Consider the following 143,380-nt stretch of genomic DNA (forward strand, 5'->3'; position numbering starts at 1 on the left):
TGTGTATAGACTATATAAAAACTCTTATGACAAACAACCCAATTAAAAATGGGCAAAAGATTTGAACAGACATTTTACCAAAGAAGATATATAAATGGCAAATAAGCACACAAAAAGATGCTCAACATCATTAGTCATTAGGGAAATGCAAATCAAAGTCACAATGATTTACACATGAAACCAAAACCATAAGGAACAAAAGAAAAACGAGATAAACTAGACATCGGTGAAACGAAAAATTTTTGTGCTTCAAAGGACATCAATCAAGAAACTGAAATGACAACCCTCAGAACAGGAGAAAATTTTTCTGAATCATACATTTGATGAGATCCTTGTTTCTAGAATACAAAAAGAACGTTTACAACTCAATAATTTAAAATGACAACCCAATGTAAAATGGGCAAAGGATCTGAATAGACATTTCTCAAAAAAATATAATAAGTACATGAAAAAATGCTTGACACCATTAGTGATCAGGGAAATACAAATCAAAACCAAAATGAGATACCACTTTACACCCACTAGGTTAGCTAAAAATACGGAAAATAATAAGTGTTGGCGAGGATGTAGAGAAATGGGACACTCATACATTGCCGGTGGGAACCTAAAGTGGTGCAGCTGCTTTGGAAAATAGTCTGGCAGTACCTCAAACATTTAAGCATTTATACCATATGACCCAGAAATTCCAGCCCTAGGTATATAGCCAAGAGAACTGAAAACATACAGCCTCACAAAAACTTGCACACAAATGTCGTAAGAGCATTATTTATAAGAGCTAACAAAAGGAAACAACCCAATGCCCATCAGTTGATCAATAGATAGATACAATGTGGTCTATGTACGCAATGAATATTCTTTGGTAATAAAAAAGAATAAAATGCTGACACCTGCCACAACATGGATGAAATTTGAAAACATGCTAAGCAGAATAAATCAGTCACAAAAGACCACATATTGTAGGATTCCATTTACATGAAATGTCCAGAATAGGCAAATCTATAGAGACAGAAAGTAGATTAGTGGTAGCCTAGGGCCGGGGGTGGGTGAGTAGTAGGTAGGTGAAGATTTCTTTATGGAGTAATGAAAATGTTCTGAAATTGATTGTAAAACACTGTGAATGTACTGAAAATCATTGAATCGTACACTTTTAAAGGGAGAATTGTGTAGTATGTTAATTATATCTCACTGAAGCTATTCAAAGAAAGAAAATACACACACCATATCTGCTAGAATGGCTTCAGTTAAGGAGTCTGACCATTCTTCCCATGTCTCCATTGGGGCTCATCTGAAGTGGGTAGGAGGCGAGGAGGTGGGTAACCACCTTCTTCAGGCTAAGCACGCAGCCCACCCAGGAGCTCCTGACTGGCTGGGCCTCCACGTAACTGCCGGGGAAGCCTTGCCTGCCTCTCACCTCAGTACTCCTGTCTGTAACCTCCAGCCAAAGGCCTGGCCCAGAGGAGCCAAGGTCCCTGTGGTCTTGTTGAAGGAGTAACTGTGACCTTGAATTCCAGGCTCTGTGTGTGGCTTCTCTCCAACCTGCCCCACCTCCAATGGTTTACTGATTATTCCACAAAGCCTCACCCTGAAGTGAAGGCTGTTTTCATTCCCTATCAGAGAGCGTGCAGAGGAGAAAGGGGTGGAGGCACAGCCGCATGGCCCCTCATCCTGGGCATCTGGGTCCCCGCCTCTCCATTCCACCCCTCTCTGTACTTTCTTGCCTTGGACACACCACATGCTCCCACACCTCTGCACTTTTGTACATGCTGTTCCTTCTTCCAGACACTCCTTCCCCACATTCCCCAGACTGACAAACTCCTATGCATCCTTCAAAACCCAATCCAAGTGGCACCTCCCTCCAGGAGCCCTCCCTGACTCCCCCAGCCCACTTGGGGGCTCCTTTTAGCTCCCGAGGCTCCTCTTCCTGCTGTGTTTAAAAGATGGTCTTCAAAAAAAAAAAAAAAAAAGATGGTCTTCAGTTTGGTGGGGCTGTGGAAAAACAAGCACTCACTCTCAGTCACAGCTGGGGTGACAATTGCACATGCTCCTCAGAAGACAAGTGGAGAATTGAACTGTCCTCCAGGTTTCACACACCACCCTTTGACCCGACAATTCCAAGTGTAGGAATTTATTCCACGATAAACCCACTCACTGGTTCACAGGAATCGTGGAAAATCCAGCCTGTGGAAATCTGCAGCCTTAGCAGATGTTGGCCTTTATGGACCGACAAGGGTGATCTTCAGGGAAAAGGAAGTGATGAAAGTCAGGCACAGAAGCTGTGCGCTGCTCCTAGCAGTGTGAAAATATGAAGGAACATGCAGAATTGTGTGCTTGAATTTGTACCGACTATTTCCAGAAGGATGTGCTCCAGATAATGCTAAAGGTGGGTGCCTCTGGATTTTTTATACTTCCTCATGTATGTTTACCTTTTATATAATAACAATATCCTAGAGGTGGAAAGAAGACTGACTCTAAAGCCTTTTATAAAGTTCAGATATTGTTTTCCTTTTCATGTATGTATTACCTTTTCAAAATAGAGCCATAATAATAAGTGCATTGAAAGGGAACAAATAATCTCCAGGTGTCCTATTCTCTTTGCACGTCCCCCTCTCACCTCGCCTGGATTCTGATTGATCCCTGAACCTCCACTCCCATGAACTGCCACCAAGAAGGGCTCAGGGAGCATCTGAGGAATGAGTGACTGAGTGGGGCAGAGCCCCCACCCCCAGAATCAGCACAGCTGTCCTCCCCAGAGCCTGTGGGCAGGAAGGTGCCCACCCAGGGCTCTGTGGGGCTCCCAGGCACCCTGAACCCTCACTGGTAGGAAGCAGGGGCCAGACAACAATGGGGGGCTTTCCCCTCCCCCTGCACATGCTCACCTCTACCTCTGTCTTCACGCTCCAGCTCACCCAGATCTTTGTTGAGGAAGTGCAGACAAGTGGTGGAAAGTTCCGAAAGACAGACAAAAAATGGTGGAAAGAGCCAGGACTTAGAAATCCTGCTTGGCCACCAACTTGCTAATAAGCCCTGGACCACCATCTTCAGCTCTTGAGCTTCACTTAACTTTTATGTAAATGGAAAGACTAATCCTCCTTTCCAGGCTGCTCTAAGGATAAATTAAGGTCATATATGGAAACATGGAGAAAGTGCCTGGCACGGGGTAGGTGTATATGACCTCATCCTACCTTTCCCCGACTCCCTGATCCTTGCCTCAGGGATTTATCAGCATTCACAAAGACCAAGTTGGAACACAGACACTGTTAAACAATAAACATTATTAGAAAATGAACTATGTGTGTTAAAAATATAAAATTAGTCACTAGAAAAAGAGAGATAGAAGGCATAGTTTTCAAAGCAGTAGGGGGGGGAATGGAATAAAGATAATTTGATCAATTTTAAAATGAAACACATGAAATTATGATGAATTAAAATTAAAATAAGATGGCCAAGTAAGTCTAAACAGATCAACAGTACAATAAAGGTTAATGTCTCCCACTCTCCTATCAAAAGGCAGAGACGCAGACAGGATTCTCATAATGCCGAGAGGCATGTGTTTAGGAGAGTTAAGGCATCTCGAGAGCTCCCTGGGGGTTGGAGTCCATGCTGGCCACCTCCCACCCACCCCACCTGTCCTGATGCTCCACACTGCTAATTCTCAGAGCTGGCCATCAGGCCCTTCTCTCTCTGGATGGCTGAGGAGCACTTTGTGGGCACGCTAGCTAAGGCTGGTTGGTGATTGCAGTCACCTTATCAATCACCTTGTTTCTGCAAATCAGGAAGGTCCTCATTCCTCAATTGTCCCACGTTTTAGGAGCAGGTAACTGGTCCTAAACTGGTCCTACAACACTGCTGCTTTCAGTGACTCTCAGAGCAGCTGCACACAACCCACCACAGAACTGAAGCGCTCACCACGTCTCTCATCTGCAGTGCCAGGCTCCTGGAGCTTATGTGCACAGAACATAACATCAGGATTCAGGCCTGTTCTAAGTGCCTTTGGTCCACTCTCTGCTGGACCTATAGGGAAGACGTTGACCTGCGCTTGAAAGAAGCAGAAGACTATCAGAATAAGGAATCTTCAGAGTTAGATCCTTAGCACTGGAGCTTGTCTGGGTTAGCAATCCTTATTACAAATGGGAAGGCCCAGAGAGGGGGACTGATTTGTCTGAGAACGCACAGCATGTTAATTGCAGTCCACCCCAACGGAACCCCAAGTTTGGTCATTCAAATGCTGCCTTCGTGATGGCCATCATTAAAAAGTCTACAAATAATAAATGCTGGAGAGGGTGTGGAGAAAAGGGAACCCTCTTGCACTGTTGGTGGGAATGTAAATTGGTGCAGCCACTATGGAAAACAGTATGATGGTTCTTCAAAAAACTAAAAATAGAGTTGCCATATGATCTAGCTATCCCACTCCTGGGCATATATCCAGACAAAACTATAATTCAAAAATATACATGCACCCCTATTTCATAGCAGCACTATTCACAGTAGCCAAGACATGGAAACAACCTAAATGTCCAGCACCAGATGAGTGGATAAAGAAGATTTGGTACATATATACAATGGAATATTACTCAGCCATAAAAAGGAATTAAATAATGCCATCGGCAGCAACACAGATGGACCTAGAGATTATCATACTAAGCGAAGTAAGTCAGAAAAAGAAAGACAAATACTATATGATACCAATTATATATGGAATCTAAAATACAACACAAATGAACATATCTACGAAACAGAAACAGACTCAGAGACATAAAGAACAAACTTACGGTTGCCAAGGTGGGGAGGGGAGGAAAGGATTGGGAGTTTGGGATTAGCAGGTGCAAACTATTATATATAGAATGGATAAACAACAGGGTCCTACTGTGTAGCACAGGGAACTATATTCAACTATATCCTGTGGAAAAGAATATGTATATGTATAACTGAATCACTTTGCTGTACAGCAGAAATTAACATAACACTGTGAATCAACTAAAAATGCTGCCTTCATGAATTTTGCCCTGAGTACACGCTAAACATGTATTTGATTTTTCCTTTACTTTGTTAAACAAAAATATTTTTAGTTTAAGTTTTCTTATCAAATATATTTAGTCTGAAATGAAACTTTGTATCTGTTGCCATAATTATGAGGTCATCCATAAAGTAGAATGGAAAAAAACGTTAATTTCTAGCTAGAAATTGTTGTCCTTCTACACTGTGAGTGTGGGGCCTGTTCTTTCTCGATTAGCAAGTGCTGGAGGGGCATTGAAGACCCAGCAGCAGGTGGCCAAGTGCTTCTCCTTCCTATAATCAGGATTGAAGGGAAATGGGCCTCTCTGCCCTGTCATCCCATGATGTTTAATGCTCTTGGGCCCACATCTCCTCAAACAGCCTCGGGGACTTTGTCTCAGGTGTACCAGGGCCCCACAGCGTTGTCCTGACGTCCCAGCCTCTGCCTTTTCATCTGTAAAATGGGGATAAGAACATCTGTCAGTGTTGGAGGCCGTGGAATTCAACGTCCCTCTGAGGGACTGCAGTTATTATCACTCCGCAGTCTCTGTAGGAATGGGGGTGGGGGGCTCTAACAGTCCTCCTCATGGGAGGAACATGCCCAGTGGGGGTCATCTCATCCAACCTTCCCCTTTTACAGACGGGGCACCTGCAGCCCTGGGACAAGGCCGCCCCTTTAGCCGCTGGGGCAGAGCTTCGGCAGCCAGGAGCCTGTCAGGGGCCCAGGAATGTGTTTGAGATGGGGTAGAGGAGGGAGGAAAAAGACACACTGACATGTCAAAATGAATAAATGTTTAATTAAATGTCCACAGCACAGAACATCAGTCAACTAGTCAATTGCATCTTGACTCAGCGCCATATAGTTATATATAAATTCTATTTAATGAGGCATGTGGGTGCTTTTTAATCTGTCTGCTGTGACACGGTGTGGATGTGCCCACACAGGGCCTAGCAGGAGGCTTAAAATAGCCCTGCCAGGAAAAGGAGGGAGCTGCCAAAGAGCCCTCATTCATTCATTCACTCATTCATTCTTTCTTTCAGCAAGCACAGAGTCTGCGGGGCCAGCAGAGGCCAAGTGAGGGGCCCTGATTCTCCCTCTGGGATCCTGTCCTGAACTTGATTCTCCATCCGTCCCCCCAAGACTCAGAGGGAGCAGGGCAGGCCTGACGTCACAATTCACCCAGTTAGCCTCAGGGAAGGATAAGCACCCAGACCTCCTGCTGGGCCTCTGCGGGGAGCGGGCAGGCCCGCATCCCCCTGGACCCTCTCCCAGCACCCCATGAATATTTACACAGCTGACCCTGGCCTCCCCCTTCCAGAAGTCTGCGAGGAAGCCCATTACAGATTCGCGGGGAACTGGCTGCATCTCTGATTAGGAGAACAGGATTGTTCTAATTTTAACATCACTCCCTACTACCTCGACCGCCTCCCCTCCCTGTCATTCCTGTGAGGGAGGTTTTCACCTCCCCGGAGCGCGATGCAGCCCCAGCTCTCTTGTCTGTTACTTGGGATGAGTCATCTTTTGGAGAATTCTCCATGACGTGGGTGGCTTGAACCACTTGTTCCGGGGTCCCTGACAGACACTTCCCCCATTAAGCTAAAATGCCCACCCATTTAGCACCTGGAGCAGGATGGAAGCTGGAGGCCACGGCCCTGTTAACCATGACCCTGAGAATGAAATCCAGCCACCTCCCCAGGTCGGCCAAGCCCTGCCTGCTTGCTGACTCATCTCCCCCAACTTCCCCCCTCCAGCCTAGGATTGCCAGATAAAATAGAGGTTCCCAGTTAAAGTGGAATTTCAAATAAACAACAAATGATTTTTTTTAGTATAAGTATGTCCCATGCATCGTTTGGGACATACTTATACTAAAAAAATCCTCTGCTGTTTACCTGAAATTCTAATTGCAGACATTTAACTGGGTGCCCTATTATTTTTATTTGCTAAAACCTGGCCACCCTTCTCCAGCCACATTGCCCCCATGCTGTTCCACAGTCAGACCCAAAGCACTCCCACCTCAGGGCCTTTGCACATGCTGTTCCTTTGGCCTGGCATGCTCCTCCTGCCCCATCTTTGTTGATTCCTTGGCTCTGAGATCTCAGCTCAAATATCACTGCAGAAAAGTCTTCCCCGACCAGCAAACTGATTCAGGGTCCCCTCCACCATGCCATCATCCTCTCTCCTACCATCTTGCTTCTCATGGCACTTAGCACTATCTCTGCAACCGGGTTATCTATTTATACTTTTTCCGTGTCCCCCACTACAGTGCCAGCTCCATGAGAGAAGCCGAGCCTGCCAGGCAGAAGGCCAGGCACATGCATGCCTATTGGATGTTGCTGAATATTTACAAACACCCCTGCAGGAGAGGTTTCACACTGCCCACAGTGCAACTGAGGAAGTTGAGGATTGGAGCAGTGGACCACCCACCCTTGGTCTCTGGCTGGCCCTTTATATGCCAAGAACTCTTCCCAGTACTTTCCCTTAATTAACTCATTTAATCTCACATCAGCCCAAATGATGGAAGCACCATCATTGCCTCCATTTCCCAGGTAAGGAAACTGAGGCACAGAGAGGTTCATCAACTAACTCACGGTCACACAGCACATGAGAAGCAGAGTCAGAATTTGAACCCAGGCCTCCTGGCTCCAGAGCCTGCACATAGAAAACAGTGGCCTGGTCCAGCCCTTAACTTCACTTGCTTAAGTGTTTACAACAGACCTGCAGAAACCCTGCCCCAGACACATAACCTCAACATTCTCCTGACCTCTGCTACACACTGCCATGCTACTGAAACTGCCCGCCCAGCACACATACACACACACACACACACACACACACACACAAAACTCCTTGTCCTCTCCCTGGTCATCTTTGCAAGTGCTGCTCCCTCTTCTTGGGAACCCTTCCCTCTTTCTCTTGTCCACCAGAAAAAGCTGTCACTATTCCACCAAGATGCCTGAGCAAGTGTCCCCTCTTCCAGGCAGCCCTCCCTGACCATCCCCTCCCCTACACTTGGCTGGGCCTCCTCCGAGCTCCCTCAGGACTGCTCCCCCTCTGGCCCTGGTCTAAGCCTGGGCTGTCTCCGCATGGGACATGAGGTCCGGGAGTGCAGGGAGGGGTCGGAAGCCTCCTGGGGCCCTGCGGCCAGTGCAGGCTGGGCTTAGAGGGTGAGTGAAGTTCAGGATTGCGAGGACCATCCCTCCCATCAGCAGGGAACCTCAACTGCTTTTGCCGTTTCTGTCCTCAGCAGGACTTTGGTCCCCATCCCTGGCTGTGCCAGGCCGACTGGAGTGAACTCCACTGGGACAGAGATGGCCACAGTCAGGGCGGCTGGTTCAGGGAGGGGCTTCCAGAAATTAAATCCTGGTTGGGATTTTGGCTCAACAACTCTTCCAACCCACCCAGAGAAAAGCACATAAGGCCATTTGCAGCAACATGGGTGGATCTAGAAATCATCATACTAAGTGAAGTAAGTCAGATAGAGAAAGACAGATATCATATGATATCACTTCTGTGGAATCTAAAAAAAATGAGACAAATGAACTTATTTACAAAACAAAAACAGACTCACAGGGTTAGAAAGCAAACTTGTGGTTACCAAAGGGGCAGTATGGGAAGGGAGGGATAAATTAGGAGGTTGGGATCAACATACACACACGACTATATACAAAATAGAGAACCAACAAGGACCTGCTGTATAGCACAGGGAACTCTACTCAACATTCCGCAATAAGCTATATGGGAAAAGAATCTGAAAAAGAATAGATATGTATAACTGAATCACTTTGCTGTACACCTGAAACTTATACAACATTGTAAATCAACTATACTCCAATATAAAATAAAAATTAAGAAAAACTCTTGGGAAGAAAGAACAGCAAATTGAAAACGGAGCTGGCAATCAGCAGAGGGGCTACAGGTGATGTTTCTTTTCTTGTCTATATTTACTACTTCAATTAACTCAGATTACTCTGTAATTAGAAAAGTGCACACAAGTCACCTGGGGGTCTTGCTGAAATGCAGGTCCTGATCCAGCAGGTCTGGGGTGGGGCCTGAGAGTCTGCATTTCTAACAGGCTCCCGGGTGGCGCCCACACTGTTGATCCGAGGAGGACCAGAGTTTGAGTAGCGTGGCTGTAGGATGTTAGAAGAGGGAGTCGGAGGGGGAGGGGGAAGGGAGAGTGAAAGGGGGAGGGGAGGGAGAGGGGTGCAGGAGGCAAGAGGAAGAAGAGAAATTGCAGAAGAGGTGAGACTTCTGCCCTGAGGGGGGAGCCAGGCAGGGGGAGAAGGGAGAAGAGACAAACAGAAGGGCAGACCGGCCCAGGGGCTGACGGGAGAATCCCCAAGGCCCCAGCGGACCTGGGGTGGGAGGAGCCAATGAGGCTCAGATGTTCCGAATCCGTCAGGAAAGCAGGGCCTGAGTGTCCTGCCCTTCAGAGCCTCACAGCGGCGTGCTGGTTAAATCGGGCCGCCCAGCCCCACTTAGCTGTGGCCTCTGAGGTTTAGTCTCTCTCCTGCCCAGAGCAGGGCAGCCCCCGGGGGCAGCAGCTGTGCTCCCAGAGGCTGTGGATCCAAGGGGTGGGTAGGTGGGTAGGCGGGGCCGGGTGTTGGGTCTGCTCCCTTCCTGGACCCACAGCCTTTTGGAGCTGGGGCACCTGATCAGAACCAAGGGGCAGCTGAGACCCAGAGAGGGGAGGGGACTGGCTGGACAGTCAGGGCCGGACGCAGAAGCCTGGGGGAGCCTGGTGAAAGGACCAAGGGGCAGCTGAGACCCAGAGAGGGGAGGGGACTGGCTGGACAGTCAGGGCCGGACGCAGAAGCCTGGGGGAGCCTGGTGAAAGGACCGAGTGCACGTGTTTCCCCAAATAGAGCCTGTCAGCTCGCATGGGACGAGCAGTCGTCCTGTTGGCTGCCCTGAAGGGATTCCACTCACACACACACCTGCCGCTAGAGGGACCCTCCCTCTGAGCCAGTCTCTGGCCACGGCACACTCCTGCTCTGGCTCCCTCCATGGCTCCCCACTGCCTACAGGGGAAGTTTCACAGCGTTTTGTGTGCTCCCTCATAGAATTTGGGAAAAACTCTATCCCCCACCACCCTTTCTAAGTTGACATCTGTTGTAGGAAGTAGAACATATGAAACAATTTACAGGATGAAATACAATGAGGATTAACCATAATTAGAATATTTTATGACAGGACTTGATAAAATAGGTTTTAATTATCAAATTAAATAACCTACTCCAAATCTGAAATTTTCTGAAATTTTACTGAAAATGGGTTTTAACGTAGGTCGAAAAACCTAAAAGAAAGTCCACTTAGATTGTGAAGAATTAACTTTGCTGACTTCTCCCCTCTGCGTGTCCTGAACTCAGAACATCTCAACACAGTCACGTGTGCCCCTGGGGAATGTTACAGGACCGGGGGTGGGGGTGGGGGCGGACAGGAAGCCTGGTTTGAATATACTGACCCCGGTCACCCCAAATCAGTATTTCCCCACATCCCCTAGCTTGGGAGCCAAGAGCTTTTTATACCCAGAACAACATGCCATAACTCTATCCCAAATGGGTGAGGACTGGAACCCAGGCCACTATCTGTTCCTCCCCACAGGAGGCTAGAAGTGTCTGACCTTAGGCTCAAACCGGCCCCTCCGCCTAGACACCCATTGTTCCCGCCCTGGTTCTGACTCGCCTCCTCCCAGGAGCCTCTTCCAACCCTCCAACCCACCAAGGTCCCTTTCCCCACCTGTAGAAGGTGCTCTGAGCCTTGTCTGTCTCTCTGCCCCTCCACAGAGAAGCTCCATCTGACTCGTCACTCTGCCTTCTGCCCTGCCAGCTCCTTGGGAAGCAGGGCGTTGATAAAGGCTGCCAACAGCCCCCCAAGGTGGTAACAGCACCTCAACCTTCCTGGCGTAGGGAACAAAATTATCGACTTGACAGCCGACACAAACCTGTCTCCGACTGGGGTGCCCAAGAAACAGCCCTTGATCATTTTCCTTTGATTTAGACCATGAGCGCCCATTCCCCTCCCCACAGGGATGGTGAATGTCATTTCAGTGGTTCCTGAAAACTTAACAAAGTGATTACAGTTATACACTTAAACTTCCTACCTCTGCCCAGCAATCTCCTCACCCTGGACCCCTGGACCCTGTGGGCAGTAGGGGCAGGTAGCTGGGGCTGCAACATTTGCCTACTTCTTCTGCATTTTAAGATGCTTCAGTCCCAAATCAATACTTCTGAAGGAAAAAAAAGACACATTCTAACATACACAGCATCTTTTAGCCACTCCCTCTGTGTCTGGTTGCCAGAGAAAAGATGATACCAGCTGACTGGCTGTGGCTGCCCGGATGCTGGATTGTAGGGAATCTGAGGCAGAGTCCCGCTTGAGCAGGAAAGAGTGCTGGGAGCAATTAGTAATGTCTGCCGGGGCCACAGGAAGGGACTGGGGAAACACACGAGCCAGAATTTTACCAGTTATGAAGAAATTCAGAGATTGAAAACTGGTGGCCTGAGGGCAGGTTTCTTTGGCCCACACAAGTTTTTTTTTTTTAATATTTTTTAAACTTTAATTTTATTACCATTATTTATAAGGTGGAAGGTTTTACTACCCCCCAAAGGACTTTTGGAGTCTCTAGAAAGCTAGAAGAATGGGCCCCACTGGGCTTTGTCCCCACCTGGCAGCTAGAGGTCAGTGGGTGAGGCCATGCACTCAGGTTGCCAGCGTCCACCTCCAGCCCCTTGCATTCGGGGGCTGCCTGCCTGGCCCATCATCCACATTTGTAAGCCTGGACCTGACTGTTGATTTGCTTCAGTTGGCCGGGTGAGCAGTGACAGGGGCTCCTGGGGAATGTGTCATGGCCCCCAAGAGGGTGAGGACAACTGTCTCTAATCACCAGGGAGAAGAAGGCAGAAAAGTTCATATTTACCGAGCACCAAATGTTTGCTCACCACCGTGCTGGGGGTTTTAATACAGGAGCTCATTCAGTCCACACGGCACACCTACGGAGGAGGTAGTGTGATAATTACCACTCTGCAGACGGGGAAACTGAGGCTCAGAGAGGTGACAGGAAGTACTCAAGGTCAAGGTCCCCTGGCTGGTTACTGGCACAGGCAGGAGATCTACCCAGTGCCTGGGCCTTGTCCACGAGGCTTTGGGCTGCTGCCCTGGGCCTCCCGATGTACCCCTCTGTGGAGAAGGACCCAGAGAGGGAGCCGGCACTGCCCTGGAGCCATTACACCTTGCAGCTGTGGAGCAATGGGAAAATGGGATTCCACTTTCCTGGTTCTTATAAATTGTCTTTATTTGCCTTCAGTAAATACTCCCCACATGAAAGTGGTCACCTGATGAGTCTGCTAATGAAATCTTCCATGGAAGTTTATGTGCTAATTACATACAACATAAAACAAAATAATAGACAATCACAAAACCCAAGGTCCCGGGCTTTGTTTTCTTCCTTTCTCTCTTTAACTGAGATTGCTCACTTTATGTGATGTTGAAATTGTGGATCTAGACAGGATCCTTGAGAATTAATCATAGGGTGAAAGGCCCACGCCATTGACTAATGCGTCCTCATGACCTGTGTCACTGCTCTGGGGAGGCGGGGGTGGTGGTGGGGGACGACCTTGACCTTCAGGGCCGGGGCCTGGTGTGCTACTCAGGGGTGGCCCCTGCTAGTCCCTTCCTGTCTCTGGGCCTCAGTTTTCCTGTCTGTATGATGTATGATGAGGGAGTTGAACAATAAGAAAAAAGACAACCCATGCTTGCTTTGTGTTAATGACCTTGACTCTTTTGTTAAATACATTTATTTATGTATTTAATGACCTTGACTTTTGACCCCTCCGTTCACATCTGTGGCTTTGCAGCTCCTCCCAGCCAAGGTAGACTATTCCTGAGCCTTGATTCTAGATTCAGACTCGTGACTGGTTTTGTTCAAGGGACTGGAGAGCACAGGCCAGCAGGCCCGTCCCAGCCCAGCCCCTGGGCGGGGGGGGGTGTTCCCTCCCGCTCTCTTGCTCCGGGTTGTCGCCATGAGCAGGACGTGTCTCACCCAGCCCACTGGGGTGACAACAGGATGAGAACAGCAGCCCGAGGGTGAGGTTGACTGGGTCCCTCTCAAGAGGGAGGAAACCGGGGCCTCTGAGGTGCCTGCCTGAGTGCCTGGCCCAGGCTCTGAGCGCCAGGCACCCTTCCAGCCTCTGCCAGGGCCACTGGAAAGCCCTGTCCAGTGGGATGGGCCAAAGGGGCAGCCCCGGGCAGGGCCCAGGAGAGAACAGACTGAAGGGAAGGGGCCACAAGGCTGCAACCATGTCAATCAGACTCTGTGACAAGTGGCAGAAACCTGCCCTGATGGGCTCAGCCAGAAGAGAATCCATGCCACGCTTTGTATCAGTCACCTACTGCTGCAACAACACTGCCTAACAAACTGTCCCCAAAGTCAGTGGTTTGTAACTATCATCATTTACTCTCAAGGTCACAAGTCTGCTGGTCAGTTGGTCTGGGATGGGCAGATTTGTCTCAGGTCCCTCTTAGATGTCTCTCCTCCTCCTGGGGCCAGCAGCTACCTGGGTTCCCCTGTTATTCTGTCAACGGCAGAAGGACAAGGAGGGTGAGCAGAAACTGGTGAGGCCTCTTTAAGCGCAGGCTCTGAACTGACATGTGGTCACTTCCACCCACTTTCCGTTGGCCAAAGCAAGTCACGTGACCATGGCGCCCCCTCCATGGGGGGAATGCAATCAGCCTCTGGGGGAGGCACTGGGAGGCTGAGGGCTGGGAAGAGCATGCAGCCCACCTACCACCTCTTCCCCCAGAGCCACTCAGGGTGGCAGGCAGGCCAGATGCAGACAGGGGAACACTGCAGCGCAGGGAGGGAACACAATTCCGCTCTAGCCCCAGACGGGGGGCCTGCACCCCTGGCCACCTCATCTCTAAACTCCATGCCTTTCCCACCCACCTGGATGCCCAGGTTCTGGGCTGTCTCGTAGCTGGTATTTCAGACCTCGAGATGTAACATTTCCAGTATGCCCCCCACACCAACACACACACAGAAAAACAGGGGGAGACAGAGAGAGAGACACAGAGTTATTTTCTGGCCAAACTTAGGAATTCTGGAGGAAAAAAAAAATCTATATGCAATACTATAATTTTAGCGCTAAATGGTGCTAAAAGCATTTTTTGGCACCCTTTAGAGAGTGAAAGTTGCTTGGTTAGTTTGGGAACAGAAAGCTGAAGCACGTCACTGGGTTTTGTGAACGCCCTCGCCTCTGGCCGGGTCTGGTTGTTTCTAGCAGCACATGCTTTAAGATGACAGTGACGTCTGGGGAGAAGAAAGCCCAGAACTCTTGCCCGTATGCCTGGGCGTCAGGGGAGGCCGTCCCGGGTTGGGGTGCAGGCTGGACACAAGGACGGCCCAGCGACTCTGGTGGCCCGACTGTCCTTGCCAGGCAGAGCCCCACCGGGTCTGCTGAGCTGGCGATGATGGGACGGGAGGTGAACAGGGCACCTATCCCTTCAGGGCACCGTTTCACCAGCTGCCTGGGGCATAGCTGCTCTGTTCTGGCCCCAAATGTAGTCACATGTTGGCTTCTAGCAGCACAAGGGGCTGGGAAATGCAAATTTTGCATTGAAATTCTGGCTGCTCTTTGCCCAGCTCCTCGTCAGGGGCTCAGACTCTGAGGAGGCCGGCAAGTGACGTCAGGGACAACTGGTCTCCACCAGCAGCACCTCTGGGTGGCCTGCGACCTTGGGTGGCTACCTGTCTCTAAGCCTCCATTCCCACCCGTGACACGTGATGCCAGGCCCTGCCCCACGGGACACTCAGGATGACCCCACACGAGTGCCCCGTGAAGGCCGCAGGCAGGGCCTGGGGCTGGGAGGGCCAACCCTGAGGGGCACAGGGTGAGGGGCCGGGGGACACAGAGGAGGGGCTGCCAGCAAGGCAGCGCCAGTTAACTAATGGGGCCGGTGTCCGGCTGTAGAGGCCAGGCAGAGCGCTGGTGACCCGGGGAGATGGTCTCAGGGGGTGGGGTGGTGGAGCCAGAGCTGCAGAGAGAAGGGGACGGCTGGAGAGGGAGGGGAGCTGAGAGGCCATCTAGGTGACCCCAGCGATGTGTGGGCAGGGCTGCCACGTCCTCCGACAGGGAAGGCCTGTCTGGGGGCCTTGAGCAGGCAGCTGTGGGCAGACACCACGGCACCCCGCCCTGGTGCCTGCTGGTCCCTCAGGGGTGGGAGGGAGGCTGGGCTGTCCGGCCAGAGAAGAGAGGCTGGCAGGACACAGACCCGCTCCCCAAATGCACACAACGGCAAGCAATGTCACCAGGCCTGGGTCACTTCTGGGCAGGACGCATGTGATTCTGGCAATAATCACGCTCATCTTAAGAAATTATATAGAGCTTTATTAAATAAACCAAGTAGAAATGCGCCTATTTACATCCAAGTTGCCAGTTTGAGCTCAAGTAATATGCAAGGCACAATTCTTCCTGTCTCCAGCTTTAAAAAAATAAATTGCGCGGCCCAGTCCCAAAGGGCTGAGGCAGATTCACATGTGCAGCTCGGGGTCCACGCCTGCCGGGCTCCGCCCTTCCTGGGGGCGGCACGGCACCCCGGCCTCAGGAGGAGCCGCGTCCTGGAGGTCTCAGCTGCTGTGTGGACGAGGGCTGGGAAGGAGGGCGTTTTCCGAGTCGCCCCCTCCCCAGCCCGTCCTGGGAGCTGCCCGGAGGGAGGCCGTCCCGAGGGGCGGCAGAGGCTCAGATCCGCGAGGTGCTTTGTACAGAGGGAGGGGCAGAGAACACGGGTCTGTGCGTGGGCGGAACAGTGGAACACAAGGAAAGTCCCTGTCTCCAGGCCAAGGACACTTCCCAGCTCCGATTCCGAAGTCCCTGTGCTGATAGCGAAGCCAGGAGAGGGAGGATGAACCGGACCCCCCAGGGCCGAGGCCAAGTACACCGCTCGGGAAACAAAGCACCACAGAGGATGGCCATCCACTCACAGTGGCCCGAGGGGGGCAGGAGGCCCAGCTCCCAGCTGCCCGGCGTCTCAGGCGCTCCCGAGGCTGAGCCGGGCGCCCTGGCCCCGGTCCTGAGGCTACTTGTGCAGGGATGGGGCGGCCCCTGTCCCTCGTGTCTGTTCGCTGCAATCATTCCCCAGCAGCAGCCCGACGAGGGGGAGAGTCCAGTTTCCAGAGAGGGAAGAACCCACGCAAGTAAAAAATCCAATAAAAAGTCCTTTTTCCCTGAGACCACTGCTACCACAGCATCCACAGACCCCTTCTCCACAGACCCCCACCGGCTCCAGGTCCTGAGAAGGGAGCGATCTTAGAGACCAAGAAACTAAAAGCCGAAGTGTACATCGTCCCGAAACCCCAGACAACCGGGTTGAGGAATGAGTCCAGGTCTTTGCCTTTGCGAGACTCTCAGCAGAACAAGACAACAACAACAAAAGCCCCCAGGCAACAAACTTAAACTCCTACTTATAAGAACAAGCTCGTGAGCACGGCCTAAACTACAGTTACAGGAAGAGGGGTGGCGGCGGCGGTGGGGCTTGCTCCAGACTGGACCCAGCAGGCCCGGCCCCGGGGTGGTGGAGGCACGGGGTCCTGGCCCTCCTGACTAGTGGGAGGGGTACACCCGGCTCCACAGCCCCGAGGGAGGGCTGGCTCTGCGAGCAGGAAGCAGCGCGTTGAAAGGCGTTGGCGATGAGGCAGGAACATCTAGTGTGGGAAGAGAGCCCCGGTGAGCAAGGAGCCAGAGGGAGACCTCTACCTTCCTCACACCCCGCAGGGCCTACGCCAGACAACGGCTCCGAGGGGCTGCTGCCTAGCTATGCCCCTGGCTCCCGGGCCAGCGCACGAGGCCCACAGGGGCCTGCTGAGCTGCGCATGCAGCGGCCTGGACCGTGACCCTGACCTCCCGGCGCGCACAGCCTGCCAGGTCCCAGGATCCCACAGCCGTGTCCCATCCATGGGGCACACGGGGAGCGGGCCTGTCCATCTGGGCAGAGAAAGCTGCACAAACAGACTCCAACATGTACGAAGGGTCTGGAGTGCTCAGGGGGCAACGCGAAGTCCCCGGCGTGGCTCCAACAAACCGGGGAGGGGCGAGCTGGGGGACGCAGTTAGCAAGACGAGCGCCCACTGCAAGGACAGCTGGATGATGAATCGGAGTCGACATGGGGAAGCGAGCTGCTGAGTGGTCCACGGCTTTCCCTGGGCATCGCAGGCCTGAGAGAAGGCTGTGATTCTAGGGGTCCAGGATGCATGTAGGATCTTATCACCCCAGGAACACCAATCTATATACACAGTTGTGTCCTCTTTCAAAAAACCCATGGAGCCCTTGAAGCCAGGCCATGGCCCCATAGGTCAGTAGACACCCCCTCAAGGATTCCTTGCGGAGGGAGAGAACCCTTGAATGGGAATCCGGAGACACAGGGCTGCCACGTACAGCTGTGCAGGTTGGATACTGCACAGCCTCAGGGGACACCACTCACAGAGAGAGGAGACCCTGGGGTTGTGCAGGGTCACCAGGGCTTCAGAACCACCAGAGGCAGGTGGACCATTAACAGAAATGAGTCCAGTGATTCTTCTCCATCCAAGAAACACCTCATTGGGACCTCCCAGAACCCTCATCTCTGAGTCAGCCCGTCCAGCCCCAGCTGAGAGCCCTTCGCGGTAGCCCCAGCGGGTGGGACCCCGGCCCCACACGCACACTCGCAGACACAGGGCTCCCTGGCACCAGCCCCTCCGGGACCAGCATCCGCCAGCTCCCGTTCCCCCACCAGCTCCCAGGCCTGCCCTCTGGGCCTCACACCCCAGCTGCAGCTCGTGCCCAGGGCCAGGCCTTCTGAGACCTGGGGACCCTCCCCCGCCGTCCACTCCTCAGGGTGGCTACTCACAGTGCGGGCTGTGCCGAGGGCTGGCTCGCGGGGAGAGGGCTGGTGGTGCGGTGGGCTCCCGGGGTGTGCAGACCGCGTGGTAGGCTGCGAGACGCACAGGTGGTTAGAGTGGGGGTGGGGACGGGGGGGCAATCGGGGGTGGGGACACGGCACGCCCGCCTCACCTATGATCGTGACCGCAGTCCCGGCCATCAGGGCAAACAGCGTGAAGAACATGACCTGGTAGGAGTCCAGGACGTGCTGGAAGAGGCCGGCGCCGTCTGTGGTCCAAGGAAAGAGAGTTACCAAACCGTCCGCGGAGCCCCTCACGGCGTGTGCGTGCTCAGAGGGTGAGGGGCCCCGGGTGAGAGACACATCCTGCATTTCTGCTCCTGCAGCCTTCCGACTCGCGGCTCCACTCCCACCTGGGGCACTCTGCCCGTCCCTGCTGCCAAGTCCCTCCCAGTGGGTGTCCCGTCCCGTAACGCACGAGCACCAGGTCCCCGGCGATCCATCATGAAGGCCACAGTGACGGGGATGGTGATGGCCTGGTTAGTGGTGGGGCTGGAGACGGTCAGGGTGGTGGACAGAGGCCCCTGGCTGCCGGCCGTGGGGTCCGAGATGCCGACTGTGTAGGTGACGAAGCTGGGCAGCCCCAGAGACTTCTCCTTCACGAAGGCCAGAACAGCCGGGGACCCCGACTTCACCTGGGAGAGACGTCAGGGCTGAGGGCCACACCCCACGTCTGCCTGATACACGTGAGGTGCCCTCCTGGGCCCGCGGGCCGATGGCGCAGACCCTACCAGTTCCCACTTCCCAGGCAGGTGAGGAGGCCTGGGCACTTCTAACTGACAGGCGTGCAATCCGCAAACTCAGGGAAGCACGCTGTCTATGCTGGGGCATTTTTAGGGAAAGGACAAATCAGTATCATGGAATTCTAATCAAGAGCTCCTTAAAAAAAATGCTGCACTGCGTGAGCGATCACCAAACTCCAGCTTCCCAAGGGAGCAGCCAGGAGCTCTGTCCGTGGCCCGTGGCCAGCAGCCCAGCCTGGGGCCCAGCAGGCGCTCCACCACCAACAGTGACGTCATCCCCGTGTCACTGTGAGGACATTCAGCTACATTTGCCGCAGTGAGACCAGAGAAGGAGCCGGCGGAGACGCCAGTGAGCCCTTCACACATCACCCTGACCTCCTCCCGGCCTGCCGGGCCGCAGGACCGGTGTCCTGCCCGCCACTCAACGGAGGGGGAAACCCAGGCCCAGAGATGGGGACACCATCGTCCCCAGGTGTGCGGCATCAGTGGATCAGTGATAGGTTAGAGGTTAGAGCTTTTCTTCCTGCCCCTCGTCAGCGTGCCCTCCTGCCCTGAATTCATTCATGGGCACGTGACACGTTCGCTGAGCAGATGCCATGTATCAGGCAGGCCCTGCACTCAGCGCCTCCCCCCATACGTCACTTCCAGCTGGGGAAGACCGGGGGCAATCACGACCATTCACACGATTCTACGGGCTGACAGACAGCAGCAGTGCTATGGGGAAAAGGGTAAAGGGACTTCATTTAAAAAAATTTTTAGTTCTTTAATTTTGCGCCATGCAGCTTGCAGGACCTCAGTTCCCTGACGAGGGACTGAACGAGTGTCCTCAGCAGTGAAAGTGAGGAGTCCTAACCACTGGACCACCAGGGAATTCCCTTAAAATTTTTAATTTTAAAGAGAGGTGGTCCAGGATTTCCACACCCCAGCTGGTCCTCCCTGCCTCTTGGTCCCCTCTGAGGCCTTGGCTCCTGCCTGGTCACCACTCACCTCCAGGTTCTCCAGAACTTCCATGGCACCAAAGACCTTGACCTCGGAGCTGGTGTAGTGGTTGCTCAAAAGGATTTCAGCTTGGTCAGTGTAAAGCCCTGGGCTGAAGGGCACCTCAGCCCCGACCTGCTCTCCAGAGAAGTGGCTGCCTGGGAGGGAGGGAGTGACCAGCAGTGCTGTCCTCTTCAGGCTCAGGTGCTTCAGCTGCTTGTCCGTAAGCTTGAGCATCGTCACCGAGCAGAGGTACTGGCCTGTGGAGACGAGGGCGTTATTCCACCTCGTCTCTGCTCCACCTAGGCCCTGAGGCTAATCATGCTCCCTGGAGGACTCCTACCCACCCTGCAGAGCCCGGGTGAGGCATGCCCTCCTCCAGGGGCCTCCTGGGAAGTCCCTCTTCAGTGCCCCCCCCACCTTGGACACCCTTTCTGTGACCGGCTCTCCCCCTCTGTCTCAGAATCCTCTGTTCATGGATTCCCCCAGGGCAGGAATGCCTGGTCCAGCTCTGCATTTCAGGGCCTGGCCAGTCTGGCTCAGAACAGGGGTGAGGGAATGGTGAACAGATACCAGGACCCAACACTGGCCGTACGTGAGTGGGGCTGAGCCCCAGTACTGCTGACGCCCCAGGTGCGGCAGCAAGTTCTGTGGAGGCCTGGTTGGGACTATTCAGGGTCCGTGCCTGACCCACAGTGGGTAAAAGAGCCGAATGAACACTGCTGAGTGGTGCCTTGGAAAGCGCCAGATCCAGGAATCAGGATACCTGGGTTGGGGTCCCTCCTGTGCTCCCACTAGCCAGGTGCCTCTAGGTGAGTCCCTTCCATTCCTCCTCTCTCCCCACCACCAGCCAGGAGCCCCCAGGTGAGTCGGCTTCCTTGCTGACTCTGTTTCCCTTGTCAAGTGGGGGTAACATCGCACCCCTTGTGGGGCTGTGCTGGTGAATCCACAGGGCCTGGGACCACCAAGTGCCTACTCTGTGCTAAGCCCCAAGCTCAGGTCTTGCACCCAGTGTGCCCTCAGGATACACCGCCTGTATCCCACACGGCAGCCTGGGTGCTGAGGATGCTTTTGTGCTGCTGCCAGAGGGACAGAGATGCAGAGTGAACCAGGGAGAGGAGGGCCTCGCCTGGCCCCTGGGAGCTGCAGGCTGGTGGCAGCGGATTCTTAGAAAGAACTGAGCAACATGCCAAACGGTCATCCCCAGACCCTCTCACGACAACACCGACAGTCTCGTCGCACGAGCACGGGACTCAGCGTCTCGGCATGTGCATGAGCTGGGCATTGTGCAAGTTCATCCCAGGGACTGTCCTGAGCACTCATGGCATCCTGTGAGGGGTGGCCCTCCTCTTAGAGTGACCCGGTGACACTCAGGTCACTCCACTCGGCCCGCACGTATGGGGCCAGCACGCCGCTCCAGCCCGTGGTGCTGGCTGCCAGTTCCACGGCTCCGGTTACCAGTTCCGTGGAGCAGTTACACTCCACAGATGCCCATGCCCTCAACTACCAGTTGAATAAAGGCCTTTCCATCCCTCTCAGAGCCCCGTCACGCCAGCAGAGCAGGGCACCACCCCTCCCATTTCACGAGGGAAGCGGCCTCCTCGCCTGCAGGCTCTGAGCCAAGAAGAGCAGGAAAGGCCTGGAACCAGGTTCCCAACTCTGAACCGAGTCCTTTCCGCCAGGTGTAGGTGGCTGCTGAGAGCAGCTGGGAATGCCAACCCCTCCCGGCGGCTGCAGGGAACCAGGGGCCGGGGTGACGGCATCAGTCCTCAGGCCGGGCTCCTGACAGATGCCGCCCCCTGGACAGACGGCCATCGTGAGCCGAATGAACCGCAGGCAAACCTGCCACGCAGGTCAGTGTTCACTTCCAAACCCCGCAGACTCACCCAGGGCAGCGTCAAACTCTGGTTCTACAGTGAAAACCTCACGGGCTGGGAAGTCGAAGATGTCTTGCTTGAACTGTAGCTGGCAGCCAAGGAGGGATTCTGGGTGCAGGGCTGCGATGCTTTCCACCTGGCTGGGGGAGCACTCACCTAGAGAAGGGAGGGGGTGAGAAGGCCGCACACCCCGGCCCCCGAGGCCCCCACCTGCAGAGCCCCAGCACGAGGACATGAGAGCAGGCCACGTGGAGGCTGGCCGGCCCGAGACCCGGACCTGTGCCCACATTCCTCCTGATGATGCCGCAGTTTATAAAAGCCGAGGACAAATTACTCATTATGTGGGAATGGGGGGCATCCTGTAGCATGGGCCATTTCAGCATGTTTTCAGAGCCCACATCCAGGGGCACGGCAGCAGGTCAGGCCCGGTAGTGCGTGTCGCCTGCTCCCGTCAGCAGGGAAAACGGGCGATTTATCCCTGGATGTCAGGAGGGCACTAGTTCCCCACAAATACCCTGAGCAGCGTTTGGGCAATGGCACAGTGCTGTCCACTTGCACTGGAGCAGGGAGAGAGGTGACCCCGAGGCAGTAGAGGTGCGTCAGAACGACGCCAGTGGTAGTGAATTCTACCGGTTAAGTGGTTTTTAAAAAACAGCCTGTATTGATGCGTTTATTTCTGGCAGCTGCTGTCCAGGGCGGTCACAGGCAGGGGATGAGGTCGAACGTTCTATGCATGACTTGGGAGAGGTAATTACGAAAATCAAAATCGGCGGCGAGGCCTCTGCTGAGCCACATTCTCTGGGATGGATAGTGGCTTTCTCTACTTGGGTGCCCTCGGGCTGACACTGCATCTCCAGTCCAGAAACAGGCAGTTTCGCGGCACTGGGCTTTCAGGAAGATCCCTTCACTGCTTCTGCCTGTGGAGGACTCGAATTTCTAAACAGCTGGAAGGGGTGGGCCAGCGGGGGTTAAATGCCCTCCTCGGAGTCAGCGAGTTTGAGTGGGAAAAGCAGCAAAACCCCATCAGAAGGGCCCGAGGCCGTGAGCCTGGCAGGGCCCACGCGGGACACACGACCCCTCACTCCTTACCTCTCAGGTTAGAGCTCCGGTCTCCCACGGTGACCATCACTTTGGAGGCCACAACCTCCTGGAAGCTGGTCTGGACGGGACGGGTGTACCGGGCCACGATCCTCTGAGGGACGCTGACCACTATCTGGGGGGGAAGCCGAGGCAGGCCCTTGAGCGCTGACCACACAGGCCCGGCGCCTGGGACGCAGGCACTGCCCTCTCTGCGGTACAGGGGACAGGACTGAGGCTCCGGGGCTACGTGACCTGCTCTGACGGGGCAGAGCCGGACTAGACCCCAGGCTGGCCTGACTCTCCCTGGAGCCGGTGCCCCAGCAGCGGGGCAGGGCGACACCAGGCCTGAATGGAAGCAGCAGTCAGGGCGGGCTGCAGACTTTGGCTCGCCTGTCAGTTATGATTGCGTCTCTGCACATCAGTTGGGTTACTTAATCTTTCAGCAAAGAGAGAAGGATCCATTTTACTTCACTGCCATTTATTCAGAATGAATCAGCCTGACCAAAATGCAGACCCACACGGCCCAGTGGTGGCGGCCGAGGCTCATCTCGCCAAGTTATCTCCTGGCTCACCCCTGCCATCTAACCACTGAGCACCTTCCTGAGGCAGGACGAGCCTTCCTAGGCCGGGTACCCCTTCCACCCTCCCGCAGGGCCAACACTCCGCTGCGCAGGCCCAGCTGCGGGCCACCGCCTCCCGGTGTCAGGCCGTCTCCGGCTCTGGGCAGGCGCCGAGCACTTCCTGCCCCCCACGGGCCTGCTTCCACCAGCACGTGAGTCCCTCGAGAGCAGGGACGGGGTCTCACTCCTCCCCAAGCTCCCGCAGACCCCGCAGCCGTGGCCGACGCTGAGCTGGCCGGCCGGCCCGTCACCCTCCACGCTGACCGCAGTCGCCTGCGCCCCCGCTTCCTCTGCTCCTGGCCCCGCTCCCTCCTGCTCCAGTGGGCCCCGTGTGTCCCCGCCACCCCCAGGGCTTCAGACCCACGTCTGTGCTGCAGGGCACCCCACCCTCCGCTGTCTCCAGCTTGAGCTCCAGACGCGCCGGCCCAGCTGCGTCAGCACCAGCCCCACCTGGAGGAGCTACGAACACCTCAAACTCCCCGTCATCCTCCCCCCACACTGGCGCCTCCTTCTGTGCTCCCCTCTCTGCAAAGGGCCATCCTCCCCCTCGTCGCCCCAGCCAGACCTGGAGACTCATCCCCAAGGCCTCCCTCTCCCAAGCCCCACTTCCAAGCGGTCACCAAGCTCTGGTGACCCTCCCTCCTGAGTCTCTCCAAACCCACCCTTAGTTTCAGCCTCCCCAGGGGTGCCAGTGAGGGCCCCTCCTCTGTCTCCCGACTGCCACCCTGCAGCTATGGCCCCTCCCTCAGGCTCTCAGACTCAGCCAGGCACCAGGCAATCTTTCCAAACATACTTCTGATCTGTATCACTCTTTGCCTTAAAAAAGTCTCCGATGAATCCCAACTGTGTCTGGCGTCAGTTTCAACATCTTTACCCCGAACAGCAGCAGCAGCAGCTCACACCCACGGAGCACGTGCTCTGTGCTGAGTACCATGCTAAGGGCTTCGCACACATTAATGATTCATTTAATCCACACAACAGTGTTAGCCCCATTTTACCAGTAAGAAAACCGAGGCACAGAGAGGTCAAGTAACTTACCCAAGGTCACACAGCCTCTCAGTGGCCCAGCTGGGATTTGAACCCAGGCAGCCTGGCCCCAGAGCTTAACCACTGTCATGATCTGATCGCAAAGCTACCCTCCGTTTCCACACACCCCGGGTTCCAGTCCCAGGGCTGGCTCTCAAACCCTGCCCGCCTTTCCCGTGCAGTGCCCTCCTCTGCCAGCTCCCTCAGCCCTGCCCGACCACCCTCTGGAGCTTTTTGGGGGGTCGGGGGGGCACTGCTTTATTCGTCTCAAGGTGCCTCTATCTGCACTGGGCTCATCCGCACTGCAGGGTCGCAGCACTAAACACACCCGCTATTAAGTTAAAGTGCTAGATTCCACAGGGCACACGCTGCTCTAAAAATGAGACGCGTGGAACGAAGCCAGATTCTGCTCATCGATTCATTCTCAGCTGGAGATAAACAGAAGAGAGAGCGGTTCTTTTCACCTCCAGAAAGACTCAAAAGGTGACTTGCTGGGAGAGTTTAACTTTGCCGGTGACGCCAAATTGCTAAGTGGGACCACCTACGGCCACGACTCCCGGGGGACGCCCAGGCAGACAATCCTTCCCCCAGGGCTCAGCCGAAGCGTGTGGGCGCGGGGATCACCCCCAGGAGGCCACCTCCGTCCTCCCACCACTGTGGACAAGGGAGCCGGCAGCCTGCGTGGGGGAACCTGCCCCGACCAGGCTCACGAATCCCCATCCGCCTGCCTCCTGAGGTGCTGGAGTGTCCTTCTCCCTAACAAACAGGAATCACTCAATACAGAATCTGAGGGTTCCACCCCGAAAGGCTCGGCCACGTAGGCCCCCAAACCCCACCTCCTTGTAGGTCTTCAGGTGCCCGGCGAGCTCGTAGTAAACGGTCACAGATCCCGCTTCCCGGGCCACGGCCACGCCCGTCTTGGGGTCAACATGGAGGATGCTGCGGGCTGATGAGCTCCAGGTCCCGGGGATGCCTGGGAGGGGAAGCTGCACGTGACCCCTCTGTCCCATGACTGACACTCCAGCCACCGCGTCTCACCTGGGTCACCTGGGCAGTGTCCTCGCCGCCCCCAGCCCCACGCTCCACTGCCCCACCGCTCGGCTCCTGTGTGCGGCCACAGTGCCTCCCTGCTGGGAATCTCTTGGTCATTTCCCACCCTGGGGTGACCCGGGCGCTGGCCCCCCAGGACCGGCCCACTGCATGCCTCCCCACTGCACCGCCCCTGCCCGCCCACCCTGCTCAGCAATCCCCTTCGAACAAACAAGACGGTGGCAGGCTCTGAGCTGTCACTAGACGGCGGTCCGCAGTGAAGAGCCACTCTGATCACGTGATAAATGCAATGAAAGGATTCAACAACCACATTCTACTTGTGGCAAATAATACGTGCTTTTCTTTAAAGGCAGCGTATAACTTCCTTTTACAATGAGTTTAATTAGGTTTAAAACAAGGGAGCCAATTAGGAAAAAAATTAAGTAAATGACTCCATGTGTGGCTCGTGGATGCACGGGTGGTGCGGACAGTCGCCCCACCGCCTAGCGGCTTCCTTGGCTGAGGTTCCCTCCTAGAGGCACCTGCCCGTGTAGCAGCCCCGCCAAGAAGCTCATCAACACCGAACAGTCAGGGACTTCCCTGGTGGTCCAGCAGTTAAGACACTGCACTTCCACCGCAGGGGGCGCAGGACCAGGGCAACTATGATCCCACGTGCCATGCGGCACGGCCACAACCACAACCAAACAAAACACAGAACAGTCAGCTCCTCAGCTGCACCAGCCACGTTTCCAGGGTCCCGTGGCTCGTGGCTATGGGGGTAGACGGTTTCCACAAGGGTGGAAAACCCTTATAGCGGGGGGGGGGGCAAGCTTCTCTGTAGAGGCCCAGACTGTAAGTCTTTGGGGCTGTGTGGGCCCAAGGGTCTCTGATGCCACCACTGGGCCCAGCAGATGCAGCGTGAAAACGGCCACTGATGACACGGAGATGGAGGGGTGTGGCCCAGCACCAATAACAGCCTGTTGCAGAAAGAGACGGCAGGCTGGCTCTGGCCGGGGCAGCAGTTTTCCGATGCCCGCTCTAGAACGTCACCGAGCTCCATGTGCACACCTGTCACAGCACGCTGAGAGCCCCGTCCCACCTCCCAACCACAGAGATGGCTCCCTCGGCCAGAATCTCTCGTACCTTCCAGGCTGACCAGAACCGTGGCCAGACAGAGGACGTCCCCCACCACCACTGCTCCGGACAGCTCGGGGGAGATGGCCTGCAGGACAGGCAGCGGGACGAAGTCGGAGAGGCCGCCGTGCGCTGCGTCCCACGCTCTGAGCAGTGTCAGGCCCACGCTGACCGCACGGACCACGCAGGTGTTGTTGGTGGCGCCCTTCCCGATCTGCACAAACTCGTCCCTGGGCACAGGAGACGTGACTCTCAGTCTCGGGAGAGGCCCCAGCTCTGAGGGAGGAGCCAGCGAAGGGCCCCCACACCTGCCCACTGTACCCTGATGTCACCCGGGTGAGGGACCCACAGGCCACACCGACCTGATTCACCCACCACCCGGGTGTGGCAGGGGGACCCACAGCCCAGACAGGATGGCCAGCGTCACCATCCCCCCAGAGGAAAGTGATGTACCCTGTGCTCCCATCCCTTCCCAGTAGGGAACCAGGACACTCGGGGAGGCACAGGCTGCCTTCTGCCGTGTTACTGGGACCAGTGACATCGCCCCTGCCCACTTCCTCATCTGCCGAGTGGGGCTGACAATGTACCGTCACAGGCTTGACGTGAGCCGCAAACCCGGTCAGCAGCTGGAAAGGGCTTAGGCCAGCAGCCGGCACATGGGCACACGGGGGGCACTCAGTGACGGCAGCCCCCGCAGGGCTGGATGGACGGCTGGCTGGGCAGGGGGAGGGTCAGGGTCTCTGCTCCGCTGCCTTCCTCCCCACATCCCCAAGCCCTGACCACTCTCTTGGAGACGGATGTTCCCTGCCACAGAAGGCCCGTGTGACTTCTGCAGGGGAGCAGGGGGGCTGGACATGGGCCTCTGTTCCCTCCAGGGCAGCCTTCTCCCCAGACGGGCAGATGCCCTGCTGTGTGCACAGAGCGCCATGGCATGCCAGAGGCCCTGGCAACCACAGCCTCAGTTGGTGGCCCCGGGGACTAGGTCACGTTCTCCACGTGACAGGTGTGGACACAGCGGCCTGGAAGGGTGACCCGCCCAAGCTCACGGGCCCCATAAAGGGCCAAGCCTGGCTTGAACAGGGCCCAACTCCAAACCCCGCTCTCCCAGGGCCCGGGCCTGGGTGTGTTCAGCCACAGGGGACACATCTGCTCCACGGCCCACGGGAAGCCCAAGCTGCAATGGTCACCAACACCGGGACATGACCTTCTGCGCCCAAAGAGGACTCTCTGGAGCGCTACTCCTTCCTCCTAGGTCTGGGGCTCCTCTCTCCTGCTCTTAGCTTGGTCTGCGTCCCCCAGGACAACGGTTCCTAACCTTTAGAATCACCTGAAGGCCTCGTTACAGCCCAGATGGTTGGGCCCCGAGAATGTGCATTTTTAAGTGTCCCAGGCGGTGGTAATGATGCTGGTCTGGGGACCACACTTTGAGAACCAATGCTCCAGTAGACTCAGACATGTGGGCAGGTCTAGCCTGAGGCCACAGCTCTCTCTCCTGGAGACCACACCCTCTCTCCTCACATTAGGCCTGAGGCTGCATTTGTATCTCAGAAGCATCAGCCAAAAAGAACTGCCCTTGGAGCCCAATGGGACGTGGTATTCAAACCCCACTTCCTGGCTGTGTGGCCCTGCACAAGTGGCTTGACCTCTTGGGCCTCTACGAACGGGTGACAGCGAGGAGTCGGCGAGATGGCACGCAGAAGGGCCTCAGCGTTGGAAGGTGTGTGACGTCTCTGACCAGCTTTTGTAGCAGGTATAACTGGTGCTCTCCATCCACTGACCACAGGGCCAGGCCAGCGACCAGGGCTGTATGCACCTCCCCTGCAGCCCAGCCTTCATGGCTGCACAAGATCTTATGACAAACCCCAACATCTGGGTTTTGCTTCCTGCCCACTGGGGGGACACCTCTGCTGAATGATTGCAGTCCTTCTGGTAATGAAGACTCTCAGCCACGCCTCTCCTTGCTCCTGATGCCTGGCCGAGCCTGGTGCTTCCCCCGTGGCCCTGCGAGCAAGGCGCACCCCCTGCTCTTGCGAACCGTGACTAACAAACTCTCCCCTCGGTGGTGCTGGCCTCTCCGTGTGGTCATCAGTCCCCTGCGTGAATCAGATCTGGGTCTGATCGAGACGTGACTTCATGTGGGGAACGAGGGGGGCCCACCCTCTACCTGTTAGTTGCAAAGTTGAGGACAGAGTTGTGAGCATGGAAGATATCTCCGGAGCTGTCGTGGAAGTGGACGGTGAAGGTCACGGTCACTCCCAGGGGCAGGGCCGCCAGAGCCTCCTTGTTCTGGGTGTGCAGGGCAGGGCTCATGGAGATCCTCAGGTAGGAAACAGGGGACACCTGGGGACAGTGAGCAAGGGCAGTGACAACTGCGCCAGGAACACCTCTCTGAAGAGCCCCCTCCCGAGAACACCTGGCCCTAGCCAGTCACCGTCTCAGGAGGCATGGGGGCTGGACCGACTTGGGGTCATGGAGAGACCGGCTCAGCCCGCGACGTCGGCACCTCCTTGCCTGGCGGCCGGTCTCGCTCTCAAGAAACCCGACCCACAAGAGTCAAAAGCCATGACTGTGAAAAATTAGATCATTATTCACGTTGCAAAAATATCCTCTGGGCTTTGACTGCTCAGCTTCTTTGGAGGACCTGGCTCTCCGGGCATTTAAAGTAGAAACAATGCCCGCTCGGACTGCAGGGGCAGCGTTGCCTGGGGACCTCCGTACGCTACAGAGCTGCCAGGAGCAGATGCCCCATTTGAAGGGGAGACGGGAAAAGGAGGGGACGATGGGTTTCGGGAGCCCTAGAGCGCAAGCTCTTGAGAGAGCAGACGTGGTTCTCTGACTCCAGGTAAAATCCATCCTGGCCAAAAAGCCAGCCCCCAAAAAACCCAATTTCTTTGACAAAGATCAGGGGTGCAGTGACCGGCACAGAGCTGGCGCTCAATACTATTTGTGGACACACGATGGGTGGTCAGTCACTTTCACTTACTCGAAACTAGGGTGGAGGGTTCCCTGCTAGACACCCATCTTGAAACAAAAAGATGTCAGGAAGGAAATAGGCCCACGACCCAAGCAAAATCTAAATATTACAGTGGTCGTGTGTTTTCTCTGTCACTGAGGATCAGTTGCGCAAAGAAAACTCTGTCCAGGATAAACCCCAGGACCCGACCCAGGGACGCCCAAGGAGAAAGTCCTGTCTCTGAGGAGCACAGAATGGCAAGGGGACACAGGAGTGCTGGCCGGGACTGGAGGACACCGACCGGGCCAGGCCGACGTGGGCTAGAACCCAGAGCCTGACTCTCAATTACTGTGTGACACTCTTGAGTCTCGGTCTCCTTGCCTGTATGACAGGTCACCTCATCCTACGAGGTGCCGTCTGTAATGTAATGGTTTCTGGGTCAAGAGCCAGCACACATTCACTGCTGACTGGTCAGGACACTGGAGGGCCAGTCCCAGAAAACCACGGACCTCTCTGGGCCTCAGTTTCCCCATCTATGAGACGAGGTCATTGCCATCAATCATCTCCAAGGATCTTCGGCTCCAACATCCAGAAGATGCTGCAGTTTCTCACCTAGGACCTTTAATAAACTCTTCCAGACAATTTCTTGGCTGGAAGGTGAGTATATTCACTTACACACCTGCAAGGGGAAAACAGTACTGCTGATTTTATCACTCCAAAAAGGAGGCGGACGTGATCCTACCTTGACAGCCACGATGATGGTCTGGTTGGCCCCAAAGGCCTCTTGGGCGGTCACTTCGACCGTGGATGTCCCGATCATGGACCCCGACACCAGGAAGCCTTTCTCATCAACGTGCACGATGGGAACCTTCTCGGGACCGTCCAGGACATGATAGCTCAGAGAGGCGGCGCCATCCCTTCGGAAAACAAACCAGACCCGTGTTCGCAGACAGCAGGAGTGTCACAGCAAGGGGCCCGGGGTTTGGGAGTCCCGCTGCTCCCATGAGAAGAGGCCCAACCTCAGCCCTGCCGTGCACCAGGACCCTGTGCACAGCCTGCTGCAGCTCGTCAGTTGCCAACGGGATACCTAATTTGTAAAACCAAGGGTTCCAAGGAGAGCGGCACCTTCCACGAGCTGGTCAGTGGGAGGGAAGGATGCGGGAGCTGAGGGTCCCCTCAGCAGCACAGACGCTTGCTGTCAAAGACCCTTCCGTGGTCAACTGTCTTCAGTTTGCTGAAATAAGGCAGCCTGGTGCAGCGGGAAGAGGCTGGGGCTCTGAGCTGGATGGAGCCCAAAGGCAGACCCAACAGCCCGCTGACAACTGTGCATCTTTAGGCACATGTGTCCCCTCTCTCGGCCTCGGCTTCAACTGTGAAATGGGAGTTATGGCCCTGCCCTGTCCTATTTCCAAGGGCCAGTAACTGGATAAGGCCACTTGCTAAGAACGTGGTTTGGAAAAGTACTGACAATATGCACTGGGGAGAAGACAGATTATGCAGTATTTTATGCTCTTTTACATATTCATTGACGTTATAAGGAAAGAAAGGAAGGAAAAGCCTCCCAGGCCTGGCCCCCGCTCACCCTCTCTCTGTGCCGCAGCCCCACAAACCCTCCGCAGATGACTTTAAGCAAATGTCATTGCTTCTGCCTCAAACTTCTCCTCCCTCATCAACCCCAGCCTCTTAACCTCCGATGCATCCTTTAAGTCCCAGCTCCAGCATGTCCACTGGGGGCGTGCCTCCCCAGATCCCCGCATGGAAGGCTTTCCTTTGGGCTGTGGCTTCAACACTATACCTCGTTTCATTACAGCCCTTCTCTCTCTACACTGCCCTCTTACCCCCTGGACTCAAGGGCACGGCTGTCACCCACCTCTGACCTAGAGCCCTGCACGGAGCCGGGAGGTGACACTTTTGGCTGTGCATCCCCCGCGTCTGTGTGTTTCTCCAGTGGTCCTTACAATGCCCAACTATGCACCCGCAGTTCACACACAAGGCATCACTACCCAAAGCATCGTCTCAGAATGCCGGGCAGGAGGCAGGTTTGCAGGCGGGTTTCAAAACCCCGCTTCTCTGCGTTCATGCATGTCCCCACCACCCAGCAGGGGCCGAGATCCACATTTTCACGAACCCCCAGGTGATGCCCCGGCTCCTAGACTACACGGAACAGCAAGTCTCGAAGACACAGGGGCATTCGAGAAACTGAACACCTCCAAGCTGGCACGTTTCCCCCTTTGAAGCAGTGGATGTCCGCAGAAAGCGTGACAGGTTCTGGGCCACAGGGAGAAGAGGGGCCCATGGGGAGATGCTGCAGACGAGCAGGGGACGTCCACAGTGACGGGGGAGGAGGGCAGAGGTCGCACCCGCTTCCGGCATGACACCAGGAGGGAGGTGCAGCTCGCCCGAGGCACCCACGGCTCCTGACGACTTCGACAAATGAGCCGTCGGATGTGAGCACAGCTTCACAACCTGGATGAAGCCGTGTTGAGTCATGTACCTGTTTGTCTGGAGCTTGACAAATGAGTTGGGCGACATTAACACGTGTTCTGCTTCTATTTCAGGGTTCAGCAGCCGCAGCTTTTCAAACACCTGGAAGAGAGGGGGAGTTTTGTTTCCTGTGACCCCCGGAACTATGTCCAGGGTCTGCTTGTCTCCCAGGGGTGAGAGAGCCCGGTGCCAGAACCTGTCATGCAGCTGGTGATGTGGTGGTAAGGGCTGAGCTTTAAGAGGCCGAAGGCATGGTGAGGAGGGGCATCCTCCTCCTTCACCCTGTGCTGGTGAAGCCCCCGGGGCTGCTTCACAGAAGCACGGGCCTCCTCTGAGCTCTCGGGACATATGTGTGTGGAAAGCAGCAGAGTGACAGGGTCTAAGGTCCTGCTTGCTGATGCTGCCAGGACGGAGCCTGGAGAAAGCTCTCAATTCGCCTCTCAGAGAGACATGCTGTTCCTTACGTGCCCCTCCGAGATCCACCCCCTCAGCCCTGCCTCTCATCCTCTATCCTGCCAGGCTCAAGCAGGATCCGCACAGACCTGGTACGGGGTGCCTGGTGACCTCAGGCCAGCAGCCGATACACCTGATGATGTCAGATGGACTCTAATCCTGCCACGGGGCTCCAGACCCCTCTCTGCACGCAGCCTGACACGCCCAGCACCCTTCAGGGACCTATCTCCAGGGACCCTCAGGGCTGCTGGTGTGCTTGGCATCCGAGCCTAGATGCCAAGCACAGCTTTGGCTCCCCGCTGGCTTCTGCTTCGATCAGACCAGTTGGATGCTCCTAAGGGCCTGTGTCTAAAATCATCTGAACTGATGGATGATTTTCCAAGAGGAAACTGGCCTGACTCCCCGCCCTCTGCGCACCACCATGTTCTGACCATACACTCAACCTCGATTTCCTCATCTGTAAAAAGGGTCTAGAAGTAATCATCCTTGCCACGCTTGTCTCACAGAGCTGGGGGATTCGTGAGACACGATGGAGTAGCAGTGCTTCCTGACAGGGCACGGAGCATGGCCTTGGGAGCCAGACCGGGTTCTGGAGTCACGTGAGCACTTCTGCCAGGCAGGCGGCATCCAGAGTGAAGCTGCCTCACTGATTACGTATCTCGCAGGAAATACACGCACACACAAGTCCCCTCCCACTTTTCTTAGGCATGGACCTCTGTGGTCCCTCTTGAGATGGAGATGAAGGTACAAGGGAGACCTTCCTCTCCTATTATGTGACCGGCAGAAAAGCACCATTGCCAGCACCATGGTGAATGGCCTCGGTGCCAGGGAGACGATGGGGGCTGGGGGGCCTGTGATACTGGGGGGCACGTCTCTATCAATGGGAGGCTGGCCCTTATCTCTTGCTAGTTTTGCCGTGTGGCATCATGCCATGTATTCATATTGGGCATTTAGACAAAATCTTCCTATTTTTAAATGTTGGCAACAAATAAAAATTGTTTCAAAGCACCGAATGAGCCAAATTTAACACCTCTGTGGGCTGGACGCAGCGTCTCTAAGTTTCTGATGTACTCAAAACCCATCTGCCGTCAGCCAGGGACACCGAGGCGCAGAGAGGTTAGATGACCTGACTGAGGTCACAGAATTTGGCAGCTGCAAAGCCCTGTCTTTAATTTCAGGATAGGTGTCAGAACTTGCTTCGTTTTGTTTTCAGCTAGGAAGAGCATGTATTTGTGTGTTTCTATGTGTGTATTTGTCTGTGTGTGTATGTGTGCATGTCTGTGTTTGTGTGTCTGTGTGCCTGTGTGTGCCTGCGTGTGTATGTGTGCGTGTCTGTGTATCTGTGTGTGTGCCTGTGTGCCTGTGCAGGCAGGGGTGAGGGGGGTTGGCAGACAGGCGTTTCTCTCTTTGAAATCTGCTTCTTTGCCCCTAATGAGGTACGTGCCTGGTTTAGAAATGGTTTGCTCCTTCCTGAAGAGGGGGCTTGAACCCATTTCTTTTCTCATGATACTTAGGGGCTGCTATCAGTTTTTCTTTTCAATTTAGGGGAACCCAGACATTACTGAGTCCCAGATTAGCAGAATGGGGTCCCTGAAGCTAAAAATGCTCTTCGTTGTTTTTACAGAGGGGCCCAGAGCGGGCAGGGGTGGTAGAGAGAGACGTGGGTTGAGCCCTGGGCTGGACAGGGGTGGCTGGGCTCCGGTCCTGCCTGGTTCGAGTCCTGCTGGGTGCCCCCTCGAGGGGCTCTGTGCAGGCCACCTCCCGTCCTGAGGCTCGGTTTCCATCAGTGAACGATGGGTCGCACCCTCTGTCTTCCAGGGCACATCCCTCGAGGCCGTTCAGGACCCTCTGCTGCCCGCTCCCTGGGACCCGCAGGGACATTTCACCCCCGGGGCTGCGGGCTCATCTAGGGCAGCCACACCTGCAGCTCCTGCCCTGCAGGCTCTGTAGGAGCCGGCCTGGGAAGTGGGGAGAGTGTGTCTGCTTCTGCTAAGTGCGCCACATGTTTGTGAAATATACAGACAACTAAATGAATGCCCGGCTCAGACAATTTTCCAGGCTTTTCCCCCAAGAAGGCACCCCAGACTCTGAGCTCAGAATTATCTGCTATTCTGGGAGCACATCAAGCTACTTCAGACCTTCAGCCCTGTGCACATGCCAGGTCCCCCAAGCCTGAAACGTCCCCCATCCGTGAAGCCCTGGGTCACCCCATCTCTGGGTTCCCACAGCACCTCATACCCCCAGCCCCAACCCCCAGCCCCCTGACACGTGCCCACATGGCCCCTGGGAGGAGCAGGGCTGCTGGGTTGGCCTTTGCTCTCCCGCTAACGGTGGCTTCTGCCCACTTGTCCTTTACCTGGATTTGGATTTCGTCAGAGAGCTCTTTGGCGAGGCCCAGCAGCTGCCCGGCTGTGGGGTCCAGGGCCTTGACCACCACCCTCAGCCCAGTGCGGCCCTTCACCCGGCCGTGCACGTTCATGGCAAAGTTGTACTGCGACGGCAACCGGAGCGATGCCTGCGACAGATGTCAAAAGTGTCCCTAAAGGGCAGAGCCGGACAGGAGCCCCAGACTCCCCGCACTGCCTGCCTGCTCTCATCCTGCTGCCTTCCAGCCCCGTCAGGGCCTGCTAACTGGGGGCTGCAGCCCGTGGCCACCCACCCCAGCACGAGCGCAGGGCACCCCATGCTGCGATGCACGTTGTTCACAGCAGCCTGTGGAAGAGGCTAGGCCAACCAGCGTTCTCACACAGGACTTCTCAGGGCCTCGACTGTGCGGGAGGTCAGGCGAATCACCGAGAAGATGTTAGACTTGGGGTGTTCCCCCCCAGAGCCCCCGTCGTGGGCTATCTGTGAAAAAGTCACACGTCCGGGTACCACGGGAACAGTCTGGGGACAGGACTCTGGTCCCATAGGGTCGGGGGGAGGCCCTCGTCCTGCACTAGATGAGCTTCAGGCAGCCTCCAGGAGACCCCCATCCTATGCCTGGCCCCCTCCCCCCCGTCCACGGATAAGACAAGAAGAAACCCCCGGCACCAACCCCACTTGGGTCCTGGGTGACCAAGGCCCACCCGGGGTGGCAGCCTGTAGTCACCAGGGCCGGCACCCGGCCCATAGCCCACTGGCTGGGCGACCCTGGGCGCGTCCCCCCTCCTCACGCATGGGCTCCAGCTCATACAAACGGGGGCAGCACGTTCTCTCCAGCTGAGACTTAGGGAGGGGCCGGGGACCCCCTAGGGAGGCCTAAGGGGACAGGGGTGGGGTCCTGGGATAAACCTGGAGAAAACCCCAGGGCTGCCAGGCGTCATCTCGGAAAGGGGGTCAGAAGCTACAGACTGGGGACCCCAACAAGGACCCCGAGATGTTCTGGAACTTCTGTGACGTCCCCACCAGGCTATCGTTTTTGCTGCCTTCCGCTAACAGGTCACTAAGCCCCTGTGCAGCGCAGTGGTCGGCAAGAATGGGCTTAAAATGAAAAGGCTGCGGACTGTCCTGGGAACCGCGAGGGGGGAGCTGGGCGGCCGGGATCCTGGACATGAGCAAGACTGAGAGGCCGGCAGGGACACCGGGGAGGGACAGTGTGGCCGCAGCCTTGGGAGAAGGAGTCGGGGAGCCGCGAGAGGGCGTGAAGCGCAAGACACGTGGTGAGAACCCTCCCACCCCAACACTGTCCGGGATGGAGACGGGGGACTTTGGGGGGGGCAGGTACCTCGTGGTGCCGCCCCCGGACGTCCAAGATGTCTCGCTTGGTGACAGACCAGTGGAAGGTCAGGCCCGGCACGGCATTGCCGAAGGAGAAAGGGTTCTGGTTGTTGGTGATCCCGGTGACGTAGACAGGCATCTGCGGGGAGAAGCCAGGCCCATGACCGCCAGGATCCAGCAGCCGCAGCCCCACCCCCCGGACGCTTGGGGCACTTCCCCGTCTCCGTGGGGCAACGGGAGCCGCACCCAATTCCTCCCTAAGCAGTGGCAGGCGCAGCATAGGTCCCGGGAGGCCTGACGAAACAGCAAAGGACTGAGCGGAACACAGCGCCAGCCCCGCCCTCCCGTCCTTCTGGGGCCGTGGGCTATCGCAGCTCGGCCGGGAGACCCCATTCCTGAACAACCGCCTCCAGCCCTGGGCACCTGCAGCGCCCCCAGCCCCTGCCGCACAGCTTACCCTGCTCCCCTCTGTCTCAGTCTAGCGGGGGTCCCTGCTCACAAGGGGTGGACTCAGTCTCCGACAATCTGAATTGACCGAGCGCCGACCAGAGGGAGCACGTGGAGGTGATGCAACAAAAGGCGGGGACGGACCTGAGCCAGGATGTGGGTCGGCGCCCCGTCCCGCCGCCGACCAGCTGCGCAGACACCCTAAGCCTGCCACGTGCGCACCTCCTCCTCTGTGACACGGACATGACCCCGGAGCTACCTCTCGGGGCTGTTATGTGCACCATGTGGACTAAAACACAGAAAGCACCGAGAAAGGTATGCACCATGCAAACACCGGCTCCGGCGAGGTGCCAGGTGCTATTCTAGGTGTGGGAGGGCAATAGACTGGTGGAGACACAGGCACCACCTGCTGACGGCACCCACACGGGGCGACAGGCGTAAGCGCCGTGTGTGAGAGGAGATGGCACCATTGGGGACAATGGCAGGGAGCCCTTGGGCTGCAGCAGGAAAGGCAGGGGAGTGAAGCCGGACCCCCGGGTAAACAGGGTCCAGCAGGTGAAGGGCATGGAGAACTGTCCCAGCAGAGGGAACGGCGTCCGGCCAGCAGCCCCAAGCTCATCCTGAAGCAGAGCTCAGGGCCTGACCCTGGCCAAGAGGCCGCTCCGAGAGGTCCGACAGGAGGGCCTGGAGAGGTTCCCGCCTCACCTGGGTCCCCGTCCTCATCCGAGTGATGGGGGCACGGATCCTCACAGCCTGGAGCAGCAACACCTCCACCTCCACGAGATCCTAGGAAAAGGGCTTTGGGGCTCAGGCTGACTGTGCGTAGGCGCTGTGTGCTAGTGACGGGAATTTCAGGAAGGGACACCCTCCCCAAGGAAGGAGGCTCCTGCCAAGGCCAGCGCAGAGCCACGTGGCCAGAAGGCACCCATGACGTTCCTCTTCCCTAGGAGGCCTGGCTTTGTGGGTGGCTCGCCCCACCTGGACCTGGCTGCTGCCTCTTGCCTGCCCCTGGGGGTGCCAGCCTGGTCCTCTGAGCCTACAGACCTGTCCGATCCAGATGCTCCAGGTCAGCACCGCAGAGACCTGGGGACACTGACCAGGGACTGCCCCTCTCTAGGCCAGGCAGCCCTCACAGGACAGGTCTCCAGACCTCCCAACCCCAAATCCAGCCTGTCTGTCTCTGAGCAGAGTACCGGGACAAATGCAGGAGCCACAGGCAGAGTGTGATTAGAATAGACTATATCCTCCTTCATTCTGAATTCTATACTCCTGTTAATTTGGCCAAAGACTAACTTTACTGGCTTCTTTGTAGTGCTGCTGACACATGCTGAACCCAGGCTACTAAAACCCTTAAGCCCTTTTTACATACACTCATGTGAGCCCATCTCCTGTGCCTTGTGATCTGGGCTAACTCCCGGCACATAGTAGGTGCCCAGCTAGCATCCCTTCCCTTCCTTCCCTTCATCCTTCTCACTGCTGTCTTCCCCTGCTAGTCCTGGACTATTCCTCGGCTTTGGGAGCTGATTCTTAGGGTGACCTGAATTGCACAGATGGAACCGTGAGCTTCTGACCAGAGTCGCATACCCTTCTGGGACACGCAGACCTCAGGGCCTCAGGCTGAGCCCCCACCTGCCTGGGCTCAAGGAGACGCCTTTCAGATGGAGCTGGTGGTGCAGCCTTTCCATCTACCAAGGGGCACCGGGGCCTTCCCCCAGCCCCTCCCCGAGCCTGCCAGATGGGAGACGCAGAGAGGTGGCCCAGTGAGGTCAGCCTAGAGAGGAGGGTGGCCAGGAGGGACTGCATGGCCTTGTGTCCTCTGGACCAATCTCTAGCCAGTTGCTGTGTCAGCCACGCGGGCCCCCAGGAGGAGAAAAACAAGCCTGTTCTTGAGGCTGCAACCCTTTCTTTAGAAAGAAACAAAGCCAAGGGCCTCCTTGGTCCTTAATTTTACTCTCACATGCCCAGTGGTTTCTCGTCTTTATAAAATAGATAGGTAAACTTGGAGTATCTACCCAGTGATTCAAAAGGACTGCGGCGTAAGCGGGATACTTGGAGAGAGAGTGGAACTGCTGGGAAAGGAGTAAATCGATGCACTCAGTGTCGGGTCAAAGTCAGCCCCACCCCCTCCAGGGGGTCCCAGCGCCCAGAGCTGTGTGTTCAGGTGCTCTTAACTCAGCGGTGTTCCTGGACCGCCGTCAGGAGCCCAGTTCCTGTCCACAGCCACACCACCCAGGACAAAACGCCCTCTTCGAGCCGGGGTTCCAGCGTGGCCTGACCACCAAGCTGACACTCCTGCGGGTCACAGCAGGCCAAGGACACAGGGCAGAATCCAAGCACCCTGAGCTCTTCTCAGGAGGGCGACATGCTCTGCCCTGTCCTTCCCAGAGGCCCACGGAAGTGCCTGCCCCTGGGAAAGACAGAAACGATCAGACTTATAGACACCCGCTTTCACCTGCTTGGAGTCAGTGCCACCGATATGGGACAGGGGGACCCTCCTGGGTGAGGCTTCCCCTGAGTCGGCCTCCAGCATCTCTGCTGACCCAGGAAACTGGTCAGGAAATGTCCCCCACTCCAGCGAGGAGGCGGGGGAGATGACTTTACTTCTAGCTGAGCAAAGACACTGGCGGATGACTCAGGCTTTCTTTTTCTCCTGGAAATATAAATCCAGGTCTGAAACACTACTGGTGTCCTGTTACCCTCGTGTACAGCAGCCAAGTCAGCACATGCCTCCAAAAACATACACCATAACCCAGCAAGTGTGTCAGAGCCTAGAGCAGCCCAACTCTGCTAGGAGAACATCTCCAAGCCCAGCTGGAAAAGAAGACCTGAAGGCGGGAGGGCTCTGATGCTGGCAATACTAGGTCGGGTCCTAGAGCGGCCGTGTGGTGGCCGTGGGTCACTAGCTTGTCCCTCGGGCGCAGAGCAGACGGTCCGGAGGGGACTTGGGGAGGCACGCAAAGCAGGGCCTGCTGTCACGACGGCTACCGCCAGCCTGCACTGCAATGTCCCCAGGGCGTGGGGCTTGGGGACCCCGCCCCTTAAGGAGCAGCCAGGGAGCCTCAGTCTGGAGGAGGGCAACCTCAGGGGTACGAGTGCAGGGCTGGCCCTGGTGGGGGTAGGTGACAGGCAGGGGCTTGGGCTCAGAGGGCAGAAGCAAGACCCTGGCAGAGGGCGGCCCTTGGCAAGAGCCCCAGCCCAGCAGCAGGGCTTCCTCCCAGCCCGGGTCACCAACCCCGCCAGCTGCCTGGGGAGTGGTGAGCCTCACCCCAGAGGCTGTGTCCAGGGCGGATTTGGAAGGTGCCCGCCGCGGTGCAGCCCACGCCCTCACCTGTGACACGACGACGAGCCTGCCGCTCTCGGCATCCACGGCCTGCACGACCCCCGACACGGTGCCGTGGCCCACGGCGAGGCCTCGCACAAGCCCGGCGCCACCCACCAGCGCCACAGTCTCATTGCTGATGGAGAAGAGGATGTTGGACTGAGGCTGGGGGCCGCCCTCGGACGTGATCTGGAGGGAGAAGAGACGCGCCCATCAGCCCGTCCCCCGGCGGCCCGTGCCTCACCCTCGGGGCAAGGGTGCCAACACCCCAGCACTCTCCACAGCCCGTCCTGAAGCCCCAGGCAGGGGACACAGCCAGAGCCCGGTCGCGGGTGGGGGTGGGGCGGGGGCGTGGCCTTTGGTTCCTACCTGCATCGTGGCCCCGATAATCAGCGTCACCTTCCTGGGTATCAACCTAAACGGGGGAAAGACCTGGGTGTGGAGACACAAGGGAGAAAGGGGCCCGTTGTGTTCCAAGCTCCTGTGGCCGGACACAGTCCCTTCCATTCAATCCCAGAGAAGCACGGTGCACAAACGTCACTCCTCTGCAGGGGGCGCCGGCGAGCGCCTGGGGTCCCGGCCAACCCTGGGGGAGCCCGGCCCGAGCAGTCCCCAAGAGACCTCATCCCACCCCTGGGCCCGAGCATCTGCGGTTCTCGGGGCCGTGTTCTGCTCCTGTGGAAGCCACCTGGGAACTGTAGGAATGCCCGCTCCCCGGCCTGCTCCAGACCTGCCAGTCAGAGGTGGGCTCCTGCAATGTGCTTCAACAAGTCCCCACGAGATCTGACACATGTCCAAGCTTCCAACCCACTGCTTTCGAGATTTCGCCAACTCCTCTTTGGAAGGTGTCTCTTCCACTAAATGTCTCCAGATTTCTACTCATTGCCTTAGAAGAGCCCTCTACGTCAACGGCCTCAACATTTGCCAGAGGAGGAAAGCAGGACTCGAGGGGCAGGGACGAGGATGCCCCCGTCTCTGCAGCAGGGCAAAGCCCCCAGGTCCTCCTCCTGTACCCCTACAACCCCTGCTTTGCCGTAAGCTGTGCCAGTCGGCCTGGGGCTGCTTTGTGCGTGAGGAGTGGTCTCCGTGTGGCTGCGTCATTTGTAGGCAGACCGGACTTTCTTCTCAGCAGGAGAAGAAAGGTGCACTGCCATCTAGAAGCACCAACCGCATCCGCCGACACCAAGCACACCGGCCCTATGTGGCCGAGACGGTGGAGGAGGAGGCAGGACCGGTTTAGTGCTGCCGAAGAATAAACTTGGACACGACTTCCTGGCCCTGGCGGCTGTGGGGCTCCCGTCACAGCTGAGACGGTGTCGGGGCCCTGGAGCTCCCTCACCCAGAACTGCTGGTCCCGGAGTTCCCTCGAGGAGTGCACCGCCTCTAAGGCCCCGACTGTCAATGGGCACCTCTGCACACGAGCCCAGACCTGTCCGCACGCCTCCCCAGCCACCCCCTTGCTGTGCGGCAGTAGCTCCCCTCCCCTGAGCCACGCCACGCCCCCTCCGTTCCGGAGACAGTGAAGTAACCCAGCCCCCTCCCTCCTGTGGCCCCAGGTCCCCGGGACCAGTGAAGGCCCCGTTTTCATCAGAGGACACAGTAGGGCAGTTTAATACGGCCCCTCCACGTGGCTTCCTGGGCTGCCCCTAAAACGCCTAGCCTATCACAAAAAAGCCCCAACATGCAACAGGGGCTGGGCCGAGGCCATGAAGCATGAGGGGAACAGCTTTACCTCAATCTGCTGTGGGGCTGAGTTGATTCTCTGTCCAGCCTTATCAGTCACGGTTGCAGTGAGACTGGTCTGGCCAATGGCCACGCCGTGGACGCGGAACACAGCGGTGTAGTCGTCTGGGGCCTCGTCGTGGGCCCTGGAACAGAGGGAGAAGCTGGGACTTCTTCCCCCAGCAGACCTGTCGGCAATGCCCTGAGATGCCCTCCTCTGAGCCCTGATCCTGCAAGGACTCACACCAACGTGACGATCTGGGAGGCTGCCCGGAGCTTCAGGTCCATGAAGGCCAAGTACTTGGCCAGGAAAGGCTTCTTGTGGAAGTCCAGCACGCGAACATATGCCTTGACCGTCTTCCCAATCTCCACCTACATCAAGGGGGACAGAGACTCAGGGGTGGTCTTCGAGTGACCAATGCCACCACCTGTGGTACCCTACGGCTCTCTGCAAAAGCATCAACAACTTCAAACCTACAGACCCAAGATGACCTTCAGACTATCAGCCCATCAACAAATGAAAATCGGTTACGTGCTTTCTGTAGTCAAGGGGCCTCGGGGATACTTCGATGAATAAATGACACATCCCACTCTGGAGAACTAACAATCTTGGGGGGGATAAATTAGAAGTATGGGATTAACAGATACACACTACTATGTATAAAGTAGATAACTGGATTTACTGTATAGCACAGGGGCTATATTCAATATCTTATAATAACCTATAATGGAAAAGAATCTGAAAAAGAATATATATATGTATAACTGAATCACTTTGCTGTACACCAGAAACTAACACAACACTGTAAATCAACTATACTCCAATAAAAAGAAAGGATTAACAATCTAGTTAGAGAGATAATCCATAGCTTAGAATAGCAACAGGCATACAGTGGGGGTTTAATAAGTGCTCACTGACCCAAGAGTTCATACCTGGCACATAATACACATGGTGAAAGCTCTGGGAAACATGAGTCAGAAATGTTTAGTGAAAGAACTCAAGTCTGGAAGCAAATCACCAGAGGAAATGAGATCAGAGGAGGACTACCTGAGGCTAAGAGAATACCGACTCTTAAGGAGTCCAAGTTGCTTGAATGTCCCCCTTTAATTACCAACTGTTCTCTCCCCCCAGGAAGATAGGACTCTGACAGCATCCCTCTTTCAGCCTCACTGCAGTTACTTCAGGTATTTGGAGTAATATAAAATCCCTCTTCACATTAAAGAAAAGCCTAGATCTATTATGTATTCATTTTGCAAAAGCACTTGGCATTAGTACATCTTATTCGCTTGCCACTGAAATTTCTGAGAATCCAAAATGTACATACTGGGGAGAAAATTCACATTCAGCAGTGCATGTACCGGGCTGGTTAGTAACTTGCACCAGTCAGAGGACAGGAATTCCCACGCTGCAGCTAACGTGGGGACAACTTCCACCGGGATTTACAGCCAGGTTTTACAGGTGTCAACTGAGATGAGACGGATACCCTCGGAAGCCGCTCTGCACTGAGCCCAGAATGCTACGTGAAACAGCACTGCGAGCTGCAGGTGGACAGGAGGAAAGCACCCCCTGAACCCCCATCGCTCTCCAGGCCTCCGCAGGGAGGGAGCCATAACGGGAAGTTGACACTGACCTTGTCCACCACGCGGATGTACAGCTCCTGAATGTCCGAGACATAAACGTCAGCCTTTGCCGGGGCCGGGAAGGCTAAGCACAAGTCGTGGATCATGATGGTTGAGGTGCCCGGGAGCAAAGGGTGCACCTGCAAGGTCAGAGGTGGGTGTGGTTACACAGCTGCTCACGGCAGCAGCCTACCGCCCGTGGGACACTGTCTCCCAGAGACTGTGGACCAGGGCTTGGAAAACCCCACCCCTCAGCATGAGCACCCACTGCCAGCCAGGGGAGGGGCTTGGGATGTAAAATGTTAGTGCCAGGATAGATTTCAGAGAGCATTTATTTTAACTTTGCACAATTTACAGAGAAGAAAATGGAAGCTGCTTCAAGGTGGGGGTGGTCAGAGCTTGGCAGAGTGAGGACTCACACCCAGGGTTCCGTATCTCCTGTCCAGGCCACCTGCCCCTGCAGCTCCCATAAGAGAAGAGCATCCCATGGGGCCTCCTGTGAAACTGCAAGTCAGGGGCTGGTAGAGTGTGAGACCACTGCTTTCCAAATGAAGCTCTCACTGGGAAATCCTAATCTGAACCCACAGACTCTCAGAACCTGGGAATGGGCCGAGGAGGCCATCAAGTCTTCAGTGCGAGCTCTCTGAATCTTGCCCATCCCCACATTCACCTCTACCTCTGCTGTGTTTGCAGTAGAGCCCTCATAAAATGTTTGGAGTGCAGGAATTCATCTAAGCTCCTGTTTTCCACGCTTTCACTGCCAAAGGCCCCCTTTAAGTCTTCTTCTCTCTCTACCTCCTTCCAGGGATCCCACCTTCAGAAGAGTCTCTCCCCAGACAAACTGCATCATCACCACTCTCTCATGTTGGGGATGGACTCGCAGTAATTTGTCATATTGCTTAGGCTTGCATCTCAACTGAGTGGTCTTGGGGGCTGGGCAGGTGGACGCATGTCATAGAGCTAGTGGGTGGGCCCCACGGCTGCCTCCCATCTCTACCTGGCCCTGGGTTTGCTGCCTGAGATTTGTGGTCTTATATTCACTGGGGGTGGGAGATGGGCGGTGGGTACAGTGAACTGCTCAGTGTTGGCAAAGCTACAGTTTCAATGTCAAGAACCTGTGGGGGAAAAACGTCAGGAGACAACCAAATACTATCCCACTGCACCCAGGTTAGAAGCCTTCAAAGGCTGACCAGAGTGAGCCCACATCCTTAACACATCCTATAACAACCTGGCATGATCTGGCCCCTGCCCAGGGCTCTGGTTTCACTGCAAAACACCCTCCCCCATGGCCATCACACTCCAGCCAGCTGGCGCCTGTCTACCCGCCTCAGGGCTGCACAGTCCACCTTTGAGGTCTGGGGGCTTGTCCTCCCCGTGTCCACCTGCTGGCTCCCACTCACCCTCAGTCCCATTCAAGTGTCCCTCCTTGGTAAAGTCTCCCCTGATCCGGAAGGTCGGGACCTTTGCCCCTCTGCTCTCTTCTCCTGCTGCAGCTGTACCACTCTTCACTCCAACTCGATGTAGACTTCCCTGTGCATCCTCCCCCCAGGCTGTCTTCTCCCCTAATGCAGCCTCAGGACTGAGCCTCACACCTGGCCGAGACCCCCGCCCAGCGTGTCGAGTATACTGAGATCCAGGGTCACAGCTCCAAGTCGCTGGTTAACGTAAGGAGTCCTGCACTTCCACCAGCTCAGCTTCAGTCCTGGCTTTGTCAACACTTGGGAATTTTTGAAAAAAGGGGTCTGCAAACCCCAGGTACTGTCATCTATTTGGGAAGTGCTGATTCTGGTCCACATCCTTCAGTGAACACATGGGGAGACAGGCCCACCCAGGGTGGGAACCCAGCCTTGAAGGGGCGGCACTGGGGAGGGAACACGGTGCCCAAGCCCCCAGTTTAGGGCTTCTTCTCCCACACTCAGCCACTTCCCAGAGCTGGATGCCACCAGCAGCCAGAAAGGAACCGTCGGGCAGGGGAGGCGGCAGGGGCTGGCAGCTTGAGAACTCTGCCAGCAGCACTGGGCTCACAGGCACATCCACAGATGAAGGGGGCCCAGGGTATTTCACACAAGGACTCAAGTCGCTTAATAAAGATTCCAGAGTGGAAATCACGCTGGTGCTCTGAACAACGGCTGTGTAGTCTGACCCAGGTCCACGCTAGCCTGGTATCAAATACGCTGAGGACTGGGGGCTGGAGGCCACAGGGCTCCAGTTTTGCGGAGGACGATTCACTTGGCTTATTACACATCCCCCAGAGAGAACCCATTTAAAAATCACAGGGAGAAGCGAGAGCTCTAATCTGATCCTCCTGCAAAAGTTGCCGCTGTCAGGAGCGGCACGTCCTTCATGATGCAGAGAAACGACGCGCTCGCTGTACCGATGGGGCCAGACCCGCACAGGGGGCGCACGGAGGCGTTCTCTCTTTTTCTTTTTCTCTCCTTCGAAAGAGCCACTTGGCGCATTTTAAACGAAGACATAAATGATGGTGGGGAAATTGATTCCTTTTCTGCTTGATTTCCCAGCAGCTGGGCGTCCAGGCGCCTTCTGGATGATGGAGCGGAAGACGGCGTCAGGCTGCCACCCACCAAAGGGCCGCGTGGCCCGTCCGCTCATCAGCTCCTGCCAGCCCACTGAACGATGAACAGCGCTTTAAGGGCGTGCTGACCTGTCACTCCAGAGACAAACCACTGGAGGAAGGGAGGGGACGTGCCGGCCAGCAGATGGCACAGGGGTGGGGGTGGCGGGGGAGGGATCCTGTCCCCCCCCCCGACCGTGTATGTGTCACCACCCCCTTCTCCAGGCTCCAGACCCACCTGCTTCCTGATGGACGTGTGGGGGACGCATGTGCAGGAGGGGAGGTGGGTAAACCCACGCCCAGCATGAATTCTTGTTCCCAAGGGGTAAAGGTTCCCACTGAGAGCCCAGGAGAAGTCCTGTCATCTCTTTGGAGACAGGAAGGCGTTACTGTGCATTAAGATGCTATGTGTGGCGTCAGGGGCCGCTCTGCTCGCGCCGTCCACCTGCGCCCGCCAGGCCCCGAGGGGCCACCACGTCATCACGGCCCCCCGCTTCCCAGGGCCCATCACACTTCACACTTGTCCCTTGACAGGTGGCATCTACAGAAGAGCAAGGACCCTGAGGATACTTCTGAACATCGCTGGCACCACCCGCTTCCGTTTCCCATGCGTGCCCGTCGACATCTCGTGGTGGCCAGGCCGTGCCATGCGAGAGGGTGGGGATCCATGCCCCCGGCAGACATGGATGCCCTTGAGGCTGGTGGGGGATGACCAGGGTCACACTGAGATGAGAAACTTCATCCAAGGGCCCCAGCCAGCCCGGAGGCTTCCCGCAGGCGAACGCACCGCAGACGGGATGCACCCGAGTTCACGCCCCACTGCTACCACTTACCACCTGCCCCGACCCAAGGAAGGACCCCCTTCTGATGCACCTCCTCAGAGGTACAACGTCACTGTGACCAGCCGCACATCCCAGGACCCAGAGAGGCCCTGTCTGACTGCTCCCCGCTGAATCCCTGGAGCCTGGACCAGGCGTGGCACGTGATGGGCACCCACCTTTGCAGGGTGAATGCGTTAATGAAAGGAGTGAGGGCTCAGCACACGCTAGGTTACTTCCCAGCCACCGACCTTATAATCACCCAGCTTCTGCATGGAGGGCTTATTTTGAAATGTAAAGAACTGGTGAGAAGAAAGAAACCCTGAGTTTAAATCAGGTAAACACTCCCATGTGTAAACTAGCCAAGAAGGAAAGAGAGGTGCCTTGCAGAGTGTTTGGGTCTGTGTGAGCCTGCACAGCCCTGGGTGCGTGGTGTGGGCATAATCACCCCACCACAGCCCCGGTGCGGTGCGTGAGCGCCAGACTGCCTTCCAGAGACGCTTGGAAGCTGACACACACCCACCAGCCATTCCTGCCTCCAAACGGGTATCCATAGGAAAGAAAGAAACAATTCTCTCAGAGCTAACTGAAGAAATGTTGTGGGCTTCCTTGTCTCTGTGATTAAGGGAAATGAGAATGCTGCTAATTAGCAGCTGGAAAATGCCATAGAAACATGTAAACGTCCTTCAGAAACAGCCCTCCGAGAAGCTGCGAGGAGCTGTCATCGGCTGTCAACACTCCATGAAAAATCCCTCCCGCACTTTACAGAAGAGGCAAAGGGAACCAGAACCCGATTCCACCTGGAGCCGCAGTGGTCTTTGCACAGGCCTGAGGTGGGGGGAAGCAGAGACCCTGGCGGCCAAGGCGCCTCCAGGATACTTTCTGGGCAAACATCTGCCTCTGAGAAAAACAGGAACGTTATGACGTGCTTCCTCGCCCTTCACCGAGGGGCTGCACTGTGAGAAAGCATCCTTCCAACAAGACAGCTAAAGACCAAAGTCGCCCACTGGAGGAAGGTAAGAAAATGTTAGGAAAACAAAATAACAAAAAAACTAGATCATCCTAGAAAGACACATGCTACAAAACTGACTCAAAAAGAAATAAACAATCTGGATAGACATGTAAGAAGTGAAGTGTTTCAATTCATATCAAAAACTACCTATGAGGGGCTTCCCTGGTGGCGCAGTGGTTGAGAATCCACCTGCCGATGCAGGGAACACGGGTTCGTTCCCCAGTCCGGGAAGATCCCACATGCCGCGGAGCGGCTGGGCCCGTGAGCCATGGCCGCTGAGCCTGCGTGTCCAGAGCTTGTGCTCCGCAACGGGAGAGGCCACAACAGTGAAAGGCCCACATATCGCAAAAACAAAAGAAAACAAAAAACAAAAAAACAAAAAAACAAACTACCTATGAGGAAAGCCCGTGACCAGGTGGCTCCACTGGTTAATTCTACCAAACTTTCAAGAGTTACTGTTACCAATTCTACCCAGACTCTTCCAAAAATTAGAAGAGGGAACATTTCTAAGTCATTCTATGAGGGTGCGATCACCCTGATACCCAAACCAGACAAAGACATCACAAAAAAGAAAATCACAAACCAAAATCTCTCAGGAATTTGAACATAAACTCAACAAAACACCAGCAAACTTTAACCAGTTACACGTAAAAAGAATTATATATCATGAGCAAGCAGGGTTTATCCCAGAATGCAAAGTTAGTTTAATATCTGAAAGCCAATTAATGTAACATCATATCAATAGAATAAAAAACAAACAAAAAAATTATTTTAAGAGACACAGAAAAAGCATTTGACAAAATCCAATACCCTTTCCTATGTGTGTGTGTGTAAGAATAGGGAGGTGATTACTGAGGTATTTGGGGTTTTTTTGAGGTGATAAAAAACCTAAAACTAACTGTGGTGATGGTTGCCTGCATCTATGAGTACACTAAAAACCACTGAATTGTGACATTAAACGGGTGAATTGTATGGTATGTGAAAGATACCCCAATAAAACTGATATTAAAAATAGTAAAAGTTGGCGAGGGTGCGGGGCAGCTGTGCCTTAGTTACAGTCTCTGCCGTCTAGTTTACCGCAGCCCCCACCACGCCCTATTACCTCCGACGCTGAAGCTAAGCATCTGGTGCCGGTTAGCCCAGCTCTTCCCAGTATGTTCCTCACACCCCGCTCATTTGCCTCACTTACTCTACACCTGTCCCACTTCAGAGACAACTCATGTTGTGGCCACTGTATCTGGACAGTCAACAGATGCAAAAAAAAAAAGTCAGAGAAAGGGACCAGTGGGGAGTTATGGCTGGAAACCCTGCAGAGAGTGAGGTGACATACTCCTGATTCCCGGCTAGGACACACATTTATTGCACAACCATGGGCAAGGCAGCCGGGCTGTATTTCTGAAAGGAGACTGTGGAACCAGGTCTCTGCGAAGGCTAAGTCCCTGGAATGCGTGTTTTGTGCTCTCGCCAGTGGTGAGGGCTCCCCCGCACGGACGGGCAGTGCTGAAAGCAAGTGCGGGCGGCAGCATGGCAAGATGGCTCTCCCCTGGCTGCACCACAGGAACCCCCACCACGCGTCAAGCACGGAGTGCCCCCGCCTCTCTCGAGTCCAGGACAAAGTCTCGCTCGGTGCTGGGATGACTGGAAAAGTCCTCCAACACCTGGCAACCAGCCTTCACCAGGGGAAAGCAGGTCTTAGGCTCTGAGCAACCCAAAGGCCACAGCAGAGCTGCAATTTCAGGACACCGCATGGGTGTCACGGTCTCTTGGTTCTTGGCTGCCTGCAATTGCGACTGACAGCAGTGGTTTGACACTCACACTCAGTGGTCAGAGTTTCCTTTTAAAGAAAGTTCAGTTTTCACAACAGAATAATAACTCACTGTGCCAATATGCAGACATTTAGGACGTTGGTGTCTGTTTGCCTTTACTCTTTGTCATAATTATAGGGCGATTCGTTAAAAATGAAAAAAATTAAACAGCCTAAATGCTCTACAAGGAGAGAATGGCTGAGTACAAATGACTGTGAGAAAATAATCAGCCAGCCTACATAGCAACACGGAGAAAAAAAACCTTAGAATAAAAGCACTGAAAAGAGCAGAATGCTCAATTCTTCCACACCATGGGCCCAGCTAGGGAGAGGGTCCGGAAAGGAACATGGAGAAACAGAAAAAGCTGATACATCTTTTAAGGCAATTTCCTTGTGGTTCTCATACTGGCACTTATGTAATAATATTTTCATCTTAATTGAAAGGAAACCAATTAAGATGAAAATATTGTTACTAGGTAATAATAATAATTGTATAATTATTAAAATTAATTAATCATTAGATTATTAAATTAAATAATTATTATTATTACTAGGTAACTACAGTGTGGGTAGTTTGTGGAGATGGACTACAAACCACAAAGGTAGCTCGTGAGTTTCACAAACAGTGAATCAGAGAATCTGAAGACTCTGCTCAACACACCAGCCGAGATTCAGTGCCAGCTTCTACAACCATCTGTTCACTAAAACGAAGAGGAAGGCAGGGGCAGGGCCCACACTCACCGTGGCAATGCCCAGGGCTTCCTGATAGGCCACCTTGACCACACCTGCGCTGCTGGTGTTGAGGAAGAAGTAGCCAGAGCCTTCTCGGACATGCAGCTCTGCCTGTTAGGAGGGGCCAGGTTGGTGTCAGAGGCATGGGGTCCCCCAGGGGTCACACCCAGGTACTGGAGCAGGGGGGAGGCTGTACCTGCACGCCCGGGTGGTTGTAGATGGCCACCTCTTCTGGACTGACCCTCACGTCCTCCACCAGCATGAGTTCGATGGAGGCCGACACGGGCATGAGGGGACGGTGCTGACGGGGCAAGGCCAGCGCTGTCAAATCCAGGGGGCTGGGGCCACCTCAGGCCCGCCCACGGCCTCCCCCAGAAGAGCAGGATGAGTGGCCCCAGGGGCTGGCACAGCCCCCCATCCGGGACCTCGGTATGGCGGGGACACGAGCCCAGTAACACCCGTCGTGCTTTGAGACCACAGCCCTGCGAGGCCTCCCGGAGTCATGCCCAGGTGGGCGCCCCATCCCATCTGCCAGGCTCCCGGGGTGGACCACTCACACGTACCCCAGGAAAGCGGGACGGCGTTGCAGGCAGTGGGAGCTGCGGGCTTAGGGGATGGGGCTGAACCAGCTGGGCACACTCAGCTGGGGCCGTAAGTTGGGCCGCGGCGGGGAAGAGGCTGTGGCCCGAAGGCCTGAGGGCCCCCGAGGCATGCGCCAGACACGGCATGTGGTGAGGCCCCTCTGCCTTTCAGCTGGATCCCCCTGTTGCCTGCGTGCAGGGTGTGCAGCGGGGGAGACTGAGGCAGGAAGCCCGATGAGGAGGCACCCCTGATCAGGGAGTGGTGGGTGACCAGGGTGCAGCCCAGCGAGGGGCTCAGGACCCTGGGACGCCGGGCACAGCACAGGAGAAGCAGGAGGGCTCCCCGCCCCCCCAGGGCCCTGGTCAGTACCGGCTGCTTCACTCTGGCCATGTCCAGGTGGGACTGCTGGTAGCCAGTGGCAGTGGCAGAGATGGCCGTGGTGCCCGAAGCCTGGTGAACTGAAATGGCCTGCAAACCTGAGTGCGGGAGAGAAAGCGGCGTCGGGTTTGGGCCCCATTGCTGCATCTGTGAGGCGGCCCCTCCTTCCCTCTAATTTGTAGCTTTAAATCTCCCACAGCCCTAAAAATAGGTGATGGGCTTCGTTTACACTGTGTGCACCATAAGAGTTAACGGGCCCTGAGCAAGGTTCCCGGGGCAGCTTAGAGGAGCTGGAGGAGACGGCTCAGCTCCTGGCCGTCGAGGGGTCTGTGATGGCAGCGTCACAGGGCCTTGGCGCCAGGCTGGTCTGTGCACAACCTGGGGTTTGAGACTCAGCTGCCGTGTGCCCCGAGCTGTTTCCCCATCTCCCACACAGAGAGGCCATTCCTACGTCACAGACGTGTGAGGATTAAAGGAGAGTCCCAAAGCTCCCTGAGCTTTAGTCCCAGACAGAGGGGGTCCCAGCCCTCCACCCACAGCTGCCGGCCCCTCTCGGCACGCGGCTCGTCTGTCTGGGGCCACCGCTCACCACCTGGCTCACCGTGCAACTTCTTTTGGCCGCTCCCATCGTCCCGTGACACCAGTTGTAAGGGCGGGTCCAGCTCAATGCTGGCCAGCGATGGCCTGGTGGACTCCCACTGGACGCTCAGCGAGCTGAAATTGTCGAACCTGCGACCCTGCTGGTCATAGGCGGCCAGGTCCAGCAGGGGGTTGCGATGGCTGGAGACCGGAACCTGTAAGAAGCCGAGGTCACCCGCTATGCTGCACCCCGGCCTGGGCGGGGCCGCCCCTGACCACACGGTGCAGTGGACCTGCCGGCTGCCTTGTAAGCTCGTAGGGGTCCCGGTGAGCCAGCGGGGGGCAAGTTGCGAACGGATGGTCACTACTACCAGCCAGCAAGGTGCCCCCCAGCCCTATGCAACCTGGCCTCCTGCTCCAGTCCGTGGTCCTCAACGGGTGCCTTGGCGGGGTCTGGAAGCATTTTTGGTTGTCACACTGCAGGGGGCGCAACTGGCATCTAGTGCGTAGAGGTTGGGGTGCTGCTGAACACCCCAGGGTGCACTGGGCAGCCCCCCAAGAAGGGAGGACCTGGCCCCAAATGTCAGCAGTGCCGAGGCTGGGGGACCCTGCTCCACTCAGCCCTCCCCTCTCCAAACCCTGCCACCTCCCCCCGCCCCATGCCCACCTCAGCCCCTCCAGGACGCCCCTGCCTCGTGGTTCAGCAGGAACGCCAATTACACCCCAAACTGTCCCAGAGCCGCTGGGATGGCAAAGCTTTCAGAGCCGAGTTCTCAGCTGGCCTTGACCAGCCTGGTGATGGGGGCTGCCACCCACCCACTGAGGGTGAGGACAGGTCCCGGGGGCGGGAAGGGACGGAGGTCCTCGGCGGCTGAGCGGCAGGCCCCTCGGGTTCCACTCCAAAGCCCACCTCCTGCCGCGCGCACCTGAGCAGCTCTGCCCCCCAGGGCCAGTGGGAGAGCGGCCTCATTCCCCCAGACCGTGGTTCACCCCGCCCTCCCAGCCCGAATGGACGCCCGGCTCCCACAGCGTGGACTCAAGCCCACCTCCGCCCAGGCAAGCCACCCACTTTCTGGAGTTTCTCCACGTGAAGTGGGAATTGTACGAGATCCTCCTTCCAGGGCTCTGTTTTAAGTAAGGGTCGCGTGAGAGCATTTTAAGGGGCCTGGCTCGTGTCACTCAGGCAGGAACCTGAGCTCAGCAGTATCCATACTTCACCAGGCCCGGGTCCAGGAGGAAGGACTGGGCTTCTCTGGCCCTTGCAGTCAGGAGTGAGGGCATCACTTGCTTTGGCCAGTGAAATGTAACAAGTGACTCGTGACATTTCGGGGGCAGAAGCTTGAAGGGTCAGAACATGACCTGCCAGCTCAGCTTCTCCGCCCGCATTCAACTTGGGGGCCGCTCCACTGCCCAAGTCTTGGAAGGAAGAGAACGACAAAGTGGGGCCCCCAGCCCCCTGCGATGCACACACTGCGTGAGCAAGATGTGAGCCCTTCCTGTGCAGGGGTGTCGGTACTGCCGCCGAGCCCACCTGGCCCGCCCGATGCAGTCAGCAAACTCCCACCTCCCTCGCCCCCGGAGAACTCTGGACCAAAGCAGGTCCCAAATTCCAAATGCAGGTCAGCATAATCACCTGGGGATGCAAAGGAGTTTACAACCACTGTGGACACGAGCCGGGAGCTGTGACTGTGGCCGGGGAGAACAAGGTGCACATTCTAGAGGCCCCACTGTGTCCCCCAGATGCGACCCGGGGCGGAAAACTAATGTTCTTCCCTTCCTCCTCCTCCCTGGGGCGGGGCGGGGAGGAGGGGAGACATGAACAAAGCATCAATCATGCTCGCAGGTTCACTGGTCCTGCCAATGGCAAGAGCATCATCCCCAAACGGGGAGGCTGAGGCTCAGAGATGTTAAGTTGCTTGCCCAAGGTCACACAGGTTTAGGGGTGGAACTCTCTGGTCTGATTTTAAAGCCCACAGGCCTCGCCAGACGCTGTGCAGCCTCTCCCCACCACACGAGTCAGGAGGCAGCTCCATTCAAGCCCCAGCCTGTCACCTTCTGGCCGTGAGCTGCACGGCTGATGGCCAGCTCAGAGGACTGGGGTCAGGCCGGAGTGCAGTCCCACTTTGTCACTCCGACAGGTCAGCCCCGTTTTAGTGCCTGGCCTCGCTAGTGACCGACTCTGCAAACATGTCCTGGGCAGCCTCTGGCTTTGGAGACATATAAAGTGAAACTGATTTGCACCAGGATGTGTGGAAAAGATATATCTTCCTCAGGGTCCCCTGGTGAGACCATAAATCTCAGGGGCCACGCCTGACTGGCTTGCGGCTCTGGAATCCCAGCACGGATGGATCACAAGGCAATTCTGTGTTTGAGCAAAGATCTACGACACACGAGAGCCAATGCAGAGCTGCACTCACTGCCGGACGGACATCTTTCAGCCAAGAGACAACCCTGGGCTGACCCTGAGGTCACAGCCGACAGACGGCCAGACTCCGCTCCTTCAGCCAGTAGCCCATGTTTAAGTACAGGAAAGAGGCACGTGGATCTGACTGTTTTTTCCTTTGAAACTGAGAAGGTTTGGCCAGCCTGGGGTTGAACAGGCTGGAGCTGAGGGGGCTTTGGAGGAGCACCCGCTGTTCAGACCTGACCATCCCCCTCGCCCTGTCCTCAGCACCAGGCACGTGAGTCTACAGAATAAGGGCAGGGGGCGGGGGGTTGGGGAGGGGTCCCTGGATCACTCATCCATCCACCATGCACTGAGCTCCCACCACGAGCTGGGCCCTGAGAGAGAGAGACTCACAAAGATGAAAATGAGTACAGGCACAGCTCAGAGATGTTGCGCTTCGCAGATCCCTCGTTTTTACAACCTGAAGGTTCGTGGCAACCGTGTGTCGAGAGCTTCGGTCAGTGCCATTTTCCCAACAGCATTTGTTCACTTCATGTCTCTGGGTCACGTTCTGGTAATTCTCGCAATAGTTCAGACGTTTTCATCATTACATGTACTTGTTAGGGTGTCTGTGATCGGGGACCTTTGAAGTTACTGCCATGACTCACTGAAGGCTCAGAGGTCGGTTAGCGTATTTTAGCTATAAAGTCCTTTTTAATTAAGGTCTGTGCGTTGTTTCTTGAGCCATAACACTATTGCACACTTAATAGACTATAGGATAATATAAATGTAGCTTTTGTATGCCCTGGGAAACCAAAAAGTTCCTGAGACTTGTTTTATTGCGATAGTCGCACTGTACTGCAGGGTCTGGAACCGAACCCACGCTGTCTCCGAGGTCTACCTGTGCGTAAATTCTACAGCATTAGTTGATGTGAGGTGCTTGGGGGCAGGGAGGGGGAGAAGGGAACCGTGTAGGACATGCTGAGTGGGGACCTTCAGGTAAGGTCTAAGGCTGAGGAAGGCCCCCCACCCCGAGAAAGTAACGTGTGAATAAAGAGCTGCAGGTTCGGGAGGGAAACAATTCCAGCCAGGGGACAGCAAGCCAGAACGCGGGACTGTCCCAGCATCCGAGCACTGATCGCGGGGGGAAGGTGACGGGTGGTCTCAGGGCCTGCAGGTCCCGCTCTGACTCCCTACGTCCAGTCCCGCTATCCCCCACAGTAACTCTGGATGTCACTGTCATCGCTCAAAGGAGGCGGCTGCACAGCGGGTGGGATTCAGGCCGGGCCTGAGTCCGGCTCCCCGGCACACGCACGGTGGACCCAGCAAGCCGGGTCTTCCAAGCACCCAGACTTACGTGATGTCTTTCTTTCCACAAGGGCTAATTTGTTGAGTACATAAAAGTGATTTAAAATGTAAAAGTTTCAGGACATTCATCTCAATAGCCCCCAACGTCTTTTCCTGAACACACACAGATTCTCACCTTAGGGAAGACGATCAGCCGCTCCATGACATGCACACCCAGGCCTGGGACGGGGAGGATGCGGCACCATGGCAACGAGCCTGCGGAGGGGCCCTGGGCCCTGGACCCGGGTCTCCTCCGGCAGGAGGATGCTCCCTGCAGGTCCGCGGGGCAGGGGAGAGGGCCCTGAGCCGCACACACAGACTCCTCACTTTAACCAGTGCCATCGAGGCCCCAGTCCTCACGGGACCAGCGGAGGGGCTCACATGCCTCAGAGCTGAGGGGTCAGTGAAGCCCCCCACGATCGCCAGAGCAGCGGGAGAAAAGCTGAACTAAGCTCACAAGGACAGGAGGCCCAGGGGCACGAGCCAGATGGTCCCAGGCCCTGGAGTCTGGCGCCTCCCCTAGAGCTTCAAAGGGATGCAACTAGACCAAACAGCAGCAGGAACCGACTCCCAATCTCGCTGCCCCAGGCAGGCAGCTGGACACGCCCCAGGGCTGACTGCAGGCTAGGGCTGGGAGAGAAGCATCTGCAGGGCTGCCGAGGAGGCACCGGACTTGGAGCTGGACAGACGTAGGTTCTGCCTGCGGGTCCAGCCCTCAGGGACGAGGAACAAGACACACACAGTGGCTCTGATCACTGTGTGGGCAGCAGGGATGCAGAGACCCTGGGCTGGCCCCGGGGCCTTTGCACTTGCTGTTCCACCTGCCTGGGGCACCCTGAGCTTGGCCCCTCTTGGCTGGCACCCCGAGCACGGGCGTGAGCCTGTGTGCCCTCCTCACAGGGGCCTTTCCCTATAGTCTGAGGTCCCCTGTCTCCACAGGGCTTCCCACCCGCCCATCCACCACGTCTGCTGTGGGCCTCCTGTCGGCTCCGAGGCCCAAGCCTCGCCTGCCCTGGCTACTCTGCGTTCCAGAACCTGACATGTGCCCGGCACAGGGGGTGAGATCCAACAAACGTATGCTGAGAGATGAGAAGAAACAAGCCTGGCTCCCTTCCGAGAAGGGCCGCAGCCGGCCAGCAGGGCGTGTGCATGCCTGACCCTGACCAGGGGGCTTCCAAATCCTCCACGTCCAGCCGTCCGGTCTCGAGGGCCTCGAGGGTCTCAGGGGTGGAGGCTGGACTGCTGTTACCTCACATCCCTGCTCTCAGGGACCCCAGTGACTTTCTTCCCTCTGCTCGCAGTGACCTTGGAAACACAGCGCCAGCCCCCGCACTGTGGAGGAGGCTACAGCCAGCCACTCCCTCTGCAACTCCCGCCTTGAGACAAGAACCCCACCTTAACAGCCTCGAGCCACAGAGGAAAGCGACGAGATCTGTACAGACTGCCAAGTGCCCGCGCAGACAGGCGGCAGAGTCCAGGCGCTGCCACCAGCAGCTGTGACGCAGGGGATGCCCCACCCCTTCAGGTCCCGGGCCCCACGTGTCACACGCAGACAAGTGCCCAAGGGACAAGGAGGGTGTAGGGCTGAGGGGGCAGCACCGGGCGTCGCCTGGCCTACCCACGCCGCCCCCCCAGAAGGCCACTCACCACCTGCTTGTTCTGCTGCAGCAGCGGGCAGGACAGGTCCAGCTGGGGGCTGGCGTAGACGGGCACCAGGGTGAGCCTGGAGGGCGGCGCACACACGAACTTCACCACAGCGGGCTCCAGCGCCGGGAAGGGGTTCGTGATGCTGGGCCTGTTCCCCACCGTGAGGGCGATGACCTGGAGGAGCAGAAGCAGCTGTCAGACACCCCAAGTCTGAGTCCCTGCTCCACTGGGAGCCCCCGGGCCTCAGTGTGCTCTTCTGCAGAACTGGGATGGTGGTGATGCCCACATCCCAAGCGGGTTACAACGGTCCAGCGACACACGCCCAGGAGAGAGCTCCCTCAACACGCAAGAGACCTTCCGACAGGGGCCCTGGCGACCTCTACTAACAGAACAGAACCACTGCCTGCTCCTGGGCCCAAGGAAGAGGTGGGTCGGGGGAACACTGTGCAGCTTCCCGGAACCCTACAAAGACCCCAAGGCTGATGAGCAACTTGACAAGCTTGCGCGTTTTGAATGAAGAATCCATAGTGACTTGAAGACACCCATCACATCGAGGTGCAGGCGCTGGAGAGTGTGTCTGATGGACTGAGCCCCTTGGGGAGGGACCAGCTAAGGGGTATGGAGGGCGGGGCCGGTGAGCAGGTGCTGGAGCCACAGCCCTGCCCTCCTTTCGGCTCTTAGAGAAGCTCAGTTGGAGGCTGCAAAGACGGAAATTAAAGGTGCAAGAAAAGACACGGAGATTTATGTTTGCTTTCAGAGCTGGGACCTTAGAAGTCAAGCCCGGGCCGCGTTTTAAGAGCAACACGGCTCACGGCCGGTCCTGAGGGAGCGGCCCCCGGCCCCTCAGTGACACTCACTTTCACATGCCAGAACAGTCCGGTCCAGAAGCCCCTCAGCCTCCTGACCACGAGGCAGGACAGAGGGCAGTGTCCTTGGTGACCCCCAACACCCCAGGAAGCAACCCCAGAGCACCAGGGTAGGGGGCTCTCAGGGCGACCCTGCTGAGGGTCCAACCCCTACTGTCCGAGGGGGATACTGATGACTGAGCCAAGCCAGGGATAAGAAAGTTCTCTACGTTAATTTTTGACTAAGTTTATTCTTGTTGTGGTATTTATTATTATGTCTTTATTTTTCTTATTCTTCAATTGATTTTGTAAAAAAAAACAAAAAAACAATGAAGCCAGTGGAACTGGGCCTCTCACTGTGCATCTTTTCTGCTCACAACAAGCCAGTCTCGGTGTGGCCAGCTTCATGAGGGTGCCTGGGTGTGTGTATGTGTGTGTGTGTGTGTGCGCGCGCGCGTGCGTTAACATCAACTGACATGCTTTGTACTAGTAAACAAACACAGAAAGGTGTTCTTCACTTCCCCCAAGAAATGGGCTCTCTCCTATCTTTCTTTTTTTTTTTTTTGCATTACGCAGGCCTCTCACTGTTGTGGCCTCTCCCGTTGCGGAGCACAGGCTGCGGACGCGCAGGCTCAGCAGCCATGGCTCACGGGCCCAGCCACTCCGCGGCATGTGGGATCCTCCCAGACCGGGGCACGAACCCGCGTCCCCTGCATCGGCAGGCGGACTCTCAACCACTGCGCCACCAGGGAAGCCCTCCTATCTTTCTTGATTCACGCTGGCCTCCTCACCCCTTGCTTTCTGTTTCCTGGCACCCTGGGAATGGAGGGTTACACCCTGGGACTGAGCCCGGGACTGCCAGGCACAGGGGAACGGAGGGGCGAGCTGCTGCCCTATCCAGCCGATGGCGGCCCTGCAGGGATCACAGGTGCATTGTGCTCAGTCCACCCAGGCTAATTTTTTTGGTTTTCAGCTTTAAAAAAAAAAAATCAAGACGCTTCATACACCTGAAGTTAATATACTATTGTAAATCAACTATATTTCAATCTAAAAAAAAGATTTCACAGAAAAAAATATTGGGATTCTCGGCTCATCCTGAAACACCGAAAAGATCTGCCCACCCTGGGTCTGCAGTCTCACTCATTTATAATATTGATACTTGCCTGACCCTGGAGGCCGCCGACTTTGCCAGCCCGATCTCATCCCACCCGGACTTGACAGTGGGGAGTGCTGACGCCCTGGAGCAAGAGATCGCCCCAGGTGTGGAAAGAGGCAGGACTGGCCAGCGTGTAGCGCGGTCCCAACTGCCGCACCCCACTAGGCCCAGATGGTGCTCACTCAATCACCCCACCAACCTGATCCTCAGTCTGCCTGTCTGTGAAATGGGTACAACAGCCACGGCTGTCTCTCAGGGTTGCCTCGAGGAGTTAGATAAAATAATGCTGCGAGGCACAGCGGGGTGCTTGGGGGACATGACTTTCCATCCCTCGCTCTGGGCAAGGTGGGTCTGGGAGTGGCCGCCCGCTCACCTGCTCGCCCAAGACCTGGCAGGTCACAAGGATCCAGTGTTGCTGGTGACTCCGGGAGGCAGGGGGCCCAAAGAGAGCCAGACTGACGCTGTCCATGTCCTCAGAGGTGACGTTGCGGAAGAACTTGGAAGGCTCCAGGACCCAGGGTCTGGGACCCCCCTCGAAAAGCATCTCTTTTGAGGAGCCGAGGGTCACCAAGGCGACAGAGGAGGGGTCCACAGCCTGTGGGAGAGAAGAGGGGAAGAGTCAACGTCTCCCTGGGAGAGGTGAGCCTGCCAGGGCTGGGGTGGCTCACTCTCTGGTCCTTGCTTTACTTGGTGCTCGTTGTCCTGCCAGGAAATGATCTGTTTGGGCGTCTGTCTCCCCAACTGGCCTACAGGCTCATTAAAGGAAAGGCATGTCTGTTTCCTCTTGTATCTGCAGCGCGATCTCAACCACATGAGAAATGAAAGACCTTACAGACAAACTGAAATATTTTTAAGAGTAAATTACAACTACACTGTGATACTAGTTCTCTGCCATCTGATTAGCAAAAATCCAAAAGTCTGAGCACACACACTACTGGTGAGTCTGCAGGGAAACACGTACTCTTTTATAAAATTAATTAACTTGTTTTTTGAGATATAATTGACATATAACATTATATTAGTTTCATTAGTACAACATAGTGTTTTTATATTGGTGTATATTGCAAAATGACCACCACGATAAGTCTAGTCAACATCTGTCACCACACAAAGTTACAATTTTTTCTTCTTGCGATGAGAACTTTTAAGATCTATTCTCTCAGCAATTTTCAAAAACAGTATTATTGAGAAACGGGTTCTATCCCGCAGGAAAATGGCACAACCCCAACAGAGGGAAATTTAGCAATATCTACTAAAATGACAGTCATATTTATCCCTTGTCCAAGCAACATTCCTTCTAGGAATGGACTCCGAAGATATGCCTCCACGAATATATAAAATATACACACAGAGCTATGCATTACAGTATTATCTTTAAGAGTAAAAGCTTGGAAACAGCACAAACACCCATCAGCAGAGGCCTAGTTAGGTAAACTGTGGTCTATCCATAGGATGGAATGTCAAACAAAGATCTTCCCATGTGGATGTGGAGAGATTTACAGGTTATTTTCTTTATTTTCCAAGCAAAGAAGCAAGGCGCAGAACAGGATATCTAGCATACTACCTTTGAGTAAGAGAGGAACGGGCAGGGCATAAGAACATATAACCGTTCTTGCTGACTTTTGCAAAAAGAGACACTGAAACTGTAAAATGGAAACTAATCAAAATAGTTTTTGACAAGAGGCAGGGAAGGGATGGAAGTGAGGCTTCTGGGTGTACTTTGAATACAGGTTTAACTTGGGAACCACATAAACAACTTAGACAAAAAATCAGGTTAAAAAAAGCAAACCCTAGGGCTTCCCTGGTGGCACAGTGGTTGAGAGTCCACCTGCCAATGCAGGGGACACGGGTTCGTGCCCCGGTCCGGGAAGATCCCACGTGCCACGGAGCAGCTGGGCCCGTGAGCCATGGCCGCTGAGCCTGCGCGTCCGGAGCCTGTGCTCCGCAAAGGGAGAGGCCACAACAGTGAGAGGCCCGTGTACTGGAAAAAAAAAAAAAAAAAAAGCAAACCCTAAAACTGAGAAGAAATGGAAACAAATGATTCTACCTGTGACAGGTTGATCATCTCAATGCTGAGAAGACCAAACCTGCATCAATCCCCTCTTCCTGGACTAACTGACCTTAACCTCTTGTGATTCCCAGTATCTTCTAGGCCAAGAGTTGCAAACACCTGTTAGCTCCAAGGTCCAACTCTGATTGGCTGGTAATGGCTATGGGGGTGGGGATTGTGCTCCTGAGGCTGAATCAGTGCTTGGCAATAAAGGCAGCCAGGATTGATTAGCAATGTCTGCAGTGGGCACAGACGGGCACACACAGAACCTGTGCCTGCATTAGACCAGAGTCCACAAAGGCAGAGTGACTTCTCGTTCAGAATCGCCAGTGTCCTAGGCACGTGGACGTTACCAGGAACCCACATCAAGGGAGTCCTTGACAGCTTAATGCCCAGAACACACAGAATACTTGACAGTTACCTCCAGGCCCGGCTCCCCCAAGCCTTACTCACCTGGACCCCTTAAAGCCCTGTGAGTGTTCGTGCAGATCAACAACGACCCATCTCAGACCCTCTGCAGCAGAGACCCTATGGGATGTCATGAGCCTGGGCTGAGCCAAAGCCTCCCCTACCCAGCCAGTGCCATCCTCCCCTGTTCCATTTTGGCCCACTGTGTTTGCCAGCCCGCTGCTGTGGTCATCTCTGCTGACCTGCTCATCAGACCCCTGATGCTCCGCTCAGCTCTTTCCATGCTCTCACCCCCATGGGGGCTGCTCCCCCCAACTGCCAACAGCCTGAAGCCCTCGCAGGTACAGACTGATAGCCACTCAGCTGTCACCGCAGTCCTGGACCTGGAGCAGTGCCCCAGCTAGATGCACCTCCGTATGGAGGGGGAATGTCGCTGCGTGACAGCCTTAAGCTGTCACATACCCTTGAGGATGGAGGCAGGTCGGGGCAAGGTGATGATCTGCCGAGGCCTGTGGGGCTCAGGTCCCCTTGGTTGGGTGCTAAACCCTTAGTAAAGAAAGGGCATCACTTGTCAGTGAGAATTCTGCCCTTCTGACTTTTTTTTTTTCAATATGAATAATTTTCTGAATTTGCTGTCAGTTAGCTCTCCAGGCATCCCTCCCTGAACACGTGTGCACAGGTGTGTACACACACACAATTCCAAGGAGCCCCCCCACAGACTCTATCTTGCTACATGCCCACTAAAGAAACCATCAACAGGGCCCTTTTCCTGCACGTGACGAGGGCCTTTGGCCCTTCCTCCCTGGACCACCCCTCCCTCCTCGAGACAGCTGCACGGCCTGCTCCCGTGCTTCACTCAGGCCTCTGCGCAAACCTCCTCCTCAGGGAGGCCTTCTTGGCTCCCCCGTCCAAGGCAGGACCTCCTGTCACCTGTTACCTCCCTTCCCAGCTGGACCGCCCTTCTCACCACCTGCCATCACTTCCTGTGTGTTCTTAAGTGCATTTGCTTCTCTGTACCCAAAGCTAGAATGAAGCTGTCACTCAGCTGTGTGACCTTAAGCAGGTTAATGTCTATAAGGCTCAGTCTCCCGTCCTATAAAATGGGTACAATGAGAACCCTGCCTCATGGGTTATCGCAGATTCAAGGGGGCATGAATGGGAGCCCTGAACACACATGTAGCATATGCTCAGTAAATGGCCCCCACTACTGTCAACTGTCACCCCCATTTTGCAGACGGAAAGAGTGAAGCCCAGCAAGCAGAAGCAACTCGTCCAAGTTCACCCAGCCGGCGGGCCCAGGTCTGTTCCGACTCCAGATGCCCTGCTCTCACCCGTCTCGTCACCACAACCAGAACAGCTCTGCTATGGACAAAGCAGGTCACTGTAAACCTTGCAGGAGGATTTTTTCCTGACCAGCCCAATAGGAAAGACTGTGCAAAAGTACCACATGTCCTATAATTAAAGCTGGAGAATGATCAATTATCACCTGGCTATGTAATTCTCTTCCCATCCAGGCATACAAGTGTCACCGAACCGTGTGCCAGGGAGGTTAGGTTAATAATCAGCATGGCTAATGAAGGACACTGATAAATCGTACTGGGGGTGTCAACACGCAGATACCAGAACGAGCCAAGCAGGAGAGGAGGGGCCCCGTATCGCAGTTGAGACCTTCTCTCTCAGGGACTCAATTTCCTGGTTTGCAAAACAGGAGGGCGTCTGGTCATCAAGAGGCCCTTAGCACTAGCAGTCTGCGTTTCCAGGAGATGGACTACCTGCCTCAGTCCAGGATCCAGAGAAAAGGAGAGGGGAGGGGAGGGGCAGTCAGAGGTGACAGTCCCCCCTGCCACCCCGGCACCTGGCTGACCCAGAGGCTCCAGGGTGCACAGTCCACGCTGACATCACCGGGATGAAGGAGCCAGGCGAGGACCCCAGACCCTGGCACTCCAGGTCCCCAAAGGGTAACCTGCAGGTAGGGTGACAATGTACCCCAAACTGCTGCAGCCAACCAGGCTGAAGAGGAAGTGGTGTGTTGGCCGTGAAGGGAGTTAGAGAACCGGCAAGACAGCCCCCCTCTGTCTGCGGCCCAATTAGACAGAAGAGGTTACAGGTAAGTCAGGCCAGGGGGTGGGGTGGGGGGCTGGCGAGTGGCACCTGAAAGATCTGGGGAGGGTCTTTCTTCTGCCAGTGGGGGGCGTCCTTACAATGTGCTTCCAAGACATGGCCACTCACCCTCCCCGCCAGCAGCAGGGGTCTCATGGGTGTGACTGTCCTTCCCTGACCTCACCCGCTGCCCACTGCTGCAGGAGAACATCCAGCTCCTAACGCATCTAAACCCTCGCTCGACGTGACCCAGGGAGCCTCCACAGTCTCATGCCTCACTCCGGGATACGCACACTCCTTCCGGTGCCCCACCAGCTGAGCTTCCTGCCTTCACACTCTCCTGCTTCTGCGTTCACAGGTGACCTGTGCCCACGGGACTCTTCGTTACCTCTACTACACTCACTGTGTTTGTCTGCACGTCTGCATTCCTCACAGATGGCCAGCCTCCCAGGGCACAGAGGGTGAGATATTTCCCTAGATCTGTCTCCGCACCCTGAGCCTTGTACTAACAAAGCACCAGGGATTGTCTGCAGAGTGAACTGGCAAGCACAGGCTGGACAAGAACTGTTAGCTGCCTTTCCAGTTTCCACACTCCTCTCTTCCTCAGAGAAAGAACTTCCGTTTTATTAGGGTGGTAAATTGCCCAGCTGAAATGACTCCCCAGTCTCTTACAGCTAGCTGTGGCCAGCAGATTAAGTTCCGGCCAATGAGGTGCAGGTGGAAGCTGCTCTTTTAGACTTCTGACAAGGCTACTACAGGAAACTAACTCGGCCGAGAGATGAGCTCTTTCCCCTTCTGGCTATATGGAATGCAGATGTGATAGCTGCAGCTCCAGCAGCCACTTTAGAGCATGAGGCAACTTTGAGGATGAAGTCCACACATTAGGATGATGAAGTAGAAAGACAGAAACCTGGGTCCCTGATGACGATGACTACAGAGCTGCCACACTAGACCTGTGTGAAACCTCTCATGTGAAAGAGGAATAAACTCTCTATTCACTAAGCCACTGTTATTTTGCGTTTTGTTACTTGCAAATACACCTACTCTTAACAGATATCAAGGCACAAGAAAGATGAGAGAAGAGACACATATCCTGTTCTTTCCCCTATAATTCCTCCAGTCAGGAAGCCACCTTTATTGGGGACATGTCCACTTTATCTTCATCCTTACATCCCAGCTTGGGACAGTGAGCTCAGGGGTTGGCCCCTGATGCTCCACCAAACACCCAGATAATCAGACCCTGTGGTCATCTGGACAAGCACCCAGGAGGGGTCCTGAAGAACCTCCTACCCAGGCTCCGTCACACGGCTGGCTGTGGCAGGGCGTCCCCAGGATGACTGCTGCCATCTTAGGGACTTTAGTTTTCTCTCAGCCCTGCTCCCCGAGCCCTCTCACCTCCAGGGTCCTGGTCAGTGAGACGATCTTGACCTTTCAAGTTTACGCTGCCATCTTTCCTTCCTCTGCCCTCCCTATCACCCCTTCAACCTTTACTTTTTCCGTGGCATGCATATACAAAATACATCACCTATTAGATTGCTTACTGTCTGTCTCTACCTCTGTCTCTGCTACAATGTCAGCTCATGAGGAAAAGGATCTCTGTGTGGTTTTTTGCACTGTTGTACCCCTAACGTTTAGAGCAGGGACCGGCACCTATGAGTAGCTATTCATATATATTTTGGTTTGGGGGATCAGGAGACCTTGGATTCAGCCCTAGCTAGGTAACCCTGGACACATTTCCCCACTCATTCCTTCTAAATTAAACAACTCTTCTCAAAAAATTAAAACCAGAACTACCATATGACCCAGCAATTCCCATAAATACTTATGGGCATTTATCCAAAGGAAAGAAAAACACTTACTTTAAAGGAAATCTGTACCCCATGTTCATAGCAGCGTGATTTACAATAGCCAAGATATGGAAACAACTTAAATGCCCATTAATGGATGAATGAATAAAGAAGATGTGACATATATATATATATATAGATATATAGATATAGATATAATAGAATATTATTCACCCATAAAAAGAAGGAAATTCTGCCATTTGCAACAACATGGATGGACCTTGAGGGTATCACACTAAGTGAAATAAACCAAGACAAAGACAAATACCTTATGATCTCACTTATAAATGGAATCTAGAAAAACAAAACAAAAACCACAAACTCATAGAAACAGAGAACAGACTGGTGGCTGCCAGAGGCAGGAATTGGGGACAAAACGGGTGAAAGTGGTCAAAAAGTACAAACTTCCAATTACAAAATAAGTAAGTCCTGGGGATGTGAGGTACAGCACGGTGACTATAGCTAATAACACTGTGCTGCATATTTGAAAGCTAAGAGGGTAGATCTTAAAAGTTCTCATCACACACACACAATTTGTAACAATGCGTGGTGATGGATGTTAACTAGACTTACTGTGGTGGTCATTTCACAATAGATACAAATATTGAATCACTCTGTTGTACTAAGGAAACTAACACAAGGTTATATGTCAATTATATCTCAATAAAAAATCCAAAACAACCCTTGGTTGTGGTCTGCTCTGTATCAGGCAGTATGCCCAGGGCTAGGGGTGCAGCGATGAAGAATTCTTATGTCACTGAGCTTGCTTCTAATGGCTGAAGGGGAGAAGAAAATGCATCCTAAATCAAGGGGACCAGAGCTATCCTAGCGGCTGGGACTGGTGCCCGGGAAATGCAAGTGCTGACTGGCCCAGCCTGGGAGGCCCACCCCACAGGAGGGGCAGGCCCACGCTCCCCGGGCCTCCCAAGGGAGGCTGACTGGCCACACCCTGGAGGAAGGGCCAGGTCTTCCTTGTTCACACAGTAACAGCTAACCCTTCCTGAGTGCTCAATACCTCCTAGGGACGGTTCTCAGCCCACTTGGTTCGTTAGCTCAGCTCAACCCTGGGAGGCAGGTGCTCTATTAACCCCATTTACAGGCAGGGAAACTGAGGGCCAGGGAAATTACATCAGCCAAAGTCACAGAGTTGGTGTTGGACCTGGATTAAAACTCGGGAGTTGGTGTCAAACAAAGGCAGCATGCTCTCAGTAGGAACACGCTAAATGCCTTCTGCACGGATACGCACGGGGGACCCAGACGCTGATGGTTACCTGGCATCAGGTGAGTGGCACATCCAGACCTGACCCAGGCCCCAGAATCTGCACCACGTGCCAGGGCCAATGTCCCCACCCCAGGGTTCTGTGGAGACCCTGCAGGGTGAGTCTCTACTGGACCAGGAGCCCCTCTGTGCGGATCCCTGTGGGAATCATTTCATCCACAAGGCTGCCGGCACTCACTGTCTGCCACCAGGGAGGCCCTGCCCCTGCTCCGTACTCCTGATTTCAGCTTGACAATCACCTCTGTAGCTGTCCCAAAAGCTATTCTGAACAATCAATGTTTTAACACACATTCACCAGAGCAGATGAATAATTTGCATCAGGGAAGGTGGGGGAGGGCAGGGCCTGGGGCTCACCTTGAGGGGCAGGTAGGCGGCAATGGTGATGCGGGCGCTCAGGTGGATGTGGCCGTGCTTGTAGCTCACGAGGAGTGAGGTATAGCCCTGGGCCTCTGCCCTCACCGTGACACCGCTGCAGTGCTCAGGCCCCGGCCGCAGCCTCCCTGCAAGAAGAGAACCACGAGGTCACTGAGACCTTGCCTCAGGAAAGACAGGACAGGCTGACGGCCCTCTTCCATTCTGGGCTTGAAACAAATCTTTTTAACTTACCATTTTAAGTATAATTCCCATACCAAAGAGCACATGACACATGGTAAGCACACAACTCACAATTTTTCCCCCACAAGCTGAACACGCTCTGTTTCCAGGACCAGGAACAAGAAACAGTGTGACCTGCACACGACCCCTGGAATCTCCTGTGGACCCTTCTGGTCAGGAGCCCCGCCCCAGAGGAAAACCACTGTTCACTGACTTCTAAGAGCACAGCTGAATTCTGCTGGCTCTGGACTCATACGAAGGGAACCGCCTTGGTACCTACCCTCTTCAACTCAACACTGGCGGTGAGATTCCACCTTATGTTTCGCACGCTGTAGATCTTCCATTCCCATTTGTGCGTTATGCTGCTATGTGAACAGACAGCGGTTTCTCCACGCTACAGGGACCACGCAGGGCTGCGACGAGTCGCACTGCTGTGCGCGTGTTTCTTTGTGGACGTATTCACCTCTTCGGAGGGGTGCACCCCGAGGAGTGGGAGTGCAGATAATGGGAGTGTGTGCTCAGCTTCCCTCATTATCGCCAATTACCTTTCCCAAAATGGCTGATGGACTTACGCTGCCTCTAGTGGCAGTGAATCATCCCTGTCAATCCTTGGTAAATATTTTCCATCTTTTATTAATTAAAAAAAATTCTGGGGCTTCCCTGGTGGCACAGTGGTTGAGAGTCCACCTGCCGATGCAGGGGACACGGGTTCGTGCCCCGGTCCGGGAAGATCCCACATGCCACGGAGCGGCTAGGCCCGTGAGCCATGGCCGCTGAGCCTGCGCGTCCGGAGCCTGTGCTCCGCAACGGGAGAGGCCACAACAGTGAGAGGCCCGCGTACCGCAAAAAAAAAAAAAAAATCTGGTAAAATACACATTAACATAAACTTTTACCATGGTAACAACGTTTCCGGTTCAGTGGCATTAGGTACATTCACACTGTTGTGAACCACCACCCATCTCTAGACCACTCCTCATCTCGCAAAACTGAAACTCTGAACCCATTAAATATGACTTCCCATCCCTCACCCCCTCCAGCCCCTGGCAACCACCATTCAACTCTCTGTCTACATGAATTAATGCTGCTATAAACATGGACATACAAGTATTTCATCAAGATTCTGCTAGCAATTATTTTGGGTATATGCCCAGAAATGGGATTGCTGGATCATATAGTGGTTCCATGTTTACTGTTTTTTTCTTTATTTTCTTGGCTGCATCAGGTCTTAGTTTTGGCACACGGGATCTTCGTTGAGGCACGCGGGATCTTTCATTGCGGCATGCAGGCTTCTCTCTAGTTGTGGCGTGCGGGCTTCTCTCTCTAGTTGTGGCACCAGGCTCCAGGGCACATGGGCTCTGTAGTTTGTGGCATGCACGCTCTCTCATAGAGGCCCGCAAGCTCAGTAGTCATTGCACGCGGGCTTAGTTGTCTCAGGGCATGTGGGATCTTAGTTCCCCGACCAGGGATCGAACTCGCGTTGCCTGTGTTGGAAGGCGGATTCTTTATCACTGGACCACCAGGGAAGTCCCCCATGTTTAATTTTTTCATGACCCTCCATACTGTTTTCTACAGTGACTGCACCATTTTACATTCCCACCAACAGAGCACAAGGGTTTTAATATCTCCACATCCTCACCAACACTTGTTTTTTTTTCTGTCTTTTTGGTAGGAGCCATCCTGAAGGGGTTTAGGTGGTATCTCACTGTGGTGTTAATTTGAATTTATATCATGATTAGAGATGCTAAATTTATATCATGATTAGAGATGATCTTTTCATATACTGGTTGGCCATTTGTATATCATCTTTAGAGCAATGTCTATTCAAGTCCTTCATCCATTTTTTTCATTAGGTTATTTGTTTTATTATTGTCAACTTGTAGGAGTTCTTTATATATTCTATAAATCGATTTATTTATTTATTTATGGCTGCATTGGGTCTTCGTTGCTGCGCACGGGCTTTCTCTAGTTGCGGCGAGTGGGGGCTACTCTTCGTTGTGGTGTGCGGGCTTCTTGCGGTGGCTTCTCTTGTTGCGAAGCGCCGGTTCTAGATGTCTGGGCTTCAGTAGTTGTGGAACACGGGCTCAGGAGTTGTGGCTCGTGGGCTCTAGACTGCAGGCTCAGTAGTTGTGACGCATGGGCTTAGCTGCTCCACGGCATGTGGGATCTTCCCAGACCAGGGATCGAACCCATGTTCCCTGCATTCGCAGGCAGATTGTTAACCACTGAGCCACCAGGGAAGTCCCATATATTCTAGGTATAAACCCCATATCAGACATATGATTTGCAAATATTTTCTCCATTCCATAGGTTGCCTTTTATTTTTAACTTTTTTAGAGCAGTTTTCGGTTCACAGAAAAATTAAGAGAAAGGCACAGAGATGTCCTACGTACTCCCTACCCTCATATATACACAGCCTCCCCCATTATCAACATCTTCTCCCAAAGTGGTACACTTGTTACGACTGACGCTCCTACACTGACACATCACAGTCACCGGAAGTCCACAGTTCATATTAGGGCTCCCTCTTGGTGGTGTGCATACTGTGGGTTTTCACAAATGTGTAAGGACATGTATCTGTCATTATAGTATCACACAGAGTATTTTCTGGGCTCTCTATTCTATTCCATTGGACTGTAAGTCTGTGCAAATGCCACTCTGTTTTGATTACTGTAACTTGTAATAAGTCCTGAAAATGGGAAGAGTGAGATCTCCAAGTTTGTTCTTTTTTCAGCATTGTTTTTGCTATTCCGGATCCTTTGAGATTCCATATGAATGCTATTTTTCTGAATTCATTTTACACCTAAGTTTTTGTGGTGGAAGCTTGAGGGTTTTCACATATAAGATCATGTTATTTGCAAACAGATAAGTTTACATCTTCCTTTCCAATTTTGGGTCTTTCATTTCCTTTTCTTGCTTAATAGCTCTGGCTAGACTTCCAGTATTATGTTGAAGTGGTGATAGCAGGCAACCTTGTCTTGTTCCTGATCTTAGGGTAAATAAAAGCTTTCAGCCATTCACCGTGGAGCATGATGTTAGCTGTGGCTTTTTCTTATATGGCTTTTATTATGTTCATGTAGTTTCCTTCTATTCCCAGTTTGTAGGATGATTTTACCATAAAAATGTTTTGAGATTGGTCAACTGATTTTTCTGCATCAATTGAGATAATCATGCGGTTTTCTTCGTACATTCTGTTAATGTGGCGTATCACATCAGTTTTAGACTACTGAAACAATGCATTCCAGGAATAAATACCTGTACATGGTGTTTAATCCTTTAAATACGCTGCTGAATGTAGTTTGCTAGTATTTTGTTGAGAATTTGTCCATCCACGTGCATAAGGGATATTGGTCTGTACTTTTCTTGTAGTATCTTTGTCTGGCTTTGGTATCAGGATAACGCTAGCTTCACAGAATGAGTTAGGAAGCGTTCCCTCTAATTTTTTAGAAGAAGGATAAGTGTTAGTTCTTTAATTCACCTGTGAAGCCATCAGGTCCAAGGATTTTCTTTGTCAGGAAGCTTTTAATTACTGATCCAGTTACCTTGCTAGTAATGAGGCTATCCAGATTTTCTATTTCTTTGTGACTCGGTCTAGGCAGGTTTTGTATTTCTAAGAATTTGTCATATTATCCAGGTTATCCAATTCGTTAGGGTACAATTGCTCATAATCCTTTTTATTTCTCCAGTCAGTGATAATGTCTCCGTGTTCACTTCTATTTTAATAATTTGTCTCCCTTTTTTTCTTAGTCAGTCTAGCTAACAGTCTGCCAACTTTGCTAATCTTTCCAAAGCACCTACTTTGGGTTTTGTTTTCTTTATTGCTTTCCTATTCTCTATTTTATCTCTGCTCTAATCTTTATTGTCAGCTTCCTTCTGCTAGCTTTGGGTTTAATTTGTTCTTATTTTTTTAGTTCCCCAAGTTGCATAAAGTTAGGTTATTGATCTGTGATCTTGTTTTTTAGTGTAAGCATTTATAACTATAAATTACCCTCTTAGCACTGCTAAGTTTGGTATGTCCTGTTTCATTTGCCTTCATCTCTAAGTATTTTCTCATTTCCCTTGTGATTTATTCTTTGGTATAAGGTTCTTTTGAGTGTGTTGTGTAATTTACACAAATTTGTGAATTTCCCACTTTTCCTCTGTTACTGATTTCTAAGTTCATCCCACTGTGGTTGGAGAAGATACCTTGTATGACATCTATCTTTGAAAATCTGCTAAGACATAAGTTGTACTCTGACACGTGGTCTGTCCTGGAGAAGGCCCCACGTGCACTTGTGTGTTGTGTTGGTGGGTAGGGTCGCGTGTGTCTTAGATCTGGTTGGTTCACTGTGTTGTTCAAGTCCTCTACTTCCTCACTTGTCCTCTCTGTGGTTGTTCTATCCATCCCTGAGAGTGGGGTATTGAAAGCTCCACTATTATTTAGAACCGACTATTTCTCCCTCAGTTATGCCCATTTTTGCTTCATATATCTTGATGATCTGTCATTAGGAGTGAAAATGTTTACAGTTTTATCTTCCAGCTGTACTGAATATACAGTGTTTTCTTTGTCTCTTGTAACAATTTCTGATTTAAACTCTATTTGTGTGATGTTAGTATAACCACCATGCTCTCTTACGGTTACTGTTTGCGTGGCATGGACTGTCTTTTTCAATCCTTTCATGTTCAAATTTTGTGTCTTTTTTTAAATTTATTTTTTATTTTTGGCTGCATTGGGCGTTCGTTGCTATGCGTGGGCTTTCTCTAGTTGTGGCGAGCGGGGCTACTCTTTGTTGTGGTGCGTGGGCTACTCATTGCGGTGGCTTCTCTTATTGAGGAGCACGGGCTGTAGGCGCACAGGTTTCAGTAGTTGTGGCTCGCGAGCTGTAGAGCACAGGCTCACTAGTTGTGGCACACAGGCTTAGTTGCTCCGCGGTGTGTGGGATCTTCCCGGACCAGGGCTGGAACCCATGTCCCCGGCACTGGCAGGCAGATTCTTAACCACTGCACCACCAGGAAGTCCCAACTTCTTTGTGTCTTTGGAACTAAAATGAGTCTCTTATAGATAGCATGGCGGGATCATACATTTTTATCCATTCTACTAATCTGCCTTTTGTTCGGAGAGTTTAATCCATTTACAGTTAAAATAATTACTAAAGACATTTCTTTTACTCTGGTGTTTGTTTTCTGTATGCCTTTTGGCTCTTTTGTCCCTCATTTCCTGCATGGCCATCTTCTTTTGCTCTTAGCTGATTTTTTGTAGTGAATCATTCTACTGCCCTTCTCATTTCCTATTGTGTATATTCTATGGCTATTTTCTTTCTGGTTACCATAGGATTACACTTAACATCCTAAAGTTATAATGGTCTAATGCCAAGTTATACCAGCTTAACTTCAATAACATATAAAAACTCTGCTCCTGTACAGCTCTGACCCCACCCCCTTTCAGTTACTGATGTCACAGAATTACACCTTTATGCATCGTGTGTCCAAAAACAGACTGTGTTTTAAAAATACATTAGTCTCTTAAATCAAGTAGAAAACAAACAGTGGAGCTACCAACTGAAGTTACAGTAGCACCAGCTTTTCTAATCATCTGTGTATTTACTTAATTTCTTCATGGGGCTTTGTCCTTCATTTCAACCTGAAGGATGCCCCTTGTTGCAGCCAGGTCTGGTGGTAAAGGTTGCTCAGCTTTGGTTCATCTGGGAAAGTCTAAATTTCTCCCTCAGTTTTGAAGGACAGTTTTGTCAGATGTAGGATTCTGGGTTGACAGCTTTTTTCCTGCAACACTTTGAATAATACATCAAGCCCACGCCATCTGGCCTCCAAGGTTTCTGATGAGAAATCTCCTGATCTTACTGGAGAAAATCAGATGAAAGCTAACTTCCTCTCAGCTCTACAGATGCTAACAATGTACCTCCACACCCAGGCCAGGTCTCTACTCATCTTCCATGCCGTTTCTTCATATGCATTACTTCCTGGAGCGGACAGTTCTTAGAATTGATGTAAATGCATTCCCCCCCCCGTGTTTTTTTTGGGTTTTTTCTGGTGAAGAATCGCTCTTTAATTGCACAGGGATGGCCCACAGGTGTAGCCGGAAGGACCACACAGAGAACACCTGGATTCCAGGTCTAGCTTTGCTCAAGCCAAGCGGTCCTTGCTGAGTTACTTGTTATAGGAATCATTGCAGAGAGCTAGGCAAACAGAAGGCAGTTGTGTTTTCCTCGTTTAATCCCTAGATCAATTGTTTCCAGACTCCAGTATTTTCCGGACCAGCAAAATGGTTCACTTTATCTTACTGGACTGCTCGGTGAGCCGCTGGAATAGATAATAATCATTTGTAATTAGAACATCAATTCTTTGTAGGTAAGTAGGTGTCTTTGGGTTGTTTTAAAAGCTCTTTAATAGTAGCTTCCTTTAACTCCCAAAGAGACTAAATATTCCTCCTGTTATTTTCTTGCCTCTATCCTTGTGCCAGTAAGGCTTTTTCAAAAAAATACATAGCACAAAGGAAAATTTGGGGCCAATGAATTCCTATTTAAATTATATTCTAATTGTTTCCTCTGTGTGGGTTAGTTGGATTGTGAGCTCCACAAGGGGAAGTCTGGAATCACCTCTCAACATCCCAGGTTTTCAAATACTATGTATTCGACATAATAACAAAAATAATAAAGATACTTATCGTGTCTTATGCAACAGAGCATTTTTCTATAGTGTCATGATATCAGTTGAGTTGTAGTATTATTTTGAGACCAGAGTTTAAGGAAAAGGAATTCAACATTTCAAGTGTTGATATTATAAGGTCTTTAAAAGCCAAAATTATTACACATTTTCAAACTAGAAATGAAAAGGCACTGAATTATCCTACAGTTTTAATTTCGAATAAAGTATATATCAATCTCTAATAACCCACATAAACAAAAAGCTCTTTATGTCCTTTTATTTTAAGAGTAAAGGTGTCTTGAGACCAATCAGTGAGAAAACCACTGTACTTTATCCCCATCTGTGACTGGTCCGTTTCTTGCTCTGACCTCATAAGGTGCCACTGTAATGTATTTACAGAAAACCTATAGAAGTCCCTGATAGACCCAGGTTTTTGGTCCTTATAGCCCAGGAAGCTGCCTTTGGTGACCTGATGGCCTTGGACCCAGAGTTGGCTTGTTCCACTCACCCCCCCATTTTGTTTATTTTTTTCATTTTTCCTCTACTCTTTTCTTTTTCTTTATTTTCTTTTTAAAAAATTTTCTTTGCTCTTTTTCTCATTTTATCTTAAATTCTTTTTCTTAGTATTTTAGTATAGTTAGAATTGTTGGTACAGCTACCATAGTTAGTGTAGTTACTATTTATTACCATAGTTAGTAAGCATAGCTTTGTTAGTATCACTAGTTAGTACTAGTTAGCATTGCTAGCATTGTCAGTATAGTTAGTGCAGGGCCTCACTGAGGCCTCCCTGCTGACAAGGAGGCTCGTATGGACTGTTCCAGGCTCCTCAGGACCACTGGCCGAGGTAGCTTCGCCAAGGTGACATTGGCCCAGATGGCCATCAGGGTCTTAAGGAAACTCAGCAGAGCTCCTCCAGCCTCCAGGCACTTTTCCATGAAGTCCACAGCATGAAGGTTTTAAATCACCCAACATCATAAAGTTATCCGAGGTGACTGACCGGAGGAGACCTGTTGGACCATTTACAGGACCACGGCCGCAGGACAGACGGAGACCCGGGGCACATGGGCAGCTGGTCTCCGCCCTGCAGCACGGCCACCAGGAGGGGATCGAGCCTGGGACCTGAGCCAGGATACCTCCTGTTTGAGGATGAGATGGACACGACAGCTGCAGACTTGGGCCCCAGTGTGAGTTCACGGGCAGAGGAGCCTCGCGTCCCCACGCGGCTGTACGGGGAGCAAGTGGGCGGCCTCAGGAGGACCAGGAGTCAGGGCAGAGGCCAGAGAGCCCGCCAGTCCCCCAGCCAGCCTGGAGGCGAGGACCACCACCTCCAGCCCAGCCCTGCGGCGGGGCCCGGGGCCTCCCCTCCACCCACAGCACCAGCTGCCACACTGGAGCCTCAGAGAAAGCCACACGCCCCCAGGGCGGGACCCTCCTGGGCACCGTGACGCTGGGACCCCAGCCTCGTGCTCTGGCAGCCAGAACCAGCAGCAGGTGGCTAGGAGATTCTCGAACTTTATCAGAAAGCATCTACGTTTCAGGCTGCCGGGCAAGAAGCATCACAGGAAAGTGAGCCCAGCGTGACCCCTTTTGGACGGCTGAGGAAGGGCAGACTGCACTCCCTGCATTTAAATGCAGAGCAAGAGGACGCGGAGCCAGGAGCCTGGCGACACTCCTGGGGCCACGTGGGGCCATGAGGGATGCATCGTGCTATTCTGAGCACGTGTGGCGTTTCTTTGGGGGGCATATTTCAGCATTTTTGTTGGGTGTGTCCCAAGGAGTGCAGGATTTCACCTCGGGTCCTTAGCACCTATGTTCAGCTTTCGTCACTTTTGCCAACTCTCCTTCCCAAAATGGCTGTCGAGTCACACTGCTACTCACAGCTGCACTACATCCCTGCCAATACTTGGTATTCTCCACCTGTTTAAAAAATGCCATTCTGGTGGAATTTTATAGTTTTCTTTCCAAACATTTAGAAAGAAATCATGCTGTGAAGCTCCGCAAGCCTGTCCCCTAGATTCTGCAGCTAACATTTGTTTCTGTTTCTCTGCTGCGTATCTATCTACCACCTTCCCATCCATCAGTCCATCCCACTTTCTTATGCCTCGAAAAGTGAGCCGTGGGACTTCCCTGGCAGTCCAGTGGTTGAGACTTCGCCTTCCAATTCAGGGGGTGCGGGTTCGATCCTTGGTCGGCGAGCTAAGATCTCACGTGCCTCATGGGCAAAAAACCAAAACATAAAACAGAAGCAATATTGTAACAAGTTGAATAAAGACTTTAAAAAATGGTCCACGTCAAAAAAATCTTAAAGAAAAAACAAAAAAATGAGCCGCAGGCATCAGTACACTTCATCCTAAACGCTTTCGCACACACATAATTATCTGCAGGTCAGTATTTCTTTAGGGTTCTTTTTCTCTTAAGGTCAGATTTACACAGGAGAAACGCACAGATCTGGAGCAGGGCACGCCAGGAATTCTGACAAAGGCAGAGCTGGGACCTGGGACTGTGGAACCCAAACCCTGTCCACTATCCTTTATCCCTGGGACCTCCTGGCTGCAGCCTGTGGACGCCCCTCCAGGGGCATCTCCTGCCATTGGTGGGCCTCTCTCTCCCACACTGATGTTTGCTTCCACCCTAAACGGTGGCGTCACTGTGGACACAGTCCTTAAAGCCCGGTTTCTCCTGGACAGTCAGAGAGGATGCAGCAGCACCTCCAGGGAAGGATGTGAATGCGATGATGTCCAGGGACGTTCTGTGCCGTCCGACAGCTTCACGCTCAAACAGCTCCGTGAGTGCCGACACCCGCGGTGGCGACGTGGAAAGCCGCTCGGCCCCACAGGCGAGCCTGCAAACCCCTCTGCTGTCAGCTTCCTGAACTCTGCCAGCACCACGTGGTCATTCCTCTGCTCCAAAACCAGCGGTGGCCCCCACTTCTGGCCCCTGAGGTCCACGCCCCCCGAAGCCCCCCGTGATTCCAGATTCGACAGGTTCCGCCACGCCAGGCCACTGTGTACACACACATCCCACGGGCGTGCCCGCGAATGCTGCTCCCCGCCCACTCTAACCCTGCCCAGAGCCCTGCCAGTCCTTGGTTTTCATCATCTGCAATCGGAGGGCACTCCCTGGGTTGACTCCCCTGGGAAGCAGGGGACTAAGACTCCAGGGTCAGTGTCAGACACACCCAGCTCCATATCCCTCGTGGCCCAGGAACCTCACGGGACCTTGGGCAGTGCAACGCAGCCTCAGTCTCTTCGTCTGACATGTGACCCAACCACAGCCCCTCTTCCCACGGTGGCTGTGACGCCTGGTGAGGTCACGCATGCCAAGTGCACACGCAATGCCCAGCAGGGTTGACACCCCGTAAGACGGTGGCTGAGCATAGCTGCCACCATCAACACCAATATCACTGCCCGGCCCTGCAGTGGGTGCCTGGCTTTGATGGCCCTGGAGGGATGGACCGTGCAGTCACTAAGGTGTTATAATTCTGTAACCCGTCAGAACCCCTATTTACAGTGTATTCTGAGCACGTGTCACATTCCAGGCACTGCAACGGGCAGGGTGACATGAGCCTCTACTTCGGATGACACCCATTTTAGAGATGTGGAAACTGAGGCTCAGAAAGCCGAGTGACATGCAATCACATGGCAGTAAGATCCAGACCAGACCACTGCTGATGGTGGACAAGGGGACAAGTGCCATTTCTCAGGCTATGACCCTGCTGCTGGTGCAGCCCCTGAATTAGGAATCTGGGGCAGCCCACGCTGAGAACCCAGGCCGTCGGCCCCGACCCTGCCGTCCGGCGGCCGCTCACAGTGCTGCTTTACCTGGGAGCAGCTGGAACACGCCCTGGTTCTCCATCTCCACCGCCAAGTCGAAGTGGGAGCAGTCGCTCAGCGTGACCACCTCGTCAGCCCCACCGGGAATGAGGCCGTGGATCCTCAGGGGCAGCTCCAGGCTCTGGCCCACGCTGGCCTCCACTGGGCACGGGGCGAACGCCATGCCACTGGGCTCGATCACGTACACCTGGAGGACAGGGGCGTGCACGGTCGGCAGGTTCCTCACAGGAGGAACAGCCGCTGCTCGGCTTTCCTGATACCCTGGTGTAGAAGCACTGAGGACCCATCGGTGAGAAGCCTGAGCTTGGGGGACACGATGGTGTGTACTGGGGGCGGGGAGACCTTCAGGACAGAGCCGTCAGGGAAGGCCTCCCTGGGAAGGTGCTGTAGAAGCTCAGACCTGGTAGCCATGTCAGAGGTAGCCTGACAAAGGTCTGGGAAGACGAGACAGTCTGCGCAAAGGTCCTGAGGCACATACGGCTCAGCGCGTTGGAGGGACATAAAGAAGGTGAGTGTGCAGGGTTAGAGAGGCATCACCAGCAACAACACTAATACTTACACCACACAAAACTTCTCACACGCCAGGCTCTGTTCCAAGAACAGAATGAACTCATCCAATCCTCTCAGCCTCCTTGTTAAGAAGGTTCTATTATCAACCTGTCTGCTTGATGAGGAACCTGGCACGGGAGGTTAAGAGCCTGCCCGGCTGGAGCATGGTGGTGTCTGGACCAGGCAGGCGGCCCTGGAAGCCAGGTTCTGACCACTACACACGCTCAGGAACTGTCCTCAGGCTCTGAGCTGAGCAGTCAGGTGACAGGGGCACATTTACTACGATAAAGAAGCTTGGGGGCAAGGGAGGGGGCAACCTGGTCACAGATTATCCAAATACTTGACAATTGTGCTGCAGTTAAGGGGTCTCAGTTACAACCTTCCTTACACGAGTTAGATGGATCTTTAGGTAGGTGTGTGGATCGAAATAAAAAGAGGAGAAAAATGTGTACGTCAATGTCCCAAACAGTGTAGGAGAAGGTTGGGGATGGACGCACTACATATGGAGCTTTCATTTCAGCCCTAAATGAGGTAATAAAACAGGCTGAGATCAGGGTCAGGCGTTCAGGAAAGAGTTGGGGTCCGGAGGCCACCAGGTGGGGCTGGCAGATGCTCGGCTGCAGGTGGCCACTCCCACCTTCGGCCTTTGCTGAGTTGGTCCCACGTCACTTGGGACGAACACAAGGTGTAGGGTCCCCGTGCAGGGACTCCCGACTTGGACCTGAACAGGAGTCAGAGGAAAGGAATGGGGCCAGTCTCTTGGAGTCTGGGGGCTTTCCCTTCACTGTGAATTTACAACCCATGCCCAGTGGCCCTTCCAACTTGGGAGATTCATAGCTTTCAGGCTGGGGGAATCTTCTAGAATGACTCCTTTGAATACCTCGTGTCTCTGTGTCCTCTGGTCTCCCTTCCAGAAACCTGGCTGGTTCCATCCCTGCCTGGTGTGGGATGGGACGACCATCTCCTGAATTGGCCGTGAGCTCAGGGGCAGGGCTGGACCTGACACTAGATGCTCTCACCACCACCACCAAAGCCAAGTGCAAGACCGAGGGCAAAAGGGTGTTTCTGAATTAAGCCTGAGGCTGGTTAAGACGGTGGCTGCAGCCCACCACCCGAGCCTCCCCGCGGCCGTCCTGGCCCAAGGTCTCACCTTCATCTCACCGAAATGTAGCGGGTTCTGCACATCATGTGCCTGGATCACACTGAGGCCAGTGTCACTGCCTGTGGCCATCACGCCCTTGACGGTGACTGTGGCAACCACAGAGCTCGAGGAAGACCAGCTGAAGTTCCCACTCCCACCGTGGGCCTGGGGAGGGAAGTCATGATCAGGTCAGCCCACCTGCCCGTCCCTTGGTCCCTCTCTCTCTCACACGCAGTCGGCATCGCGCCACCACATGGTGACATGTGGCATCAGCCAACGTCTGGCTGGCACTGCCTCTGCCCCTCGCTCTCCCCACCCTGTCTCCTTCTGGTCCTCATATTCTGGGGACCTTGTGGCTGACACAAGCGTATGCATATGCCCATGACAGTGGCCCCCGGACCCAGGGGCACCTCCTGAGCTCAGGCTGGAATGGGAAGACCCGCGCCCCAGAGCTGGGTGCAGGACTCGGCTTCCCTGCCCCCTCCTGACATAGACCCCTGCCCGCGCCGAGTCATCTGCCGTGAAGTCAAGGACAGCCCAGAGGCTTCCAGACCAGGGGCCACCATCCCAGGACCCTAGAGGGGCCAAGAAGGTGACACACCTGAGTGAAGAGGCAGTGGGTCCCAGTACACACACAGGACACCTGTCCTCACTGCCGTGAGACAGCAAGGACTGATGGGACGGGGCAGGCCACATGGGCTCTAGCCCTGACGGGCATCAGGCCCCGCCACTAACGCCAGGTGGGCACGTGAACATCAAAGACCAAGAACACCTTATATGTGACAGAGTTGGAGACACCTTCCCCTCGAATTCCAAATTTTTCTCTAAAGATCTTTACGCTGTTTCCAGAAAACAATAATTTTTTACAAAAAGAAACACATGTGGAAGTTAAATCTGCGTTCAGGACTTTCTTTATCATGCTTTCTTTACTATTTTTCAAGGTTTTTTCCTAATTACCAAAATACACTGCTGTGATAGAAACCTCAGAAAATACAGAAAGCATAAAGACTCTGATTTTGAATTCTCTCCTGACCACTAGAACGTAATTATAACAGAAACAGAATGGACGTAAAGCCCCAACCCCATGGAAACACCCAAAGGAATGCACCCAGACGGGGTCTCACGGTTACCTTTATCGTGTACTGATAGGCGCCCGTCTTTGGTTGCCAGGGAAACGTCAAGATGCTTGGATAGAGGGTGATGGGGACATGGATTTCCACCTCCTGCTGGTTCCACACAGGCACCCGCAACGTGTGGACCCCTCCGTCCTGCAAGGGGGTGAGGGTGCCGTATGCCACCATGACAACCAGGTCAGCACTCAAGCAGGCCCCCGTCCCTCCCTGGGGACTGGTCTCCAGGGTAGATTTTTCAGTTGTGGGGGAGTGGGAAGGAAGATGCCAGGTACCCTGCGGCCTTCTCCATCTCCATGGAGATGGCTTTTGGTGGCCCTGCAACAGCTGCTGAAATAAATGCTGCTTGACTACATCCTCACAGCACCCCTGACAAGATGCATGTGGTTTATCCCCACTCTACGGATAGGGAAATCTAGTCATGGGGCATGAAAGCAACTCGCCCAAAACCCCCAGCACAGAAGTGGTCACTTTGGTAGGAATCTCTGCCTGGTTCACAGGCCATTTCTGCCGCTGCCAGGTCTGGGAGAGGTGTGCGTGGTGGGGTAGGAAGATAAGAACACCCGCGCCAAGCTTCCAATCAGTAAAATTGGCTCCCACCGAAACCGAATGGCCTTTTAAATACAGGGGGAAATTTAAAAACTTTGAAGGATCCAAGCAGCCAAAACAGCCAAAGAGATGCTCATGGGTCCTGGTCAGTGCACGGCTGGACACACGGGCCCAACACTGCTCCCAGCAAGGGATTCTACCCCCAGCCCCAGAGATGCAGGCTCACTTTTACAGGGGCCAGCAAAGGGCAGAGGAAGAGGGGCTCTGGCCCAGCACAGGGGACAGGGAAAGGCCAAACCCCCTACCCCCAGACACCACCACTGTGAGCCCAGAGCAGGAGGGAACCCCGTGGTGCCCACAACAGCAGTGCACTCTTGGGGTCCCAACTGCCCTGGGCTCATGTCCAGCCTGGTTTGACATTTCCATCTGCGAAGGTCCCGGGGGTGGGGGGGGGGAGGGCTGAGGGAGGCGCCAACTTGCCTGGTCCACCACGGAGGTGAGGGCGGCCTCGATGGCCGTCTGGCCCCTCTTTGTCGCCCTGACATGATGGTACGACCCGTTCTGGGAAGAAGCCAGAACCTCAAAGAACTCCGCAGGGAGCATGGTTTCGATCTGGATGTTCTGGAAGGTGAGGCAGGAAGGTGAGAGGAGCTTCCGGGACAACTCAGGGACGTTGGGACGCAGGAAAGAAGCCGTGTGGCCCCAAAACAGCAGCCAGGCCAGGGGGATGAACTACACGAAGCCCTGGATCTGGGCTCTGACCCCTCCCAGGCTGCCCTCCCCTTGTGACCCGAGGACCTGGCGCTCGCGAGCCCGAAGGCTACTGTTGGCTCTCAGATCCTGCGGTCCCAACAAGAAAACCACCAAATAAAAAAAAGGACACCAAAAGCCCTTAGAGCTAATTTCACCCAAAATGGTGATCGACCGAGCCTTTGTCTACTAACGCAAGGAAGGCAGTGGCTTCTGCAGAGAGGCTGAAGGGGAACCTCGCCCCCTCCTTGAAACCTCAGACCCCACAAGGAAGGTCTGGAGATTCTCATGGTCCTGGGAATTTCTCACAAAGGACCAAACACGGCCGAGACTTCTCTCCACCTGCCCATTTGTGATGCTCTTTCCAGAGCCAGGAAGCTACTGAGCTTGGCCTCAGTCAAGGGGCCTTCTGGACAGGTTGCAGGTATTCCTGGCCCTGAGGCTCTGCAGGGTAGGGAAGGATGGATTCTCAGTGCTGTGAGGTCCCCGGGCTAATGAGGAGGGGCAGGAAGCCCTGTAGGAAGCGGGGTCCCTGGTGCAGACTCACAGGCTACAGGCTCTTGAGATGCCCGAGGGGTCCCACGACAGTGTCTCCCATGGACCCAGCCGCACCACTAGGAAGCACCCCAACTCAGCCTGCCTGCTCAGGGCCCCCTGTGTTTGGGGGCTGCTCGTTGGGCAGCTGCTCCAGGAGAGGCACCCCACCCCCCAACTCCATCAGGCCAGAGGGGGACTCACATCCGACAGGTAGACCTTGTTGCCGGACTTGTCAAGCACTTCGACGGTGATTTCGTACAGGCGGCCGGTCTCGAGCACCCACCTGCCACCAGGGTGGACTGTGAACCCTACAAAACAGGCAGGCGCAGAGCCTCAGCGTTGAGGCCACAGGGGCCTGTGGCTGAGGGAGAGGATGGCACCAGGCCTGGTCAGCACCGAGGCCCCAAAGCCATTCCTCTGCACTCCTCCGGGGAGGAACCAGCTGTGCGTGACGGTGAGACCTAATGCCCATATCAGGCCTGAGCGCTCAGAACCTGAGCTGACCTCAGATGCACAAGGACCAAACATTCCCCACCGGCTGCTCCAGGGCCCATTCAAACTTGACCCTATCCACGGTGGCTCTGACCCACAGTGAGCCTACACTCTGAACCCACAGTAGGTCTACACTCTGAGTCCATTGTGAGTCTGTGCTCTGAATCTATAGTAGATCTATGCTCTGAATCCACAGTGAGTCTGCACGCTGAACCCACAGTGAATCTATACTCTGAATCCACAGAGAGTCTACCCCCTGAATCCACCGTAGGTCTACACTCTGAGCGCTCTCCCTGTGAGCTGGCCCTGCCCTCCCAGGCCTCCAGCTCTGTTCCCACACACGATGCCGCCAGCTGTTGGCTGACCCCTGCAACGCCACGTGCTTCCCACCTCCACACCATCGCCTGAGCTGTGCCTCTGCCAGGATGACGAACCCGCACAAGAGCAGCTTCTGAGAAAACGCCGGCCTCGAGCACCATCTCCCAGAAGCCCTTCCACTGCACTCACGTTTACTAACTCTTTACCACTGTCCTGTCACCTGTTTGCAGTGGTCTCTCCCTGCAAAACCAAGCACAAGGCCCCCACTTCCCTCCTCCGGACTCCAGTGCCCCGCACGTGCCAGGCAGATGGAAGGTACCAAGGGTTCTGAGCAGATGGCGCTCCCAAGACACACAGGGCCACCCCGCCCGAGGCCACTACACGTCAACATGGGTCTCCCCCAACAGCAGTCTCACTCAGCAGCCAACAGGAGGACCAGGGGGCTGCTGGGCCCCAGCCAACAGCTCTCTCACCCGAACCACCTCAGGGCGCCCAACGGGAGAGGCGGCTCAGGCCCAGGGAACACGTGTGTCCAGACATCTTTCCAGGAGTCGTCTCTACAGCAGCTCCTGGGCCCTGGCTGTGCCCGTCCAGGTCCTCCATGGCTGTGGACTCCTCCCCTCCTCTCTCGGCCTCAAGCCTCCCCCTCTCTTCCGCCAAGGCATCTTCCAAACGTCCATAGCCATGGTGAGGTCTGGGCAGAGCCCTGGTATAAAACCAGAAGACAGAGCCCTCCCCCACTCTACCCTATCCTGTTTCTCTCCCTGCAGAGCTGGCCACCAGCCGACCGTGGTCTACCCTCCGCTTATTCTGTGCACAGACAGGGGAAGGGCTGGGGGGGCAGCCCCGGGAAAGGCAGGGTAGCACTGACGTCCCGGGCCTCCCCGCTGGCAGAGCTGGCCAGAGGGAAGCGTTTCCTGGGGGGCTGTTACTTTTATTTGACTTTTTAACTCCTGTAATCACAAACGACCCAGGATGCCCACACTCACCCAGGTACCCGGGTTCCACCACGAAGATGGTGCTATTGGGTAACCGGGAAGCGCCCTGCATGCGGATACCTGGATTCTGAATTAAGGAACAAATAAACTAGCTGGCAGGCGTCGGCTTCGTTATCATCAACATCACGTGGGGAGAAGAGGGGATGGGAAGGTCCCGGCCCGAGGCCACGCACAGCACAGGCCGTTTCCAGAATCAGCGGCCACAGGGCACTTCCTCCACTCCAAAAGGGGGCCCTCTGCAAGGACCCTGGAGACCACCCGGGGCATGCAAACAAGTTGGGGACACATGACAACCCACACGCTGGTGTGGAAACAGCCTCGGCCAGGCCCCTCAGATGAGACCAGAGAAGGTTCTGGAGGCGAGGTGGGGGCTCCTCTCCAGCCACCACCCCTCACCTCAAAACCTCTCCAGCAAGTCTCCCCAGAGGTGAGCGATTCCACTCAGCTGGGGTACGATTTTGGTCCTTTCTGATTTTCAGACCTTGAGAGAAAACGGGGCTATTTTTAGCCTCGCCAAGCTTTCAGGGAGAAAAGTGACTTGACTTCCAAACAGCACATCTCCTGTGCAAGACATGCAGATGCGTGCGCGCTGCCCGGGGAAAGGATACTCCTGTGACCGAGGACCAGGCTGCTCTGTCCCAGCTGCACTGCGGTGACCAACGATGTGTCCTGGGCCAAGACTGCCACGGGCCGGCCCGGGTCTCCCTCGGGGCCCCAGACGTTGTTCTGAAGCTGTAGCTCGTACTGATCGGAGGGCATTGAGAGTTCTGGCCACCCAGAAACAAAGAAGAACAAAGAGGGGAGAGAGAGCAAAGACAGGAGATGTTAAACATCAATGTCACCTCCTTCCCCCACCCCAGTCCCTGGACCCTGCTGTCAGTACAGCTGCTTGATTTTTTTTTTTTTTGCTTAATTTTTTTTCAGTGCTTTAAATTTTAATATTCTCCATGCCTGTGGACAAAGCTGACACTCTCCATGAATTTTCAGAGGCAATCACTTTTTTGTGGATGCCATGAGCAGCTTTTTTTTAAAAAAAATTAAGCACAGCCTGTGACTCAAACTGCCAGCTGCTGGCAGGATACCAACATCAGACCCTTTTCTGTTCGTCACAGAAGCAAGTGAACTCTGCTTCTGCATCGAGGGGCCCAGGGTGGGGCTCACTGGACCTAGGGGTCCTTTGGGGGTTTCCAAATAACCCACTCACTCTGCCTGCGTTTGTGGCCCCGTTCCAGCCCTCTTGCATGAGACAGGGACAGGATGCAAGGACCACACACAGCTTCCCTGCTCACCACTGGGTCCCAGGCAGGGGCTGCCATGGGAGGCGCCCAGGACAAAGATCCTGGAGGAGTTTCAGCTAGAACATCCTTCAAAACTCCCAGGAATTCTGAAAGGGGGGCAACTTGCCCACCTCTTGTGCTAGGGTATCTGTTGTGTGTTCCAATAAGTCCCCAAGAATTTGCCCTGGAACAGAGGGTTCTCAAAGTGTGTTCCCTGGACCATCAGCATCACCTGGGAAACCGCAAATAACTGGCCCCATCCCAGACCTGCTGAACCAAACTCGGTGGATGGGGCAGGAGGGGTGTAGTGGGGGCAGCCAGCACTTTGTATTTGCACAGGCCCTGCAGGGGATTCTGACACTTCCTGGAACTGAGAAGCCCTTCCAGTCCACACAACCCACTTCCAGGTCTCCAATGGGGAAGCCCAGCCATGCTGGGCTGAGACTCTTATAGACGACGTACCCAGTGATCAGAACACAGCAGCAGTGCATCAAGGATACACGTCATAATAAAATAATAAGGTAATGCCACTGCTCAGAGAGCAGCATTACTCGGCGCTGCTTCAGGAATCACTAGTGTCCTCCCTTGTTTAACATTCTGCAAATGAAAAGGGCCCTTTTAGGAAATAAATAGACCGACTCTGGACGATCTTGCACCACATGATGTAACCCTATTTACAAAGCCCGAAGGCGATGAAGAGGAGGGCTTGTCTGGCGGACCCCTTCAACACCTCTTTTTTTTTTTGCGGTACACGGGTCTCTCCCTGTTGTGGCCTCTCCCGTTGTGGAGCACAGGCTCCGGACGCGCAGGCTCAGCGGCCATGGCTCGCGGGCCCAGCCGCTCCGCGGCATGTGGGATCTTCCCGGACCGGGGCACGAACCTGTGTCCCCTGCATCGGCAGGCGGACTCTCAACCACTGCGCCACCAGGGAAGCCCTTCAACACCTCCTGTATTGCAAGACCTCACTACTTCTCAGAGGCACTGAACAATGAAGGCTTTGCGGATGTGAAAGGTCCCCGTCTGTCCACAGGCAGAGGAAGGCTGCTCCTGGGGCCCCAACGCAGCCCTGCTATCACCCGCTGAAGGTAATGGGTCACCCTGTAGGCTGTCCTCCCATGGCCAGGAGGCCCACGTTCTCCTAGGAGACCCGGTCTCTGAGCCCTCCCGACCCTGGCTGACCCCCCAGATGTGCTTCTGTCAGAACCCCCAACTCCCACCCCATGCAGGGTCCGGGGAGGACCATGGAGCTCCGGGGGCGGTGGGTCCGAGCCCAGAAGGACAAGCAGCCCACTGCCCTGCCTCCGAGCCCAGCCCATCAGGCAGCCCAGCACGCACTCGCTCTGCGAGGCCACGGCTCAGGGTGCGATGGGTCCTTTACCAGCTGAGTCTTGGACGCAGGAACCCGTCCCACATCCGTCCTTTTTCCAACCTCAGCACAATTTATCCCAGTAATTTCCAGCATTCCCGTCACCCGAGTTCTTTTCAGACATCGACTCCCTCAGCCAGCTTGTCCTCCCCACATCTTGTTCTGTCTAATAGGTTGGTTACTGGGCCGGGCACATCAGCAACGCCAGCACCAGGCACTGAGCAGCAAGGGGAGAAGTCTGTGTCCCCTCTCCGTGCTGGGAACGCTGCCCATGGCCTCACAGACACTCCTCCTCCAGGCCCCTCTCTTCCCTCCCCTGCCCCACGGGCGGGGGTGTCTGCAGGTCATCGCTAGAACTCCAGGCGGGAGGAATCCGGGCAGCCCCCTGACCACTGCAGCCCCACAGCAGTGCCCGCAGTACAGGGTAGGGACTCCGAAAACGGGCCCGAGAGAAAGGAAGGCAGGCAGACGTCGGGAAATAAAAATACGGAAGGCAAGAAGGAACATTACATGTTTAAGGAAGAAAGACTGAAAGAAAATATGAAGAACTAATTTGGGGTAACTGCCCTCTCACCTGTAACTCTCTGAACCTTCTGCGGATGCCGTGCAAGACAGGGGCTTGCCAAAACTCATGTTCCCTCTCATGATGTCATCCCCTGACTTTCCTGTCTAGCAGCCAGTTAAAAATGACAGTGATGTGAATTGTATCTCAATTAAAAAACAAAACAACACAACCCATCAAAACGAATGGACAGTGAGCTTCCACCCGGATGTCTTGTTCTTGGTGGACCTTTGCAGGCCCCTCCCCCATCTGTTCCCCTAGAGCATCTGTCTGGAATCCACTCCAGCCCTGCGGCACCCGACACATAGGTGTGTTTATTTTTGGAGGCGTTTTCCATCTCATTACCACACAGATGCAAGAGAGGCAGCTTAACTACTTCCTGTCTGGGGATATCTTTCATGTGCCCCGTTCTTTGACTTCTACCGTAGGTCACTGAGCAAACCCCAAAGTTCTCTGGGTGTCTTGGGATGTGCTGTCCATCTGGGCCATGCACCAAAGGGTAAGCTCTGAACCCCTCTTTATTAAATGCCCTTTAACCTCCCTGGTGGGGGCACAGCTCCCCGCCCTCATCTGCCCTCACAAAGGGGCCACCCGCCCTGCCCTGGGAGAACAGAAAGCCCTTCTTGGGCTCCTCTGGGGCCCAGCACCACTCGACCCTGCAGGAGTGATTAAGGCCAAGGACCCGACAGCTTGGTGACTATCAGGCATTCTGTGTCTCGGTTTCTTCGTCCGTAAAACAGGGTATTAATGAAACCCACCTCACAGAGCTGTTGGGTCATAATGTGAAAAGCACAACAGCTAGGAAACTCTCATGATGGTCAGATGTTCCAGACTGTCTCCATCAGGCCACAATGTGTTCGAGACAGTGCTCCGGTGGAGACGGTATTTCTGAGAAGCCCCTGTGGGTGCCCTCTGGCCTTTAACTTGTCTCCACTGCGTTCCCCCTGAGGACGCAGGGGCAGGGTCCTGAGAACTCCACTGCTGAGCCATCTCCCCTTTTAAGAGTCTCAGAAAGCCACACCCAGGTCCGTCCCCTTGCTTTTAGACTCTGCTTCCCTAAAGTCTGTGGTGCACGCCAGGCTCTGGCCAGGACCCCCAGCCCAGCTTCGTACACAACCCGCCTGCACGTTGACAGGTGCTAAAGAGCCGGACGCTCCACGCCCGGCACACGGAGACGCTTGGGACCCCCAGTCTACTGTCCTTTAGCAGGGCACCCCGTGTGGGAGAGAACCGGGCCTCGGGGCAGGAGGGGCCTGTCCTCGGCTCTGAGGCCTCCCCAGGGCTGCAGCGCCCTGCCACACAGTAATGACTGACCAGACCCACTGCCCTCAGACTTTCAGACCCAACTATAGACCAAGCCCAGGCTGCTCGGATGCTGAAGCATCTACACGCTTCTTAACTGATGCCCTGTATTACAGACAGAGCAGCCAGCAACCTGGGGAAAGCACCTGCCCAGACATGTGTCCAAGTGCTCGGGCCTAGAATGGAACACTCTTGTACCCGAGATACTAGATGACCTGTGCTCTGACCAAGAAATGTGTGTAAACTAAACAAAAAGATGATAATGATAATAATTCTTAGGAGGCTTGGTGCTGCATTAAGAACACTCATCACTGAAAATGCATCACATGTACACGGCACTTTAGAATTTCCAGAAAAAATCCATGTCCATTAATTCATTCTGCCCTCAGCACAGGCAGAAAGGCTTTGAGGGCTCCAAGAGAGAAACTGAGGCCCAAAAGGTAGCGGTGTCTTGCCAAGGCTGCCCAGCAGTCAGTGGTAGACCCACGGGCAAAACCCAGTCCAGCGTGAAGCTCATGGCTTCGGACATTCTTAAAACAAAGGGATATAAACCCAAAAAGATGGAAAGCAGCGTCTCGAAGAGATATTTGTACACCTATGTTCATAGTAGCACTATTTACAACAGCCAAGAGGTGGAAGCAAAGCAAGTGTCCATCAGTGGCTGAGTGTCTAAAACGTGGTCTATACAGACAATGGAATGTTATCTGGCCATGAAAAGGAAGGAGATCCTGACACCTGCTACAACACGGTTGAACCTCGAGGACATTCAGTTCAGTGAAATAAGCCAGACACAAAAGGACAAATACTACATGATTCCACTTATACGAGGTCCCGAGAACAGTCAGATTCATAGGAACAGAAAGTCCAAGGGTGGTTGTCAGGGTCTAGGGAAGGGGGTTGGGGAGTCAGTGTTTAATGGGCACAGGGTTCCAGTCTGGGAACACGAGAAAATTCTGGCGATGGATGGTGGTGATGGTTGCACAAAATGTGAATGTAATCAACGTCACTAAAATGAACACTTAAAAATAGTTAAAATGGGGGCTTCCCTGGTGGCGCAGTCGTTGAGAGTCTGCCTGCCGATGTGGGGGACACAGGTTTGTGCCCCGGTCCGGGAGGATCCCACGTGCCGCGGAGCGGCTGGGCCCGTGAGCCGTGGCCGCTGAGCCTGTGCGTCCGGAGCCTGTGCTCCACAACAGGAGAGGCCACAACAGTGAGAGGCCCGCGTACCGCAAAAAAAAAAAAAAAAAAAAAGTTAAAATGGTAAATTTTATGTTATGCCTATTTCACCATGATAACAAAAGGGCGCCGTTGCCATGAGTCCCAAGCTGAGCTGGTGCCCCACCTGTCATCTTTCCTTGCCTGATCTTCTGCACCTTGTAGCGGATGGATGTCCCCACCATGAGGTAGACGTCATAAGCTGGGTTCAGAAGGATGTTCTCCAAAATCAGCAGCCTGACCTCCGCGGGGCGGACGTTCTTAGCATGAGGAAGAGAGAAGAGGCGAGGTGAGCCCGGAGCAGGGGTCCGTGTGAGCAAGAGAAAGCGTCTTTAGAACTTTTCAGTCTGTTCACGTGGGCACAGGGAGGTTAGGGTGAGAACACAAGGCAGCGCCTTTGGACACCCCAGAACCCCAGGGAAGCCCTGTGGTACAGCAGGCAGCCATTTAGAGGTCACTGCTAAAGTATACCGAGCCAGGGGTGATGGCTATGGATACAGAGGCCACTAGGGGCCCAGGGGCTCCACCCATAAAAGCCCCAAAGGCCCGTGCTGGGGGCCGTACTCCTGCATCCCCACAGGACCCTGACGAGTGGAGAGACTATTCTTGGCAGGACACCACCCCTAGGGCACTGCACAGACAGCAGAGCGACACACACCGGGCTTTCTGAGAAAGAGGCTTATCTGCCTGCGCAGAGGGGCCCACAGAGGGCTCTCAGGGACGGGGGCGAGGAGGGCACCGTCACAGCCCCTCTCCTTACTTGAGCGCGCCGGTTTCTTACAGAAAGGAGTATATACCCCCGCTCTGGTGCCCTGACTCTGGCAGCTGCTGCCAGAGAACGTGTCTCCATGCCCGTCTCTGGTGCCCAGCCATGGGCTCTGGGGTCCCGCAGGACCGGAACCGATGGAGAAAGAGTTCTTAATCAGCTACCAGCCCCAGGGCACAGCAGAGAAACCCGATCTTTCTGGAAAGAGGCCCATTAGCTAATCATCACGGCTGCACCTGAGGGGCGGCTTCTAATTAAACACACATCTAAGGGCTGACAGTAAACCCTTCCTGAGGCCTTGGGGGTTGGGGGGGGACATACCTTCATGCCCTCCCTCTGCCCCACTCCAGAGCACCGGCATCTCTAGGAGGGGGGCTCTTATACGTGTCTAGGACCCCAGCTCTTAACACCTGGTGCCCTGGGTTTTGCGGCTGCCGCCCAGGGGATACCCCTGGATCCCCTGGCCCTGGGGGCCCTTGGGCCCCACAGGACCATCAATCAGAGACAGTGCTTGGGCTACGACCCCCGACACTGCACACACAGCTGACTGACACCCCCCCGCAGTCATTAGGTGGAAGAGGCCTACCTGCTGGAAAGAGGCTTTGGCCTGGAGGGCAGGCTTCAGGGTTGTCACATGTAGGGTCTACAGAGGGGCTCTCGGGGAACGTAGGCTGGGGACATTATCTTTGTACCCCCATTGCCTCACTACAGCTCATGGCATCTCCCAGAACGGAGCCTGCACCCTTGTCTGGAGCCCCGATTCTTGTGACTGCCGCCCAGGAGACACCTCCAGATCCCCTGGCTCTGGGGGCCAGGGAGGCTCTGCTCACAACCCCAGAGGACTGTACATACGTGTGTCCTTTAAAAGCTGTTGTCTGGGGACTTCCCTGGTGGTCCAGTGGTAAAGAATCCGCCTTCCAATGCAGGGGACGCGGGTTCGATCCCTGGTCAGGGAACTAAGATCCCACATGCCGCAGGGCAACTAAGCCCGTGTGCCTCAACTAGAGAGCCTGTGTGCCCAAAGTACAGAGCCCACGTGCTCTGGAACCCACGTGCCACAACTAGAGAAGAGAAAACGCACATGCCACAATGAGAGAGAAGCCTGTGCGCTGCAACTAAAACCCGATGCGACCCCAAAATAAATAAATAAATAATAAGTTAAAATCTAAAAAAAAAAAATTAATTAGGAAAAAAAAAAGCTGTTGTCTGAAGGCTTGGCTTCTAACCAGTCTGGATCTGGATCTAGGTACTGACTGAGATCCTCCCCTTAGGGACAGAGAAAGACAAATAACATATGGTCTCACTTACACGTGGAATCTAAAAAACACAACAAAACACCCAAGCTCACAGACACAGAGAACAGATTAGTGGTTGGCAAAAAGGGGGTGGGCAAAATGGGTGAAGAGGGTCAAAAAGTACCAACTTCCAGTTATAAAATAAATAAGCCCTGGGATGTCCTATATAGCATGGGGACTATAGTTAACAATACTGTATTGCATATCTGAAAGTTGCTCACAGCATAGATCTTAAAAGTTGCTAGCACAAGAAAAATACACTCTGTAACTACATATAGTGACAAATGTTAACTAAACTTATTATGATCATTTTGCAATATACACAAATATCGAATCATGTTGTACACCTGAAACTACTATAATGTTGTATGTCAACTACACCTCAATAGAAAAAACCCAATAAGTTAAATAATATCTTTGATACATTAAAAAGAAAAAACAACCACACAGAGCACCCACCTTGGGCCGGGCTCTGAGGTGGGTGCTTTCCATAGGCAGGACAAGGCCGCCTTTGCAGCTCAGCGGGGGCCCGGTCCCGGCCCAGCCCTGTGCCCCCATGGGGCCCAGGACACAAGGAGACAAACTCCCCAAATACTAACTGCAATCCCAGGCACGTTGCAGGACTGCACCGGACGTGGCTGCCTCATGTTTCCAAAACCCTCCAGGATTCCCAAACTACGGCTAAACCGCTGAAGAGAGTGAATTCTCATCTGTCACTTTAGAAATTAATCAGCAGATGTACCACAAACTTCCTGCTTGGGCTCCAGGAACCAGGCAAACAAAGAGGAAGACCCCAGGTCTGCAGCTCAAAAGGAGGCCCAGGCAGGGCAGACCTGAGCCCACAAGAACCAGGGAGGAACCAGGCCTTGGTTAAACCCACTTCTCGCTGTCCTTTCTGCCCCTGCCCCACCTCCACTCTCAAAATGGGGCCTTGATGGAGAAGCAGGTGCTGGTGAGGCCAGACGACAGGGGGAGGGGGTAGTCGGAGTCCGAGCCCTCCACACGTGGGACCAGGCAACCAGTGTCAGGGCTCAAGGTGGGGCACAGGGTGAAATGGCTGGTGGACCCTGGGAGTTCCAAAGCCTCGGATGTGTCTCTACAGCAGGACAGGAGAGCTCACTGAAGATAAGCTAGTTGATGCCAACCCCACTGCTCCCGGACCTCCCTGGAAATTGAGGAGAAAAGATGCCTTGTGACTGTAGAGGTGGCGGCTCTGGTGCCCCGGCCACCTGTTCCTAAGCCGTGGCTCACACCAGATACGGTTCCCGGTAGGGCATCTCCTCTCTGCTACTAAATATGTGAGGGAACCAGTCGTCCAGATCTCGCCCCGGAGAGCAGGTGCCCCCCTGCACCCACCTTGTACACGGCCTCCTGGATGCGTGCCTTCAGCTTGGAGCTCCCCGTCTTCATCCCGGACACCAAGATTGTGTCTCCCTGCTTGGCCGCCTTCTCCATCTCTGAGATGTAGGAGGGAGGGATGTACGTGGACTCCAAAAAAGTCAGGATGCTGGAAAAGGAACGTGCGGTCAGACCTGATGCGTGGAACCCAGGAACCTCACACACTCACTCTCCGAAGCACCTCTGCAGGGTGCCAGACCCCGTGTAAGTGCTGCTGACCTAGTCGGTGCTGCCTAGAAACCTGTCCCTGAAATGTCCTACATCAGAACTGCCAACGTCCCTGTGAAACATGCAGATTCTCGGCCCCGGCCCGGCCCTTGGTCTGCACGAAGCCTGGGGATCTGCATTTTATAAAAATCCCAATGTGATTATGATGAAAGGCAGGCACTGAAATTTGAAGACCGCCCGCTTAGTTGAAATGTTTTGGTCTCATAGACATGAAAGGTGAGGCTCACGGAAGCTGAGAGCAGGCCCAGGACCACAGGCCCAGCCAGGGTCCTTCAGGGCTCCCCACGCGTCCCAGCCCCGCTCCTTGGCCAGCTCCTCCATCTGGGAAATGGTTCAACGACCACGCCCTCCAGTGTTAGGAATAGGGAATCACATCGAATCCTACCTTCCCTGGGGTTAGGCTGTGGGGAGAAGGGAGGGAGAATTCGGGATGGGGTGGAACCCTCAGAGCACAGGCTGGTAAGCAGGGCCAGCCTGAGTCTCTCCCGATTTACAGATAAGCCCCCCAGTTCCACCCGAATGAGAGCAGTCAGTCGGACACACTTTCATTCTCCCCAAGATCTGCCGGGCGCTATAGTATGCAGTGATTTATTTCCTGGCCCAGTTTTACGAGGTGTCACACACTGAATTTAATGAAAATCCAGGACACTCTGGTTCTAGCACCCCTTAGCACCTTGGACTTTGGTCAGCATTCGACTTACATACCGGGTGCTTGGAAGCTCCGGGAGCCGTCAGGGCAGGAAACAAGCCTGGTGGTGCGAAGCGGGGCAGGCAACCAGCGTCCCCTGAACATCTAGTATGTGCCGGGCCCAGAGAGGGGCTCTCACCCCCGTCAATGTGCTCGCCCACCCTGCCACCCTCCGAGGTGGGCACAGTGACACCTCCAACTGCTGCAGGAGGAAGATGGTGCTCAGGTGGTCAGTCCTTGATGACGGCCACAGGCAGGACATCACGAGGCCAGGACCAGAATGCAGGTCTCTTGGACCTAAAGCCCACATTCCTGGCTTACGGAGACCCCAGAAATTCCAGTGCTCAACCAGAGACAGAGGCTGACAGCCCAGCACCCAAAGAGCTCTGACCCAAGAGGGCAACCTGGCTTGCACAGTGTCAGGGCATGAGGGTGCCCGCCGTGGAAATGGCCGTGAGCAGAGCCTGGATGTGTCCTGGAACCCTGAGCTGGACTTCTGAAGGTGTAAACAAAAGGCCAGACTTGTGACTCCCCACAAAATACTTATCAATTGCAAGGGAGTAAGAAAGTGACATCAGAGCAGGGCACCTGGCAGACCCCACCCTACCCAAGTGATGACAGCGAACAAAATCACTGATGGACCAACAAAATCACGACACGACACAAGGACAATACGGCATCTCGCCTCTGTGACGTTCCTGCAAAGGTGCAGAACTCTGGGTCTGATCAGGAGGAGCGTCAGGTAAACCCGAAATGGGGGAGGCTCTGTAAGATAACTGGACTACAGTCTTCATGAGTGCAACGTCCCAAAAGTCGAAGAAGGACTGAGAAACCCTACCACGCTGACGGAGACTAGGAGAGACAGGACAACACGCGGCAGGTGACCCTGGGGGGCATGTTCTGCTACAAAGGATACAACTGGGATAAACTGGCAAAACTTGAACACGGTCTTGTGACTGCGGGCATCAGTGTTAATTCCCTAATTGTGATGACCGTCTTGTGGATGTGCAGGAAAACGTCCTCAGAGGTAGTAAATGCACATTAAAATAACTGGGGGTCACGGGCCCCAGGGTGGCAGCTTGCTCTCAGATGGTTCGGGGAATCCACTCTCTGTACTACACTTGCAACTTTTCCGTAGGCTAAAATGTGCTGCAAAATTTTTTAAAAAATAAGTCTTCCTCCCCCGAAAGGGACTATACTCTTTAACATTTTTATAATACAGCATGAGGCAATGCAGCATAGCAGGGGATATTAGCCCAGACCTTGGGTCTGCACCAGCACTGGCCAGCAGAACCTTCTGTGATGGAAACGCTCCACGTCTGCCCTGTCCAGTGTATGGTAACACCAGCCACACAGCTAACGAGCCCTTGACATGTGGCCAGTGCATCAAGGATCTGAATTTTCCACTGTACCTAGTTTAAATTTAAACAGCCAGGATAGGGTTCATGGCCACCACACTGCACTGTGAGAATCTATACACATCTGAGTTCAAGCTCTAGCTCCGCCCCTTAGCAACCTAAGGCACGTGGACAGTGGTACGGAAGCCACATGGCTGTTGGGAGGACTGGCTGAGTCAAGATGGGTAACGAGTCCGTCTCACAAGGAGTCTGCCTGCAGGCCCACCTCCACCCCCGTGCTGGGGAAGGCAGCCTCCTGCGCCTGGAAGAGGTCTTTGCAGGAAGGTCACCCCAGCCGGAACTGTCTCCCTGTTAGCTCACCCCCAGTGGGGCCGCACCCCACAGCTGGACAGCCCAGCTGCCTCGACGATGTCGCACAGAACACACCCCCGTGGGCTGCCCAAGCAGCAAGGTTCCTGCACAACCGTGTGAGCCGACGGGGATGATGATGATGGAAGCCCCCAGCCCACACGGAGCCGGGCGACAACCCCCTTCCCGCCTCCCCTCCAAGGCAGGCGCCTCTTACCGGAGCGCGTTGTGGGTGTCTGAGTACCCGTCGGCCTCTGTGTCCTTCACGATCATCCAGTCAAAGACCAGCCCGGCCAGGGTGCTGAACGTGTTTCCTGTAGGAGCAGGAGCAGAGGGGCGCACCCGAGTTACCCCCCCGGGGCCAGGGGCAGGGGAGGTGCACCAGCCCCTGCAGAGCAGGCGGCACTGCCTGCAGCCTCCAGCCTCCATTCAGCAGGGAGGGAGGGAGGGGAAACGAGGCTGAAAGGATCAGGGTCACGTGACCGTGAGGGCTGAGCCGCGTGAGTGAGCCCTGGCCTCTCGGGGGGAGCCGTGTCCTTCCCGCTGTACCTCCTGCCTATGCGCACCCATCACCCCTCACGTGGCTAAGTGCTTTACAGTTTAGATGGTGGCTCCTGAGACTGTCACTCACTCCCCCCTCACCACCTCCCTGTGCTGGGAAAGGAACCCAGGCCGTCTGGTTTCATGTGCCCATCCTTGCCCCTCGGCCGAGATGCTGAGACCCCAAGTCCCGGGTGGAGGAGGTGGACGCTCGCACAGCCGGCCTCCGCGTGCCTTGGACCAGACGCCAGAACACATGGAGCCTGGCCCGTGACTGGGCGACCGTTCCCAGAGGAGCAGGACTCAGGGTGGGTCTGAAACCCTCCGTAAACACCTTCTCAGGGTAACTGCAACACCTGGTTCTATGCAGACACCCGGGAACAGGGCGGGAGATGAAAACGGGGGGCTCAAAGGCCTGATCTGCTGGGAACTATGGTTTGTTTTTTCCCCAAGTGATGTTGATTACATTTTTTTTTTTCTTTTTTTTTTTTTTGCGGTATGCGGGCCTCTCACTGTTGTGGCCTCTCCCGTTGCGGAGCACAGGCTCCGGACGCGCAGGCCCAGCAGCCATGGCTCACGGGCCCAGCCGCTCCGCGGCATATGGGATCCTCCCAGACCGGGGCACGAACCCGTATCCCCTGCATCGGCAGGCGGACTCTCAACCACTGCGCCACCAGGGAGGCCCCCTTGATTACATTTTTTAATTGGCTCTCATCATTTCAAATTAAGAAATGCAGTATACTATATACCCAACTTCCAAGTTCAAAAGTCTGAAGACCCCGCTGCCTGGGCCCTGCTCCCTCTGGTGATGAGAGGCTGGCTCAGCCTCTCCAGCTGGTTTGCCCCACTCCCCGCCACACCCTATCGCCCACACCCACTCCACCTCCATCATCTACATTCCTGCCTGGCCAGCCCCCAATACAGAGCATCTGGGGCCTAGGAAAGCTCTTCCTTCACTGCAAAGCGCAGAGCATTTAGAGTCAGGCCCCACCCCACCTCTGAGGTCTCAGGGCTGTTGAGAAGATCGAAAGGAGAAAGTGCCCCCAGCGAGGTGCCTGGGGGGTGCCTGCCAGCTCAGGGGCAAGTACGGTTCACCACGGCCTCCTGAGGACGCGGAGACCGAGGCTGGGGGAGGCCTCCTTGGGTCTCTTAACCTGGAAAATGGAGAAGGAAACCCTGTGTTCATCCATTTCAGTGGTTACGCTTGGAGCTCTGTTTTTCAGACTCAGAATCCCCGCATCTCTGTCATCTTCGGATGTGAGGGGAGGGATGAATGTGGCATCATTCCTGGAGCAGAAAGCATCCTTGGGCTTCCAGAAGTTTCACCCACATGGGCAGGTGCGCATGCAGGACCAGCTGCCTAATTTGCAGGGCTCTATGCCAATGAAAACTTGGGGCTCCTCATTCCAAAGGCAGGGAAAGCACCAGAAGGAGGCAGGTCAGACTTGGGAGAGTTGGAAGGAGACAGAGAAAGCCCCAGGCATGGGGCTGGCCGAGGGGGTGCTCCCTTGGGCGGGTAGGGACACTCTAGGGTGAGTACAGACCCTTAGAGGTACCCAGAGGCCCTGCCCTGCAATTTGGGGTACACATGGATGTGGCAGTTACAGGGGTCCCCTCCTGCCAGCCACTGGACCAACACACTGTGTCCTAGCTGAGCAGGCTCTGTGGAAACTGAGTCAGGCATCTCTCCTTCCCGCCCTGCTGATGCCCACGCTAAGCCTCTGTAGCCTGTGCATGGATATGCTAGGAAACCAGACGAGGGTGGGTGAGAGGCTCACTCCGGCCAAAATGCAGCCTCTAGAATGGACGTGCCCTGGGACAGGGATGGCCTCTGCCACGCTCCACCCCGACATACCCTGGAGACACGCGCCTATCCCAGGCCCCCGCTGGGGATGGAAGGTGGCCGTAGTCACAGGACAAGGCTGGGGAGGGAGAGGACAGGCAGGACCCAGGACACCAGGGGACAGGGCACAGGTGGCCAGGAACCCAGCCCAGGAGGCACGGAGGTGGCAGGGAAGCAGGATCTCAAATCACTGAGGCTCCAAGTCCCATCAGACCCCACTCACAAAACACGAGTACAAAAATAAATTTATTAAAATTTCAAGACGGCAACAGTGGAGCATTAAACCAAGCCTGGGGACCTTCGTAGCACGAGACCCTGTGTGAAGCTGGCCCTGACGTCTGGGTGACAAAATAAAACCACAGGAGATGGCATGTGACCTGACTACAACTTCCCAGAGTAGACAGTGAGCAAGGGCACCTTCCAGCAAAACAGGCTCCAAGACCCACACCTTCAGCAGGAATTTGCAGGCTTGGAGGTAGGGGCGGTTCAAGAAGCTTCTGCCTAGAGTTTTGCCTTGTCTGTTTGAAAAGCAGCTATTATGTACTCCTGAAACTAACACAACATTGTTAATCAACTATATTCCAATGTAAAATAAAAAAGTTTTTTAAAGCAGCTATTAGACCGACTGTGTGCCAAGTGCTCATATTAACAAGGAAATCCCAGGGCCCAGTCTCCGGAGGCTGCACCCCCTGTCCTGGTCCCAGGAGGGCAGCCGGAAAACACTAAGCAATTCAACTTAACAAACATTTGCTGGATGCCCGCTGGGCCCAAAGTCCAGTGTCAAACAAAGAATGAAGTGATCTAAATTCTGCCCAAGTGCGAAGCCTGACAACGAGTAAAAAGTGCCCCGTGCCCCAAGGCTGGGCCTGCGAATCACTGAGGGATTTCAAGGAGGGACAAACTCCACCTTGGGAGAGCCCTGGAGGAGAAAATATTAGAGGGGATGCCCAGAGGGCCTGGGCTTCGGAAAGCAGAGATCCTGAAGTGGGAGTGGAAGGTGCTCTGAGTGGGAGGGGAGGCGGGACATTTGGGGGACCGGAGCCGCCCAGCACTGCCCAGACACCAGGTACATGCGGGCTGGGAGAGAACTCTGAAAACATTAACTCGAGGCAGGAACCCTGCAGATGGCCTCAGGCCAATAAAGTAGACCCCAGCCCCTGGTGCAGACCACGGTGCCCAGGAAACACGCAGCAGTTGGAGACAGGCAGCGTGGCCTAGTGGCCAAGAGTTCCAGCCCCTGCTCTGCCGCCCATGAGCTGCATGACCCTGGGTGAGTCACTGAAGCTCTCTAGGCCGCAGCTTTCTTGTCTGTACAATGGGCTAATGTATAATTACCATCCACCCTCGTGGGGTAAGAGGCTACACTTAGGGCTGGGCTCCTAACAATGTCTGCTGAGCCACAAGCAGGGTAAAAACCAAACAGGCACCGACCTAGATAACGTTCATCCCTTCTGAGACCGTGGGGCCCTCCGAGGTTATGAAGGTCAAGTTCATCCTTACAAAGGAGACTGACCAGGAGGGAGGATACAGGCTCAGGACGAAGGATGAGGGGATTTCTAAGGAACTAGTCCAAGTGCTTCTGGGTGGGGACACCCTCCTAGTGAACAGGGAGGCAGGGAGTGAACCACCTGGTGCCACAAAGGTGGGCCTTGATCTGGGCTCTTCCTGAAAGGCCAGTGTATGCAGGCCTGGGTGAGCCAGGGTTCCCCCCGGAAGTGGCCACATGCACCACCAAAACCTTAGGAGTGGGAGGACTGTGAAACGTGATCCCCCAGGGCCACGGGGCACCTGTCCCACACAGGAAGGCCGGGCAGCCACCTTCCATTCTTGACACATCCACCAGCTGCCCAAGGGGAAAAACCAAAGTGACTTAAAAGCGAATAAACTATTAAAAAAAAAAAAAAAAGATGGAGAATAACAAGTGTTGGTGAGGATTTGGAGAAACTGGAACACTCATGCATTGCTGGTGGGGATGTGAAACGGCACAGCCACTGTGGAAACACTCTCTGGCTGTTCCTCAGGAGGTACATATAGAGTTGCCCTTTGACACAGCAATTCCACTCCTGGGTGTAGACCCAGGGGAAATGAAAGCCTATGTCCACACAAAGACTCGAACCCATGTTCACAGCAGCACTACTCACAACAGCCCAAAGGTGTCAGCAACCCAACTGTCCATCAACTGGCGGATGGATAAACAAATGTGGTCCATCCATACAATGGAACATCACTCAGCCGTGAAAAGGAATGAAGCGCCGCCACGGGCTACAACATGGGTGAACCCTGACAATATGCTCAGCGAAAGATGGCAGACACCAAAGACCACATACTGTATGATTCATTCATATGAAATGTCCAGAATAGGCAAATCTGTACACACAGAGAGTAGATGAGTGGCTGCCAGGGGCCGGAAAGAGGAAAGCACGAGAACTGACTGCTAATGGGTGTGGGGTTCCATTGTGTAGTGATGAAAATGTTCTGAAATTAGACAGTGGTGACGGCTGTACAACTTTGTGACTACACTTTTAAAATAAACCACTGAACTGTACACTGTAGATGGGTAAATTTCATGGTATATAAATCTTGATAAAAATAAACAAAACTTGGGTCGTGGGGAGGGATAGATTGGGAGTTTGGGATTTGTGTGGATATTTGGGATTTGGGATAGTGTGACATGTACACACTACTATATATAAAATAGATAATCAATAAGGACCTACTGTATAGCACAGGGAATTCTGCTCAATACTCTCTAATAACCTATATGGGGCAAGAATTTGAAAAAGAATACATACATGTATAACGGAACCACTTTGCTGTGCACCTGAACCTAACACAGCGATGTAAATCAACTATCCTCCAATATAAAATAAAAATTTTTTTAATAAACAAAGCTTTCTTTTTTAAGTGACAAGACAGGAAATAGACCAGAGAGGTTAAGAGCAGGGGTTGCCACACTACGGCCCTTGGGCCAGATCTAGCGCCCACCAGTGTTTGTGAATAAAATTTTATTAGAACAGCTACGCCCATTCATTCCACAGTCTGTGACTGTTTTAGAGCCACGCTGACACGCCTGAGTAGTTGCTGCAGAGACGGTCTGGCCGGCAAAGCCTAAAACAATTCCTAACCAGCCCGTCACGGAAAACACGTGCTGACTCCTGGCTGAGAGTGAACTCGGGACCCAACCAGGCCGGAGCTCAGATTCTGGCTCTGCTGCGTACGAAGGACTAGCATGTGTGTGTGCCTGGTCTGTGTGTGTCTGTGTGTGCACGTGTGTTCTCTCTCAGTCTCCACTCCTGGAAGTGAAACCAGTCAGGACAGGTGAGGCGCCCAAAGACGCCTGGCTCCAGTGAGCGGCATAGGACCCCCGCCACCACGTCGGGCAGGTGAGCTCCCGTCAGCTCCCTGCACAAACCCCTCCTCGGTGCCCTCTGCCTCAAGACCAGGCGCAAATCCCACACCTGACACAAGGCCCCTTTATATCCTGTGTCCCTTGGCCTCTCCAATTTCAGTCTCAAGGATGAAACGGGGTCCCCGCCTGGCAGACCCCACATCCCTCGAGGCTCAGTCAAACATCCTGCCTTCTAAGAAACTGTTCTGACCCCTGACCTCCACGCCCCACCTCCAAGCCCCCTGGAGTTGCTCCCCCACCCAGTGGTCCCTTCACACTTTGCACCCAACGTGATTACAAACCTCAGCTGCCAGGATGCATGTGGGGCCTGATCTACATGTGGACCCCCTGGCCTGAGATGCTAGGGGCAGAGGCCCAGTGCGCCCGCCCCACCACAGCAGTACCCCAGGACCTGGCAGACCCGGAAGGCAGAACACACTCCATGGCCACCCAGCGCACTGAGCACCCACCACACACCAGGCGGGGCTGACCCTTCACACTCACTCACCAGGTCCTCGTGACCAGGTAAGCATCATTATGTCAGTTTCACCAATCAGAGGGGGGTTCAGAGAAGCTGGGCAGCTTATCCGATGAATGAATACAGAGCGGAAGGAAGGCTCGGACAGATGCTTCGGAACACTGATTCTGCCCCCAAGGGACATTTGGCGATGGCTGGAGAGATTTTTGGTTGTCACAACTCAGTAGGTGCTACTGGCATCTAGTGCATAGAGGCCAGGGATGCTGCCAGACACCCTGAAATGTACTGGACAGTCCCCACCACAAAGAATTATCTACCCCAAATGTCAATCCTGCCTAGACTGAGAAACCCTGATCTATAACAATGTTTTTAAAAAGCCGGGGCAGGGGGGGCTAGAGTGGTCAGGGGAGATTTCAAAGACAAGGTGAGTCCTGGCCTGGACTTGAAGTTTTAGAAGATCTTTCGTCTGGAAGATGCCTTTTGCCTGACCTACTTTCTTCAACAAGAACCTTAACCTACAAATTTTCCCTTCGCTCCTTGACCAAGAGGTCAGGCTACAGCCAACACAGTCTGCCAACCAGCAGAACAGACCTTCTACAAAGAATCCCAGCCCAGAACAAGCCAATGTTCTGCTACGAAGTGAAGGATGGTACGTGGGGCCGGCAGCATAGACGTGCTCTCTTCCACACCCACTAGCACACGCACGCGCATGCGTAGGCTGCAGTCTGGATCAGGAAGCCGGCCCCAGACCCCACAGCCTCTGCTGTTCACAGCAGTGACCCCGTGAGCCCCTCCCAGCTGTACACAGGCACGGAGCTGGCCTCCAGGCCCTGTGGAGAAGTGGCCGAGGCCTCGCTGCCACCGTGGGCCTGGCGTCCACTTTGAGATGGTCCTGACCTCTTCCACGTTGCCCCCCTGGCCGGAGCAGCCCGCCTTGGGGGAGAGCAGGCCACACACAAGGAGAGAAAGAAACAGAGCCCGCCAGGCCAGTGGCCTCACCTTCCGAGTCCAGGGCCTGGATCTTAAGCTCCAGCGGGGAGTCCTCCAGGTAGAGCTCACGGGTGGTGGAGACGATCTGAATGCCATGGATGAGGTCCACGATGGCGTCGCAGCGCAGGACCTGGCCGGTGGCTGCAGGGGCGGGAACACAGGGTCAGCCGGAGGGCAGCCACCCCACCTCCAGCGCCTCATAGGTTGGGTGGTCTTATTCTTTGGCAAACACAAGGAAAACCAACAATACCCCCAAAAAAACAGGGCTGGAAGAACCGAGTCAACCCTCAGGAGACCCACGAGGCCCGAGAGTCAGCATGGACATCCAGGAAGTAAGGGCCTTCCAGACATTTTCATTGCCCATCTTGTACTTTTCCACCGCGAGCGCCAGCGTTTAAAGCTGTGTGCAAAACACTTCCTAGAATTCCTAGTTTTGTTCAGAGTGTAACCACTGAGCTGAACGACAAGGGTTCTGGTATGATAAGTTAGCATCCAAAAGGACGATGCTGTTCTGAATGCCTGTCCCTACTCTGAGATTAGCAATTACACCCGGAATTTGTGCGTTTGTGTGTGTCTGTGTTTACACTGCAGTTTTTGCATAAGACTATCAACTACACTATAGTATAAAAAAAGAGCGTGCACATCTGCATGGATTTTTTACTTGCTCCATCAATAAGACACATAAATGGCATTACCTGGAGAATCCTCTAACGTGAAAAATAACAGCTTGTGACACAAAATCATTCTGACCATTCTCCGGGCACCATATAACTACTTGTACACCCTTAACTTTGTGAGAAAGCCATTCAGCCCCATTTATCAAAAACCTTAAAAATATTCATAGGCTGTGACCCAGCAAAGCTGGGAATCTATCCTTGGCAGGAAATAACCTGAAAGAACCCAAAATTGTTCCCTGAATGAAACTATTTATTTTCCTATATAACACTGAAACAAACATCTGAAAACAATCTGAATGCCTCATATAAGGGAATGCTTATAGCACAACCTCTGGTTAAAAATATTATTTGGCCATTAAAAACAGTTCTATAATAAAGTGGGAAACTTTTCATACCATGTTAGGTGGGGGAAAAGCATGACAGAAAATTCATTGTTTTCTAAGCATCTTATGACCATAATGTGGCAAATTAAATATGGGGAAGTGAAACATTGCACAACTTTCTTCATTTTGAGTCAACGCCCATTAAGAGTTATTTTGGTAACAACTAATAACTTAGAAATGAAAGCCAGCCTCCACGGGAGGGAAGGCAGGACAAGGTGCTGGCAGGAGGTACCAGGGTTCATGCTGCTTGTTCAGTGTCCCCCCAGCTCCACGGGCGTCCTCAGACCCAACAAGAGAAGGGAAAGCGTGGCCATGGGCTCTTCAGTCCCTGTGGCCCAAGGTCTCAGCAGGGTGTTTCCAGCCCGAGCCCCCATCCCCACCGGGGGCCACGCGGGGCACTGCAGGGCCTTACTGATGTCCTCCGCGAAGATGATGCTCGTCAGGCGGGCGGGCTGGGACAGACGGGCCTGCACCACTGCCTTCCGGGAGCACTGCTGCTCGTCCAGGCCCAGCGGCTCAATGCTGGCCACCTCCGGCCGGGTCGATGACCTGGGGCAAGAAGAAGAGAAGTCACCCTCGGGAGCCACTGGAGAGGCAAGGCTGGGACCAGAAGCCAGAGCCGCAGCCACCCCCCAATCTGTCCCAGACTCGCAGGATAAAGGGGCCAGGCTCCACCAGCTTCAAACCCAGAGGAGACAGGCAGCCGAGGCCCCTCTAGTAGGAGGAGGACATCCTGAGGGCATGGACCTCCCCTCCCACCTCACCCCCACCCCAGCCCTGAACATATCACACAGGCAGAGAGTCACTGCTCGGGACAATGGAAAATACCTCCATGGTCAACAGTCACCTGACAGGACTATTCCAAGGAACTGGAAATAACTATTGGCGGGAAAAGTGCCTACGGTCCCTGGGGAGGAGGAGAGGCCAGGTACCTGCTGACCTCTAGGCAGGACCTGGCACACGGCAGCCTCCCAGACGGTCACCTCCATCCCCAACAGGCCCTACAAACCCAGAGCTCACCGACGGGAACCTTGGCAACAGGCACAAGGCCCAGCGCACGGGGCCGAGGTTACAGGGAAGGTGGGTGGAAGGGCAGGTAAACACCTTCGCCCCGGAGGGAGGATGGGTCATTCTTCACAGAAACAATGGTTCATCACCCTGCACCCCGAGCCAGGCAGAGAGCGCCGGACATGAGAGGGGACGACAGGAAGAGGCAGGTCCCGTCTGGCAAACGCAGAGACACCCAGACTGTTATTAAAATACAGAAATGTGCTGGGGGAGTGTGGTGGTTAATTTTACGTGTCAACCTGGCCAGGCCGTGAGGTGCCCAGCTACTTGGTCAGACATTATTCTGGGTGTGTCTGAAGGTGTTTTGGGATGAGATTAACATTTAAACCAGTAGACTGGGTAAAGGAGATTGCCTTCCCCAGTGTCGGTGGGCCTCACCCAATCAGTTGAGGCCTGAATAGAACGAAAAGGCGGACCCATCTGCAAATGAGAGGGAGTTCCTCCTGCCTGACAGCCTACAGAGGTGTGTATACACACACACACATACACACATATTGTTTCTCTGGAGAACCCTGACCAATACGGGGAGGGCAAAGAAGATAACGAAAGAAACTATCTACCACGTGTTAAGCCCAGAGCTAAATACTTCTGTCCATCAGATTACTTAATCCTCCAGTAGGCCTATATGGGAAAACCAAACCGAGGCTCAGAGAGGTTGAGTAATTCCCCAAAGCCACACAGCTGTACGTGGCAGGGCCAGTGATCACAGCCAGGTCTGTGTGACTCCAGATCAGACAATCCTCCCACTACCGGAGTGCTTTCCCCAGGGTACGGAGCACACAACACCAGACAGCAGTGAGGCACCGATGATGTATCTTTACATTGACTCTTTAGGTCATTTAATTACTACACATTCATTTTTAATTGTTTCAGGAAAAACAAATGTATCAAACTTACGAGCTCCTAAATGTTAATACTGAAGAGGATGTCCGATGTTCAAAAAAGGAGTCATTTTGAAGAAAATAGTAAGTTTTTGTGTACGTGGTACACTGAAAAGGCAGCAGTCTGACAGTGTCATGAAGCGGCTGCGTTTGGGAAGGAAACACAGCATCCCCAGGACAGCTGTGAGGCGCGGGGTCTGTCCATCAGCTGCCATTTTCCAGTGTTTCTATAAAACAAGGACAGAGCAGCCCCTCGCACTGAGAGCTGGAGCTCTCAGGACCAGCCTGTCCACACACTGGTTGGGGAGGACCCACATGAGGAACGGAGGGAAGGGGGTAGAAAGCACGTGGGCCGCATCAGCTGCCTCAGCCTAACCCTCGCGGGCTCTGGGCTCATGGCCCAGGCGGCAGGACGGCTCCAGGGAGCAGGGCTCAGAGAAGGCGGGGTCTGCACAGAGCTGACGGCTGAGAGGCCCACCCAGAAACCAGCTCCGAAGGCCGAGTCACTTGGACACAGCATCACGTTCTGCCAAGGAAGCAGGTCCAGGCTCAATGGCTTTTCTGCCGAAACAGCCTTCCTCTGTCTCCAGTTTAAACGAACGGCCGCTGCTCAGAAAGGATGAAAGCTGCTCCAGCTCGCCCACCTGGTCATTCTGTGCATCTCAGCTGGTGGTTAGCACGCCTGCCCACCCTCCCCACTCATGCACTCGCCTTGAGACCCACGGGAGGAGCTTCAGGGGCCTCCCCGGGCCCCTGGCGCAGGCAGTGAGGGTGACATGGCCTCACCCTCTGCTGAGACGGTTAAGGCCCAGGGCAGCAGGTTGCTGCCACCCGCCAGCTGTGTGACATGTGACACTGAGCAAACAATTCCACCTCAGTTCTCTGTGCCTCTGTTTCCTCAGCTGTCCAGGGCAATAAGAGTGGTACCTGCTGCAAAGGGTTGGGGCGGATTAGATAGGATGACGGATGTAAAGCTCTGACTGCAGGGCGTCACACATAGTCAGCGAGATTCTGACCACAGAACTTTGCTTTTTAAAAAAGTAAGAAAACATGGGCCCTTCTAGACTGTGATCATTCACATGTGACCTGTCCATCCCCTTCCCTGAATGAAGCCTGACCCTGATCCCTGCTGGTGGGGCCCCAACCCCAACCGCAGACATCCTCAGAGCCACAGGCAAAGATTCAGGCCCAAAGCAGGGTCCACCACTGGCAAGAGCCTGAAGCCTCTGACTTCAAGCCTAACCTCCGCTCCGAAGTTCTCCCTCCCCCAGCTTCCCCCCCAACCCTCCACTGCTGCTGAGCCCTCCACTCCTCGTGTCCCTCCCACCGCTCTTGTGCGGCCCGGCCTTGAGGGCTCATGGGAAATGGTACCTCTTCCACGGACCCATCCCTGATCCTCCTCAACCTCCACTCAGCTCCCACAGCTTGGGGTCCCTAAGGCACCCATTCATTCATTCATTCATTCATTGAATCCATATTCACTGGGTGATGTGCAATATTCCAGGTACCATTCTAGGTGCTGGGGACACAACGAAGTACAAAATACACATTAATTCCCACCTTCACGGAGTTTACGTTTTAGTGGGAGGAGAACAAGAATAGACAAAATGACTGAGTGAACGTGGGATCTCAGACAACAGTGCTACGGACAAATAGAAGGCAGGGGAGGGAAAGGCTGCAGTTTCCAACTGGGTGGTGAAGGGAGCCTCCCTCAGAGGGGACACGTGAAGAGGAGGGGCAGACACAGGATCCCTGAATACCTGGGAGAAGGGCTTTCGGGCAAAAGCATCGGCACAGGCAAAGGCCCCGAGACCACGGCTGGCATGATCCTTCTCCCTGTCCGACCCCTCGGAGACTGAGTGTGAGGACAGCGCCCGTGGCGGGCTCATTTCTTGCCCTCAGTGCACCCAGCATAAGACTCTGGTGCAAGTTTTTGTAGATGCCCCTTATCAGGTTACGGATTCTCTTCTACGCCAAACTTGCTGCAAATTTCTATCATGAATGACTGCTGAATGCTCTGCACCTATTGAGACCATTATATGGCTTTTCTTCTTCATTTTGTTGATAGAAGAATTAATTATTCATTGTTGATCAAGCAATTACATTGATTGGTTCACGTTAAACCAACATTGCATTCCTGAGATCCACCCCAGTTGGTCATAATACAATACGCTTTTTATATTTTTCTGGATTTGATGTGCTGCTATTTTGTTCAGGAATTTTGTACTCTGCGTCTGTGAATTTCTTTTTCTTATAACGTTTGAGCCTGGTTTGCAATCAGTGTGATGTTGGCCTCATAAAAAGGAGCTAGGAAATGATTGTTCTTCCTGCCTTTCCTGAAAGAGTTTATGAAGGATTTGTACTATTTCCTCCTTAAACATTTCCTAGAATTTACAAGTGAGGCCACCTGGGTTTGGAGTTTTCTTTTCTTTCTTTTTTTTTTTTTTTTTTGCGGTACGCAGGCCTCTCACTGTTGTGGCCTCTCCCGTTGCAGAGCACAGGCTCCGGACGCGCAGGCTCAGCAAACACGGCTCACGGGCCCAGCCGCTCCACGGCATGTGGGATCCTCTCGGACCGGGGCACGAACCCGCGTCCCCTGCATCAGCCACTGCGCCACCAGGGAAGCCCTGGAGTTTTCTTTATGAGAAGGTCTGTAATTATAAACTTAATTTTACCAAATGTCCTAAGTGGACCGAGAGGCACCAAGGGCTCTATGCCTGAGAACCCTTCCCCAACTCCTGCACAGGAGGTGGGGAGCCTGCGGTTCAGTGTTGGTGGACATGTTGCTTCCTCTCCCCTCGAATTGCTCACCCACATCCCAGCGAGACCCCTTCCCAGATCACAGCAGCTCCCAACAAGGGCCCCAGGTGAGCAAACCCAGGGTATATATACTGCCCCCCACCACACGCGCGCGCGCATGCACGCGCACACACGCACACACACACACACACACACACACAGCTGGGCAAACAGGAAGCAAGGCAAACGTGCACACATGGGTGTCATTCCTGCAGGGGACCCGTGTTGGGTTCTGGCTGCCCAGACTCCATTCCCCCTCCTCAGTAAGAGCACCCAGCTTTTCTGGGGGTGCTGCTCTCCTCTACCCTCAGACCATGAGGCTCCAGGGCACCCATGCTCCTTGGACCCTGGGAGGCAGGTGGCTGGGGCCTGGCCGATCGGCTGTGCATCCCCCTGGATGGAGGTGTTCAGACCCAGCGTGCAAGGCTTGACAAGGGCTGCAGGGCTGGACCCATCCTCTTGCTACCCCAGGGGGCACCCAGCTGAGGCCCGAGACCAGGCCCTGCTGACATCACTGAGCCCTGTGTGCAGCCTGAAACAAACTCTGCCAAAACAACGTCCCTGCTTTATTTAAACTATTTTGGTTTGAGTTTCCTGTCACATGCAGGAAAGTCAGGAGAGTTGAGACAAATGAAATCCCCTGACTGATTTCTTCAAGGCGACTTGCCTTATTACATTCAAACTACTGGTACTATATTTTTTAAAAAAGAAAACAAATTGTCATTTATTATGTGCTTACTATGTGTCAGGCTCGGAATAAAACATATCACAAATGTTTTATTTGCCTCCCAATAGTCCTTCTGAAACCCCCCATTTGATACACAAGGAAACCTCTGCATGGATGTGGAGTAACCTGCCCAGGGTTACATTCCCGGAAAACACCTCAGTCCGGCCTGGCTCTAGACCCCTGGTCCAGACACAACCTTCCCCCTTGTGGTGAATGCACCCAGATTGTTCAAAACAGAGCTAATGGCCTCCACCTACCTGGGGCTGCCCATGGGAGGGCCCAGGCTGCCAGACGTCAGTGAAAAATGGCTCAATCACCCCCTACCCCACATGCATCCTAAATACTGCTTCTTAATGTGTCATCAACTTCCCTAAAATGCTACTGAACCTGGGTAAAACAGCCATTGATGAGAAGGTCTGGCACACTTCCTGTGTATCCCAGGACTGAGCTGAGTCTGTGACCTGGTTTTGAATGTGGTTCTGCCTGTGAGTGGGGAAAAACATGCCAAGTATGCAAAGGAATTAGCAGAAAAACTGGTTCTGCTATTTGGTTCCCTCTGCCACCCTCACCTGCAACATTCAAAGTCCCTGCCTCTGGACTTGGGTCTCTGGCCACCCACCGGGGCAGCTGCCTGGACACCTGCACATTCCGCCCTTCCCGGCCCCCCATCCAGTTACATCCAAGTAACCTTCGTATCTTTTTCTTATTTTCTTTTATTTGTTTTTTTTTATTTTTTTAAGATTTTTTTTTTATGTGGACCTTTTTAAAGTCTTCATTGAATCTGTTACAATACTGCTTCTGTTTTATGTTTGGGTTTTTTGGCTGCGAGGCATGTGGGGTCCTAGCCCCCCGACCAGGGATCAAACCCGCACCCCCTGCATTGGAAGGGTGAAGTCTTAACCACTGGACCACCAGGGAAGTCCCTTACATTTTTCTTTTAAATTGATTCTTCCTTATTGAAAACGTACTTATTTATTTATTTATTGGCCGTGGCCCGCGGCATGTGGGATCTTGGTTCCCGGGATTGAACCCGCGCCCCCTGCAGTGGAAGTGCCCCATCTTAACCACTGAACCGCCAGGGAAGTCCTGAAACAATACTTTAAAAGGAAACTTCATATCACTAGTATAAATAGAAAGCCTACACCATTTGCCATCCATCTGAGGTAAACATAAAAACAAACAAGAATCGAAACAATGTTACTGCATTTGGGGGTGGGGTGGGGGACACTGTCACCCCCAAAAAAGAAACAGGCAGATATTACAGGGTATTAGGAAAAGCAGAAGGTGGTTGTAGGGGCCGGGGGATGGGGAGGGGTTAGCATTTAATGGGGACAGAGTTTCAGTTTGGGAAGCTGAAAAAGTTCTGGAGATGATGGTGGTGATGGTTATATAACAGTGTGAATGTCTTGATGCCACTGAACTGGACACTTAAAAGTGGTTCATTTTACGATATGTATATTTTACCAAATTTCTTTTAAAAAGAAAAAATGGAAACAACATGTTGGCGCCAGAAATGAATTTTTTATCTTGAGGGTGTCTAATGGGACGGGGGCACCCGAGGACAGGGAGGGTCAGGCCAGAAGGCCACGGTGGAAAAAGGAGCAGTGACGGTTGTGCCACGAAGCAGTGAGTGGGAGCAGGGGAAGACACAGCCCTCCCTCCACCCACCTGCAGGTCCACCCTTCCCTGCCCCCCATGACAGAGGCAGCGCCTGCAGGGCCTGCAGGGCGGAAGCCACCTCAGGGGGCCGAGCAGGCTTGAGTGGGGGGTGGGGGGGACCCGCAAGGGAAGCGGGAGGAAAACCGCCCACGGAAGCAGGTCCACGGCGCAAAGACACTTGCTGTCACCTCCTTCTGTGGGTCTGGGTCGGGGCCGTGACCAGCCCGTGGGTCTGGAGCAGCAGGGAGAGTCAGGCCCAGGCCACCCTGCCCAACTCCTGACCCTACAGCCCCCTCTCCGTCTCCGGTCCACCCTGTCCAGAAAGGCACTCCGCCCCTGCGGTCACCACCGCAGGCCACTCTCCCAGACTTACTATCATAGGAAACACAGCCACTGACGTCATCTTGGTTTACTATTTAACTCCCACAATCAACTACAAACGCCATGAAAGGAGGGCCTCACCTGCTTCTTCACCATCCAAGCCCCAGGACCCGGCTCATCGCAAGAGTCACAGACATCCATCACTTAGCTGGTGAGTCCCCAGCCCTTACCTGTGAGCCACCCCTGCTGATCAGGGCTCGTCCCCGGGCATCAGCGGGACAGGCCTTCACAGTGAGCACTGTCCTGGGCACTGCAGTGGCTCTGGCATCTCTGCCCAAACCTCAAACCGCCAGAAATATGAGCCCCAGCTGAGAGGTCTCCAGGCCCAAGGCCCCAGCAGAGGAAAGAGGAGGGAGGTGTGATCCTGGGGTGTGAGGGGACACAGCGCCCGCAGACAGGCTGTAAAGGGCGAACGCTCTACACCCAGAGGAACAGAGGACAGCTTCGGGGTCAGGGAGGGCCAAATGATGGGCCTCTGGTGAAATTAAAGCCACTTTTTCGGTAGGGCTTCCACACCACAAACTGTTTACGTCCATTTCTGAGCCGCTGCACTCTCCCTCGGGTGTTACTGCCCCACCCGCCCAGCCTCCTGCACCTGCCCGCCTCTGCCCCGCAGGCTCTGAGCAGAAGGCAGCGGGGCTGGATGCTATTCCAACCTGGCTCCCTCGGCGGGCAGGGGGGTTTCCGGAGGCCACCCCCGCCCCTCCCCGACTGCCCCGGCAAAGGGCTGCAGGGTGACCCACGGCTGCCTCCTGCTGGGGGTGAGCAGAGGGACCCTGGGAAGTGCACGGCCTCAGGCCTCCCGCAGTCACGGGCGGGCAAGGACAGAGAGGCTGGGGGCTCCTTCTGCCCACCGCCTCTCCAAGGGTCACCTGACCCGCCTGGCACACGGCACGCTCCACGGATGAGCCCCACTCTACAGGGCCCAGGCAGCAGAGAGGGCTCCCTCTGGCCTCCCAGAGAATACTTCCGCCCTCGTCTGAGAGGTGCCTCGGCCGTGGACCGTGGTGAGAGCGTGCACCTTGGCTCGGACCAAGCCTGGCCAACACATCAGGCAGCTCCCAGGTGCTCAGGAGAGGACGAGGCATCCGGGCCCAGCTCAGTACAGTGGGCGCTGTGGACACCCTGCCAGATGCTCTTTACCAGGCAGGTCCACCCACCCCGGCCCCAGCTGGAGGCGGGCTGGGCAGCTCACAGTTTACACCTGCGACCTTATTCAGTCCAATACCCTTGGCCAATAGGTGCTTTGCCCAGAGGCCTGGGAGGCTGCATATACCCCCTTCCCCGGGGCAGCCACTGGCTGACTTATAGTGGGTGAAAAAATGCAAAAGCTTGGTCTCCGGCTGGCCTCAAGGGTGGACAACCTGCAGCGCAATTCAACTCCAGACGGTCGAGGATCAGCACAAGGCTGGACTTTCCCTGTGACCACACCCTCGCTCTCTCCCCTCCCCGACCTCGCTCCCCAGCAGAGTGCCCTCTCAGTAAACCAAACCCTGTCTCGGGCTTTACTTCTGGGAAGCCCACCTAAGACACTGACTTCCTCCAAGACAGGGCAGCCCCCTGGAGAATCCAGAACACCCTGGACTTCCAACTTCAACCGCAGGGAAAAGAATCAACGGATGATGGAACATCTACCCGGCGGCATGGTGCTCAGACACTGAAAACTTAAGATCATGAAGCAACATTGAAAAACAGCTGGGCTTTAACATTTGCTGGTGGTTGGTAGAGAAGAAACTTCCCAAGTGACCTGAATACCAGGTTTGAGCTTCGTGGGGCGGGGTGGGGGGGAAATAAGTGATCAAAAGGAAAACAAAATGGTGACTGACTGTGTTACAGTCAAAGGATTATGGGAGACTTCCGTGGTGGTCCAGTGGTCAAGATTCTGCGCTTCCAATGCAGGGGGCGTGGGTGTGATCCCTGATCGGGGAACTAAGATCCCACATGCCACTCGGCCACAAAAAAAAAAAAAAAGAAAAAAGAAAAAAAAAGGATTATGGGACACTTCTCTTTTTCTCCCTTTTCCCAACTTTCTCTCTCGTGTCATTTATATAAAGGATGCCTTAAAAAGAAGCTAATGAAAGATGCTTTGGAGCCCTTTCAATAACATGAAATATCAAAAAAGAATCAGGAGTTTGCCACATAACCAGCAATCCCTCGGTGTGACTGGAGGGGTTCAATCAGGTCTGGCCAATTCGCCAGAGGCTGCAAACCCCTGAAAGAGGTGGAACGGGGGCACGGTCCCAAACTCAAGACCGTCACCACTTACACGCGTCCCCCAGAGCACTGCCCTGAGGCTCCGACTGAAATGTGAACAGTTTTAACCTGATGCTCTCTACAGTTCCCCTGACCTTAAAATTGCCTGATTATTTGATGCTATAAAATCAAGAAACAGGAAAAGTAGACTTAAAGCCCCCGGGGCTCAGGCACGCAGTGATTCCAGTAAAGTGGGAGCTTGGCCGAAAAGTCAAAGGATGAACAAAAATTCCCCCAAGGTCCAGGAAGGTTTTCATTTTCTCTGTTTTTCACCTCACACACTTCACAATGAACTCCTTGAGTGAAGAGGCTATTTTCCTCCCAGGTATAGATGAATGCAGATAGGAAGCTTGCCTTCAGGCCCACTCTTAAAATTCCAGAGGGGACTCTTCAAAACCTAAAGCAATACCTGACTGAACTAGGAAGCGCATACTGAAAATAAGGAAAACATTTCCAATGCTTGATTGACAGAAGCTTCTGTGAAGTTAAGGGGAAAACCACAACCACCAAACACCTCCAAGACACTTAAGGTAAGCAGTTACACATTTGCAATAAAAGCTATGGATCAGATTCAAAACAAGTTATAAGATACTTAGCATCCCTCTGATGCATCAGTGATTAGGAATGGTTTTTTCCCTTCCTCCTCAGAAACTATACAAGTAAATTAAAATCCACCAGCTCTTCTCAGAAAAGAAAATGCAGTTAGAAAAAAAAAAAAAGTTACTTCAGAAACAAAAAACACAGCTCTAGAATCTCAGAGGAAGTAGCATACAAATACACCCAAACGGATTCATTTGAAGCCAGCTGTTTTTAATAGCCAGCTTCCCCTTTCTTGCCCCCATATCAAGAGTACAACTTCTACCAGAGAATGAGCACCAGCAAGCTGGCGGGGAGGTGTGGTAGGGCCTTGGTCATACCCAGCACCGCCTTCACCCTGCTAGGAATGAACCTGCTCGGGGTGGAGCCTCGAGGCCGCTTCAAGCTGCTGCTTCTCCATCTGAAGGATGGAAGGGCTGGACCACATCACCCAGCTACCGTGAGGTGGGGCGGACCTCTAGTTTCATTAGTTCCTGCGGTTCCCAGATCACATCCCCCACAAAAGGTGCAGAACTCCTGAGTCCCCCCAGGAAGCTAGGGATCAAGGCAACCCTGCTCTGTGGGCAACCTGGGGTGAACCAACCATTCCCTTGCCTCTCTCATCTGTAAAACAGGTGCATCATCTGTTGAACACCTAGGGTTTCCTCTGAAAGACCTTTCATCAAAAGTTTACGTTCCTCCCAAAGACGCGGAACGACTGATTCCACTCCCACACACACCTTCCCCACTTCTCCACAAGCCCAATTCCCACACCAGTCCAGCGCCAGGCATGAGACCCGGTCACCAAACTACGGAAAGCGGCGTCCCCAGCCCAGGGCTCTATAGGGCCCTGACCACCTCTCCCGGAGCCTGGACGAGAAAGGCGTGCGACCACGTGGACGCGCATCCCGGGACCAGCAGCGCCGGTGCGACCCTCTCCCTCCGGCAGGAGGTCCCTCCTGCAGCCCCGGGCCGGGCAGGCCTTCGCGGGCCCTCCGCCGCGCCCGCCGCACGCCCTCCGTGAATCCCGCCGACAGCAGGTCTCCCGCCCGCACCACCTCCCCAGAGGGCCCCCTTCCCGCCAGAGCGCGCGGAGGCCTGGGCGCCGCCATGCGCAGTAGGGGCGACCCAGGCGCACGCCGCCGGATCACGCGCGACCAGCCGTCAGGCCAGTGGCCGCCCGGCCGGCAAGCCGGCGCCGGCGCACCTGCTGCGCGGGCCTGCTGGGGGCGCGCGGCTCCCGGCCTCCTGGCGCCGGCCGGGCCCGAAGGCCGCGCGCCGCAGGCCCCGCCGGACCCGCCCGGGGCCGCGGCCTCCTCCCCGCGCCCGCGCACCTGCAGCGCGCCCGCCCGGCCGCCCGCTCCCGAGGCCTGCCTCCCGCCCCGGCCCCGCGCCTCACCAGCGGTAGCAGCCCTCCGAGGCCTCCAGCGTAAAGTTCACGCGCGTGGCCCGCGTGAAGGGCAGCAGCACCTTGGGGATGTTGAGCTTGGCCGCCGGCGCGGGCAGCGCCAGCAACCCCGAGAGCGCGAGCAGCAGCGGCCACAGCCGCCGGCCCCGCGCCGCCATCCTCGCCGCGCTTCACCTCCCGGGACCCGGAGCCCGGCCGCGCGCGCACGCGCGCGCGCTCCCCTCGCGCCTGGCCGGCAGGTGATAAGCGCGGGAGGGAGGGAGAGGGCGGGGCGAGGGCCGAGGCCTCGGGCCCCTTCCTCGAGCCTCGGCGGGCCCTGAGCGATGGAACTGAGGGGGCCGGGCTCCCACCCCCGGCCCCCGGCACTGCGGGGCGGAGGGAGGGGCCGGGGAGCGCACCCGGGGACACGCGGGCCTGGGTGAGTGGGGTGGGGCGCGCCCCCGAGTCACCGTGGGCGGGGGAGAAGGGATGAGGCGCCCTGCGGCGGTGGCGCCCCTCGACCAAGCGGGAAGCACTGCACGGTTTTCTGGCCTCCACACTCGTAGCCCTGGTTTCAAACTCTTGGTTTCAAACTCTCGGGCGGCACTGCACGCGGATGTGGAGCCTCTCAGCCGTCCCGCAGCCATTCATTCGGTCCTGTTCAGCGACTCTGGCCAATGACCCTGGCCAGGGCCCAACAAACGAGTCCGCCAGGCTCCTGAGACCTTGAGCTCAGACCATCAACCCACAAAGGAACAGGCCCCCAGGAAATCTGGAATGCGGAGCGCATCCTGGCCCAGGCATCCAGTAGAGGGGCCCAGTTCCGCAAGGGCAAGCGGCCTGCTGAAGCCCTGGGGGCCCTGTGGGTGCTCCCTCCCCCTTCAGCCTCCTCCAAGCCTTGCCAGGGAGGCTTCATGATCCCCAGTTCTCCAGGAGGAAACAGGGTGAGTTGGCCTGAAGACCACGCAGCCACGAAGGGCAACACTGAGGCTCTCAGATCCCAAAGCCCTTCTTCTCTGCGCCGCACCCACTGTCTTCCGGAAGCCGTGAGGGGGTTACCCAAAGGGCAGTTTTAAGGCGCCAACACTGCCAGAGCACATCCTACCCCTCCCCCGCACGCACCAGAGAGAGAGGGAGAGAGAGAGAGAGTTCAGCATCACTGAATTGTGCGTGCAGAAATCTTAAATCTTAACTTCACTTTACAGGTTGTGCCCTAGGTTTGTAGTAGTGTTTGTCACGAATTACAGGAGGGGGTGAGCTCTGCAGTTACCCTGTGCACCAGTGCCTTTAAGATGTTAATCTGCTGCGGTGAGGGCCCAGCCTAGTGGGAGGTCAGGAAGAGGCGGGGTAAGTGCACTGGGGCCCAGCCTGTGTGAAGGGTCCAGGAAGTGTGCCCTGGATTGTAACCGGATAGGCACATAGATGCCCCTGCCTGATGATGGAGGGAGAAGCTGAATTTCAATCAGGCTGGGAAAGGCTTCTTGGAGGAGGTGGCCCCTGGGCTGGGCATAGACACCTCACTAGGCTTCAGAGAGGCCCAGATGGTCTGAGCGTGCCCCTCAGGGGTCATCCAGCTTTTGGATGGTGAGGACGGGTGTTTGGGGATCACCCTCAAAGCCTAAAGGCCCAAGACCAGAGATCTCTTGGAGCTGGGCTCTTCCCTGGGTGGGGAAATTCCAGTGGGTTCTCTTGTCTAAAGAAACAAGAGTTGTATGGACAAAGCAGCCTCAGAGCAAGTATCTGTGAGGAATTTTTAGTGTTTTTGTTTGCATGTTTTATTGATTCATTTTTTAGTCAATAACAGATGGGTTTAAGCTAAAAAAGGCTCAAAAGGGCTCATAGTAAAAGTGACTCCCCCTTACTGCCCCTCACCCAGTACCCTTCCCAGAGGCAACCAGTATTTTCTGCTTGTGTATACTTCCAGACAGATTTTACGCATATACAAGCAAATACCTGTGTGTATACAGTTAAAACTCATGATATAACTTATCATGTTCCAATTATGCCCACTTAAATTGGCAAACCAGGAGCCTTGCCCAGCAGGTAGATAAATACAAAGGACTAGGCGGGGCATCAGGGATCTTAAGCCCATCTGGCCTGTTAGGAGCATGAGTCCCTATGGCCCCATCTTTCCAGATCTTCTGATTATTGAGAAGAAATCAGTAATGTGGATTTGTAGATGAAACAGCTCAATTGTAAATGAATGCAATTGATTTATTTAAAACAAACATCCACACTCTTGGCCGTTTATCCCAGGAAACTGAAAACGTATGTTTACACAAAAGCGCCTACATAAAATGTTCAAAGCAGCTTTATTCATAATAACCCAAAACTGAAAACAGCATAGAGGTTTTTCCACAGGTGATGGTTAAACAGACTGGGTGCATCCACACCATGGAATGCCACTCGGCAATAAAGGAACAAACTGTTGACGCACTGGACAACTCAAATCTGCAGGAAATTATGCTGAGTGGAAAAAAAGCCGATCGCAAAAGGTTACATATGGCATAATTCCATTCATATAACGTTCTTGAAAAGCAACGTTATAGAACTGGAGAACAGGTGAGTGATTGACAGTGGGTGAGGGCCACATGGGGTAGGGGTGGGGGGGTGATGTGGCTATAAAAGGACATGTGAAATCTTTGTGCGGCTGGAAATGTTCTATGTCTTGACTGTGTCAATGGTAAATCCTGGTTACAATGTCCTGTTTTTGTTGTTGTTTAATTGAAGTATAGTTGATTTACAATGTTGTGTTAATTTCAGGTGTACAGCAAAGTGGTTCATTTATATATTTTTTTTCAGGTTCTATTCCATTGTACGTTATTACAAGATATTGAATATAGTTCCCTGTGTGTCCTATAGTTTTTCAAGCAGTCACCATTGGGGGAAACTGGGAAAAGGGTGCATGAGTCTCTCTGTATGTCTTAAATATGTCTCTCTATATATGTCTTTTTTTTTTTAAAGAATCAATTTTATTTATTTATTTGTATTTGGCTGCGTCGGATCTTCCTCGCTGCGCCCCAGCTTTCTCTAGTTGCGGAGAGCGGGGGCTGCTCTTCGTTGCGGTGCGCGGGCTTCTCAGGCTCAGTAGTTGTGGTGCACGGGCTTAGTTGTGTGGGATCTTCCCAGACCAGGGCTCGAACCCACGTCCCCTGCTTTGGCAGGCGGATTCTTAACCACTGCGCCACCAGGGAAGCCCTCTCTATGTCTTAAAACTGCATGTGAATCTACAGTTATCTAAAAAGAAAAAAGTTTAATTACACAAACAAAAAAGCAAACATACAAGCAGGCCTAAGAAAATAATCCGGGTGGACACAGCTTGCTGACCACCTATATGCTTAATTTAATGCAGTCAGGAAATTTCCCCGGCAAAAAACTACAAATGGGAAGCAACAAAATGATGGATAGAACATTCTTCCATTTGAGATGTTTCCCTTTATGTTGTCCTTAACTCTGTCCCCCCTCCCATTTTCACTTGCCAGTGAACCTGGTAAGGGACCATGTCGGGACCCCGGGGTCCATGCAGCACCCTCCTTCCCTGCCTTTGGGTGCCTTCTCTGGGTATCAAGTGCTTTATCTGAGATTCAAGGAGACAGTGGGCATGGCCTGAGCAGGCCATGCTGCCCCAGGCACAGAGACCCTCGGGGATGAAGGGACCCCAGATTTGTCTACCTGATAAATAAAATGATATAGGAAAAAGACTTCTATCGGTGACTTCCACTCTCGGCATTTCCTACCACTCGGAAAAAGCTTACAGTATCTGAGTACCATCTGTGCTGTTATTTCCTATTTGTCTTTAAATCAAAGTGTTTACATATATTTCAAAAGGAAACTTTATCACTCTGGTAAGTAGAAAAACAGTATCTGTTGCCAAAATAGAAGTAGCCATAAAACAAATACAACGAAAAAAAGGGATGCCATTAAGTTACAAGGAGACACTGTTTCCTTCCAAAGGCTCAGAGCCCAAGGCCTGTTTTCACCATTCAGCAGGAGAGGACCAAGCACTGGACGATAGGGGCCTTTCTTCTTGAGCAAATAAGGGTTGAGAAGGAATTTCAAAGGCAAGGAACTATTCCTAGTGGCATGTTGTCATATTAGAACCTATCTACCATCTTTTTGCAACAAATACATTTTTAAAATTGTGCAGTGGAGAAGCTCAAGCATTCACAATAGTTGATAGAATAGTATAATGAAGCCCCAGGCATGACCGTCCAGTCCCGTGACCATGCTCCTGCAGCCAACCCCTCACCCGTATCATTTCGTAACAAATCTGAGACATCCCATCTCTAAAAGATAAGGACCGTTTTAGATGTACACTCTAACCACAATACTATTATCACATCTACAATATGAACAATAATTCCTCAGTCATAAAATATCCAGAGTTCAAACTTCCAACTGTCTCATAAACATCATAGCTTGTTTTTCACAGTTTGTATTTTCAGAATCAGGATCCATGTTGAGGTTCACACTGCAATGGCTTGAAATGAGCTTTTAATGTCCAGGTTCCCCCTTCAGCGCTCTTTCCCTCCTGGCATTGTCTGTGTTGCCCCTTTCTGCTGGAGTAAAAGCTTTTCTCTAGAGCACCCTCACTCACACCCAGCACACCCCCATATGCAGGACCCAGCCCAGCAGCAGTGGTTTCCCTGCTGCACAAGGCTGCAGCTACCTTCTGGTCACGGTCCCTGGGGACTGAGGAAAGGGGGTCCCACTGTGGGCCTTCAGCACTGTCTCTGGGCTGGAAACCTCGACGTTTGGGGAAATAAAAAATAAGAAAAAGTCTGGGAGCATTGGAACAGTTTCAGCCTTGGCAGAATGCTTTCCAAAACTTCATCTTGTGTAAGATAATGGCGCCATTTAATTACAGAAATCGCTGCTTTTTATCAGTGCGCAGACATGCTGCCTGCTCACAGGATCTAGTTTCTATTTGTGCTTTTACTCTCACTCAGGACGGTTTTCTTCCACTTGCCACGTCCATCCTCTGCCGGAGTCAGGGACTGCTTCGGCCAGTTAGCTTTCCCTGGACCACTGAACACCTCATCCTCACCCACCTACTCCCTTCGTCCCCAAAGGCATCGCTATGGGACAGTGCCTGCAGGAGAAGCTGATTGCAGCTTCATACCGTCAGGCCCCCTTAGAAGTTCTGGCACGTGTGTTATCCCAGCCGGCTAAGTCTGACACCAGCAGCCCTGGAGGGACACACAGGAGTCCTCAGACATCACTAGGCCACCAGAACTGGAGGAGGGTACGTCCTACCCCTGGCTCCCCAAATGGCTATTTCATACCTCCAGTGTCGTACCTAGCCCATCAAACCTCTTAGGTAGGAAGATTTTTTTTAATACTCCTTTATAAGAAAAAATTATTTTCTGTAATAAACATTAAATGAGGGAGTTCCCTGGCGGTCCAGTGGTCAGGACTGGGCGCTTTCACTGCCATGGGCCTGGGTTCAATGTGCAATCCCTGGTGTGGGAACTAAGATCCCACAAGCCATGTGGTGTGGCAAAACAAAACAACAACAACAAAAAAACATTAAATGCAACATATTAATGGCTGGGAAAAAATAACTTTTTAAAACTTGTTTGATTGAGCTTTGTATATACAAGCAAGCTAGCAAAAGCAAGTTTTTAATTAAAAAAATAAAATAAATATTACTTAATAGCCAAAAAGGGAAAGGTAATAGATTAATAATTTTTAATGACATTAATCTATTTTTTAAAAACTTATACTGACATATTGGCCTGTTACAATAATAAATAATATCAGAGTGTACTGGTCCATTTAATAAATGAGAATAGCAACAAAAAAAATTTTATTCTTAATCTAATATGAAAATTCAGTAAAGTAGTTCAAGTAGAAGGTGAGATTTGCACTTAAGCAACAAAAATATTACCCCTTACAGTTTGCACTCTGTTTCACTGTCTTAAAATTTAAACCAGGTAAGAATCATAAGTGGGCTCATAGGATGGCTGAATAACAATAACAGGAGTTCTTTTCTCTGTCTTGACAATCATGGTGCCATCATTGATCTTTTCGGATCTACTGTTTAGGCACAGAAATGTGTACCATGGTGGAGGCTGGAGACAAGAACTGTGTCTGAGGCAAATTCACAGGATTCCAAAAGTTACTCTGGAAACAAACACAAATCCATATGTATGGGGCCTACTGTGTAACTAAGAGTTTTCAGAATTAACATCCATGTAGAGTACATTGTGTGTTAAAGCATACATTTTTAAAGTGTATAATTTTAATGTTTATATGTTATTAAAATTCAACAGTGCACAGGCAACCAAAGTAAAAATAGATAAATAGTACCACATCAAACTTCAAAACTTCTATGCATCAAAGGATGCAATCAATAGAGTTAGAAGGCCACCTGTAGAATGGGAGAAAACATTTGCAAGTCACATATCTGATAAGGGGCTAATATCCAAATATAGAAAGAACTCCTACAACTCCACAACACCAATATAAATAACCCAATTTAAAAAAAAAATGGGCAAAGGACTTGAATAGTTTTCTCTAAAGATGATATACAAATGGCCAATAGGTACATGAAAAGCTGTTCAACATCATAATCATCAGGGAAATGCAAATGATTTTTGCATGAGATCTCATCTCACACCCATCATGATGGCTACTATTTTTTTTTTTTAAAGGCAAAACCAGGGCTTTCCTGGTGGCGCAGTGGTTGAAAGTCCACCTGCTGATGCAGGGGACACGGGTTCATGCCCCAGGCAGGGAAGATCCCACATGCCACAGAGCGGCTAGGCCCTTGAGCCATGGCCGCTGAGCCTGCGCGTCCGGAGCCTGTGCTCCGCAGCAGGAGAGGCCACAACAGTGAGAGGCCCGCATACCACACACACACACACACACACACACAAAAAGGCAAAACCAGAAAACATGTTGATGAAGATGTGGAGAAATAGGATCCCTTGTGCACTGTTGGTGGGAATGCAAAATGGTGCAGCCACTATGGGAAACAGTATGGAGGTTCCTCAAAAAAGTATATAATTACCATATGATCCAGGAATTCCACTTATGGAACCCAAACAATTGAAAGCAGGGTCTCAAAGAGATATGTTCATAGCAGCACTGTTCACAACAGCCAAAAGATAGAAGCAACCCAAGTATCCATCAACAGATGAATGGATAAACCAAATGTGATGTATACACACAATGGAATATTATTCAGCCTTGAAAAAGGGAGTACTGACACCTGATAAGATATGGATGGACCTTGAGGATATTATGCTCAGTGGAATAAGCCAGTCACAAAAAGACAAATAGAAAAAAAAATCCACTTATATGAGGTCCCTAGAGCAGTCAGATTCATAGAGGCAGAAAGTCAGACGGTAGCTGGGAAGGGGAGCAGAATATGCCACCCCAAAACGTGCCACGCTCACATGTGGATCATTCTGAACTGAAGACAGTCATGGCCCAAAAGACTCAGGAAGAGCTGTGTACCTCCCTTAACTGCCTAAAAGAATTAGAAGGCATGGTCCGGGAACAGAGCTGCCACCAGAGATAACCAGCGTGTGGGCTGGCGTGGTGAGCTGGGCGTTTGGCAGGGCCTGACCCTGTCATCCTGCAGGGCCTGACAAACCTGTGTTCACCGAGCACTTGCTCTTCCCAGCTTCCTGTGACTTGTCTTCCTCGCCCTGGAGCCCCAGAGCCCTAGCCCTTCACCTTAGCTCAGCCGGCACACAAGCCTCCATTGCCTGACTGTCTTGGAACCTCTCATGTCTATGTGAGGCTCCCATAAGGACGATAATAAATTTGTTTGTCTCCTGTTAACCTGTCATATGTCAATTTAATGACTAGACCAGCCAAAAGAACCTAGAAGGGTAGAGGAAAAAGATTCCTCCCCTACAGCTGCCAAGGGCTAGGGGAGGGGGAATGAGAGGTGGTATTTAACGGGTATGGGGTTTCTGTTTTGCAAGATGAAATGCCTGGAGATTGATTGCAAAATAATGTTAATATGTGTGACGCTAATGACAGGGAAGTCTACTCAATGCTCCGTGGTGACCTAAATGGGAAGGAAATCCAAGGAAGAGGGGCTATATGTATATGTGTGGCTGATTCACTTTGCTGTACAGCAGAAACTAACACAACATTGTAAAGCAACTATACTCCAATTTAAATATATATATATACACACACATACTTAATGCTAATGAACTGCACACTTAAAAATGATTAAGATGGGGCCTCCCTGGTGGCGCAGTGGTTGAGAGTCCGCCTGCCGATGCAGGGGATACGGGTTCGTGCCCCGGTCTGGGAGGATCCCATATGCCGCGGAGCGGCTGGGCCCGTGAGCCATGGCCGCTGGGCCTGCGCATCCGGAGCCTGTGCTCCGCAACGGGAGAGGCCACAAGAGTGAGAGGCCCGCATACCGCAAAAAGAAAAAAAAAAAAAAAAAATGATTAAGATGGTAAACTTTATGTGAATTTTACCACAGTTAAAAAAAAATTTTTTTTAAACCCCTTAACAGTAGCCACAGCAATTCTTTAGAACTTAAACCTACAGAAGTTTGCAGGGATTAGTGTATTTTATCCCTGTGTGCTAAATAATAAATACACAGTGTGTATTTTTTTTTTTTTTTTTTTTTTTTTTTTTTTTTTTTTTCAGTATGCGGGCCTCTCACTGTTGTGGCCTCTCCCGTTGCGGAGCACAGGCTCCGGACGCTCAGGCCCAGTGGCCATGGCTCACGGGCCCAGCCGCTCCGCGGCACATGGGATCCTCCCAGACCGGGGCACGAACCCGTATCCCCTGCATCGGCAGGCGGACTCTCAACCACTGCGCCACCAGGGAGGCCCCACAGTGTGTATTTTATCACTGACATTATTTAATATTGCCTGTGCGTGATGGTCATAAAAACCAGACAAGCTTCAGTCCATCTTGTTACTGTTTTCAAAATCTCTGTGGACAACGCACCCTCGTGCTGCGGGCGGCCCCCCTGCCCACCTTGGGCACAGCTGGCTTTGAGGCCTTTGCAAATGCTGGGCAGATGCTGGCTCTGCTCCCTACTGGCTGCGTGGCCCTGACAAGTTAGTTAGTTACACCTTCATTGATAACATGCAGCTCCTCATGCTATCTAAGGCACAAAGATTCCATTAATAACACATGTAGCATTAGGACAGTGCTTAGCACAGTAAGTGGTCAAGTAGTCACTCCACAAGGAGGCCCTATTAACCATCGGACAAAAAACACTACCCAGATTTCTTTCATTTGAATGGTTTCCCAATATTTAAAAATTAGGCTATTTTATATAAAATCTAGATTGATAATTTCTTTCAAAACATCAGAAGTGCTGGTAACACTGGGCTCATATTTCCACACGGCAATGACATGCTGGAGATGAGTGGCAGCCACTTTTAAAAGAAGGATTCGTGACCTCCCTGGTTTGCCACAGTTCCCACCACTCCCTTTTGTACACCCCAGCCAGCTTTACATTATACATTAAAAAAAAAATCACACCCAAGAAACCAATACACGTTAGGAAACTCATTTCACGCACAGCTTCGCCAACGCAGTGATCAAGAGGAATTCTGTTTTTTCCATAACTTCCCATATGTTCACTGAAGGGGGAGCCACAGTTATTCTGTCAACCTTGCAGCAGCCCTCAGATTGTCTGCCCTCCACCTGAGACGCCTATCAGAGCGAGGGCGACTTTCTGTGTGATGCTCCAGTCTCCCTACCCACGGAGCAGGCTTACTTAATCATTTAACAGATCAGGCAGGTAAGTTTAGCTAAACAGTTGACAATATCACAACGTTTACATTACAAAGGTACACATTAGACTGTGATGAACCGTAATGTCCTTAAGTCATAACCTGACTTGACTGGATAATTTAGGTTTTGTGGTTTTGCACCCATAAGAAAATTAAATGAGCTCAAGATTTAATTAACTTGGGGGAGGGTGTCTTTCCTGCCATTTCTACCATGTGGGCCCTGAATGCTTCTTGTAGGATTGAGAAAGGCAGTGTCCGGAGGGAAACTACTAATAAAATTGACACAAGACACATGAACAGGAGAAAAAGAAAGAAATTTTAATTTGTGCTCATAGAGGTTTCATAGAAATGGGACCTAAGAAGTGGCCAAAGCAAGCAGCTTTTATAGTTTTTAGACAAAGAAACAAATTTGAGAGGAATTGACAGGAAAAAGAAACTTAGGCTTTGGGTACTTAATTAGGGAAGACTCTAAACAGGGTTTGGGTTTGGGGTGGTAAATTAAAGAAGTAACAGGTTGTTTGTATAGACTCCCGGCCCTGAATTCCCTAGTTCTGGCAATAAGAGTGTCCTTCTACCTCCAAGTGCAGAGAGTGGACCTTTCACATGAGAGATTTATTTCCTGCTTTCAGGAAGACAGAGAGGAGGGTCAGAGTGCCCCTCTTGTATCAGCTATCTCTTAAGTAACTTTAATTCAAAATAGTTACTATGCCATTAAGGCATATTTGGGGGTGGCCTGCGCTGGGTCCCAACAGCAGAAATCATCTTTATTTGAGATTTCTTACTTTCTCTCCTACCATTATTATCTCATGGAAAAAAGATAAGTTTGTGAGACTAAATCCAACTTCACTTCATGAGAACAAAAGACCCTCCTATCAGCCAGGGAATCCCAAGGGATTTAAGAGCTCTGTGTAAGGATCCAGGGTTAAGGACCAAATATTAGAACAAATGATGCTCCTAGTACTTTTATCATTTAGGAAATTAAAAGGGCTTTAGGAGCTCTGTGCTACGAACTGGGGGTGGAGACCAATTACACATTTCCTATTATTTCATAGTAGGCAAGTAAAACCAACCCCATTTCACAGATCTAGAAACTGAGCAAGGCCAGTGGCTTCCAAAAGGTCACATGATCACTTGGTTGGTAGAATAACACTTAAAACCCAGTTCTCCTGACATCCAGGCCAGTGCTAAGGATATTTCCAATGACATGTGGGGTTTTTTTGTCGTTTTTTGAAAAATATTTATTTATTTATTTTGGCTGCATTGGGTCTTAGTTGTGGCATGCGAGGTCTTCATTGAGGCATGCGAGATCTTTAGCTGTGGCATGTGGGATCTTTTTTTTTTTTTTTTAGTTGCAGCATGTGGGCTCTTAGTTGTGGCGTGTGGGATCTAGTTCCCTGACCAGGGATCAAACCTGGGCCCTCTGCATTGGGAGCACGGAGTCTTAACCACTGGACCACCAGGAAAGTCCCGACATGTTTTTTTTAAAATGAGAATTCTTTTCCTGTTTCGTTCTTACTTTGAGTGTGAGGTGTCCATGAGAAAAGGAACTGGACCCATCTGTGTTCTCTCTTCCACACTAATTAGTCTCAGTTTGATTTTGCTCAGGTCAGTTCAGGGACACACCGAAACGAGGATATTAATCATTAGAAGAGATTTAAAAGGAGCTGCTGTGAAGTGCTCTGTTGTTTTCCAATGCCAATTTTCATCCCTGAGGTGGGATGAGACGTTTGCCTGTCACAGAACTCTGTGTGTCTTTCAGCAAAAATGGGCTGCATTTGGATGCTAAAGAGTTGACGTCCTGAGAAACTTGGGCTTCAAATATCAGCTTCTTTTCCTCCTGGGCAGAAGCAAATGACACCCTGCCTGCACCTCAGCTTTTAATTTTCCAGATGCCACTGTCAACTGTGATCTTTCCATCCTCACTAAATATCAAAGCACAAGACAGAGGAATTGGGAAAGTGTTTTCAAGAGACCCAGCAAATGCATGCTTTTATGCTCACTCTCATCTTACAGGCAAGGACACTGAGACCCAGAGACGCAGAGTGAGGTGCCCATGACACCACTGTGTCTGACTGAGACCTTGGCCCCAGTGCATGTTCCTGTATTTGGGGGCTGCGATCGAGGTGAGGTTAGAACACTCCACACACCCCAGGACAAGAGCATTTTGTTAGTTGGTTTAATTATTTCTCTTTTTAAAAATCTGATCTTGTTTATTCATGTATTTATATTTTTTTATTGAAGTATAGTTGATTTACAATGTTTCAGGTGTATAGCAAAGTGGCTCAGATAGATACATATATATCTATCTTCAGATTATTTTCCATTATAGGTTTTATAAGATATTGAATATAGTTCCCTGTGCTATGCAGTAGGACCTTGTTGGTTATCTATTTTATACATAGTAATTATTTCTTTTCAGTCAGGGAAATGGACCACATTCCTGCTTAAAATAGCTTCATGGTCCTTAGACCAATGACCGGAAAATTGTGAATAATAATCATTTTTTAAAGAAACATGATAGATTAGGCAGAACATGCTATAGCTTCTCGAAGAGTGTCCATGGAATCCTGGTTCGAACATGAATGATAGGTTTTGACTGTGAGCACAGACAAACAATAGCACCTCCAGGGATGAAGGATTCATCACCACCTAAGCCGGCTGCTTGCTCTGTGCCCCACTCAATCCAGGATCTGCCTTCCCACAGCTTCCCTCCATCCGTTGGCCTTAACTCTCCCCTCGGGAGCACCGCTGAGGATAAGCCTGACACGGCCCTCGCCCCACTGCTTGTCCTCTACACTCCTGACACAGGCCTGCGGGAGGAGGGGACTCCGAGACACAGCTCAGCTTGAGGGTGAGGCCCCGACGCCACTCCGAGCCTGAAGGTCTGCACCCCAGTCCTGGATCCTCCACTACTGATGGCGGGGCCTTGGCCAAGTCACCTCGACTTCCTTTCTGTCCTGAGAAAGCTGATTGCGCACCTTTATTCTTTCCTGACACAACTGCTTAGAGTTTTATTAATCAGGGTTCTCCAGAGAACCAGAATAGGATGTTCATGCGTGTGTACGTTTCAAGAGATTTATTTATTTACCTATTTATTTATTTATTTTTAAGGATTTTTTTTGATGTGGACCTTTTTTTTTTAAGTCTTATTGAATTTGCTACAATATTGCTTCTCTCTTATGTTTTGGTTTTCTGGCCGCGAGGCATATGGGATCTTAGTTCCCCCATCAGGGATCGAACCCGCACCCCCTGCATTGGAAGGCAAAGTCTTAACCACTGGACCACCCGGGAAATCCCTCAAGAGATTTATTATAAGGAATGATTCACATGGTTAATGAGGCTTACAAATCCCAACATCTGTGGTCTGCAAGCCGGAAACCCAGGAGGGCCAATGCTGTGGTCCAGCCCAAGTCTGAAGGCTTGAGAACCAGCAGAACCAATGGGATAAGTTCCAACCCAAGGGCAGGAGAGGATCCAAGTCTCACCTCAGCACTCAGGCCAAGGAAATTCCCTCTTACTCAGCCTTTTTGCTCTATTCGGGTCTTCAGCTGACTGGACCGCATTAGGGAGAGCAATTCACTTTACTCAGTCTACCGATTCAGGCGTTAATCTCATCCACAAACACCCTCACACAGAGACCCAGGATGTTGTTTGACCAAATGTCTGGGCGCCCCCAGGACCCAGTCAAGCTGACACATAAAAATTAACCATCATAAGAGCTACTAATTTCCCACAAGCAGTGGTTTCTGGGCTTCCCACAAATTATGAACTGCTGTGTTTTCACTCTCATCCAGTTGAAAATATTTTGAAACTTCCCTTGTTACTTTGTTTTTTATTCACTGCTTATTTAAAAGTAGGTGGTTTGATTTTCAAATTTTTTTTTTTTTTTTTTTGCGGTACGCAGGCCTCTCACTGCTGTGGCCTCTCCCGTTGCAGAGCACAGACTCCGGACGCGCAGGCCCAGGGGCCATGGCTCACGGGCCTAGCCACTCCGTGGCACGTGGGATCCTCCCGGACCGGGGCACAAACCCGCGTCCCCTGCATCAGCAGGCAGACTCTCAACCACTGCGCCACCAGGGAAGCCCTTCAAATATTTTTGAAATTTTCTGGATAGCTTTTTAATTTTCTTTCTCATCGTAGTAAATACACATAACAGATATGATCTTCTTAACCATCTTTAAGTGTACAGTTCAGTGGCATAAGTACATTCACACTGTTGTGCAACCATCACTCCCATCCATCTCCAGACCTCTCTTCATCTTGCAAAACTGAAACTCTGTCCCCAGTAAACTCTAACTCCCCATTCCTCTCTCCCTGAGCACCTGGCAACCACCTTTCTACTTTCTGTCTCTGTGAATTTGACTGCTCTAGGTACCACAAATAGGTGGAATTATACAGTATTTGTCTTTTTGTGACTGGCTATTTCACTGAGCATAATGTCCTCAGGGTCCATCCATGTTGTCGCCTGCATCAGAATTTCCTTCCTTTTTAAGGCTGAACAATATTCCGTTGTCTGCAGAGACCACATTTTGTTTATCTATCATCTGTTGCTGGACACCTGGGTTACTTCTACCTTTTAGCTATTGCAAATAGTACTACTGGCACACGGGTGTAAAAATATCTCTTGAAATCCTGCTTTCAATTGTTTTGGACGTATACTTAGAAGTGGAATTGCTGGATATAGTAATTCTATGTTAAATTTTTTGAGGAACTGTCATACTGTTTTCCCCAAAGCTGCATCATTTTACATTCCCACCAGCGACGTATCAGGGTCCAATTTCTCTACATCCTTACCAACACTTGTTATTTTCTGGGTTTTTAAAAATAGTATCCACCCTAATGGGTGTGAAAAATAGCTTATCTTTATTAATACCTAATTTAACATGATTTTTGAGAGTTATTTTATGGTCCAGCATGTGGACTATATGCAATGTATATTTCATGACTACTTGAATAGAATGTGTATTCTGCAAGCGTTCAGTCTATAAATATCAATTAGGACAGTTTGTTGATAGTGTTGCTTAAATATTCTATATCCTTACTCATGTTTCATGTACTTTTTTGTCTACTGAAAGGAGGTGTTAAAATATTCAATATTGGGCTTCCCTGGTGGCGCAGTGGTTGAGAGTCCGCCTGCCGGTGCAGGGGACGCGGGTTCGTGCCCCGGTCCGGGAAGATCCCACATGCCGCGGAGCGGCTGGCCCGTGAGCCATGGCCGCTGAGCCTGTGCGTCCGGAGCCTGTGCTCCGCAACGGGAGAGGCCACAGCAGTGAGAGGCCCGTGTACGGAAAAGAAAAAAAAAAAATTCAATATTATATGCTAATAAGTTTGACAACCTAGATGAAAGTAACAAATTCCTTGAAAATCACAACTCAGTGAAATGGATACAAAAAGAAATAAAAAATCTGAATGATCCCTTAACTGTTAAAAAAAATTAAATTGTAATAAAGAACTTTCCCACAAAGAAAAATCCAGGTCAAGATGGCTTCTCTGGGGACAGTAGATCAAACATTTATAGAAGAAATCATTCTAATTTACACCATCTCTTCCAGAACATAGAGGAGGTGGAGATGTTCCCTACTCTTTTTAGTGGGCCAACATAACCCTGATACCAAACTCTGACAAAGATATTACAAGCAGAGAAAAGTACAGATCAATATCCCTTTTAAACAGAAAAATTATTAACAAAATATGGGATGATAGTTATAAAGCAGGAAGCAACACACCATTGTAAAGCAATTATACTCCAATAAAGATGTTAAAAATATATATTGGAAAACAGAATCCAGAAATATATAAAAATATAACACATCATGACCAAGAAGCACTTATCCCAGGAATGTGAGTTTGGTTTAGCATTCAAAACTTAATCAGTACATATCATCACATTAAGGAATTAAAATGGAAAAATCATATGACCATCTCATTAAGGCAGAAAAAGCATTTGAGAACATTCAACACCCACTCATGCTAACAGCTTTCAATGAAGTAAGAAGAAAACTAATAAAATGCATCTATGAAATACACATAGTTACCAGCCTTTTTAATAGTGAAAAGTGGAAAGCTTTCCTTCATATCAGCAACCAGGCAAGGATGTCTAATCTCACCACGTCGATTCAACATTGTATTGGAAGTTCTAGCCAGTGCAGCAAGTAAGGGGAAAAAAAAAAAAACATACTGGGGACTTCCCTGGTGGTGCAGTGGATAAGACTCTACACTCCCAATGCAGGGGGCCCGGGTTCAATCCCTGGTCAGGGAACTAGATCCCACATGCATGCCGCAACTAAGACCCAGTGAAACCAAATAAATAAAACCAGTGAATAAATTTCTTAAAAAGAAAAAAAAAACATATTGGAGGAAGAAATAAAGCTGTTTCTATTTGCAGGCAACATAATCCTGTATACAGAAAACCCAAAGAATCATAAAAACAAAACCAAAAAATTACAAAAACCAGTAAGTGAATTTAACAATGTGGCAGGTGATACGGAGGAGGAATTTTTCCTGGACGCTTCTAGGTTCTTCTGGCTGGTCTAAGAATTAAATTAACATGAGACAGATGAACAGGAGAAAATCAAACAAAATGTAATAACATGTATACATGGGAGAGACCAAGCTAAATGCAGGAATTCAATAAAATGGCTGAATCCGTTACCTTAAATACCATCTTCAGCTAAAGACAAAGAGGATGCTGGGGAAAGTAATTTGGGACTTCAAAGGGGAGGAAGGCAATTCACACAGAGATGGAAAAGCATGTGTTTGGTAAACAAGATGTGGCTGGACCAGGCAGAGACAATGGAACACAGAGAGGAAGTTTAACCAACAGACTTTGCTGGGTTCCTCCTTGTGTACACACCTAGTTCACTGTACACACCTAGTTCACATTATCTATAGTTATCTGTGGAGATAGCTCCCTTCCTGGAACAGCTCCTCTATCTACATTTGTTTTAGGCAGTTAGGGGGATGTCAAAGATTCTTCCAGAATCTTTTTGGCCTTGATTATTTTCAACTTGAAATAATTCCATGCCAAAGAGATACATTTGGCATGGCAAATTTTGCTCCTTTGCACAGGATATAAGATCAACATACAAAATTTGAGTTTACATAGAGTAGCAGCAAGAAATTGGGAACAAAAATGTAAAAAGACATCATTTGTAATACCATACAAATATCACATATTTAGAAATTAATTTGATAAAATAAATACATGATTTTTACATTGAAAACTATGAAACAACGCTGAGAGGGCGGATACACTATGTTCATAGATGGGATGATTAAAAATTCGCAAGCTGTCCATCGTCCCCAAATTCACCTATAATTTAACACAAATCCAAGAAAAAAACTCAGTAGGCTGCTTAGTAGGAACTGACAAGCTGATCCTAAAATTTACATGAAAATGAAAATTATCTAGAAGAACCAAAATGATTCTGGAAAGAACAAATTCGGAGGACATCTACTTTTTTATTTCACCACTCACTGTAAATTAATCAAGCTTTTATGGTATTGACATAAGAATAGACAAATATATTTATGGAACAAAATGGAGTCAGAAATAGACCCTCACATACATAGTCAACTGAATGTTGACAAAGATCCTAAAGTAATTCAGATGGGAAATGCAAGCTTTTCAGAATACTGCACAAAAACATAAAAAATAATTTGAGATCTAGGCAGAACCATAAATCTTCTAGAAGAAAACATGGAAGAATACGTTTGTGACCTAGGAGCAGGCAGAGATTTCTAAGTAACAAAACCATACAAGAAAAAAAGTGGTAAACTGCATTTCATCAAAATTTTAAATTTCTCCACTTTGAGGACACCGATAAGAGAATGAAAACACAGCCACAGACGTGGAGAAAATATTTGCAAATCATGTAACTGATAAAGGAATTGTACTCAGAACAAGAATGCTCAAAACTAAATAAGAAAACAATCCAATTAAAAAAATACACAACAGATTAGAGCAAACTCTCCACGAAAGACATATGGGTGGCAAATAAGTAAAGGAAGATATACACAACATCCTTAGTCATAAAAGAAAATGCAAATTAAAACCACAGTGAGATACATTACATAGCTATTAAAATGGCTACAATGAAAAAGATGTATCAAACCAAATGCTGATGAGATTATGTTGGAATTGGAATCTTTATGGAAAGCTAGTGGGAATGTGATATTGTACAGACACTTTGGAAATCAGCTTGGAACTTTTTGATAAGTTAAACATATACATACCATAGGACAAACCAATCTCACTCATAGGTATTTACCCAACGAAAACACAGCATATGTCTCAAAAAGATTTGAATACAGATGTACATATTGGCTTCCCTTGCTTTAGCCAAAAATGGAAAATTCCCAAATAACCATCAGCAGAGGGGGGAAAAAACAAACCGTGGTTTCTCATAGCATGGAATATGTCACACTAATACTAGAACAAGGTATTAATACCTATAGAAACATAGATGAATTTAAAAATACCTATCATGAGTGATGAGGGCTGCAGGGAGGGTGTGAAGGAACTCCAAGTGAGGGAGGGTGAAGGGACCCTGCATGACGAGGGTGAGAGGGAGTCCCAGTGAGGGAGGGAGAGACGGAGCCCAGGGAGGGAGGGAGAGAGGGAGACAGAGGGAGGGAGGATGAGAGGAGCCTGCGTGAGGGAGGGAGAGAGGGAGCCTGAGAGATAGAGGGAGGCTGCGTGAGGGAGGATGAGAGGGAGACAGAGGGACGGAGGGAGAGAGGGAGGCTGCCTGAGGGAGGGAGGGAGGGAGGGAGCCTGCGTGAGGGAGCTTTAAAAAGAAAAAACAAAGCAAAACAATGAAACAAAGAAAAGCAAAAAAACAAAAAAAAAAAAGCTGAATAAAGGAAGCCAGATTCAAAGGGAGGTACACTGCATGATCGCAAATATATACAATGATGTAGACAATGAAAACTCATCTATCGTAATAGATAACTTATCAGTGGGTGTCTGGGTGTGGGTTTCAGGAGAAGGGCCAAGGGTGCAATAGGGATGAATCACAAAGGGGCATCAGGAAAGCGCTGGAGGTGATGGACACTTCAGTACCTTTATCGTAGTCTTGGTTTTCATGATGCACATAACTGAAATTTTATTAAGTTATACACTTGAAATATGTGCAGTTATTTTAAGTCACTTACACCCCAAAGCCGTTTTTAAAAGTGAGAAGAAAATTGAGCTAGGCAAAACTGAGAGAAAATATTTAGAATACGTAGGTCCTGACAAGGGAATTGTTTCCAGAATATGTGGAACATAAAAACAATTCAACAAATTAATACTAAAAAGACGAAGAGTCCAATAAAATAAAATTACGTAAAAATGAACAGACATGGCTTCCCTGGTGGAGCAGTGGTTGAGAGTCCGCCTGCCGATGCAGGGGACACGGGTTCGTGCCCCGGTCTGGGAAGATCCCACATGCTGCGGAGCAGCTGGGCCCGTGAACCATGGCCGCTGAGCCTGTGTGTCCGGAGCCTGTGCTCTGCAACGGGAGAGGCCACAACAGTGACAGGCCCGTGTACCGAAAAAAAAAAAAAAAAAAAAAAAAAGAGCAGACATTTTATAAAAGGTACACAAATGGCCAATAAGTATATGAAAAAGAGTCCACTGTCATTAGTTATCAGGAAATACAAGGCAATACCACAGTGAGACACCACTTCCCACCCACTAGAACAGCTGTACCAAAGGAAAGTGACAATCCCAATGTTCCCCGGGCTATGGATCTACAGAACTCTCATCTGTGGCTGGTGGGAGTTTTAAATGGTACAATGGCTTCCAAGAGTTGTTCGGCAGTTTCTTATAAAATGAAACTAACTCTATGATCCATTTCCAGCTAGATATTTACCCAATTAAAGTGACATGTCCACACACACACAAAAATGTTGTATGCAAATGTTCATAGGAGCCATACTTATCATAGCTCCAGACTGGAAGTAACCTAAATGCCCATCAGCAGTAGGACTCATAACTAAATTGTGGTGTATTCATAAAGTGGGTACCAGTCAGCAGTAAAATATAACAAACTCGTGCTGCACATGAAGATGGAAACAAATCTATAGGCATAATGTTGAATGAATGAAGCCAGAGACAAAAACAATGTCCAAAATATACAAAGAACTCATACAACTTAATAGCAACCCCCCCCAACTAATCCAACTTAAAAAGGGGCAAAATACCTAAGACATTTTTCCAAAGAAGATCTATGAATGGCCAATAAGTATATGAAAAATGCTCAACTTTACTGGTCATTAGGGAAACGCAAAGCAAAACCACAAGATACCACCTCACGCATGTTAGGATGGCCATCATCAAAAAGACAAGGAATGAGAAGCACTGGCCAGGATGTGGAGAAAACGGAACCCTTGGGTACTGCTGGTGAGAGTGTAAAGTGGTGCAGCCACTATGAAAAACAGTATGGAGGTGCCTAAAAAAATTAAAAATAGAACTGCCATATGATCCAGTAATTCCTCTTCTGGGAATATATCCAAAGGAAATGAGAACACTGACTTGAAAATATATCTGTACCCGCACATTCATAGCAGCATTATTTCCAGTAGCCAAGATATGAAGGCAACCTAAGTGTCCATAGATGGATGAATGGATAAAGAAAATGTGGTATATACATATATATAAATGAGGGAATATTGTTCACCCATATAAAAGAGGAAATCCTCCCATTTGTGACAACATGGATGGACCTTGAGGGCATTATGCTAAGTGAAATAAGTCAGAAAGATAAATACCACATGATCTCACTTATATGTGGAATCTACAACAAAAACAAAAACTTACAGAAAAAGAGATCAGATTTGTGGTTATCACAGGTTGTGGTGTGGGGGAGGTGAAATTGGAGGAAGGTGGTCAAAAGATACAAACTTCTGGTTATAAGATAAACAACTACTAGGGATGTAACGTGCAGCATGATCGCTACAGCGACCACAGCTTATGGTGTATAGGAAAGTTATTAGGAGAATAAAACACGAGTCCTCTTTATAAGAAGAAAACATTTTTCCCATTTCTTTTTACTGTATGTGTATGAGATGATGGATGTTAGCTAAACTTATTGTGCTAATCATGTCACAATCCATGTAAGTCAAACCTTTATGCTGCACCCCTGAAACTCATCAGTGACACATGTCAATTATATCCCAATAAAACTGGGGGGGTGGGGAAGACTGGGATTCCAAGAGAGTCACTCCACATCTATGTCCTAGATGCCAGACAAGAGGAGGTCTGCTTTCTTCCAGGAATTAGGTGAGAGTTTCACCTGCTCTGTCCCAGATCAGGAGAGTCCATGGAACATGGGGAATGAAACCCTGGGGCAGGCGCTGGGGCCTGATGTACCTGTGAGCAGTTGTTTCACACCTAGCCACCACCAAACTTTGTGGCTCAGAAAACCATCACTTACTGCTCATGGCTCTGTGGGTCAGTGTGGCGGTTGTGAGCTGAGCCAGGCCTGGCGGATCCTAGCCCTAGTCCACGGGCAGCTCAGCTGGGCTGTCAGGTCTAGGATGGCCTCACATGTGCCTGACAGTTGGCCAGCTGTTGGCTGGGACGACGACAGGAGTCACTGGGCCACGGGTCTGTCACCCTCCAGCAGAACAGCCTGGGCTCCTTCACACGGCAGCTGGGCTTCTTTCAGTGACAGAGGGGAAGCGTGAGGGACCTCTCGGGCTGAGGCTCGTTACTGGTGCAGCCTTGCTCCAGTGGCGGTAAAACCATCAACGCAAGGGGTAAACCACAGGTGCCGCATCTCGATGGGAAGATCTGCGACATCACCTCGCAACGGGCAGGGATATTAGAGAAATGCACATCAAAACCACCACGAGATACCACCTCACACCCACCAGGACGGCTGCAATCAAAGCAACAGAAAACAACAAGTGTTGGCCAGGACGTGGAGACATCTGAACCCTTGTGCACTGCTGGTGGGAATGTGAAATGGTGCAGCTGCTGAGGACAACAGGATGGTGGTTCCTCAAAAAGTTAAAAATAGAATTAACATGATCCAGCAAATCCACTTCTGGGGATATACAGAAAACACCTGAAAGCAGTGTCTTAAAGAGCTATCTGTATATTCATGTTCACAGCAGCACTCTTCCCAAAAGCCAAAAGGTGGAAACAACACAAGTGTCCACTGACCGATTAATGGATAAGCAAAACGTGGCCTGTACATACAGTGGAATATCATTCAACCTTAAAAAGGGAGGAATTTCTTCCTGACACACGTAACACCACAGATGAACCTCGAGGACCCTATGCTAAGCGAAAGAAGCCAGTCGCAAAAGGGCAAACATTGTATGATTCCACTCATATGAGGTCTCTGGAATAGGGACAGGCAGTAGGAGGGTGGGGGCCAGGGGCTGGGGGAGGGGGAGGGGGAGGTGTCATTTACTGAGGACAGTTTCAGTTTTGCAAGGTGAAGAGTTCTGGAGGTTGGTTACTCAACGATACGAAGGTACGTAACACCACTAAACTGTACAATTAAAAATAGTTAAGATGGTCAACTTTATGTTATGTGTATTTTACCAAAATGAAAAAAAGAGAGGCACAGATATTGAGACTAGTGGAGGATTGGGACTAATTTTGTAAAACATCCACCACACTTGGGTTCTAAACTGTCGGATGTTGCCAGGTTACCTCTCTGAGATTACCTCTGAGGCTGAACTTGCTGGGGCCCAGGGCAGGCTGCCCCCAAATATACCTCAATGGCATATTGATTATTTTAAATTAACTTAAGAAATGGCCAATGCAGGAGGGACTCTTTGACCCTCCTCTCTGTCCTCCCGAAAGCAGGAAGTAAATCTCCCATGTGGAAGGTGCCCTCCCTATACCAGGAGAAAGACACCCTTACTGCCAGACGCAGGGAATTCAGGGCCAAGAAGCCTGTATAAACAAACCTCATTACTTTTTTACTAATTTACTACCCAAGCCCAAACTTAGCTTACATTCCTGACTAGTTAAGCACCCAAACGTGTTTCTTTGTCCTGTCAATTCCTCTCAAATGTATTGTTTCTTTGTCTAAAAAGTATAAAAGCTGCCTACTTTTATGGAGGTCCCATTTCTATGAGACCTCCCTACATACAAATGAAACTTCTTTCTTTTCCTCCTGTTAATCTGCCATGTGTCAATTTTATTATTAGTCCAGCCACAAGAACTCAAGAAGGATAGAGGAGAAATTCCCCCTCCCTGACAAACTTCCTTCTGTGATCTTTATTTCCATTTCACAGAGGTGCACATGAGACAGCTGAAGGCCTTGCTCCAAGATTAGAAAGCTGGAGCTTCCCTGGTGGCGCAGTGGTTGAGAGTCCGCCTGCCGATGCAGGGGACATGGGTTCGTGCCCCGGTCCGGGAAGATCCCACATGCCGCAGAGCGGCTGGGCCCGTGAGCCATGGCCGCTGAGCCTGCGCGTCCGGAGCCTGTGCTCCGCAACAGGAGAGGCCACAACAGTGAGAGGCCCGCGTACAGCAAAAAAAAAAAAAAAAAAAAGATTAGAAAGCTGGCCTTGGCCTTTCTCTTGGTCATGTGGTCCTTCAGCTGCCTCGGAATGGCAGCTATGGGCATTTGGGGCCACCTCTCACAGTCGGCAAGGGACTTCCTCCCCGGCATTTTGAGAATTCTCTTCGCCAGCCCTCATCTTGCCTGTGTCCTGCTCATCACTCTGGTCCCAGCTCAGACATCACCTCCTCCCTGCCCACTCCAGACAAAGCGGCCCCCCTGACTCAGTCTTCACCCGTCACCCCATCTCATCTTTCCCACAGCAGAAATGGCTTATTTACATATTTTCTTAGTGTCTTTTGTGTGCCTCTCCCACCTAGAATATACGTTCCTTGAGGGCACGAAGCAGTCTGGTTGGTTGTTGGTATTGCTCGTTTCTGTATCTCCAGTAGCTAGGATATGCTCATAGAGTATTTCTGTAGTGAGGGAATTTGATCCTTAAAGTCCTATGAGATAGGGATAATTATCTTCATTTAATAGACGAAAAAACTGAGTCTCAGAGAGGCCAAGTAACTTCCAAGAATCACACAACAGGTAGCTGAAGAATCTGGGGCTGAAAGACAGACCACACGATACCCGATCTTGTAACTACCATGGTGCAGGAATTTCAGTCTGGCTCTTCATGGGGAGGGGATACATTACCAATAAACCAGTCCCACAAATCCAGATGAGTGGGAAGGGTGTGATTCATTTGCAGCCTTGCAAGAGCTGGTGGAACACTGCACAGGAGCATGCCCTGATCCTCACAGACCTGTAGGGCTTCCTCTTGTTCCCCACTCCTGTGCTGTGTTACACCCGGTAAGTCACCGCCCTTCTCTGGGCCTCAGTTCCTCTACCTGTACAATGTGGAGCCAAGGGAAGGAGGGGACAGTGTCTGGAAATGCTGTGCTAGGTCCATGTCAGATGCCCCATGTTCTTTTGCCTTTCCTGGTGACCTGCTCACCTGTGAGTGAGCAATACATAGGGTACAAGTCACTTCCTGTCTGGAAGCTCGCCTCCTTGATCCCAAGGCAAGGCTGCACCCCGTGGCTCCGTGGGCCTCAGAGAGTAGAAGCAGGATGTGTCCTGAGGATTTGGGGCAAACTCTACCCTGAAGGGAACTGGTCCCTTCCTATTCACTCTTGTAAAGTCTAAAGCAGAGAGGTGAAGGATTGATCACTCTGACCAGGGGCTGGGGGTGAGGGCAGTGCAAAGAGACCAGTCTGGTCGGGAGGGCCTGCCCTCCTTGAGTCTGGCAATACCTACTCTGGCTCACTTAAACCAAAAGGGGGGCTTACTGAAGGGTACTAGGGGCTGCAGGATGCCTGGGAACCTGGAGAAAAAGGCTGGCAATATGGGCCAGAACCCAGGGTGCTAGTGGTAGGGGGTCGGGCAGCAGGATCTTTAGCAGAGGTCCTGCTGCAGCAGCAGGAATGGGCCACTCTGCATGTCCCCACTTCAGGACAGTCAGTATGGCCTCCAACTGTAACCAAGAAGGACCCTAAGGGACCTTCCCAAAACAGGCCCCCAACCATGTCCTCTGCCTGCTTCTTTTCTGTAGGAAAACTTCAGTCTCCTAGGTGTTCCCCAAGTTCCAAAGAGTACATTTAATCAGAGAAGTGACAAAATGCACAAAGAAAGGAAAACAGTCAAGCAAGACAAAATAATAACAGTTTAGCCATTAAACAAAGTCAAGGACCTTTAGTTCCTCCTCAAGGGCTATAGATAATATTCTGAATCATGTCCTTTGAGCTGTTTTGCGGACACTGAGACCCCCACCAGGTGGAAGAAATTAACTGTATGCTGCCTACAAGCCCACAGACCCCAGACGGGTTGGAATCAGAAGATTGATGATGTTGAGTCTTGGTTATCTCACCACCAACCAATCAGAAGAATGTCCATGGGCTGATCACAACCCCACAACATACCTCCCTCACTTCATCTTTAAAAACCTTTTCCTGGGCTTCCCTGGTGGCGCAGTGGTTGAGAGTCCACCTGCTGATGCAGGGGACGCGGGTTCGTGCCCCAGTCTGGGAAGATCCCACATGCTGCGGAGTGGCTGGGCCCGTGAGCCACGGCCGCTGAGCCTGTGCGTCCGGAGCCTGTGCTCCGCCACGGGAGAGGCCACAACAGGGAGGGGCCCGCGTACTGCAAAAAACAAACAAACAAAAAAACAACCTTTTCCTGAAAGCCTTTGAGGAGTTTGGGCCTTTTAAGCATTGGCTATCTTGACTACTTGCTTGGCGCCTGCAATAAACACTGTGATTTCCTTCACCACAACCCGGTGTCAGGAGATCGGCTTTACTGTGCTCAGGCCAGCGGACCCAGGTTTGCTTCAGTAGCACGATCATTCATGACCGTGGCTCCCCGCTGAAGGATCCAACCCTGGGTAACAGCAGTGGGTTGGCCACACCTACCTCACAAGCCTCTCCACACTCCCCTGGCTGGGCTGGTGAAGGAGGATGTAATGGACGCTGTAGGTTGATGCTCCCTCTGGGCTGAGGTGCTGTTTCTCTGGCTGTCAGAACGCTTTGCCCACTGGCAGCTCATCTGGGCTCCTCCCTCATGGCCTGTCCTGGGTGGAAGTGGGGGGTTGCTTCCCCCAAAGCGAATGCAGCACATCCAATGACCATAGCCAATGACAGGAACGGCAGGGTGTTTACAAAGGCCCGCTGTGTGTCCTTTCTCACCAGCCGCTTGAACTCCGCTCATCTCTGAAGGGCCATCTCCACTCCAGAGCTCCTTCCATCACGAGCTCCTCCACCCCCACATCCCCTGAGGCCTTTCTGCAACTGTGTGGCCGTTAAGTTGCTTGCTTTACCCATTCGTGCTTCCCTTAGTCCAAGACCCCCTCCCCGCTGTTGAGATTGGCTCCCTGGGAACCCCACCTGCAACGGAGAGGGTGGCTCTCCGTCCTCTGCCCTTGGCTGCTCTATATACTGCCACCAAAGGTCCACTCCACAGGGGCTCCTGGGCCACTCAGCTCTCCCTGCCCTCCTAACAGAAGCCACGCACTTTAGCAGCGCCCCGGACGCCCAGCTAAACACATTTCCCGCTCTCTTGCAGCTGCAGTCATGTGACTAAGTTGTGGCCAATAGGATATAAGCAGAGTCATGTGAGTCACTTCTGGCCAATAGGATATAAGCAGTCCTATGAGCCGCTCTTGTCCAGTAGTATAAAAGCAGAGTCACAGGAGCAGCTACTGGGGCGAGGATTCAGGAGGAAGGCACTTGCCCTTCTCTTCCTATTTAGATGCTTATGGAAAGGGGACAGTCATTTTAGAACCAAGAAGCCATGCACAGGAGATGGCAGAGCAACATCCTGGATTATTCCGGAGTTGGATTACCTGTCCTGGGTCACCCACACTGACTTCTATGAGAGAGAGAAATAAAATTCTAGCTGATTTAAGCTTGCTGTTATTTCTAGTTTTAGCAGCCAAGCTTTCAACGCAATCAATTCAAAGGATTCTATAAAAAGAAGAATGGGGGGCTTCCCTGGTGGCGCAGTGGTTGAGAGTCCGCCTGCCAATGCTGCCGATGCAGGGGACGCGGGTTCGTGCCCCGGTCCAGGAGGATCCCACATGCCGCGGAGCGGCTGGGCCCGTGAGCCATAGCCGCTGAGCCTGCGCGTCCAGAGCCTGTGCTCCGCAAGGGGAGACGCCACAACAGTGAGAGGTCTGCGTACCGCAAAAAAAAAAAGAAGAATGGGTATTGAAAGGACAGTAAATAAAAGGGAGGGTTCTAATACACTGACAATACAGATGGGGTCCTTAGAGGGCATCATCTCTTTGCCAGCCCCAAGTCTCAAGTTTCCCTCCCCCTGCACAAAGTTCCAGCACAACCAAGGCTTCCTGGGAAACTGACCCATGATTAGACAGAATTCAGGAGTATTGATCAGCAGCTTGGCGATGAATGCTGAGGCTGGGAAACAAATTGGAATTACTTGTCTTAGATGCACCTGGCCTAGTTTCCCCTTTCCATTTTAAGTGGGAGGTCATTAAGCCTTATCCAATAATCAAGCCCAGGATTTTGCAGTCATAACTGCAGACCTAGGAGCAAACCAGAAAAGCAAAAAAGAAACCTCAGGAAGGGACTGTGCCTAAAGCAAGGAAAATTCGTTGAAAAGACAATTTAACAACAAAATTAAG

The 143,380-nt window shown here is 52.7% G+C and overlaps 1 protein-coding gene across 1 annotated transcript; it reads right to left on the reverse strand.

Annotated features, from left to right (window-relative positions):
* Positions 1-15,357: 15,357 nt before the first annotated feature.
* NUP210 (nucleoporin 210) lies at positions 15,358-116,213 on the reverse strand. Its single transcript, XM_081246205.1, has 40 exons — positions 116,025-116,213; positions 104,694-104,830; positions 103,231-103,362; positions 96,200-96,296; positions 93,319-93,469; positions 90,029-90,161; positions 84,788-84,946; positions 84,171-84,239; positions 82,573-82,679; positions 81,565-81,705; positions 80,536-80,673; positions 79,415-79,570; positions 77,704-77,902; positions 67,004-67,149; positions 59,339-59,560; positions 56,965-57,138; positions 51,607-51,799; positions 50,997-51,103; positions 50,242-50,346; positions 50,055-50,156; positions 43,119-43,247; positions 41,732-41,859; positions 41,498-41,633; positions 40,135-40,197; positions 39,775-39,954; positions 37,152-37,232; positions 36,007-36,138; positions 34,657-34,815; positions 31,858-31,949; positions 30,106-30,280; positions 28,575-28,750; positions 26,420-26,640; positions 25,084-25,220; positions 22,611-22,734; positions 21,531-21,677; positions 19,654-19,904; positions 18,342-18,558; positions 18,037-18,132; positions 17,873-17,956; positions 15,358-16,691 (listed from the first exon to the last, which is right to left on the reverse strand). Exons 1-40 carry the CDS (start codon positions 116,189-116,191, stop codon positions 16,591-16,593), a joined length of 5,664 nt encoding a protein of 1,887 aa, XP_081102331.1. The 5' UTR covers positions 116,192-116,213; the 3' UTR covers positions 15,358-16,590.
* Between the last annotated feature and the right edge of the window lie 27,167 nt (positions 116,214-143,380).

Source organism: Mesoplodon bidens (assembly GCF_964165515.1).
Source record: "Mesoplodon bidens genome assembly, chromosome: 10".
In the NCBI taxonomy this organism is placed as follows: Eukaryota; Metazoa; Chordata; class Mammalia; order Artiodactyla; family Ziphiidae; genus Mesoplodon; species Mesoplodon bidens.

Excerpts from the sequence above, each read along its gene's own strand:
- NUP210 (XM_081246205.1), bottom strand. The coding sequence starts at position 116,191 with ATGGCGGCGCGGGGCCGGCGGCTGTGGCCGCTGCTGCTCGCGCTCTCG. Across the intron at positions 104,831-116,024 it reads TCGGAGGGCTGCTACCGCTG|GTCATCGACCCGGCCGGAGG; the intron begins GTGAGGCGCGGG and ends TTCTTGCCCCAG. Across the intron at positions 41,860-43,118 it reads ACATCCGCGTGGTGGACAAG|GTGGAGATTGGGAAGACGGT; the intron begins GTCAGTGTCAAC and ends CCCTTGATGTAG.